The 144,179-nt window shown below is 45.9% G+C and overlaps 2 protein-coding genes across 9 annotated transcripts; one reads left to right on the top strand and one right to left on the bottom strand.

Moving 5' to 3' along the window:
* Positions 1-28,455: 28,455 nt before the first annotated feature.
* On the bottom strand, positions 28,456-66,451 carry TAF1D (TATA-box binding protein associated factor, RNA polymerase I subunit D). Of its 6 annotated transcripts, none has more exons than XM_073574935.1 (6): positions 66,297-66,451; positions 58,009-58,191; positions 56,063-56,426; positions 32,268-32,443; positions 31,134-31,179; positions 28,456-30,519 (listed from the first exon to the last, which is right to left on the bottom strand). In XM_073574935.1, exons 2-6 carry the CDS (start codon positions 58,068-58,070, stop codon positions 30,457-30,459), a joined length of 711 nt encoding a protein of 236 aa, XP_073431036.1. In that variant the 5' UTR covers positions 58,071-58,191; positions 66,297-66,451; the 3' UTR covers positions 28,456-30,456. The 6 variants fall into 6 exon arrangements, with proteins under 6 accessions (XP_073431036.1, XP_073431054.1, XP_073431030.1 ...); XM_073574953.1 differs by lacking the exon at positions 66,297-66,451 and adding an exon at positions 66,113-66,250; XM_073574929.1 differs by lacking the exon at positions 66,297-66,451 and adding an exon at positions 59,711-59,859.
* Positions 66,415-99,495, top strand: CUNH11orf54 (chromosome unknown C11orf54 homolog). 3 transcript variants are annotated; one of them, XM_073574924.1, is made up of 9 exons: positions 66,415-66,516; positions 69,773-69,839; positions 69,988-70,086; positions 71,947-72,020; positions 72,361-72,462; positions 73,231-73,407; positions 85,667-85,816; positions 93,178-93,294; positions 98,980-99,495. In XM_073574924.1, exons 2-9 carry the CDS (start codon positions 69,782-69,784, stop codon positions 99,151-99,153), a joined length of 951 nt encoding a protein of 316 aa, XP_073431025.1. In that variant the 5' UTR covers positions 66,415-66,516; positions 69,773-69,781; the 3' UTR covers positions 99,154-99,495. The 3 variants fall into 3 exon arrangements, with proteins under 3 accessions (XP_073431025.1, XP_073431021.1, XP_073431022.1); XM_073574920.1 differs by lacking the exon at positions 98,980-99,495 and having other exon boundaries at positions 93,178-98,301; XM_073574921.1 differs by lacking the exons at positions 66,415-66,516; positions 98,980-99,495 and adding an exon at positions 66,895-68,040 and having other exon boundaries at positions 93,178-98,301.
* Positions 99,496-144,179: the final 44,684 nt, after the last annotated feature.

Raw genomic sequence — 144,179 nt, 5'->3', positions numbered from 1 at the left:
CCTGAAGACATCAACCCCCCAACTATTACCCAACTTGCCACTGCTATAGGGCAAGTGGGATGAGCAAGACTAAGTGCCAGAACTGGCGCATCTTAGAGATGCACCTTTTCTGGGGTTGCTGAGAGCTAATGTTTTTAGCCAGGGGGGAGGCAATATCCATGGCCCCTTCCTAGACTATAACCATCACCCCCCAGTCGTTGGCTTTCCCTCTGTTGGTTAAGAAAATTGCGCAGTTGCCCACGTCATTTTTTCCCCCAAAATGATGTTTTATTAATTAAATACATGTCCAGCAATTTGCACACACTGTACTAATTGTATTTGTCACACACATGTATATATCTACCTATTCTGTATGTATTTACTGTATGTAAACCATCTCTTCTATCCTGTCGCCTCCTGCTGTGATTTTACAGAACCCGGCTAATGCATTACTGGCTATTCTTCTATACAGTGGGGAAAAAAAGTATTTAGTCAGTCAGCAATAGTGCAAGTTCCACCACTTAAAAAGATGAGGCGTCTGTAATTTACATCATAGGTAGACCTCAACTATGGGAGACAAACTGAGAAAAAAAAATCCAGAAAATCACATTGTCTGTTTTTTTTTCATTTTATTTGCATATTATGGTGGAAAATAAGTATTTGGTCAGAAACAAAATTTCATCTCAATACTTTGTGATATATCCTTTGTTGGCAATGACAGAGGTCAAACGTTTTCTGTAAGTCTTCACAAGGTTGCCACACACTGTTGTTGGTATGTTGGCCCATTCCTCCATGCAGATCTCCTCTAGAACAGTGATGTCTTTGGCTTTTCGCTTGGCAACACGGACTTTCAACTCCCTCCAAAGGTTTTCTATAGGGTTGAGATCTGGAGACTGGCTAGGCCACTCCAGGACCTTGAAATGCTTCTTACGAAGCCACTCCTTCGTTGCCCTGGCGGTATGCTTTGTATCATTGTCATGCTGAAAGACCCAGCCACGTTTCATCTTCAATGCCCTTGCTGATGGAAGGAGGTTTGCACTCAAAATTTCACGATACATGGCCCCATTCATTCTTTCATGTACCCGGATCAGTCGTCCTGGCCCCTTTGCAGAGAAACAGCCCCAAAGCATGATGCTTCCACCACCATGCTTTACAGTAGGTATGGTGTTTGATGGATGCAACTCAGTATTCTTTTTCCTCCAAACACGACAAGTTGTGTTTCTACCAAACAGTTCCAGTTTGGTTTCATCAGACCATAGGACATTCTCCCAAAACTCCTCTGGATCATCCAAATGCTCTCTAGCAAACTTCAGACGGGCCCGGACATGTACAGGCTTAAGCAGTGGGACACGTCTGGCACTGCAGGATCTGAGTCCATGGTGGCGTAGTGTGTTACTTATGGTAGGCCTTGTTACATTGGTCCCAGCTCTCTGCAGTTCATTCACTAGGTCCCCCCGCGTGGTTCTGGGTTTTTTGCTCACCGTTCTTGTGATCATTCTGACCCCACGGGGTGGGATTTTGCGTGGAGCACCAGATCGAGGGAGATTATCAGTGGTCTTGTATGTCTTCCATTTTCTAATTATTGCTCCCACAGTTGATTTCTTCACTCCAAGCTGGTTGGCTATTGCAGATTCAGTCTTCCCAGCCTGGTGCAGGGCTACAATTTTGTTTCTGGTGTCCTTTGACAGCTCTTTGGTCTTCACCATAGTGGAGTTTGGAGTCAGACTGTTTGAGGGTGTGCACAGGTGTCTTTTTATACTGATAACAAGTTTAAACAGGTGCCATTACTACAGATAATGAGTGGAAGAAAGAGGAGACTCTTAAAGAAGAAGTTACAGGTCTGTGAGAGCCAGAAATCTTGATTGCTTGTTTCTGACCAAATACTTATTTTCCACCATAATATGCAAATAAAATGAAAAAAAAACAGACAATGTGATTTTCTGGATTTTTTTTTCTCAGTTTGTCTCCCATAGTTGAGGTCTACCTATGATGTAAATTACAGACGCCTCTCATCTTTTTAAGTGGTGGAACTTGCACTATTGCTGACTGACTAAATACTTTTTTGCCCCACTGTATATCTCTCTCTGCAATATAGATACATATTATATATATCACAAAACTCAAGATAAAAAGCGGACGGCACCGCTGTTACCGTGTGACTTCAAATGATGTGCGGCATACAGAAGCCCAGCAGCTGGTAATCTCGGGTGCCAGACCTGGAAACAGTCAATCCTGGGAATCCATGCAAAGAGAAAAGGTCGCACTCATCGAGATGGAAGTTTCACTGATTTATTGACATATCATGAACATGTCAAGTCAGGGGAGTGACATAAGGAGTGCAAGAAAGGCTGACAACGGCCGTTTCGCGCTGCTCGAGCGCTTCAACGGGTCAAACAGTGGGGGGAAGTGCCGGGTTCATATGCAAATCACATCACTCCGTACCTCCTCCCTCCACAGCTGCATAAATACAACTTACTGCACAAGCAGAAAAAATGGTTACATCGAGAGATAAATTACAATGCATATTCATATATCGAAGAATTAAAAACATATGAAAATAACAGTAGTCTTCGATATATGAATATGCATTGTAATTTATCTCTCGATATAACCATTTTTTCTGCTTGTGCAGTAAGTTGTATTTATGCTTTTGTATGTTGTAATGCATCTCAGCATGTTTTTAATTCACCAATGTCATTTAGACAGCAGCTGTGGAGGGAGGAGGTACGGAGTGATGTGATTTGCATATGAACCCGGCACTTCCCCCCACTGTTTGACCTGTTGAAGCGCTCGAGCAGCGCGAAACGGCCGTTGTCAGCCTTTCTTGCACTCCTTATGTCACTCCCCCGACTTGACATGTTCATGATATGTCAATAAATCAGTGAAACTTCCATCTCGATGAGTGCGACCTTTTCTCTTTGCATGGATATATGTTTATGCTGGGACTTATAGTTCCACAAGTGTTTGTTATGTATTACTTATAAGGGGGGCTTATAGGGTTAGTCAGAGAGCTGGGTAGGAATTGACTAACCACACATGTACCACCCATCCATGGGGGTGGTTACAACCATATAATATGACTGATGTCTGGTCACATGGTCAGAGTATATGGACCTGAGTGGTTCAGACTGCTAGGCCCTGAAAGGTCTGTGTGGGAAGGTCCCGTGTGGGGACGAACTTCCTGAAGAGCACGCAGTGAGACCTTGGACCTGGTGGCCTGGGTGTTGGACAAGTGTCCTGAATAGCACCCGGACAGGCCACATGTGTGGGCAGAGCCTGGGACGGCCCCACACTGAGAAAGATGCTGTTTTGTTGATGACCTTGGACTGACAAGGAGTCAGCCTGTGGAGCAGGAGTTCCTGAGAGGTAACCCGAGGTGTGGGGGAAAGAACTATGTGCATTGACAATGGTGTTACTGAACTGTGCGGTCACCCGGTGACTGGAGAGAGTCCGGCGTTACTAGTGAATGCTTTGTAAAGCCATGCGTGATGAAATAATGGACTATGTGTAAGCCGGTGTTGTGAAACCTGGCTTACGGTGCAGTTTATGACATTTAAATAAACCGTATGGACTGTTTTGTGTGAAAAATCTGTGCCTGACTACGTTAATCCGCTGCCAAGCGAGTGTTCCCCAACACACATAGTAGGCGCTACGCCACATTATATATATTATATATATATACAGGATAGATATATATATATATATCTATCTATCTCAAGCCACGCCCACTCCACATAGCCATACTCACTCCACATGCAAAGCCCTGTATAATAAATAACTAATCTAAAAGAAATATATATATATATATATATATATATATATATATATAAGAAATATCTAATATATATAATTCATAGGCACATCTTCTTGACCACCAATCACTAAGCATCTTTCATTTCACCAGAGCTGTTTAAAAGATGAAAACTGAGCTGTGATTGGTTGCTATGAGCAACAGTTTTCCCGCTCCACAACACCTCAGCAGACACTGACCGGGTGGGAGAAATCTATCATCCCCAGCATAAGCTCCCAGCCATTGTCTGCCCCCCAGAAAGGAGCAGAGAGCACATGACAGAAATGAATCACCCTCTCCTCTATTACTGCCAGGCCCTATTGTTACCGGCGTAGAAAATTGCATCATCAGTGGCCACACACAGAGCTACACTGCCAGGTTACATAACAGCACATCTCCAGGAAATCCATGCTCAGCTCCACATGGCTCGTGACTATGGGATGGAGGATGTGTGATGGGTATATGCGCACTGGACTATGGGATAGAGCATGTGTGATATGTATATGGGCACGGGACTATGGGATAGAGGATATGTATAATGGGTATATGGACATGGGACTATGGGATGGAGGATATGTATGATGGGTCTATGGGCACGGGACTATGGGATGGAGGATAATCATTATAATTTGTTATAAATAACCACAGTTAGTTACTATGCCCGGGCAACACCGGGCTCTTCAGCTAGTGTGTATGTATGTGCCGTATATAATAAATAAATATATATATACAGTATATATACACATATATATATATACACACGCACACATCTATTCTATGTGTATATATCTATTCTAACCTGTCACTCTGATTATACTGTACGCTGCAGATCATTTGCCAGCTTTTAATCTATATAGCTATCTAAAATTTTATATGTATATATATATATATATATATATATATATATATATATGTATATATATATATATATATATGTGTATGTGTGTTTTGAAGAATATTTCATTTTAAAACGATGTGTAAAGGACAGAGAACTCCTGTATGTAAAAGCTCATGATAAAATCGCATTGCACACACATATTCTGTTTAAAAATTGCACAGAAATCGCATGACACTCGCATGGCACTTGTCCGTTTTTTAGGTCTGGAAAAAGGACCGTTTTTTTTCTCGCATATGGGTATGTACCCTTATGCTCATGTTACAACTAACATTTCTTCATGCTTCTCTCAGCTTTTCACTGAACATTGAGAGCATTAGGGAGAGCAGCTCGTCGGTACATGACTACGTTGGCAAATTGCATACTGTATGTGCTTTGAGGATGGGGTGGAGGGCTCAAATCTGAATTCTTGCCCCAGGTGCCAGGAAACCTAGATACACGTTTACAGTAAATACACACATAAGTAATTATATAAAAATATATAAAGTTAGAAACATGTATAAAGTTATGTACTAATTAAAAAAAAAATGAATTAAATGACACAAGTAGGAAGCTATATAGGAATGTGCAGTTGTATATGGTAAGAAATATTATACACATGAATGCTAGAAGGTATCATAACTATAGCATTAGCTTGCCTTCCCCACAGAGCATACAGTCCCACAGACTGTAATCACATGGATTTAACTAAACAAAGTAATTAAGAAGAATATGTTGGCTGCATAGACAGAACTCGTGCCCATTGGACCTACCGGAGATATGACTGGTACAAGTCTGATACAAGAGCTTACCAGGAGAGCACAGCGCCCAGCACACAGCACCTCAGCAGTTTTGCCTCAGGCACAGTCAGTGTTGTATACTGGTTGCCTGGCAGCATGCAGACTGATGCCACCTAGAGGTAGAGTGGGGGATGTACACAATGCAGAGCAGGCTGGCTCCATTACCTGCTGCATTCAGTGATTGGACAGATCATCTATATCTATATCATTTTCCCTTACAGCTGTCTATTTTTTCATACAATAATATTGATAATTTTTTCCATGAACTAAAATATTACTTAAAGTTGTTATAGTTACATAGTGAATACGATGTCCTTCTCTTGACCACCATACGCGGTGATGGCAGTGCCTTAAGCACTGTACAAGGTACCGCTACACAGGTCAGCAAACCGGACTGTGTACTGGGGTACAATAAAAATATGGGGGGTGTTAATCTCTTTGATCAACTTCTCCAAGTACAGTGCTTTGAGAAAGGCCAAGGTGTGGTACAAAAAGCTGGCCGTGCACATCGTACAAACGGCAATGCTCAAAGCTTTCCTGCTGTGACGATGTGCAGGCCACACTGATACGTCGTACCTTCAGTTCCAGGAGGTAGTGGTTAAGGCCCTGATGTTTGGCACTCAGGAAGGAGCGGGCCCCAGTACTTCCGGAACTGAAGGTGCGCGTATCGCACCAGGTAAGCATTTCCCGGTGGTGGTCCCGCAAACTGGAAAAAAAGATAAGCTGCAAAAAAGGTGCCGAGTGTGTTACAAAAGGGGAATAGGCAAGGACACCATTTATCAAAGCGACACCTGCCCCGAAAAACTTGGCCTGTGTATGAAAGATTGCTTCAAACTGTACCACACCTCCATGCACTACTAATTTACTTAGGTTTACAAGAAACAGTAGATTAGTTCCAAAAAAGGGGGCACATCTAGATAAGTTCTTTGGGGGTCTAGTTTCCAAAAAGATCGCACTTGTTGGGCATTGCCACTGTTTAGGCACATCTAGATAAGTTCCTTGGGGGTCTAGTTTCCAAAAAGGGGGCACTTGTGTTTTTTTTTTTTTTTTTTACTGTTTAGGCACATCAGGGACTCTGCAAACCCAACATAATGCCCGCAGACCATTCCATCAAAGTCTGCATTCCAAAACATCACTACTTCCCTTCCAAGCCCCGACGTGTGCCCAAACAGTAGGTTTCTCCCACATATGTACCAGCGTACTCAAGACAAATTGAACTTTTGGGGTCAATTGCAAATGAAAATGCCAGCAATAAATCTCAAATACCCATGCGGTTAGGCGACTCAAATATAACACTACAAGCAAGGAGAAACAAAGAGTATATGTTGCCAATAACTTCAAAAAGAAAACAGTGTATCCATTAAAAATTATTTTAATAAATTACTAATAATTATACAAACGTTACATAATACAATCTATCACAAATTGCATGGGTATATTTATAAATCATGTGACTAAATCCATGGGTCAAAAAAACGACCAGAAGATACAGGACCGGACTAAATAAAAACACATGTGCACATACATGAGGATATTGTATACAGATTTCCAATCCTTCCAAAACATGTGCCAAACGATATAGTGGGATCAGATAAATAAGTATTTGCAGTGTAATAACTACCTAGTACACATCAATCAACCACTATGCCGTTACACATATATTATGTAGTACTATATATAAATACATAAACATATCAGGTACTATGACTGCCTTAAATGACAAAGTGTTATGTTACTACATATATAAATCATATAGTACTAAATATGGGTAAATTAACATATCCAGTGCTGTGACTGCCTCTGACCCACAAAGTAATATACCGCTACATATGCATCACACAATGCATCATAAAAGAAAGAATAGTGAGGAATAATTAACCATAGATGTGCGAGAAGACCCAGGTCAAATACCCCGACGCGTGTTTCAGGTACATAAGATGTCGTTTCCTCAGGGGGCTAATTTCTCCTGTTACCTTTGGGAAAATAAAAAATTGGGGACTAAAAAGATCATGTTTGTGGAAAAAATGATTTTTTATTTTCACGCCCAGGTGTTAAAAACGTTAGTGAAACACTTGGGGGTTCAAAGTGCTCACCAAACATCTAGATAAGTTCCTTGAGGGGTCTAGTTTCCAAAATGGGGTCACTTGTGGGGGGTTTACACTGTTTAGGCACATCAGGGGCTCTCCAAATGTGACATGGCGTCCGATCTCAATTCCAGCCAATTTTGGTTTGAAAAAGTCTAACAGAGCTCCTTCCCTTCCGAGCTCTGCCGTGCGCACAAACAGTGGTTCCTTCCCCCCCATACGGGGTATCAGCGTACTCAGGACGAATTGGACATTAACTTTTGGGGTCCCATTTCTCCTGTTACCCTTGTGAAAAAAAAATTGGGGACTGAAAAGGTCATGTTTGTGTAAAACATATGACTTTATTTTCAAGCCCGGGCGTTATAAACTTTAGTGAAACACTTGGGGGTTCAAAGTACTCACCACACATCTAGATAAGTTCCTTGGGGGGTCTAGTTTCCAAAATGGGGTCACTTGTGTGGGGTTTCCGCTGTTTAGGCACATCAGGGGATCACCAAACGCGAAATGGCATCCGATTTCCATTCCAGCCAATTTTGGTTTGAAAAAGTCAAACGGTGCTCCTTCCCTTCCGAGCTCTGCCGTGCGCCCAAACAGTGGTTTTTCCTCCACATATGGGGTATCGGCATACTCAGGAGAAATTGTACAACAACTTTATCTGTCCATTTTCTCCTTTTAACCTTGCAAAAAATAAAAAAAAATTGTAGCTAAAAGATCATTTTTGTGACTAAAAAGTTAAATGTTCATTTTTTCTTTCCACGTTGCTTCTGCTCCTGTGAAGCACCTGAAGGGTTAATGAACTTCTTTAACCCCTTCATGACCCAGCCTATTTTGACCTTAATGACCTGGCCATTTTTTGCAATTCTGACCAGTGTCCCTTTATGAGGTAATAACTCTGGAACGCTTCAACGCATCCTAGCGATTCTGAGATTGTTTTTTCGTGACATATTGGGCTTCATGTTAGTGGTAAATTTAGGTCGATAATTTTTGCGTTTATTTGTGAAAAAATCAGAAATTTGGAGAAAATTTCGCAATTTTCAAATTTTGAATTTTTATTCTGTTAAACTAGAGAGTTATGTGACACAAAATAGTTACTAAATAACATTTCCCACATGTCTACTTTACATCAGCACAATTTTGGAAGCAAAATATTTTTTTGTTAGGAAGTTATAAGGGTTAAAAGTTGACCAGTGATTTCTCATTTTTACAACAAAATTTACAAAACCATTTTTTTTTTTAGGGACCACCTCACATTTGAAGTCACTTTGAGGGGTCTATATGGCAGAAAATACCCAAAAGTGACACCATTCTAAAAACTGCACCCCTCAAGCTACTCAAAACCACATTCAAGAAGATTATTAACCCTTCAGGTGTTTCACAGCAGCTAAGGCAATGTGGAAGGAAAAAATGGACATTTTAATTTTTCCAACACAAATTTCCTTTCAGCATTAATTTTTTCATTTTCACATGGGCAACAGGATAAAATGGATACTAAAATTTGTTGGGCAATTTCCCCTGAGTACACCGATACCTCATATGTGGTCATAAACCACTGTTTGGGCATACGGCAGGGCTCAGAAGGGAAGGAGCGCCATTTGACTTTTTGAATGGAAAATATGCTGGAATATTTAGCGCTTGCCATGTCGCATTTGGAGAGTCGCTGTGTGCCTAAACACAATTGATCCGTAAAAAAAAAAAAAAAAGTACTTTTTTTTTCACAAAAATTATCTTTTAGCCTCAGTTTTTTCATTTTCACGTGGGCAACAGGATAAAATGGATCCTAAAATTTGTTGGGCAATTTCTCCTGAGCACACCAATACCTCATATGTGGTCATAAACCACTGTTTGGGCGCACGGCAGGGCCCGGAAGGCAAGGAGCACCATTTGACTTTTTGAATGGAAAATTATCTCCAATCGTTATCGGACACCATGTCGCGTTTGGAGAGCCCCTGTGTGCCTAAACATTGGAGCTCCCCCACAAGTGACACCATTTTGGAAACTAGACCCCTTAAGGAACTTATCTAGATGCGTAGTGAGCACTTTGAACCCCCAAATGCCTCACGAAAGTTTATAACATAGAGCAGTGAAAATAAAAAATCATTTTTTTTTCCTCAAAAATGATTTTTTAGCACGCTATTTTTTATTTTCACAAGGGTAACAGGAGAAATTGGACCACAAAAGTTGTTGTCCAGATTGTCCTGAGTACGCTGGTACCCCATATGTGAGGGGGGGGCACTGTTTGGGTGCACGGCAGGGCGCAGAAGGGAATGAGCGCCATTTGACTTTTTGAAATGAAAATTAGCTCCAATCGTTAGCGGACACCATGTCGTGTTTGGAGATCCCCTGTGTGCCTAAACTTTGGAGCTCCCCCACAAATGACCCCATTTTGGAAACTAGACCCCCTAAGGAACTTATCTAGATGCATAGTGAGCACTTTGAACCCCCAGGTGATTCACAGAAGTTTATAATGCAGAGCAGTGAAAATAAAAAATCTTTTTTTTTTTTCCTAAAAAAAAATTTTTAGTCTGCAATTTTTTATTTTTACAAGGGTAACAGGATAAATTGGACCCCAAAAGTTGTTTTCCAGTTTGTCCTGAGTACGCTGGTACCCCATATGTGGGGGGGGACCACTGTTTGGGCACACGTCGGGGCTCGGAAGGGAAGTAGTGACATTTTGAAATGCTGACTTTGATGGAATGGTCTGCGGGCGTCATGTTACATTTGCTGAGCCCCTGTGTGCCTAAACAGTAGAAACCCCCCAACAAGTGACCCCATTTTGGAAACTAGACCCCCCAAGGAACTTATCTAGATGTATGGTGAGCACCTTGAACCCCCAAGTGCTTCACAGAAGTTTATAATGCAGAGCCGTGAAAATAAAAAAATCATTTTTTTCCCTAAAAAAAATGATTTTTAGCCCGCAATTTTTTTTTTCACAAGGGTAACAGGAGAAATTGGACCCCAAAAGTTGTTGTCTAGTTTGTCCCGAGTACGCTGATACCCCATATGTGGGGGATGACCACTGTATGGGCACACGTCAGGGCTCGGAAGGGAAGTAGTGACGTTTTGGTATGCTGACTTTGATGGAATGGTCTGCGGGCATCATGTTACATTTGCAGAGCCCTTGATGTTCCTAAACTGTGGAAACCCCCACAAGTGACCCCATTTTGGAAACTAGACCCCATAAGGAACTTACTTTTGGGCCTGTGTAGCTCATCCAGCAGCGTTCCTCTAAGGTATATACCCTCTATTCTTCCCTCCTTTCCCCCACACTCACCTTTTTATTTTTGGATTTTGCATTTTTTGCACTTTATACCATCACATTGGTTCCTCTCTTTGTTGATTATTTTGCATCACCACATGGTTCTATGCACAGACACTTGTTTGAGCCTATATGGGCTCCGTATATTCTATGTCACTCCTTTAAGGAGCCAATGTATAGAGGGATAAAATATAGTTGTTTATTAATGGGGAACGCTGTGCTTTATTAACCTATATAGGTGTATATAAAATTCTTTTGAGCACACATCTTTTTTATATATATTTGTATTACTATTACTCAATAAAGGTATTTTAATCTTATATCTGTTTTATGACTTTTTTATTATTTATATATTTTATTTAATTTTTACATTTTTTGACCAAAAATTCGGGTCTTTCTTTTGATTCGGTTTACAAATCTTTTCTCGAATGGTCTACCATTCTTCCAGTGGCACACACTTATACACGTTGAAAAAGGTATATTAATGGAATTATAACCATTTTATTATTTATTGTTATATATAAAAAAAATTTTTTTTTTTTTTTTTTCTTCACGTGTTTTTTGTGGTATTGCTTCAAAATCAGGTTAATTTGAGTTACCCATAAGGAACTTGCCTAGATGTGTGGTGAGCACCTTGAACCCCGAAGTGCTTCACAGAAGATTGTAACGCAGAGCCATGAAAATAAAAAATCTTTTTTTTTCCTCAAAAAATGAATTTTTAGCTCGCAATTTTTTATTTTCACAAGGGTAACAGGAGAAATTGGACCCCAAAAGTTGTTGTCCAGTTTGTCCCGAGTACGCTGGTACCCCATATGTGGGGGGAAACCACTGTTTGGGCACACGTTGGGCCTCAGCAGGGAAGTAGTGACATTTTGAAATGCTGACTTTAATGGAATGGTCTGCGGGCGTCATGTTACATTTGCTGAGCTCCTGTGTGCCTAAACAGTAGAAACCCCCCACAAATGACCCCATTTTGGAAACTAGACCCCCCAGGGAACTTATCTAGATGTGTGGTGAGCACCTTGAACTCCCAAGTGCTTCACAGAAGTTTATAACACAGAGCCGTGAAAATAAAAAATCATTTTTTTCCCTCAAAAAAAATGATTTTTAGCCCGCAATTTTTTTTTTCACAAGGGTAACAGGATAAATTGGACCCCAAAAGTTGTTGTCCAGTTTGTCCTGAGTACGCCGATACCCCATATGTGTGGGGGAACCATTGTTTGGGCACACGTCAGGGCTCGGAATGGAAGTAGTGACGTTTTGAAGTGCAGACTTTGATGGAATAGTCTGCAGTCGTCATTACGTTTGCAGAGCCCCTGATGTGCCTAAACAGTGGAAACCCCCCACAAGTTACCCCATTTTGGAAACTAGACCTTCCAAGGAACTTATGTAGATGTATGGTGAGCACTTTCAACCCCCAAGTGCTTCACAGAAGTTTATAATGCAGAGACATGAAAATGAAAAAAACTTTTTTTCCACAAAAATAATTTTTTAGCCCCCATTTTTTTATTTTCCCAAGGGTAACAGGAGAAATTAGACCCCAAAAGTTGTTGTGCAATTTTTCCTGAGTACGCTGATACCCCATATGTGGGGGTAAACCACTGTTTGGGCACACGTCAGGGCTTGGAAGGGAGTGAGCACCGTTTGACTTTTTGAACGCAAAATTGGCTGGAATCAAAGGTTGCACCATGTCGCGTTTGGAGACCCCCTGATGTGCCTAAACAGTGGAAACCCCTCAATTCTAACTCCAACCCTAACCCCAACACACCCCTAACCACAGCACTAACCCCAACACATCCCTAACCCTAATCCCAACCCTAACCATAAACCTAACCCCAACACACCCCTAACCCAAACACTAACCATAACACTAACCACAAGCCTAACCCTAATTCTAACCCTAACTCCAACCCTAACCCTCTTTTCAACCCTAACCCTCTTTCCAACCCTAACCCTAATTCCAACCCTAACCCTCTTTCCAACCCTAACCCTCTTTTCAACCCTAACCCCAACCCTCTTTCCAACCCTAACCCTCTTTCCAACCCTAACCCTCTTTTCAACCCTAACCCTAACCCTCTTTCCAACCCTAACCCTCTTTCCAACCCTAACCCTAACCCTCTTTCCAACCCTAACCCTGATGGAAAAATAAAAATAAAAATATTTTCTTTATTTTATTAGTACTGCCTACCTATGGGGGTGATAATCGGGGGGTTCATTTACTTTTTATTTCATTTTGATCACTGTGAGAGTGATCAAAATGAAATAATGGAATCTGCAGCCGGCAGATTCGGACGGGCGCACTGCACATGCGCCCGCCATTTTCCAAGATGGCGGCGCCCATGAACCGGACCCGCCGGACAGCGGGAGCGACGGGGGGACTTAGAAGGTGCCGGGGGCGGTGAGAGTGGCTGAGGCGGGGGATCGGAAGCTGGCGGGGAGCGAAGGGAATGGGAGGGGGGGCAGATGATGACAGTGGCGGCAGATCGCCGCTGTCATTCAGTGGCAGGGGGGGCGATCGCCGGTGGGGGAGTCAAATCTGTGTCTCCAGCCATGGCCGATGCTACTGCAGCATCGGCCATGGCTGGAATGTAATATTTCATCAATTTTCATTGATGAAATATTACTATCGCTCTGATTGGCTGTTTCACTTTTAACAGCCAATCAGAGCGATCGTAGCCACGTGGGGGCGAAGCCATGCCCCCTGTGGTGAATTACAAAGCCCCCTGTATCTGCGGGTCAGGTGACCTTTCATTGACCCCGGTCACCCGACCTGCAGGGGGGCTTTGAATTCATGACACAGGGTATGCGTCATAGGTCGGATTGGCACCGACTTTCATGACGCATACGCTGTGTCACAGGTCGGGAAGGGGTTAATGTGGTTTTGATCAGCTTGAGGGGTGCAGTTTTTAGAATGGTGTCACTTTTGGGTATTTTCTTTCATATTGACCCCTCTAAGTGACTTCAAATGTGATGTGGTCCCTAAAAAAATGGTTTTGTAAATGGTGTTGTAAAAATGAGAAATTGCTGGTCAACTTTTAACTTATAACTTCCTAACAAAAAAAATTTTGTTTCCAAAATTGTGCTGATGTAAAGTAGACATGTGGGAAATCTTATTTATTAACTATTTTGTGTGACATTTTTCTGTTTCAAGGGCATAAAAATTCAAAGTTTGAAAATTGCAAAGTTTTCCAAATTTCCACCAAATTTCCCTTTTCTACACAAATAAACGAAAGTTATATCGAAGAAATTTTACCATTACCGTAAAGTTCAATGTCACAAAAAAAAAAACAATCTCAGAATTGCCAAGATCCGTTGAAGTGTTCTAGAGTTATTACCTCATAAATGGACAGTGGTCAGAATTGTAAAGATTGCCCAGGTCATTAACGAGTAAACCACCCTCGGGGGTAAAGGGGTTAAAGTAGGCAAGGAATGCGATTTGACAGTTAAAAGGAGAGTACAAATCTATTTCAATGCTCATAATAACCAGATGATCTAGTTTGATTCTGTGTGAGAGCTCAGGGATACTACCACTAGACCAGAATTGGGTACTTAATTTTCCTAAAATGCCACATGAGAAACTGGGACTTTTCGAGAGGGCTAAACAAAAGCGCTTAACTATTCATCATAGTCGCAACATCACTGCTGCAGTTAGAGGCATATAGCTGGAGCAGGGAAACATAAATAGTTATTTTTATGAAGCACAATCCATTAGTCGGAAAAATGTATTTGAGGAAAACCCTTTTAAGGGAAACTATCAGCAGGTTTTGGTAATCTAATCTGACAGTGGCATGAGGTAGGGACAAAGACTCTAATTCTATCAATGTATCATCTTCTTTACTGGGTGCAGCTGTTATGATCGAATCACAGTTTTTTCCTGTTGCAGACCTAGCTGAGCTTGGATGTTTAGCTGTGTAAAACCCCACCCACACCACAGCTGTCACATATGTGGATTGTATACCCACTGTGCCATGATCCAGGCTTACCTAGGAGGGGCGTAACTAAGCAACTACCTGGTGTCCACTGGAGCTCCTAACAGTGGAGTAAAGGCCCCGTCTCACTAAGCGATCTCGGTAGCGAGATCGCTGCTGAGTCACAACTTTTGTGACGTAACAGCAATCTCACCAGCGAGATCGCTGTGTGTGACAGCGATCAGCGAGCAGCCCCCCTGCCGGTATCGCTGATCGCTGCAAGAAATCTCTGGACATTTCTTTTGTCGCTGGTCTCCCGCTGGCCAGCACGCATCGCTGTGTGTGACAGCGGGAGACCAGCGATCAGGTGTAAAAAATAATTAAAAAAAAACAAAAAATATAGTTATTCTCACCTTCCGATGTCCCGTTCAGCCATCCTGCCTCTCTCCACGCTCCGGTCCCAGTGATCCTTTGCATGAATGACCGCGAGATGTCACGGTCTTGAGGGATAACAAAGTCTCGCTGTAATTCATGCAAAGGATCACTGGGACCGGAGCGTGGAGAGAGGCAGGATGGCTGAACGGGACATCGGAAGGTGAGAATAACTATATTTTTTTATTTTGATTCTATTTTCTACAGCGATGGCAAGCGATGCCGGGCGCTCGGCATCGCTGTGCTGATCGCTGGTGAAGCTGTCTGTGTGACAGCTCACCAGCGATCACATAGCGACTTACCAGCGATCCTGACACCTTGATATCGGTGTCGGGATCGCTGGTAAGTCGCTTAGTGTGACGGGGCCTTTAGACTTGAGCTGCAGGTAGCTGCCAGGTAACACTCCTAGGCAGTCCCACTGCTAAGCAATAAGAACAAAAAGGCTCATCTCAATTTTGCCAGAAAACACCTTGATGATCCCTAAGACTTTTGGGACAATATTCTGTGAAGTTGAACATTTAGAAGGTGTTTTTCCCATTTCGTTTGGCATCAAAGTCACAGAGCAGTTCAGAAAAGGAACATCATGCCAACAGTAAAATATGGTGGTAGTAGTATGATGGTCTGGGGCTGTTTTGCTGCTTAAGGAACTGGAAGACTGGCTGTGGCAAATGAAACCATGAATTCTGCTGTCTACCAAAAAATACTGAAGGAGAATGGCTGTTTGTGACCTAAAGCTGAAGTGCACTTGGATCATTGTCCTGTTACATAACCCAAAACAAACCAGGAAGTCCACCTTTGGATGTCAAAATTAAGACTTTTGAGTGGCCTAGTCAAAGTCCTGACCTTAATCCCATTGAGATGTTGTGGCATGACCTTAAAAAGGCAGTTCATGCTTGGAAACACTCCAATGTGGCTGAATTACAAAAATTCTGTAAAGATGAGTGGGCCAAAATTCCTCCAGAGCATTGTAAAAGACTCATTGCCAGTTATCACAAATACTTGATTGCTGTTGTTGCTGCTATGGGTGACCATTTTGGAGGCAATCACTTTTTTACACAGGGCCCTGTAGGTTCAGATTTCTTTTCCCTTAATAATAAAGACCTTCATTTAAAAACTGCATTTTGTGTTCGTTTGTGTTATCTTTGACTAGTACTTGAATTTTTTTGGTGATCACATTTAAGTGTGACAAGCATGCAAAAGAACAGGAAATCAGGAAGGGGACAAACATTTTTTCTCACAACTGTATATTCATTCCCCATGCATGGATCCACATGTCACATGTGAATGAGGCCCAAATATCTTTTCACCAAGCATTAAATGTAATCATAAACCATATTCAGCCTCATTCTGTTCCAAAATTACACTTTGGGCAAAATATATTGGGGCATTCAATATGTTTAAAACGATCATGTACACCTCACAACTGGAATTTTGGATCACTCTTTGCAAACTGCTCCAGGTCTTTCATATTTGAAGGGTGCCTTCTCCCAACAGCAATTTTATATCTCTCCATAGGTGTTTAATGGAATTTAGATCCTGACTCATTGCTGTCCTGTTCATAACTCTCCCGCGCTTTGTTTCTATCCATTACTGGGTGCTTCTTGGAGTATGTTTGGGGGTCATTGTCCTACTGGAAGACCAATCACCTAGGATACAAACCTAGAGTTCTGACACTGAGCACTACACTGCAACCCAAAATCACTTGATAATCTTGAGATTTAATGATGCCTCGCAGTCAAGGCACCCAGTGCCAGAGGCAGCAAAACAATCCCAAAACATCTTTGAACCTCCACGATATGTGACTGTAGGTACCATGTTCTTTTTGTAGGCCAAATTCCATTTTCGATAAACAATAGAATTATGTGATTTGCCAAAAAGCACTATCTTGGGTTCATCTGTTCACAAAACGCTTTCACAAAAGGATTTTGGCTTACTCATGTACATTTTGGCAAACTGCAATCTAGCTTTGCTATGTCTGTGACAGCAGTGTGGCCCTACTGGGCCTCCTTCCATAGCGTTTAATTTCATTCAAATATTGACACATAGGATGTGCTGACACTGATGTACCCTGAGCCTGCAGGACACCTTGAGTTTCTTTGGAACTTGATTGGGGCTGCTTATTCACCATCCTGCGTTGCAGTCTTTCATAAATTTTCCTCTGCCATTCACGTCCAGGGATATTAGCTACAGAGCCATGGGTTGTAAACTTTTTGATTATGTTGCGCACCATGGACAAAGGAACATCAATATCTCTGGAGATGGACTTGTAACCTTGAGATTGTTGATATTGTTTAACAATTTTGGTTCTCAAGACATCAGACAGTTCTCTTCTTTCTGTTCTCAATGCTTAGTATGGCCCACACACAGATACACAATGCAAAGATTGAGTCAACTTCTACCCTTTTAATCTGGATTCAAGTGTAATTTTCATATTGCCCACACCTGTTACTTACCACAGGTGACTTTGAATGAGCATCATATCCTCAAAATTAACTTGTTTACTCACAATTTTGGAAAGGGGACAACAATTTTGTCAGTCCCATTTATGGAGTTGTGTGTGAAATTATGTCCAGTTTGCCCTTTTTCCTTTGCGTTGTTCTAATACACACAATGGAAATAAATGTGTATAATAAAACGTGTAATTGCAATAAATTTCTGGGAGAAATACTTCATTTTCTGGAACAATTTCAAGGGTGCCAACACTTTTGGACATGACTGTACATAAATATACACACGTACTGTGTATTTACATAACTATAGAGACACATGTAGAATGAGATTTCTCTAATATATATATATATATATATAAAATTTTTATTACACACACTATGAAATATATCAGAAAGAGAAAAAGAAATGCTGTATTACTATGGTTGTGCAGTGCTGGTGCTTGTGACACTCACTCATCAGCATTTGGCGCTTGCAGTGTCACAGTATGAAGTAGCAGATTGAACATAGAGGAACAAAGCTAGGAAGAGGTTTGGGTGGATATTCAAGTGGGTGTGATAGGAAGTTGTCGAATAACCCCATCAGACCTGCAACCAGTAATAAGGAAGTGCTGCTACAGCATGATAAAAAGGTACCGTATATACTCGAGTATAAGCCAACCCAAGTATAAGCCGAGGCCCCTAATTTTGGCACAAAAAACTGGGAAAACTTATTGATTCGAGTATAAGCCTAGGGTGGGAAATGCAGCAGCTACTGGTAAATTTCAAAAATACAAATAGATGCCAATAAAAGTAAAATTAATTGAGACATCAGTACGTTGTTTTTGAATATTCATATTGAATCAGGAGCCCCATAAAATGCTCCAAACAGTTCATGATGGGCCCCATAAGATGCTCCATACAAAAATATGCCCCATATAATGCTGCACAAAGGTTAATAATGGTCCCATGCTGCTGCTGCGATAAAAAAAAATGACATACTCACCTCTTGTCGCTGGGGGCCAGGTGCCGGTGTCCTGAGCAGGCGGGGACACCGGCGCGCTATGGGGGCCAGGTCCCGGAGTCGCCGCAGGTTCAGGCCCCCGGAACTTGCGATATTCACATGACCCCGTTCCACCGCTGTGCGCTGCTGTGTCCTCTGGCTGCGACTGTTCAGGCAGAGGGTGCGCACTAAACACATCATTGCGCCCTCTGACCTGAATGTCACAGCCAGAGGACGCAGAAGACACAGCCTGGTGGTGGAACAGGGACTGGTGAATATCGCATGGCTCACCCTCCCCCGTCATACTCATCCTCCTGGTGCGGTCTCTGCATGTCCCTGCTTCTCCGTTGTCCCGGGGCCGACAGCTCTCCTGTGCTGAGCGGTCACATGGTACCACTCATTAAAGTAATGAATATGCGCTCCACGCCAATGGGAGTGAATCACGTGCATATTCATTACTTTAATGAGCGGTACCACATGACCACTGAACGAACACAGGATGAAGCTGTTGGCCCCGAGACGGAGATACAGGAATGGAGACCAGCGATGGCGCGGAGGAGGGTATGATCTCTTCGGCAGCTACAGCTGCTCCCCATCCCCCCGGCTTTCTGCTGTATGACTCGTGTATAAGCCGTGGGGGCGTTTTCAGCACAAAAAAACATGCTGAAAATCTCGGCTTATACACAAGTATATACGGTAATAAATGCTAAAAATAACCATAATGGATGTTTTGAGAGGCACATAATTGAAAGCTTTATGGGTGCATCAAGATAATGAAGTGGTGGTCACATGATTGGGCCACAGGACACGATGTACATATGTCCACCACTTCAGAATAATGGCAAACAGAGCCAGGTAAGAGTATGCATGTCCGTGACGTATTAGTCACATGACTGAACGAGATTACAATCGTCACCTGACTCGGGAACCAAGTGGATGCCGCAACAAGAGCAGCCGATAAAGAACTATTTGAAGAGCGCTTGTGTGCAGAAGGATCAATAAAGATAGAAGAAAATAACCGACGTCACAGTCATTGGACCATGGTGACGCTATACTGAATAAAGGGCGAGTTTGTGAGCAGCAGGGATAACCAGACATGAAAAAAAAGGAAGGAGACAAAAGAGAAAAAGAAAGCAATTGGTGAAAAAGTTTTCAACATCAAGAGGTTGTTGAAAACAAAGCTTTTTTTTTTTATTATTCTTTTGGGAGGGACATGGGTCATATCTACTTATTAATCCTTAATACATCTGCCTTTTTCGAACATTATGGCAGAAAGTAGAGAGATCACATAATTCAGGACCTCCTTGGAGGATACTCCAGTGTTTTTAAGGAACTTACAAATGCTGACTGCATGATCAAACGTTTTGCCGATCCTAATAACTGTGGGTTAGTCCCTCCTTTTGTGGCCTAATAGTATTTACTTTTCCTGGCTTTTAGGAAATATGAAAGCATCTTTGAGTACAGAATATGGCTAACCCCTCTTCTGAAAATCTGTTCCTGAAAAGGGGAAACGCGTTTAGTGTTTATTTACTTGTCTAATTAACATGTCTTATTACATTCTAATTTATTTGAAAGCTTATGGCATCTCTACTCTGCATATTAACCTAGTACTTGCATATTTAAGAATGTCTATATATCAGATCTATCTAATTCACATTTCAACTTGATGCATATTATCAGACTTATATACTGCATTTTTACCCACTCCGTATATGGCAAAATAACTTCGTTCCTGGACACTTAAATATCTTACACAGCACATCGATTTATCTTACATATGAGAATAAACCTGCATTCTTTTGAGTACAAAATACATGGATTCACAGGTTATGTCCATATAGAGTGAAGGAAATAATTATTTAATCCCTTGCTGATTTTGTAAGTTTGCCCACTGACAAAGACATGAACAGTATATAATTTTAAGGGTAGGTTAATTTTAACATTAAGAGATAGAATACCAAAACATTTTGCAGTTTATAAGACACACTCCAAATTTTGAAAAAAAATAGGGAAAAAAAACTTTTTTTTTTTTTTAATAAAATGTTGGTGCTTCTTACATTTCATGCGTCTTATTGCTTACCGGTGGTGGTGGTGGTGGCTGCGGTGAAGCGGGGTCCCAGGGTTGCTACTGGCGGAGGCAGTTGTGGGGCAATGCTGCAGACCCCAGACTGGGATAAAGGAGAGTTCGGATGTGCGACGCTGCGGGTGTTCAGTGGTGCAGGGGCTCTGCCGACATTTTGTGAAAGCCCGGGACACCCGCACTTCCATGCTTTACATTGCGATAGACACCGGGAAAATGGCCGCCGGGGGGCGGCAGGTGCGCTGATGTAGAACTTGGCGCTGAGATCTCTTCTCCCGAGATCTTGGTGCCGGGATCTCCATCCGTGCATGCGCTGCCCCTGGCAGCTACTTTCCACCGCAATGTAAACCATGGAAGTGCAGGGGTCCCGGGCTTTCACAAAATATTCCCTTCAAATATCAGGGAGCTGGAGCAGTTTGCCAAAGAAGAATGGTCTAAAATTCCAGCAGAGCATTGTAAGAAACTCATTGATGGTTACCGGAAGCGGTTGGTCGCAGTAATTTTGGCAGTGCAACCAAGTATTAGGCTGAGGGTGCCAATACTTTTGTCTGGCCCATTTTTGGAGTTTTGTGTGAAATGATCAATGTTTTGCTTTTTGCTTCATTCTCTTTTGTGTTTTTTCATTTAAGACAAATTAAATGAAGATAATAATACCAAAGAATTTGTGTTTGCATTCATTTTCAGGAAGAAACTGAGTATTATCTGACAGAATTGCAGGGGTGTCAATACTTTTGGCCACAACTGTACTTACCGATAAAGGTATTTCTCCGATCCCATGACGGCACCACGGAGAGAGGTGATCCGCCCCACGGGGACAGGAAACCTACCAATAATAAGGCGGTACCTCTCTCCCGCATCAGTTGTTTTACAGAGCATTAATGGAACTTCAGCCTAATACCAACACAACACTTTAAGAAAAAGGAATTTCTATAATTAAACTGCGTAGAGGAGACACCACGTGACTTTTTGACTGTATTTACAGTAAGTGCCGTCATGGGATCGGAGAAATACCGTTATCGGTAAGTAACTACGATTTTCTCCTTCCCCCATGACGGCACCATGGAGAGAATTGCAGAGACTATCAATTAGGGGGGGACCACTGCCTCCAGCACCCTTCTACTAAAGGTTAGATCTGAGGAGGTGGCTAGGTCCAGCCGATAGTGGTTAAAGAAAGTTGAAGGAGAGGACCAAGTAGCGGCTCTACATATCTGCTCAATGGAGACGCCTGCTCTCTCTGCCCAGGAAAATGACACCGCTCTTGTGGAATGGGCTGTTATTCTGCCTGGGATGTCCGTGCCTTCTGAAGAGTATGACAAGGTGATGGCGTCCCTTATCCACCTCGCTAGCGTGCTCTTTGATGCCTTTCGCTCTTTCTTTGGCCCCTGGAAGCAGACAAAAAGAGCCCTATCCTTCCTACACTCCCTGGTTGCCGCTAAGAATTCCACTAGGCATCTCCTAACATCTAATGTGTGCAAGGTCTCCTCTCCCTTGTTTTTGGGATTGGGGCAAAATGAATGGAGAGAGAGATCCTGGGTTCTGTGGAATCGGGACGCTACCTTCGGCAGATAGGCTGGGTCTGTTCTAAGTATCACCCTGTCGTCCAGAATCTGTGTGAATGGAGGAAAGGCTGACAGGGCCTGGATGTTGCTAATTCTACGGGCTGATGTGAGGGCTACCAGGAGGTAGGTCTTGAGAGATATTAATTTTAGCGGTGCTTTCTGCTAAGGCTCAAAGGGAGGCTTGGTCAGGGCTGAGAGTACTAAATTTAGATCCCAGGGAGGGGTGTTTAGGGAAGACACGGGCCTGGATCTACCGACTGCCTTAATGAACCTGGACACCCAACGATTCCCCGCCAAGTCACAGTTGTATAGGGCCCCCAGATGTTTGATATGGGTACCTTCCCCTTTGGACTAGCCTTTGATACTGAAAGGAACTTTCCCCAGACCCTCTCGTACTGTTTAGTGGTTATCGGCTACCTGCTTTGCAGTAGCGTGGATACTAAATTTTGGGAGAAGCCTCTGTTGATTAATAGAGCCCTTTCAAATTCCAGGCCATCATGTGTAGATTCTCTGCCTGAGGGTGCAGTACTGGGCCCTGGGAGAGTAAGTTCGGGATATCCTGGAGGACCCAAGGATCGGAGATGGACATTCTCCTCAGCCACGAGAACCACGTCCTTCTCGGCCAGAAGGGGGCTATTAGATTACCCTCGCTTTGTCCTCCCGAATCTTCCTCAGAACTGACGGAATCAAGGCTATTGGTGGGAATGCATATTCAAGGGGAAAGTGCCAGGGGATCATAAGGGCGTCCAGGGCTAACGGGTCCCTGGATGGGTCTATGGAGCAGAATGTTTTCACTTTCCGATTCGTTTTGTTGGCGAATAGGTCTATGTTGGGTTTTCCCCATACCTGCGTGATTTGAATGGAAACTTTCTGGTTCAGCTCCCATACGCCCTATCTCAGCTGTGTGCGGCTTAAAAAGTCCGCCATCACGTTGTCTGACCCTTTTATGTGTAATGCCATTAGTGAGCCTAGGCTCCCCTCTGCCAAGTGGAAAATTGACTTTGTCACGTCCATAAGGGTACGTTATCTCCTGCCCCCTGATGATTTAAGTAAGCAACTACCATGCTGTTGTCCGAGAACACTCTTACGTGGTGGGCCCTGAGGGAGATTAGAAAATATAGGGCGCGCTTCACCGCTAATAGCTCCTTCATATTCGAGGAGGCTGCCTTTTTGTCCTCTGTCCAGACTCCTTGTGCTACTTGGTTGCCCAGTGAGCCCCCCATCCCCTGGGGCTTGCGTCTGTAGTAAGGATCTGCGAGACCGGTATCACCCAAGGAACCCCCCTGGCTAGGTTGGATGGTTCCGTCCACCACTGTAGAGAGCGAGCTGTTACGGGTGAGATGTTTAACTGCCCTTCTAAATTCCCGTGAAGAGAAATTTCTGCCTCTAGTATCTCCCACTGTAGATCTCTTGTATGAGCTTGGGCCCACTGGACCGCTGGTAGGCAGGCTGCCATTGAGCCCAGCAAGGACATGGCCTTACTGAGTGTCATTAGTGTCTGTGTTATTGCTCCTGTTGCTAGCTGCTCTGTGTGTAGCCGTTTCCCTTTGGGGAGGCGGCACTCCTGCCTGATGGAATCTATGGTTATGCCCAAATATTCTTGCACCTGGCTTGGAATTAGACGAGATTTTGGTAGGTTAAGCAGCCAACCTAGGTTGGACAAAGATTCCATAGTCTGGTTCAACTGGTTTCTGCAATGGCTCGGGAAGTTGCCTACTACTATGAAGTCGTCCAAGTATGGGACTATTAGGGCGTCCTGTTCCCTCAAATGTGCCATAACCTCCGATATGATTTTCGGGAATACTCTTGGGGAGATGGCCAGCCTGAATGGGAGGGGTTTGAATTGGTAATGCTTTATTTCTCCCCCTATTGTGACTGCTATTCTGAGAAACAGGCGGTAGTCCGTGTGTATAGGGACGTGATAGTAAGCGTCTTTTAAGTCGAGTACTGCCATGTAACAAGCTGGAAACAATATCTTTACTGCGGATTTTATTGTCTCCATCTTGAATGGAGAAATCACTAGGCATTTGTTTAACCTTCTCAGGTTTACTATCGTCCTGAACGTCGCATCTGGTTTCTTCCGCAAGAAGATAGGGGAATAGAAGCCTTCTCCTTTTTCTTGGTGGGGAAATTCCTGTAACACTGCTTTCTCCACCAGGGTCTGAATCTCCTGTTGTACTGCAACTTGCTCTTCTATCGACTGCCTCTGTGGGGTCACTACGAAAGAGGGTTTGGGTAAGGTGTGGAATTTTAACTTGAGACCTGTTTTTATAATGCTTAGGATCCAGGAACTGTCTATGTTTTCCCAGGCCGGGAAGAAGAGGCTCAATCTTCCTCCTACCTGGGAGACACCTTCATAGGGGTTGCTTCTTGTCAGCCGGTTTCCCGAACATGAACCCCTTCCCTTTGCCTCTTCTATCTTCCCACTTGTCCTGGGGCTTTTTAAGCAGCTTCCTCTGGATAAATTTCCTGCTCCGAAAGCGTTTGAAGGGGAAATTGGATGGGTTAGGGAACATTTACTTTTTATCCCCCGCTTTCTCAAGTATATCGTCCAGTGTAGGCCCGAAAAGGAATTCCCCATCACAGGGGATGGAGCACAACTTTGTTTTTGTTTGCAGGTCTCCCGTCCAGCACTTGAGCCATAGGGCCCTTCGTGCTGCGTTCGAGAATGAGGCTGCTATGGCTGTCAATCTGATTGAATCCGCGGATGCGTCCGCTAGAAATACTGCTGCTCCTCTCATTAGCGGGACGGAGTCCAGGATTGCTCCTCTTGGCGTTTTGTTCCTTAGTTTGGTCATCCAGCTGGTCCAGCCACACGATCAGGGCTCTGGCTGTGCAAGTGGCAGCTATAGCGGGTTTTAGTCCACCTCCGGCTGCCTTCCAGGCTCCTTTTAGGAACGTATCGGCTTTTTTATCCATAGGGTCTTTCAGCGTCCCCATGTCCTCGAACAGCAGAGAGAATTTTTTCGTGGCCTTCGCTATGGCTACGTCCACTTTTGGTGCCTTGTCCCAAATCAAACACTAGGAGGCCCTTCTTCTCTGGCCTTTTCCATTCCCTCTGTATGAGCGCCTGGATTTTATCATTCATGGGAAATGACCTCCTTTCCTTCTGCTCCAACCCACTAAACATGGCATCCTGGATGGTCCTCTTAGGCCTGGTGTCTGCTAGGCCCATAGTGGTTCTCATAGCTTTTATTAAGCTATCCGTCTCTTCTATAGGGAAGCAGCTGCGACCTTCCTCTTCAGACGAGGAGCCGGACGACGGGCTGTGTCTGATGAAGACCCGCTCTCCTTTTCGCTAGGCTCTGACTCGGGTTCCTTCCTTTTGGGTTTCTTATGCTTTTTGCTTTTCCCCTGAAGGGTTTTGATGGTGTTCTCTGCCTGGTGGGTGATTAGGGCTCTAAGGTCATCAGCGAACCCTGGGGATTCCTTGCATATTGTATGTTCAATGCAGGACTGGCAGAGCCTTTTTCCCATGCCGTGGGGTGTTCCTCCTTACAAAGTGGGCAAACCTTGTGGTTGGACTTGTGTACACTTCTTCCCCTATAAGAGGAAAGGCCCTAATTACAGCATATACGTTCACGTAGTCCACTTACCCGCCAGCCCGAAGGATACCGAATCAGATGTGGGCCCCGGATCTGCACGCGGCTTGTCCTTTGGGACCCCTGCTCTCCCTGGACTCCTTGCTGCGTCGAGACTTCGAACAGCTGCTGCTGCCGTGTCGTTGTTGCGACTGCTCCTTTGTCTCCTTCTTACGGTGCTGCTGTGGTGACTTTCGTGGCTGCAGCTGGTGTCCTGTGTCTGAGGACACGTCCAGCAGCTCTTCTGGCTCGGTGCTCATGGCTCCAGGTGACAGACTGCACTATGCCTGTGTGCTTTTAAACCAAGCGAGGCAAGTTTCAAATTTTTTTCTTCCCCTGTGCGCCCCTGGCCAGCTGGTTTGCGACGTGATGACGTCGCAATCTCCGCCCCGCGCATGCACACCACCGTCTCCTGTGGTGCATTGCGCTGGCGGCGGCGTCTCCCCCTGCCCTCCGGCGCGTGTCGCCGCTCCGCCCCACGCGTGCGCACCACCATCGGCTCCCAGAGGTGCATTGCGTGGGCGGCAGCGTCTCCCCCGACTGCCGGCGCGTGTGGGGGAAACCTGGGCCCGCTGGCGCTCCCCCACCCTGGTACCTGCTCCGGCCCAGGGCCGCTTCCAGCCGCCATGGAGGACGCCATCCTGGGGGAGGACGGATCTTCCTGCCGCTGTCTCTCCCCCCCCCGCACACCCTGGAGGCCCACTGACCCTAGCGGTGGCGCCTCGTGTAACCGCCCCAGCTGGGGCAGGGGGTTCCCACTGCCATCTTTCAGACTGGTCGGCCCCGGCATCCAGTAAGTCTGTAGGTTCCCTTATGGGGACAGGAAACCAACTGATGCGGGAGAGAGGTACCGCCTTTTTATTGGTAGGTTTCCTGTCCCCGTGGGGTGGATCCCCTCTCTCCGTGGTGCCGTCATGGGGGAAGGAGAAAAAAAAAAAAAAGTCTCAAGCCAATAAATATATAGGGCTAATAATGGCATAGATTAATTTCAAATAGAATACCATATAGGTGGGATACACCACAATAAAGAGGGAATTAATAAACAATGACAAATTTTATTGCACATATATTATAGACAAATATAAAGGTATTTACGATGAGGTAGATGGAATATAGCAGCTAAAAAATAATGGCGAAATAGAGAGATGGTAAATATAATGCCAGACAGAAAAAGCGTCTCAAGGCTGAAGACTGCACAGAGCCAGGGAAATCATAGAAACAACTTTAAGCCTAGTTGTAAAATGGACCAAGCATCAGATAAAAGTCCCAAAAAGATATAAGGGCCAAAAAGTTATTGGATGGTCAATCTTAATAAACAGTGGTATCTAAGCATGCCCTAAACAGGACCTGTGATTTAAGAATAAAGTTGTAAGCTATCAGATTGCACCTAACTAATGGCTATATACATCAATGCAAGGCATGGGATAATGGTGTCAGAGAGTCTGATATATGTAAGGGTAAGTACCTTGTGACATGATCCTGGATATATACAGTAGATTTTGTCTATGATAGGGACCTACATTATATACAGTAGGCTATATTTAAGATTTATTGTATCATATTTCATTTGTGTGTATATGACATGTGAAAACCATAGAACCGATAGCGGTTTTTTTTTTTTTTACACATAATTGGGCATTTTATTGTATTTATAGTAAACAAATTTTAAGATACTAAAAGTTATTTAGTTATTACATTCCATGGTGAGCTCCAATAAATGGTTCCACTGGGATTCCTTCATTTCCTCTCCTCTTTGTAGGTCCATCTTAAGATAAAATAATTCACTCCCATCCCAAACAGTCTGCACCTAATCTCTCTTGTTCATATTTTGGTTCTCAGTGCCACCTCCTTTCTTCTTGTTCTTTAATTTGCCTTTGCTCTTTTACTTCTTTATTCCTCATACTCTCCTCTTATTAATCTCTCTTTTGCACTTCTTCTGGAAACAATTTTTTCCTCCAACCTTTTGTGTTATAGTTTGAATGTTCAGCAGTTGATTACTTACTTATCTCTGGACTCCTTTTGGTACTCTCTCTGTTCTGCCAGATTTGGAGGTAATGTTCGTATTGGGCCCTGTGTTTCAGGAGCATTAATACGGGTTGTTTGCTTCCTTTCTTGCCACTTTTCTATATGTTTATGAAACCCAATAAAACTTTAATTTGGAAAAAAATGAAGATATGGTAACAAAAATCTCAGCTTCATTACAGATGAAGACCTAAAATGATTTATAAGTTTTAAGATCTGGAAGGGTGACGCATGTCCATGTAGTGGTTTAGATTGAGGGTATGTGCACACGTTGCAGATTTGGCCCTGTGAATCCGCAGCAGTTTTCCATGCGGTGTACAGTACCATGTAAACCTATGGAAAACAAAATCCGCTGTGCACATGCTGCGGAAGATTCCGCGCAGATATGCTGCGGTTTATTTTCCGCAGCATGTAAATTCTTTGTGCGGAATCCGCAGCGTTTTTACACCCCTTCCATTATAGGAATCCGCAGGTGTAAAACCGCAAGTGAAATCCACCCAAAATCCGCAGTTAAAACGCAGGTCATTTTACCTGCGGATTCAGCCAATTCCGAGCAGAAAAATCTGCAGTCAAATCCGCAACGTGTGCACATACCCTGAAGGTAAAAAGAGAACAGAAAGCACTACCATAACATGCACACTACACCAATTAATAAACAAAGTACTGAAAACAAGCTTTATTGGTACACACAATAGAAAAGTGCATAATAAAACACAATTAAAAACAAGGACCCAGAACCGGGTACCTGCCAATATGCAGACATGTCACATAATATAATACAATACAAAAAATCATGCTGGAGACCCAATGAGCAAATATGCAATGCAAAGAACAATGCTTGCTTACGCTAAGGCTAATGCGAAAAATACATCAGAGTAACATAATATATAATGGTACTAGCTGCTGAACTGCCAGGCTGCTTCAGGAATAGGAACCAGAAGATTGCCAGTCATATGTATAATAATAAAGACCGTGTGGTCAATCCCACAAATGAGCATATAAAGATGAATGCATTCCAAACCATAGCATGTGGGCTAAACAAGGGGGTTAGAACAAGAAGTCAGCGGGGGGAGGAGGAAAAAGGCATGAAGCCCAAGATGCGGTGAGCAGATGTCTCTGCATCACCATATACAGGGCGCATGCGTCCAGTGGGACGCATGTAGCGTGCCCTGGAGCGCAAAAGAGTAGAAAAGGAATCCCTCATGGAAGGTATGTTGACATTGGCACAGTGAAAAAAGCCTGTATCAGGTAGAGGGCTGCACCAGAGACAAAAAGTTATGCAAACACATATAACAAAATAAGGGAAGACACAATTCAAGGATACCTGTCATCCACATATGTAAAAAAAAACACAAACCAAAAACAGTCGGACACGGTATATACATGAAACACAGTATGAAGAAAAAAACAAAACAAAAACCCTGAAGGTTTTGAGACAGGGACTCACCTTGAATTTTCCTCTCTGTCGTTCTCAAAAAGACTTTAGGTTTCTTTTTAGACCTTTAAATCTGTCTGAAGCTCTGTACACACAATGCATTTTTTGCTGCAATTTTAAAAAACTCAGTACAAAATGGTGATTTTACTGCATTTTCATAACGGCAGTAAAAAACAAACAAAAAAAAAGGAAATCAGTAATGTATTGCGTGAATATAATCATATAGCATCTTCATCTAGAGAAGTATTTTCTCACAAAAGTATCTAGCTCTTTTCTTATCGTGTATGTGTAGATTCATTCTGTATTGTGGTTCTTGTTGAGTTTCACCAATGTACCGTATATACTCGAATATAAGCCGAGGCCCCTAATTTTGTCACAGAAAACTGGGTAAGCTTATTGACTTAAGTATAAGCCGGGTATACATTGTCCCCTCATCCCTGTCCTGGTGTATGTGTGGCTCCCATCCCATCCTTCTATGTATGGCTAAGCTCTCTGTCCTCCCCCATCCTCCTCAATGCTCCCCCCCCCCCCGTCATACTCCCCCCTCCTGTGCCATCGCTGAACATCCCTGCATCCTCCGTTGTCCCAGGGCTGGCAGCTTCTTCCCGTGTTGAGCGGTCACATGGTATCGCTCATTAAGGTAATGAATATGAACGCCACGTTCATTTTGCAGGTACGTTCAGCGATGGCACAGGGGGGTGAGTATGATGTCCCAGCCACCTGCTCCTGCTGCCGCTCCCCCTCCCCGGCTGGTTTCTGCACAGTGACTCATTTATAAGCCAAGGGGGGCATTTTCAGCACAAAAAAAAGTGCTGAAAATATCAGCTTATACACGAGTATATACGGTAAGTTACTTCAGGACATTTTGTACACACCACACTGGAGGATGCATATGAGAACGAATTGTATGACATCAAAATAGCAACATAAGTGACAAATGTTGTGCCTAAACCACAGATTGCCAAACTCATAAAAGCCTGTGCAATGCAATTTCTGTGAAAATTGGCTCCGGAGCTCTGCTTCCCCACCATGGGTGATGCCTGCCTCACATTTGAGAAGCACTGATTTAAACCAAGTAGAAACCAATCCTTGTTTATTTTTTTTCCTTTAATTTTAATAGGGAAATAAACTTTTGACTTGCATTTAAGGCAGCCAGGTACGCTGTACATTTTTTTTGTATACTCCTTATAAAGTTTTTTTGCTGCAGATGATCTTTGTTCCACATTCCTATTTTATTTGCCACTTTTTCTTGCTGGGCACTTGGCAGTCCAAAATGAATTCACTGATTTCCTGAAATATAGAAAAACCATCTGTAAGCACAAAGCTGACTCAAAGAAATCAAACATCTGTAGCACTATTGCTTATATGTTAAATACATGGTCAGTAACATTTAACAAACTATCACAAACATTTCAGCAAGGAAATATTACAGCTATTGTAGGTCAGGCTATTAACATACGTCAGGAAACTAAATGAAATTAGAAAGAATTCTTTAGAAGAAAAAAAAAATACCCTATTTTTTTCTACTAGAAGACGCAAGAAAAAAAAATATTGCCTTTACGTCTTATAGCCTTGGGATTAAAAAAAACACTAACAGGACAAACTTACATAACAGAATGCTGAAGTCAGCAGGGTTGTTCTGACCATAAAGATGATCTGGGAACAGATCAGAAGTGTCTAGATTTTGTTCTTATCTTATTCCCGAGTATTCTGTTTTTTGTTTGTTTGTTTGTTTTTTTAAATCTGCCATAAGGTTTCAGAGATATAGGCCTTCTTAATTTACTGGAAAGTATACTACAAGTGCAGTAGCGGGACTAAAATAAGAAAAAAAAACTGGCCACAGGTCCTCTAACTCGGTATAACATTAGTGTATTAATAACGAGAGAAAAAAGAAGGAAACTCACCACAACTTTTATTTCTTCCTCTGCTTCATCACCCTCAAGGTTTTCCCTAGAATTAATGCAAATATGTTAAAATAGACTAAATATAATTCTCATTAGATGCCTTATGTAAAAGGGTCTGCCTGGCATATGCACAAGGATGTGCAATAAACATTTGCTCGATTCAGAGCCCAGAGGCAAGAAATGTATTCATCTTGACCAGGATTCTCCATGCATGGCAATCTTTGGAACTCCAAAAGAAACTAATCGTACATGCAATCCCACCTGTTCCCTGTGGTGCAAGATAGATGCATATTCCACAGATCTGAAGAATGGGGACCTATCCATATCTAGAAAACAAAATAGCTACGTATTTAGGAATAAATTTAAGTCAAATCCTGCTAGTCAGAAAAATGCCATGATCTTTACTAAATACTCAAAAAAATAAAATAAAATTTGCAGGTAAAAATAGTGATGTTGATTGAGCAAGAAAGGCACCTAGCCAGTGTACACAGAGACGTGGGACATATTGTATAGCGCAAAGAGTTCCTTGAGTCTATACATACGACATATTGCACTAACCCTTCAGTCCAACATAAAGGATAAGAAAAGCACAGGACCCTAGTTATGAAAATGCAGTTTAAAATACGCATCAAAATGGAGATGTAAGAAAAAAAACAAAACACAGGTTATTAAAAATATACTTCTAAAGTGAAAGCGTCAGGCACCAGCCCAATGTGCATTTCACGTTAGCTTCGCAATTGGGAAGACGTCTTTATTATTAAAATAGGTAGTTGGCTTGTCATACTATCCCAATTAATGTATAGCTCATTATGCAAACATTAAAAGCTAGAAGAACTACAAGCCAAATGTAGATCAGCAGAGAAATTGCTGAAAAACTGCAGCCAGGGCAAGTATTCCCAAACCAGAAAAGCCCTTTCATAGGAAGTGAGTTCACGGAATGCTTCTGAAAGACAGCGATCCTCTTATTGGATTTGGCACATCTTATCACTGCACACTTGTTCATTAAGACTAGGATACAAAACATCACTCCTAATAAGGCAGAGTCTATATTTCTAGGTTAAAACAAGTAATGAAGCGACAGCTATCAGATCGGATCCTCCATCAGTGTGAAAGGACAAGATGAATGATGCTTACCCCGGCTCAGAAATGGGTGATAAAGACCCATCGTCGTCCAAGTAGGAATATTTCCTCATCTGAAAGTCTTCGGATTCCTCATCCTCATCAACACTCATCTTCTTCAGGTTGCTTTTCAGGGTATTTTCATATTTTAGATCTTTTACATGGTTTAGAAATCCACCTAAAACATGTTGCTGCGTAAAATAAAAAATTACATAAGTATATTGTCCAGGTATTTCGCCTAGCAAAGAATTTGCAACAGAAATCCAAAGTTACCACTGATTTCTGAAGCAGATGTGCTGGTGGATCTGCAGTAGGACTAGTCCCACCGTCATTCGATGCAGCTAATCTGTGATTATTCTATATGGTACGTAGAGCATTTTGCATGTTTGGCATGTTTTGATCCTGATTCATCAGCCTGAAGTATGAAATATCCATTTACTCACATTGGATATATGATGTGTGTGAATGTAAATTTAAGAACAAAATCTGTGTGACTTAACGGGTCCATGAAGGGCTGTGGAGCCGCCGGGAATCCAAACCTCCGACTTCTCAATTTCCCTGACTCCGACCCCACAGCACTGGTCACTACTAATCATGTACATAAAGTGCAGCACAGATTCATCTCCACTAAAAGCTGAGATCCTGAGATCAGGAACAGAACAGACATTTATAGGACACTTCATAATTTCCCCAAATTATTATTATAGTACTACTACTGGAGCTAAATTATATATTTTAGGAGTTGGGCCATTTTATACTGACAGAAGTTATGTCGATTATCCATGTTATGTAAATAAAAGCTTATAACTTGACGTTAAATTCATCCATTGGTTGTATAAATTATTCTTTTGAAAGCTGAAGCCCTCCGAAATGTGGTTTAGGTTAAGAAAATAAATTGGCATCAATGCAGAAATATTGATCATTTAATGGACACAGAATGGTCAGATTTTGGCAAGACAAAAGTTTTGTCGGCCACAGAAAGTAATGATATTCAAACAAATAACTTAAAATACAAGTATATGTTGCATAACATTGGTGAATGAAGTTGTGGTGCTACTAGAGTCACATTTAATATTTTGTGTGACTTCCATGAGCTTGAAAGACTGCATCCATGCGGTTCAACAATGATTCATACAATTAATGAAGTAATCAGGAATGGCAAAGAATGCAGTCTTACATGCCTCCCAGAGGTCATCTAGATTAATTGGTTTGGTCTTCCAAGCTTCCTCTTTCATACTACCCCAAACATGCTCAATGTTGTTCATGTCTGGTGACTGGGCTGGCCAGTCTTTGAGCACCTTGATCTTTTTTCCCTGGAGGAACTTTGTTGTAGAGATGGAGGTATGAGATGGAGCACCATCCTGCTGCAGAATTTGACCCCTTTTATGATTTGGAATATAAAAGGTAGCTAATACTTCCTGATATTTTAGGCTATTGATATTGCCTTCCACCTTGCAAATGTTTTGCACACCCCCATACTGAATGTAACCCCACACCATGATCTTTCCACCACCAAATTTAACTGTTTTCTAGGTGTATTTTAGATCTATACGGGCTCCAGTAGGTCTCCTGCAGTATTTGCGGCGGCTGTGGTGTAATTCTACTGAAGATTCATCAGAAGATTCATGACTCGACCATGGAGGCCATTTCAAGACAGAATCCTACAAACTGTTCTAGTTGACACAGGGACTTGCAGTGACCAGGCCTGTTGGAGCTCTGATGCAGTGGAAGAAGGGCTTGCTTTGGATTTTCTAACCAACAAAGGTTCCTCCTGAGCAGTTGTCTTGCGGGGTCTGCCGGACCTGAGCTTGTCAAACACATCTCCAGTCTCTTTGAATCTTTTTTTAAATCTTTGTACTTGACGCCGAGACACATTAAAGGTGCCAGCCACCTCTGCCGTGGATCTGGTCTTCAGCCTCTTGATAATCCAGGCTTTGGTCGCAGGGTGGATTTTTGGCATGTTGTCAGAGCTCAAGTTGCAGCTCAAGTGAAGGTCTGGGGTGCTGGGTTTCTTTTTATACACACCCACTAATTAACCGATCATTTACTGAGCACAGGTGGGGATGTAAACTAGGATTGGGTGCATTATATGACCAGGCGACAAAACTTTTGTCTTGCCAAACTCTGACTATTCTGTGTCCATTGAATGATCAATATTTCTGCATTGATGCCAAATTTATTTTCTTTACCTAAACCACATTTCGGATTGTTTCAGCTTTCAAAAGAATAATTTATACAACCAATGGATGAATTTAACGTCCGGTTATAAGCTTTTATTTACATAACATGGATAAGCGACATAACTTCTGTCAGGGAGTGTACTGTGGACACTGGTCAACTTCAGTCAAAAAATGTACATGAGCAAAATTGCATATTAAATACATTTTTTTATTAGAAAACTGAACAATTTCACATTCCATAATAAATGTAAAACGTCGGCATTTGTAGGATTAATGCTATTTTAGGGTGCAGAACCAGGTATGAACATGTATTTAAGCACTACATGATCGATGACATATAGACACACACGTCATGAATCGTGTCCCTGCCTTTGACGAAGGCTCCGGAGCAGAGCCTCGATCTTTCCCCACTTGATGGCTGATTAATGAGCTATCAAGTGCCTCTAACAGCTGCGGGTGGATCAGAGATCTACCTGAGGCTGTTAAGTTAAATGCCGCTGTCAATCGCCGACAACGGCATTTAACAAGCGCTGACTGGAAATGCCTCACAAGTAGAGATGAGCAAACTTGTTTGGAAGACAGTCGCGAATCTCAAATTCGGCATGAAAGTAGTTCATTCCGATTCGTGTTTGGATTCCTGAGCATTTTTCCAAACAATTGGCAAAAGTCAGCCAAAGTTCGGTAAATGACAGAGTTCACTAAGGGCTCTTTGAGACGTTCGGGTTTCTGGTAGCAGCACGGGTTACAAAATCGTAGTTACTTACCGATAACGGTATTTCTCGCATCCCATGACGGCACCACGGAAAGGGATCCGCCCTCAGGGACAGGAAACCTACAGATGAAAAAGGCGGTACCTCTCTCCCACATCAGTTGGTTTACAGAGCATTACACAGAACTTTCAGCTGCAACTCAAATGGTTATAAAAACCCAAAATTAATCAAATTAAGCTTAATAGAGGCACCGTGTGGCTAAGTACTAAAGCTAACTAACTCACTCTAATGTGCACACCTGTGTGTGTGATAGAGAGGGGATGTACGGGTGCCATCATTGGATCAGAGAAATACCGTTATCGGTAAGTAACTACGGAGAGAATTACAAAGATTGTACATCTAGGGAGGGACCACCGCTTCCAGAACCCTTTTCCCAAACGTGAGATCTGAAGAGGAGGTCAAGTCTAGACTGTAATGTTTGAAAAATGTAGAGGGGGGAAGACCAAGTGGCAGCTCTACATATGTGGTCTATTGAAGCGCCGGCTTTCTCCGCCCAGGATGATGCCACTGCTCTGGTTGAATGGGCCCTTACGTCCTCTGGGATGGCCGCCCCGCAAGAGGAGTAGGATAGGGTGATGGCCTCTCTTATCCATCTCGCCAGCGTGGCCTTTGATGCTTTTTGACCCTTCCGCGGACCCTGAAAGCAGACAAACAAAGCCCTATCCTTCCTAAACCCCCTCGTGGTTGTCAAATATTGGACCAGGCACCTTTTTACATCTAAAGTGTGTAATACTGCCTCTGTTTTGTTCTTGGGATTGGGACAGGAGGGTAGGGAGATTTCCTGGGTCCTATGAAACTGTCACACTACCTTGGGGAGATATGCTGGGTTGGTTCTAAGAATTACCCCATCATCCAGTACTTGCGTGACAGGTGAGTGGGCATACAAAGCATGCGTATCACTAATGCAGCGGGCAGAAGTTAAGGCTAAGGCTACGAGGAGGGAGGTCTTATGGGACAATATTTTTAAGGGGACCTACGCTAGGGGTTCGAAGGGAGATTTGGTTAGTGCGTTTAACACTAGGTTTAGATCCCGGGGGGGTGCGTAGGGGGATCGGCCTGGATCTACTTGAGGCTCTAATGAATCTCATAACCCATCTATTTTTGGCTAGGTCATGGTTATACAAAGCTCCCAAGGCCGCCACTTGTACTTTTAAGGTGCTGGTGGCTAACCCCTTTTCCAATCCCCTCTGTAGGAATTCCAGAATCTTGTCTATATGGATTTCTCTCGTTGGGTCAGAGCCTGACACTGACATGAATTTTTTCCACACTTTGCCATACGCTTTAGTGGTTACTGGCTTCCTGCTTTGTAGTAGCGTGGTTTGACGAGAAGCCCTTGTTGCTTAGGAGTTCCCTCTCAAAAGCCAAGATGTCATGTGTAAGTTTTTTATGTGGGGGTGGTACACTGGTCCCTGGGATAGCAGGTCTGGAGTTTCTGGTAGAACCCAGGGATCTGTTAAGGACATTTTCCTCAACCAGGGGAACCATATTCTCCGTGGCCAGAAGGGTGATATTACCACTACCGTCGCCTTGTCCCCCCGTATTTTCCTCAGTACTAAGGGGATGAGAGATATTGGAGGGAAAGCGTAGGCCAGATGATAATCCCAGGGTATCGTGAAAGCATCTAGAGCTACTGGGCCCCCCGGGGATTGATTGAGCAGAAGGTTTCCAACTTCCGGTTTTGACTGTTCGCAAATAAGTCTATTTCTGGCCGGCCTCAGAGTTTCACAATCTGGTTGAAGACGAACTGGCTTAGTTCCCACTCCCCCTATTTTAGACGTGTCCTGCTTAAGAAGTCCACCATTTGTTTTTCCAAACCTTTTATGTGAAGGGCTGTCAGGGATTCTAGATTGTGTTCTGCCAGGTGGAAGATGGACTTTGTTACCTCCATCAGTGCTCGAGATCTGGTGCCCCCCCTGGTGGTTTAGATATGCTACCACTACCTGGTTGTCTGAGAAGACCCTTGTGTGATGGGAGCGAAGGGAATCTAGAAAATAAATGAGAGCTTACTGCCAGCAGCTTTTTCATATTTGAGGAAGCGGACTCTCTTCCCTGGGTCCAGGGCCCTTGCGCCACCTGGTTGCCTAGATGTTCACCCCACCCCCAGGGGCTTGCGTCCATAGTTAGGATCTTTGTCGCAGGCAACGCCCAAGGAACCCCCTTGGTTAGGTTGGCTGGATCTGTCCACCACGTTAAGGAATGTATTGTACCTGGTGAGATGTTTAATTGCCTGTCTAAATTCCCGTGTAGGGAAACGTCTGCGCCTAATATTTCCCACTGTAAGTATCGAGTATGGCTCTGTGCCTGCTGGCATGCAGGCTGTCATTGACCCCAATAGTGACATTGCTTTTCTCAGGGTAGTGTCTGGGGAAGCTATCATTTGTGACGCCATCTGTGCCACTTTTTGAACCTTCGTTTGCGGAAGGTAACATTTCTGTTCGATTGAGTCCAGTGTTATCCCCAAGTACTCCTGTACCTGATTTGGTACAAGTCCGGACTTGGGCAAATTCAGCATCCATCCTAGACTCAGTAGAGATCTCATGACCATGTCCAATTGTTGTTTGCAGTGATGAAAGGTGACACCTATTATTAAGAGATCGTCCAGGTATGGGACTATCAGGATGTTTTGCTCTCTTATGTGGGCCATTACCTCTGACATTACCTTTGTAAATACTATTGGAGCAATGGCTAGCCCGAAGGGGAGGGCTCTGAACTGATAATGTTTTATCTCCCCCTGGACTGTCACCGCCACCCTGAGGTATTTCCTGTGGTCTCTGTGAATAGGCACATGGTGATATGTGTCTGTGTCTCTCAAGTCTAATACAGCCATGAAGCAAGACGGGGGAAGCATTATTATACAAGATTTTATTGTCTCCATTTTGAAGTGCTGAATTTAAAGGAACTTGTTCAGCCTTTTTAGATTTATGATCGCCCTGTACGCTCCGTCTGGCTTTTTGCGAAGGAAGAGAGGGGAGTAGAAGCCTTTGCCCCTGTCTTGGTAGGGGACTTCTTGTAACACGTTTTTCTCTCTTAGATTCGTTATTTCTTGTTGCAGAGCCAGCTGCTCGTGTGATGTCCTTTGGGGCGTTATCATGAAAGAGTTGTTTGGGAGGGTAATGAATTTTAGCCTCAGACCTTCCTTTATTATTTTTAGTATCCATGAACTCGCGGATATTTTTTCCCAGGCCAGGAGAAAGTAGGATAATCTTCCCCCGACCCGGGGAGTACCTTCATTGTGGCTTGTTGTTGTCGGGGGGTTTGTAAAACATAAAGCCTTTATTCTTGTTCCTTCTATCCTCCTTTGTTCCCTTTTGGGGGCTTCCGACGCAAAAACCTTCTGTTCCGAAAAGGACGTTTGTATGATTGGCTGGGGAACCCAGGAAAGGATTTCTTCTTGTCCCCTGCCTTGTCTAAGATGTCGTCTAGTGTTGGGCCAAATAAGAATTCCCCCTCGCACAGGATTGCGCACAATTTGGTTTTTGTTTGCAAATCTCCTGGCCAGCATTTCAGCCATAAGACGAGTCTTGCTGCATTCAAGAAGGTCGCTGTTCTTGCTGCCAGCCTGGTTGAGTCTACCGACGCATCCGCCAGGAAAGCTGCTGCTCCCTTCATTACCGAAACTGATCTCTGTATTGTTTCTATTGGGACTTTTCCCTTTATCTGAGAATCTAAATGGTCCAGCCAGACCATTAGGGCGCGTGCCGTACACGTGGCTACTATGGCTGGCTTTAGCCCTCCTCCTGCCGCCTCCCAAGCGTTTTTTTAAAAAAGTTTAATGCTTTTTTATCCATTGGGTCCTTCAGGGTACCCATGTCTTCGAAGGACAGGGCAAATTTTTTAGAAGCTTTTGCGACCGCTACATCTAATTTAGGTACTTTGCTCCATAAAGAGCAGGCTGGGTCATCAAAGGGGTATTTTCTCTTTGGTGTTAGGAGGACTTTTTTGTCCGGCTTTTTTAGGGAGTGGATTTTCTCATTGATCGGGAAAGCCCTCCGTTTTTTTTGCTCTAGCCCTCCGAACATTAGATCTTGGGCCGTTTTCTTAGGGCGTTCGTCTACCAGCCCCATGGTTGTCCTCACATTATTTACCAGGGCGTCCGTCTCCTCAATGGGAAAGCAGCTGCGTCCCCCTTCTGAGGATGATGAAGAGGGCTGGGAGGATGATGAATTACATGAGTCGGATAGTTCACTTCCCGACTCACTGACGCTGGACTCTGGGGATCTATGCCTGGACCTGCGTTTTTTTTCTTTGAGGTTCTGGCGCCCTTAAGGGCGTCTTCAACCTGGGTTTTTAGTAATGTTTTGACGTCTAAAGCAAACCTCGGGGATTCCTCCTGTATTGTCTGCTCTATGCAAGCCGCACAGAGCTTTTTCTCCCACGTGGGGGGTAACTCTTCCGCGCATATTGGATTTGGTCGTGCATTTATGCCCCTGAAAAAGAAAAATTAATAAATCGCACATTAGCGAGCCGGCATTCACGGAGGTCACTCACCCTCCTGTGGAACGAGCGATACCGTCTCGGGCGTAGGGATTATCTCCACTGCTGAAATCACTTCTGGCTGTGCCGCCATGGTGGAGCTATGGCTGTGCAGCGATCCCGTATGACCGCTGCTGCTGCGCTGCTGGGAAGAGTCGCGCTGGCGCTGAAGGTGCTGGCACTGTTCCTGCGTTTGCTGTGGTCCCTGCTTTGGGGACCCCCGGCGTGTCTCCTCCTCCCTCTGCGATTTCCCACTTATGGTGACCGCTTCTTCCTCTTTCAGCGGGGCTTTTTAAACCTTATTTCCCCCTTTTTTTTTTTTTATATAAATTTGCCACCGCCCTCTTCCCAGGGATCCCTGCTCCCCGCCGGAAGTCCCGCGCGTGCGCACCGCGAGAGTACCATGCAGTGCCCCACGCCTCCCTTTAAGGGAGCTATAATCGCACGCGCCCGTCCTACCGGCGTCGGTATCCTGCGCCCTCCCGGCGTGCCCTGTTGCTCGCGGCTCCGGTGGCCGCCGCTGCCCCTGCTCCGCGCTGCAGAGGCCTGCCCGCCTCGCGGCTCCCAGTGGCCGCCGCTCCGAGGTCTGGCAGGCTCTGTCCTGTGGCCCTCGGTGACCGCCACCACCTGCACAGGCTGCCTCGTCCGGCTCGGCAGGGCTCTCCTGTAGTGACCGCCGTCACTACCTGCAGCCCTTTTTGTTTTTTTTTTGTTTTTTTCTTTTGGGATTGGCAGACTCCCTGGCTTCTTCATTGCCTTTCCCCACGGAAGCCTGTCCAAGGCCTCGACCCAGCCGAGGCAGGGAGCCCCACTGCCTATTACCGGACTGGATCGGACCCCGGAATCCCGCGTCGACTTGTCAGGTACATGCTGTAGGCTCCCCGTCAGGGACAGGAAACCAACTGATGTGGGAGAGAGGTACCGCCTTTTTCATCTGTAGGTTTCCTGTCGCTGAGGGCGGATCCCTCTCTCCGTGGTGCCATCATGGGGGAAAGAGAAAATGTCCTGCACATGTCACGATGACGTCATCCCTGTGTCATCAGCGTGACATGTACCGGCGCATGGTAATCAGCGGTACTGTTGGTGTTGTTCCACGGCGCCAGGGGCTGAAGTGAAGACCTCTCAAAGCATGGTACCCTGCTCGCGCTGCGATCAGCACTAGCAGGAGACAATGTTGAGAGTTGTATTCAACTGTTAACAGTGGGAACAGGTGGCAGCTGATGGGAGTATTCATCAGCTGCGCTATAAATAAATTAAAAAAATTACGTGGGGGTTCCCCTGTATTTTTAATCACCAGCCAGGCAAAACTGACAGCTGCGGGCCGCAAACCTCAGTTGTCAACTTCAGCAAGACGTCAGGTTATACACAGCGAGAAACTGAGCAGCGGTAGCATGTGCCGTCACACAGCCACGACACATGCAGCTGCGGTGCCAAACAGCTGATCAGCCGATGCACTCAACTCTAGTCAACATATGCATATGAAGACTTGTTTTTTTAGGAACAAGTTGTACTTTTGAATCACATCATTCACTTTATCATGCAATTTAGTGGAAAATGGGAAAAAAAAACATTTCCAAAGTGCAGCAAAGCTGCAATTCCACAATAATTTGAACACTTTTGCTGTATACAGAAATAACAGAGTATTGCTGCATATAGCAAAAATCACAGCCTCCTTTGAAGCCCACCCTTGGGCTAGGCTTTGACCCCCTAATGACAGAGCCAATTTTAATCTTAATGACCAGGACAATTATTTTTTTTTCAATCTGACCAGTGTCACTATGTGGTAATAACTCTGGAACTCGTCAAGATATCCCAGTGATTCGAAGATCAATTTTTCGTGATACATAGTATTTTAGGTCAATGGTAAGCTTAGGTCGATATGTTTTGCGTTTGCGAAAATATGGGATTTTTGGCCAAAATGTAGAAAAGTTTTCTAACTTTCAGTCTTTAAATCCATAATCCAGTTAGTCATGCTGTGAAACTAATTAATAAATAACATTTCCCACATGTCTACTTTATATCTGCATCATTTTATTTTGCTAGAAGGGTCAAGAATCTAGCAACAATTTAATAAACTTACAAAACATGTTTCTTTAGGGACAGGATATCTATAATCCAGGATATCTATAAACAGAAAGATAGTGAGGAAACACTTAGCTAACCTAAATGAATTCAAGTCTCCAGGTCCAGATGAATTACACCCCTGAGTACTGAAGGAGATAGCAGAAGAAATTTTTGAACCCCTCTCCATAATCTTTGAAAATTCTTGGAGAACAGGAGAAGTCCCAGAAGACTGGAGAAGAGCAAATATTGTTCCTATCTTCAAAAAGGGGAAGAAGGTGGACCCAGGCAACTATAGGCCGGTGAGTCTGACTTCTATACCAGGAAAGATCTTTGAACAAATTATTAAACAACATGTATGTCAGTACCTGGATAAGAATGAAGTGATTAAACAGAGTCAGCATGGGTTTGTAACTAATAAGTCATATCAGACTAACTTAATTTCCTTCTATGATGGAATCACTGATTGTGTGGATCAAGGAAATGCTGTAGATATAGTATATCTTGACTTCAGCAAAGCATTTGACAAAGTATCTCATACAATCCTTATTGAAAAAATGACTAAGTATGTAATGGACAAGGCAACTGTTAGATGGATTCATAACTGGCTTAGTGATTGGACCCAAAGAGTGGTCGTAAATGGCTGCACATCCAGTTGGAAGAATGTCTCAAGTGGGGTACCACAGGGCTCTGTCCTGGGCCCTGTATTGTTCAACATCTTTATCAACGATTTAGATGAAGGAATTGAGGGTAAACTGATTAAATTTGCTGATGACACAAAGCTAGGAGGGATAGCTAATACTAGAGAAGAGAGAGAGAGGATTCAAAAAGATATAAATAAACTGGAGAAGTGGGCAGCAACTAACAGAATGTTTTTCAACAGGGAAAAATGCAAAGTACTACATCTGGGCAATAAAAATGAAAAAAGAATATACAGAATGGGAGGAATAGGGCTAAGCAACAGCACATGTGAAAAAGACTTGGGTATACTAATAGATCACAGACTGAATATGAGTCAACAGTGTGATGCAGCAGCAAAAAAGGCAAATGCAATTCTAGGATGTATTAACAGAAGCATACAGTCTAGATCACGTGAAGACATTATTTCCCTCTACTCCTCTTTGGTCAGACCTCATCTGGAATATTGTGTCCAGTTTTGGGCACCACATTTTAAAAAAAAGACATCAACAAACTGGAACAAGCTCAGAAAAGAGCGACCAGAATGGTGACCGGTCTGCAAACCCTGTCTTATGAGGAAAGGTTGCAGGATTTGGGAATGTTTAGTTTGCAAAAGAGAAGGCTGAGAGGAGACTTAATAGCTGTCTACAAATATCTAATGGGCTGTCACATTGTAGAAGGATCAACTTTATTCTCATTTGCATAAGGAAAAACTAGAAGCAATGGGATGAAACTGAATGGGAGGAGACACATTAGATATTAGAAAAAACTTTTTGACAGTTAGAGTGATCAATGAGTGGAACAAGCTGCCACGAGAAGTGGTGAGTTATCCTTCAATGGAAGTCTTCAAACAGAGGCTGGATAGACATCTGACTGGGATGATTTAGCGAATCCTGCTTTGAGCAGGGGGTTGGACCAGATGGCCCAGGAGGTCCCTTCCAACTATACGATTCTATTTATACTTACATGGACATACATATATACAGGAAGGAGAAGCCTCCGAAACGCGCGTCGGGGTAGGCTGGTGAGACCACAAGTGATCTCGCTGCTGCACTCTGCAAGGTACATATATTTCATGTATTTCCTTATGCATGTTTTATGGCATTTGATTACGGATTATTCACATTGGTGATGCAGTTATCTCTGCCATGTGGAATCTTGTCCTGTTACAATATGGACATTGTGAGATGAACTATGTTTGGTGTACATTATAGATTAAAATTGGTGTGGGTCTCCCAGCCTTTTGTATGGATGCTGGTTTTGCTTCCGCATTTTTAACCCTCTGTGAGCACAGAGGACCCGTGGAATGAGGGCTAGGGGCGGGAAGGCGTACAACAGGCCCCTGCTCCAAGATTGTGATAGGGCATCTATTCCTGCCTAATTTCCCAGGGGGTTCAGGGAGAAGAAGGTCTTGAGTTTTGCGTTTTCTTTGTCTGCGAATAGGTCTACCGTTGGTTGTCCCCAACGATCGCACAGGCTGCTGAACACTTCGTCATTGAGCTCCCAGCCTGTTGCAGTTACCCTTCTCCTGCTGAGGAAGTCCGCAATCTGGTTCCGGGAGCCCTCCAGATGAACGTCCGAGATTGAGAGGACCTCCCTCTCTGCCCATCTGAAAATCTGATTTGCTAAGGCCTGAAGTGTTGGGTGTCTTGGTCTGCCTTGGTGACGGAGAAAGGCCACTGTTGTGGTGTTGTCTGACAGGATTTTAACGTGTTTGTTATTCAAGTGAGACCCGGCGATGAGCAGCACTTTCCAGACCGCATGTAATTCTCTGTCGTTGGAGAATCTTTTGCTGTCCTCCAGACTCCATCGCCCCTGGTAATACCTTCCTGCGACGTGTCCGCCCCAGCCGATTAGACTTGCGTCCGTTATCACTACAACCTCCGGGGACTGAACCCATGAGACTCCCCTTTTTAGGTTTCTCGGAATGGTCCACCATAGTAGCGATCTTTTGGCCCGGAGGGTTAACATTATTTTGCTGTCCAGTGAGGTCTGCCTTCTGTCCCAGGACGCTAGGACTGTGTGTTGCAGGTCGCGGGAGTGGAACTGACTCCATCTGACACAGGAAATACAAAAAGTCATCAGCCCCAGGACTCTCATTGCGTCCCTGACCGATACCAGATTCTTTGAGAACTGACGAATCTTCTTCGGCATCAAGGTCTGTTTTTCGGCTGGTAGATAAGACAACTTCTTTCTGAGTCTAACATGACCCCCAAGAATTTTATTCTGGGCTTGGGTATTAGATCTGATTTTGACCAATTTATGATCCATCCTAAACTCTGCAGCGTGGAGATTGAAGATTGACAGTCGACCCTGAGCTAGGTTGCTGAATCGGCTATAATTAGGAAGTCGTCTAAATACGGGACCACCGTTATATTTCGGGCTCTTAGGTAGGCCACCACCTCTATCATTACTTTTGTGAAGACCCTCGGGGCTGATGCTAGGCCGAAGTGTAGGCAACGAAACTGATAGTGGTATATTGTGCCGTCTCTTTCCACCGCGAACCTGAGATATCTTTGGTGATCCGGGTGGATAATTACATGATAATATGCGTTTTTTAGATCTAACGTGCACATTACCACGCCCTTCCCCAGAAGAGGAATCGTGGATTTTATCGATTTCATTTTGAAGCGCCTGTAAGATACCCATTTGTTTAGGGGTTGGAGGTTTATTATGGTTCGGGTTTCCCCCGATGGTTTTTTTTATTGCGAAGAGGCTCGAGTAGTGTCCTCTGCCTTTTTCCTGGACGGGAATCGGAGTAACTGCTTCCATGTCTAGGAGATCTTGAATGTCCAACCACATGGGGGAAGCTGAACTGAGACGTGAACTGGTCACTAAAAATCTGTTTGGGGGCAGGGAGTTGAATTCTATTTTGTACCCCTTCGAGATGACCTGTAATACCCAGGGGCTGGAGGTGACTTTCTGCCATTCTCCTGTGAATTTGAGCAATCACCCCCCTACTCTGGTGGCGTCATTTCTTCCGGGAGCTGGACCCTGGGCCGGAAAAGATGTTATCTCTGTTCCTATTTCTACCCTCGCCTCCTTTGAGGTAGCTCCATCGACCCGACTTCCCCTTCCCCCTGTAGTCTGTTCTCTGGTTGTAACGGGGTCTACGAAAGGGCTGGTATCTTTAACGTTTCTCCTCAGGGAACCCCTTTTTTTTCATCTGATGCTTTCTCCAAAATGTCGGCGTGCACGGGCCCGAAGACCCTGCCCCCCCGAGAAGGGAATTGAGCAAAGTTTATTTTTTGACTGCATGTCGCCTGTCCAACTCTTAAGCCAGATAGCTCTTCTGGCTGTGTTGGACAAGGACTGGCTTCTGGCCGTGAACCTAACAGATTCTGCCGAGGCGTCAACCAAAAACCCCGTAGCTAACTTAAGTAAGGGGAGGGATTTTAGGATGGTTTCCCTCAGGGTTCTATCTGACAGATGCTCCTCCAGGTCATCTATCCATAGATGCATGGAGCGTGCTACCGATGTCGTGGCTATATTTGTCTTTATGACCGCTGCTGAGCTTTCCCAGGCCCTTTTTAAGAGCCCGTCTGCTTTCCGATCTAGGGGTTCCTTCAAACTTGAGGAATCCTCGAACGGAATTGCCGTCTTCTTTGATACCTTAGCTATGGGAATGTCTATTTTGGGGATCTCCTCCCAGACTTTGACCTCCTCAGGGTCGAACGGCAGACGCGACCTAAAGTGTCTGGGAATAGTTAACCTTTTCTCTGCCTCCTCCCACTCCTCCAGTATCATTGCCCGTAGGTGGGTGTTTACTGGGAAGACCATCGAAGTCTGGGAGCGTAATCCTCCAAATATTTCATCCTGTATTGAGAGGGAAGGAGGGGGTTCCTCAATCTGCATAGTCTGGCGCACCGCCCCCAATAGTTCGTCTGTGTCCCCAGACGAGAACAGGTATTTTCTTCCCCTTTCAGGGTGCTCTCTAATCTCTTCCTCCTCTGCATCTGAGTCGGACAGAATGCCTTCAGATGACGTATCCGACTCCCTCTGTCTTTTCCTGGATGACTGGGGCTTCGCCTGCGGGGTCTGGGAAGTGGCTAGGTCGGATACAGACGCTTGCACTTCTTCCCTAATTATCGCTCTCATGTTAGATATAAAAGCAGCCTGCTCCTCCCCCATTATACGCCTTGCACATGCGTCACAGAGGGTCTTTTGCCACGTGTCCTTTAGCTTCTAAGAGCAAACCGGAAACTTCTTATCCTTCCGCTTAGGCTCCTTTTTCTCAGAGGTAGAGGTTCCCCCCTAGAACATATAAAATATGGGTTCTGTGGGGTCTCTCTTTACGGGGCTCTGCAGTGACCTCTTTTAGAGGTTATTCACGTGACCCTGGCACTCTGCTCCTGCCTCCGTCTTAGCCTGGTCCTCCATCTTCCTGGTGGCGATGGAAACCGCTGCTGTCTGCTGATCACTGTGGAGACACAGACCTGTAAGCGGTGACGGGCCCCTCCTGCCGCCTGGCCCTGTGGAGCAGAGCCTGCATACCGCTCTGTTGCGCTGCCCATCCAGCCTCCGGACGCCTGCCCTTCTCCTGAAGGGCCTATGCCGCAGCGGTGTGCCTGGTACCGGGTGGTTGCCGCCTGAGGCGCTTTAGTGGCGATGCGGCCGGAAGTGACACCATAGCGCCCCCCCAGTCTCAAGACGCACGCCCTGGCCTGCGCGTTCTCCTCCAGTGGGGCATAGCTGCTCCTCCGGGCGGTAATCTCCCGTCGGTGGACCACTTGTGGGCCCTGGAAACCCCAGAGGCGGTCTGGTGGTGGTGGCGTCCAAGGTCGAGAGCCCCCGTTAGGAGGAAGCGACCCGGCGTCCGGGAGCAGCGCTACACCGGAGTAGCTGAGGGACCCTCCATCGGGTGTCAGCTGCAGATCTCAGCAGGTAGGAAGGGTAAGGCTGGGCCCCCCGATCCTGACCATCTGCATGGAACGGCCGGATATATTCTCTCGTCGTTCCTATCTGCAGTGGGATAGGAATAACACTGAAGGTTTTGAATGGGAGGATCCTTTTAAACTCTCGTGGTTTCCTGTCCCACTACGGATGAGAAGGACGTCCTCCAGTGTGCTGTCAGGTGGTGACCTGGAATTTCAGCTGCATGAAAATGGTGCCAGCGCTTGCGCAGTACAATCTATTGGCAATAGATGCTACAACGAATGCACCGCCGGTTTCCCGCAACCAAATTTTTTTTCCTTCAACAACATGGTAATGCAGGCAGCACATACATTGGGGTTTCCATGCAAATGTCATAAAAATGTGATTCAGACAAAAACCCCAACAGAACCTCTCACTATAATGAGGCAGATGGAGACACTTTTGGGTCAGTTTGGCATCTGTTCCGGCTGTCTCCATCTTTTTAGGCGTGCACATATATGTGGCCATCCACACTTGTGCTCTAAAAAGATGCCTAAAATGTTGTGACACTGCTGGAACATAGACCAGTCCAAAGTGACTCCATCTGCCTCATAAAGTCTTAGTTACTCACCGGTTAACGGTATTTTTCGGAGTCCATGACAGCACCACCTGAGAGAGGGGATCCGCCCTTCAGGAACAGGAAACCTACAGATACAAAAGGGCGGCACCTCTCCCACGCATCAGTTGGATTACAGAACACAGAGGACCACAATGGTTAATAGCATAACTTATATACAATACTATACACGACTATTTAAATTACCCGTGTACGTATAAGAGGAAGGAGTGCACACCCAAAATAGACTAAAAGGGAGGGAATATACGGGTGCTGTCATGGACTCCGAAAAATACCGTTAACCGGTGAGTAACTAAGACTTTATCGGTCGTCCATGACAGCACCACCTGAGAGAATTACAGAGAGTAATAACTATTTAGGGAGGGACTACAGCCTGCAGCACCCTTATACCAAAAGAGAGGTCTGTGGAAGCACCCAGGTCTAGCCTATAATGACTATAAAAGGTGCTCGGAGAGGACCAAGTAGCCGCCTTACATATCTGGTCGATGGAGACTTCTGATCTCTCGGCTCACGAGGTCGCCATGGCTCTGGTGGAATGCGACCTCAGCTTCCCAGGTGGAGACCTGCCTTTTGAAGTGTATGCTACAGAAATTGCTTCTCTAATCCACCTGGCTAGTGTATTTTTTGACACTCTACAACCTTTCCTAGGGCCTTGGTGGGAAATAAATAGGGCATTATCTTTCTTCCAAGGATCGGTAGCTGCCAGATATTCTATGAGGCAATTCCTAACATCCAGGGTATGTAGTTTTTCTTCCTTCTCATTAGCTGGATTAGGGAGGAAGGATGGAAGGACTATTTCCTGAGTCCTATGAAAGTTAGAAACCACTTTAGGTAAGTACGCCGGATCAGGTCTGAGTATTACCCGTCCTAACCTGTATATAAGGAGGACGCCTAAATAATGCCTGGATGTCGCTTACTCTGCGAGCTGAGGTTAGAGCTACCAGGAAGGCTACTTTGAGGGACAGATTTTTAATGGAAGCTGATGAAATAGGTTCGAATGGAGCTTCCGTCATGGCCGTAAGGACTAGATTCAAGTCCCATGGCATGAATCTATCCTTCACTACTGGCCTGGACCTACCTGCTGCCTTAATGAACCTACGGATCCAGTAATTACCTGCGATGTTGCAGCTAAAGAGAGCCCCCAAAGCTGATACTTGTACTTTAAGAGTACTAGTGGAAAGTCCCATATCCAGACCTTTCTGAAGAAACTCTAAGATCTGATTTATTGGAGTTGAACCCCCAGCAACTATTTCAGAGCGCTGCAGGAACTTCTTCCAAATTCTAGCATAGATCTTGGTAGTAATGGCCTTCCTATTCTTAAGTAGGGTGTTAATCAAGTCTGGGGAGAAGTCTTTTTCTTTTAAGAGTGCCCGCTCAAACTCCACGCCGTCAGATGTAGGCCAGCCACCTGAGGGTGGAAGACTGGGCCGTGGGATAGGAGATCCGGGATGTCCGGAAGAACCCAAGGATCGGACACCGACATGGTCCTGAGGCATGAGAACCATGCCCTCCTGGGCAAAAATGGAGCAATGACTATGACCCTTGCTCTGTCTCTCTTGATTTTTCTCAACACCAAGGGTAGTAGCGATAGGGGAGGGAAGGCGTATGCTAGCCTGAAGTCCCGCTTTATCAGAAAGGCATCTACCGCCAGGGGGTTCTCTCTGGGATTTTGGGAGCAGAATAGTCTTAATTTCCTTGGTGGCGAAGAGATCTACCTCTGGCTGTCTCCATTTTTGTATAATCAGGTCGAAGATTGAATTGTTTAGGGACCATTCTCCTTGTTTTAGTAGGTTGCGGCATTTATGTCAACAGGACAAGGGATTCCCAGCCAGTCTCCCATGCCGGTACTGGCCCGGCCTCAAGCTGCTTAACGGCTGCGCTCTGACGAGGGCATGCACATTCAGCTTAGAATGGCTGTTCTGCTAGTTGGAACAACCGTTCTGCCACATTCCTCAGGGGTTTGGAACGAGTTCCACCTTGGTGGTTGACATAAGCCACTGTGACCTGATTGTCGGAGAACACTCGCACATGATGGCCCTGCAGATACATAAGTAACTTCTTAGCTGCCTGCTCTACTGCTGTCATTTCTTTTCAAATTAGATGACATTTTTATCTGGTGATGGTCCCATAGGCCCTGGACTAGGACTTCACCCATATGAGCCCCCCAACCGGAAGGGCTAGCATCCGTAGTGACTATGGGGGATATGTCACACTCCCAGGGAACCCCTCTGGACAAATTATCCTTTTCTAGCCACCACTCTAGGGACTCCCTTGTGCTTCGGGACAAGGTTAGCTGGCCCTCCAAGTAACCTCCAAGGATTTTTTGATGCAGTAAGACCTCCCCTGTAGTGTTCTTAAATGAAACTGGGCCCACTGGACCACTGGATACAGGAGGAAAGGGAACCCAGAAGGGACATGGCTTTCCTGAGGGACATGGTGGGGTTATTGGCAGCGTTTAGGATCTGATAGTGTAGGCGAACAAGCTTCTCCGGAGGCAGCCTGTTTCTCAATCTAGAATCAGGCCTAAAAATTGCTGAATTCTCATCGGCTGTAACCGAGATTTTTTGATATTAAGCAGCCAACCTAACCGCTCTAGGGCCGACATTGCCCTCTGTAGCTGTTCCTTACAATGTTTTGCCGTTTTCCCTATAATCAGGAAGTCATCTAAGTAGGGGACTACTAGAATGTTAGATTCACGTAGATGGGCCATAACTTCCTTCCACTACTTTAGTAAACACCCGGGGAGCGACTGCCACCCCAAAGGGGAGGGCCGCATATTGGAAATGTTCAACTGACCCATTTAACTGAACCGCTACTCTGAGGAAGCGCTGATGGGCTGTATGAATGGGTATATGGTAGTATGCATCTTTTAAATCTACCACCACCATAAAGCAGTTTTGAAACAACAACTTTATTGTTGAATTGATTGTTTCCATTTTGAACGGCCGTATAACCAAGAAATCGTTTGAGGGACTTGAGATTAATTATAGTCCTAAAGGAGCCGTCTGGCTTGCGGACCAGGAACAGAGGGGAGTAGAAACCTTTCCCCCTTTCTCCCTCTGGAACCATAGTCAGGACTTTCTTGTGGCAAAGCTCATGAACCTCGGCCTCCAGGGCAGCTTGTTCTGATGTGGAAGACCTGAGAGGGGTGACCTTAAATCGATCTAGGGGAACCCGGGTGAACTCTAGTCGCAAACCCGCAGCTATCACCCCCAGTATCCAGTTGCTGCTAGAGATCAGCGACCAGGCTGGGTAGAAGGCAGCTAGTCTCCCCCCACAGCATCTAGTCATTGGGGCGGTTTTTTAGTGTCACGTGATGGACATTCCTGGCGCCCCCCTCCTCCGAACATAAAACCTGTACCTCTCCTTTTGTCGTCCCATCTGCCCTGATCTCTGGACGGCCTTCTATGGAAATATCCTTTCCTGGTGAAGGGGCGTCTATAAGAAGGATTCGGGAGGCTGGGGAACTTCTTTTTATCGTTCCCGGCTTTCTCTAAAAGTTCGTCCAGGACGGGGCCAAACAGATATTCCCCTCATATGGAATGGAGCAGAGTCGTGACCTGGCCTGGATATCTACTGGCCAGCATTTTAACCAGAGGGCCCTTCGAGCTGCGTTTGATAACCCAGCTGATCTAGCCGCCATCCTTGCCGAGTCTGCTGAGGCATCAGCCAAGAAAGTCGCAGCACTCTGGATGATCGGTAGAGTTTTCCGACTGGATGCTCTTGGGGCTCCGTCCTTCAGATGGGAATCTAGTTGATCTAGCCAGACCATCACGGATCTGGCTATACAAGTGGCAGCTATCGCTGGTCTTAGGGCGCCTGCTGACATCTCCCATGTTCCCTTTAGAAAGGAATCCGCTTTTTTATCCAGCGGGTCTTTTAAGGAGGCCATATCATCAAACGGTATGGAGGACTTTTTGGAGGCTTTGGCTACTGCCGCGTCCAGCTTAGGGGCCTTATCCCATCTGTTTACCACTGGGTCATCAAATGGGTACCTCCGTTTGAAGGCAGGTGGTAAGGAGCCCCTTTTTTCGGGTCTCTTGCATTCCCTTTCTATCAGGCTCTGGACCTTATCATTTAATGGAAAAAGCTTTGTGTTTCCTGGGATCTAGAGCTCCGAACATTACCTGTGCCGAAAGCTCTGGCTTTGAGTCTGCTACTGCCATGGTGGACCTTATTGCTTTAACTAGCTTGTCCATCTGGTCTAATGGGAAGCAGAATCGGCTTGAGTCTTCATCCGAAGAGGATGAAGTGGAGGCCGAGGAATCCGAGGAGTAATTGTTCCTAGGGGCAGCTGAGGACTCCGACCCTGAGAAACTAAATTCTCTCCCCCTAGAAGAGTCCCTTTTAGATAGGGCTTTCATCTCTGTCCCTGTAAGGATGGGGGAGAGTGCAAGGGCCTGTCAGTCTATGCCTGGGCCCCCGTCCCTTTCCAACCCCTACCGTCTGTCGCACACATGACTGACATAGTCTTTTGGGGTGGCCGTCTGGTAAGGGGCAACTACAGAGCGCACATTCCCTGTGCTTCTGTTTTACTGTAGCTTTCCTCCCCTGCGAAACCAGCATAAGGGAACACTGCATCAGGGTACATTCACGGAGATCTCTTACCCATGCAGATGAGGCAGGTACCGGATCACGGAGGGAGGCAGGGGGAATCCTTTAGACTGGAGGAACTTCTGCGGCTCTGCTCACTCGTCCGCTTCCACTCGTATGAGGCTTCACCGAGGCCTCCTTCTGTGGGTGCTCCTGCACGTCCTGCTGCTCTATGGGGGTTCTGTCATCCATCGCTGGGCCTTCAGAAGCACCCCGGCAGCATCACCTCCTGCCCTTTAAGGCCTCCCAGTATCCGGTCAGCAGGGCACTGGCGCGGCACCTCCCCCAGGAACCCTCCCGCGACCTTCCCCCGCATGAACCGTCCCCCCCCACCGCCTCGGGTACCGCGCGTCCCCCCGGATTGCCGCACACGCGGCGCACACTAGGAAGGCGGCCGGCACCCGACTTCCGGTTTTGGCGTTCCCGGCCCCGCCCCTTCCACCGCGTCACTTCCGCCGCGCGTCAGAGGCCGCGGGAGCGCGCGGAAAGGAGCCGGCACGGCGCCCCCGGCTCCGGTATGCCCGCCGCCCCCATGCGCGCCAGCCTGCGCTTGGCGACCGGACGCAACCGCCGACCTGGCCGGAGGGGGTTTGAGACCGGACCCCGGGGGAAAATGCATCAGGAGGGGCCTGCATACATACCTGGTGCCCGCATTCTGGAGACGGCTGTCCACCGGACCCTTTGCTCCGCCTGCTCTAACCACTGCCATGGCGACCTACCCGGCCCCACCGTGGCGCTTCCAGGTACCCCGAGCTTGACCGAGGTAGGAGATCCCCCCGCTACCTGAGTCGGTCAGCCGGCCTGGGAATCCCTCGACGACTCCATGATGGACGATCTGAAGGAAGTCCCGTCCTCTAGGAACAGGAAACCAACTGATGCGTGGGAGAGGTGCCGCCCTTTTGTATCTGTAGGTTTCCTGTTCCTGAAGGGCGGATCCCCTCTCTCAGGTGGTGCTGTCATGGACGACCGATAAAAGAGTGGTTCCGTGAGGGGTATTTAATCTGAATTGTATTCTTTGGTGGACTCACAATGAAACCCTGACGGAAGCGATCAGCAGAGAGCGAAGGATAAATGTGAGCAGAGCCTTATTACAATTTTTGGGAGGCAAAATGAACAAATAGACAGCAGTACCAGAATATATATATATTTTTTATGGGGGGGGGGGGGGGGGAAATGGGTTCACTGTGTGGTACAAGTGATAAAACGGATCTATTCTTTGGGTTGGTGCCATTACAGGGATACCAGATTTATACATCTTGCTGCTACAACACAGTAAAAATGCCTTTTTTTTTTTTTTTTTATTAAAAGTGTTTTCTTCTTCATCATATTCTGAAAGCTGCAACTTTATTTTTTAGAGCTGTATGAGGGTGTATTTTTTCCACGACAGGTTGGAAATTTTTTTGGTACCATTTTGGGGCGCATAATATTCTTTGATCGATTTTTAAGATGCAGAATAAAAAAACAGCAATTCAGCCATTTTTTTTGGCGCAGTTCCTTGTGCGGTAAGTGATAAAACTTGTTCATCAGGTCAGTAAGATTATAGATACCAGATTTACATAGTTATATTTTGCTGCTTTTACAGACTAAAACAGACTTAAAACAACTGATTTGTTTCTGCATTGCCATATTCTGAGAGCTGTAACTTTATTCCCCCCTGATTAAGCCATATTAGGGCTTGTTTTTTGAGGGACAGTTTGGAGTTTTCATTCATAACAATTGTTAGTACTTTTTTTTCCCCCCAGTGTTCGGCAACACTCCAGTTTCATAGATTGGGTTGTTCTAGACACGGCAATAATTATGTGTGGTTTTTTTATATAATTTTGTATTTAATCACAAAGGATGTTTTTTAGTGGCGAAACGGTTTTTCATGATTGGTGTGTTTTTTTTGTGCGTTTTATTTAACTTTTTTCCCACCATTTAGTCCCACTGTGGGACATGAATATCTTTCACTTTGATCGCTGGTGTCATGCACTGCAGTGTATGCGGCCAGTCAGTGACCCACTGACTGTGCCTGTGAGACCCGGCTTACAGCTGGATCTCACACCCTTAGGGTTCATCTGATGGCAATGATCGGTACCGGCGATTACAATCACCGGGCTGGGGCAACCTTGACAGAGGGGGTGTTTTAACCCCTTTTTAACCAGTTAGATAGCGCTGTCGATTGCAGCAGCAGTATTTATAGGATTAATCAGCCCCGATTGGTAACAAAACTGTCTGGGGCCAAAACAGCAGGGTGTCAGCTGTCATGTACAGCTGCCACCTGTTGGGATTTCAGACACAGGGCGGCGCTATACACTTATTCCTCAGTGCAGTTAAACCGCAGTGCTGAGGAATAAGGTCCCTTAATGACCGCCGTTAAAGGCGTATCGGCAGACATTAAATGTGCTTCGTAATAACCGGCTTGGATGTCTTCAACAGACCCCCCGGTTGTCAAAGCAACCAGTCGGTGCCTGCAATTGCACCGATTAGCGAATAGAATGAGACAACACCATGACAACGCACTGTAAGTTCCGCAGTTACAGAGGCATTTAACAGGTTAACAACAGTAGGCAGAATACCACAGCCACCCATCTATGAGCAAAGATGTAACTGTACGTCATAGGTCGGTAAGGAATTAGAAGTGCTGTTGCACCTAAAGTCCCCGTCTCACTAAGCGATCTCGGTAGCGAGATCGCTGCTGAGTCACAACTTTTGTGACGTAACAGCGATCTCACCAGCGAGATCGCTGTGTGTGACAGCGATCAGCGAGCGGCCCCCCTGCCGGTATCGCTGATTGCTGGAAGAAACCTCTGGACATTTCTTTGGTCGCTGGTCTCCCGCTGGCCAGCACGCATCGCTGTGTGTGACAGGTGGGAGACCAGCGATCAGGTGTAAAAAATAATAAAAAAAAATAAAAAATATAGTTATTCTCACCTTCCGACGTCCCGTTCAGCCATCCTGCCTCTCTCCACGCTCCGGTCCCAGTGATCCATTGCACGAATGACCGCGAGACTTTGTTATCCCTCGAGACCGTGACATCTCGCGGTCATTCGTGCAAAGGATCACTGGGACCGGAGCGTGGAGAGAGGCAGGATGGCTGAACGGGACGTCGGAAGGTGAGAATAACTATATTTTTTATTTTGATTCTATTTTTTACAGCGATGGCAAGCGATGCCGGGTGCTCGGCATCGCTGTGCTGATCGCTGGTGAAGCTGTCTGTGTGACAGCTCACCAGTGATCACATAGCGACTTACTAGCGATCCTGACACCTTGATATCGGTGTCGGGATCGCTGGTAAGTCGCTTAGTGTGACAGGGCCTTAAGGAAACAAATCGGTGCCCAACTCTGAGCCAGAGCAACTCCTTGGCTGACTAGGCAAGACCATGAATTGCAGGATGACAAATAAGGTCAGTTGCAACATGTAACTACAGTGCCCTAGAAAGGAGAACAAAAAAGCAACTGCCCCAAAGATTGGCGTTTCTCTAACCCCAGCCAATCTGTTCCATCATCAATTGATGAAATTTCCATTTTTTTGCAAAAAGAGGAGACTAAAAATGAAAAAGGAGTGTCGAGTGAGACCCTTACCTCATATTCAAAATACTGCTTAAATGGTAGATACTTTAATGGTGCACAAGGAAATGGAATTCCCTTATCAATTAGGCGCCTTTTTCGCTCTTCCAGGGGAATGGAATAGAATGGTCTGTTGACGGTAACCCTCGGGGACTTGCTTTGTTTGGCTGGGCGTTTTTTTTTCCTCTTCTTCGATTTTTGTCTTTTCCGCTTTCTACGTTTTCTAAACGGATTTTTCAAATACTCCGCTATTTGCTGGGACAATGTGACGTAATCAGAGATGGATGAATCATCAGAAGTAGTACTCGAAACAGGAGTTATTGTTTGCTTTCTTCTAGTCCTAGTAGGGGCACAGCTAACCGCATCCTGGAACAAACTACTGTATAAAAAAAATAAACGAGAAAAAAAATAATTAGAAGAAAATGGAGGTTGTGACAAAGAAAAACAAAAGAACTTCATAAAAATTGTAAAAGGATTCAAAGGTCCATTTGTGAGAAGGCTAGGAGTGTGCAGGAATGTGTCTAAGGCCGGAGTTACACTTGCGAGAAACTCGCACGAGTATCGCATTGTCAATACCCGGCACTGCCGCCGGCAGTCAGGACCGGAGTGTGCGGCTGCATGTATTTCTATGCAGCTGAGCGCTCCGGTCCCGAGTGCCGATGGCAGTGCCGGGTATTGAGATGTGATACTCGTGCGAGTTTCTCGCAAGTGTGACCCCGGCCTAAAGTCAACATTGGGGACATATTTGGCAAATACACAAGGATGAACCTGGCAGAAGCAGGCTCATGTGCATGGAGTTGGGAGGGGGTTCCAAATCTTCCATGACAGCAACTGTCAGGAAAAAGAAAGATGGGGCCCTATCCTTCTGTTCTCAAGGGGCATAGCCACTTTTAATGGGAATCTGTCACCTATTTTTTCGTATATAAGATGCGGCCACCGCCATCAGGGGCTTATCTACAGCATTCTGTAATGCTGTAGATAAGCCCTCCGATGTAACCTGAAAGAGAAGAAAAACGAATTATATTATACTCACCCAGGGGCGGTCCAGGTCCGGTTTTGGTCCGATTGGCGTAGCGGTCCAGTCCGGCGCCTCCCATCTTCTAGCGATGACGTCCTCTTTGCTTCCCGTCGCAGGCGCACTACTCTGCCCTGTTAAGGGCAGAGCCGAGTACTAAAGTGGGCAGGAGCTCTCTGACCTTTCCCGGCGCCTGCACACTGCAGTACTCTGCCCTCAATAGGGCAGAGAAACTACGTCTGCGCAGGAGCCGCGACAGGAAGCAAAAGAAGAGGACGTCATCATTAGAAGATGGGAGGCGCTGGACCGGACCGCTACACCCATCGGACCAAAAACGGACCTGGACCGCCCCTGGGTGAGTATAATCTAATGTGTTTTTCTCATATTTCAAGTTACATCGGGGGCTTATCTACAGCATTATAGAATGCTGTAGATAAGCCCCTGATGGCAGTGGCCGCATCTTATATACGAAAAAATAGGTGACAGATTCCCTTTAAAGAGGAAGTGTCCTCTAATATGCAGGAACAGGCAAGGAAAAAAAAAAAACAAAACATAACACAGATGGCTGCAATATGATTCCTTTTATTGTACTGTATGATACAAGCCCTGATTTGCAACGCTGCACACCTCTGCAAGGTAACACGAGAACAGGAATGACCAATCTGTTATGGTGTCCGGTCACTGTGCCAGGTTCTACTAGTAAGGCCAGGATCACACACAGTGAGATACGGCCGAGTCCCGCAGGTTAAAACCAAGCTCTGGCACCGGCACTCCAGAGCGGAGCGTGCAGCCGCACAGCAATACATGGAGCTGCACTCTGCGCTCCGGAGTGCCGGTGCCAGAGCTTGGTTTTAACCTGCGAGACTCGGCCGTATCTCGCTGTAGTGTGACTCCGGCCTAACACTTTTACTCATGGAGAAAGGCTAAAGAAATCAGATGGCCTTGCCTTGCGTCATCTTCACTGGAGCTGGCTGTGATTGAGGGGTTTTCACTTTCCCTTTCTTGCATTGAATCGTTGTTAAGCGTTTAGATGCGAAAATAATTCCCAGCGCTTTCAGCGGAGATCTGACTGAGCTCACATCCAGGAGACTGATCCGTGCGCGGGGCCACCGAGGAGTCCATGACAGTCCTGATGAAGAACACAATTCTCATTATACAAATATGTAACCACTGTAGAAACTCTTTGGGTTCGTCCTCTAGCCACAGCAGGAAGCTGACGACGAGAAACGGCCCAGGACGTTCTCACGCGATCAGCGATAGCCAGCGGGGGAGGCGGTCGGGAGTAAGTATCAGACATAGCGATATCGCTAGCAATATCGCTGCTACGTCACAAAACCAGTGACGTGCTAGTGATATCGCTTAGTGTGACAGGCCCTTTACCTCCGACCGGCTCCCCTGCTGGCTATCGCTGATCGCGCGAGAACATCCTGGGCCATTTTTCGTCGTCGGCTTCCTGCTGTGGAGAAGAGCGACGCGTGGACGCGGGCGGGAGGACGTCAGGATCGCTGCATCTGACAGGTAAGTAGCGACCCCCGACCCCTGCTATGTCGCTGGTGAGAGCTGCCTGTGTGGCAACTCACTAGCGACCACTTAGCGATGTACCAGCGATCCTGACTGGGTCATATCGCTGGTGCATCGCTAAGTGTGACAGTACCTTTACAGGTACATCCACATCTATCACAGGACGGATGGTGCCGAATACGCTATGTAAGGGGCTGTTCACATGTGAAGTTGGAATCATGCTTCTATGTTCTGGATCTCTGTCCATAAAAACAGAATTCATTTGGAAAAGGGTTCAGCTTCAAAGCGGCTAAGGCTACTTTCAGACTTCAGTTCTTAAGCATCAGGCGCGATGTGGCGAAAAATGTAAGAGCCGGATCCGGCGCCGGTTGCCACCGGATTCGGCTTTTTTGCCATAGACTAGCATTATTGCCGCATTGTGCCTGATGGCCATGCGGCGTGTCCAGCTTTTGCCGGATACAGCAAAAAAAAGGCCTGTCCGGCGTCTGCAAAAAACGTTCCCTGCAACGTTTTTTGACAGCGCATGCCCGAAGACTCTCTCGCCCTCTCCTGCACCGTCTCCAGCCTCAACAGATGATCCGGCGGGCTGCGGCTTCTACCGGCTCAGGTTTGACAACTTTTCCCGCAGCCCGCCGGATTTAAAAAACTGAAGTCTGAAAGTAGTCTAAAGGGCCTGTCACACTAAGCGATATCGCTAGCAATATCGCTATAACTTGTGAAGTAGCAGCGATATTGCTAGCGATATCGCTGTGTCTGATACTCACCTACAACCCGCTCCCCCGCTGGTAATCGCTGATCGCGCGAGAACGTCCAGGACTGTTTCTTGTCGTCAGCTTCCTGTGGAGAGACAAGCGTGGACGCGGGCGGGAGGACGTCAGGATCGCCTGGTGTGACAGGTAAGTAGCGACCCCCGTCCCCAGCGATGTCGCTGGGGAGATCTTCCTGTGTGGCAGCTCACTAGCGACCACTTAGCGATGCACCAGCGATCCTGACCGCGTCATATCGCTGGTGCATTGTTAAGTGTGACAGTACCTTAACAGAAGCAGCAGGACCCAGGCCACAACTGGAATGAAACTGGAACAAAATTCCAAACCGCAGGTGAGAATGGAGGCAAAGACGTCACGCACCTCGGGGTAATGACTGCCTAGGATGGAGCAGACATGCCGGATTACAGGAAGAAGAGGTGATGTGTCGTTCGTGAACGATCTGATAAAAAGAGCCGGCTCCCTGCTGTGAACGAAATGAGCCGGCTCTGCAGGGTGAATGAGCCGTTTTTCTTTCTTTTCTGGCGCCTGGAAGTAGTGAATGCTGACTGTGACTCATTTAGGGGGAGGAGCAGTCAGGAGAGGAGGAGATGTGGATAAATGCAAGTGAGTTAACCCTTCAGTCCCAAATATATCCTGCCAGTTCCTCCATGGCATATATAGTGTGTGACTATGTGTAAGAGGAGGGACGCAGCACATTGTCATCATCATCATCTGCAATGACCTGTGCGTTACCTTTAGTCCCAAAGATACACTTCACTGGCCCCTCATCCATGGCATATATATACAGTATATAGTATATGTAGGAGGAGAGACTCAGCACATTGTTTGGTATATCATCTTCTCATAGTGTTAGGCCAGGTTCACATTGCGTTTATGGCCCTGCGTTCAATGGGATCGTTACATAGCGGCACTAACGCTGTAAAGGATGTGTTAATGACCCCATTGGCCGCAATGATACTAACGCATCCAAAATCGGCAGGATGCGTTACTTCATTACGCACTCCCAAATGCTGCAGACCGCGCTCCAGGGGGCGGCATGAAGTAACGCATCCTGCCGATTTTGGATAATAATAATAATCTTTATATAGCGCTAACATATTCCGCAGCGCTTTACAGTTTTGCACACACATTATCATCACTGTCCCCGTTGGAGCTCACAATCTAAATTCCCTATTAGTATGTCTTTAGAATGTGGGAGGAAACCGGAGTACCCGGAGGAAACCCACACAAACACGGGGAGAACATACAAACTCCTTGCAGATGTTGTCCTTGGTGGGATTCGAACCCAGGACCCCAGCGCTGCAAGGCTGCAGGGATAACCACTGAGCCACCGTGCCGCCTAACGCCCTGTGTTAGTATCATTGCGGCCAATGAGTGCGTTAACTGATCCAGGAGGATTCAGGACAACACTACAGGGAGGAGGATAGACGACGTCAGTTGTTGCTGCTAAGGGCTTAGGCCTGTTTAACACTTTCGTTTTTTTTGCAAAACGGTGGATTTTGACTGATGGTGACAAACGGATCTGCCATTTTTCTTTGCGGATCCGTTTTTTTTACCCATTGATTGCATTGTCGGCGGATTTTGACTGATGATCGTCTGTTGCGTCCGTATCCGCAAAAATTTTGGCGTCCGCTGAGATCACCGAACGGAGCCTGTAACTTTTTTTTTGCTCTACGGATCCGCATTTTCCCTTTTTAACCCTGAATCTTGTCTGGCTGCTAGAAGAAAATTCTCTCTGTCTCGAAATAGTTTTTTTTTTTTTCCCCAGGCGCGGTTCCTTTAAATTTTTACCATCGGCGGATCCGTACATCCGCCGACCCCCGTTTCTGTCAGTCCGCCTGCGGATCCGTTTTCAGCTATTTTGGCGGATTTTGACTGACAGAAAAAATTGAAGAGTGAAACAGGCCTTACACTCACTTGTGAGAGACGCACGTGATTCTCGTGCAAGTCTCAGGCTAATTTCACACTTGCTTTTTTTTGCAGCGCGTTTTTCCCGCAAAAAAACGCATTGAAAAAACGCATACAAAAGCATACAACTGCTGCGTTTTTTTTCAAGCATTTTTATGAGCATGCATGAAAAAAAACGCAGCGTTTTTATGTGTTTGTATGCGTTTTTACCGCGTTTGCGTTTTTCCAAACATTAGTTGGCCCCTCACACTAACCCAAACCATGACTTTACAAACCCTAACCCTGACCCTAACCCTAACCCTGACCCTTAACCAAACCATACTTAACCCTAACACAAACCCTAAACCCTAACTAACCCTAACCCTGACCCTAAACCTAACCCTAACCCTGACCCTAACCCTTAACCAAACCATACTTAACCCTAACCCAAACCCTAAACCCTAACTAACCCTGACCCTAACCCTGACCCTAACCCTAAACCCCCTTAACTAACCCTAACTCTAACCCAAACCCCTAAATTCCATGGTTAACAAAAAAAAAACGCATGTGCAAAAAAACGCATACATAAGCATGCCAATGCGCACCCATAGACTTATAATGGGTGTCTTGCTGTAAAAAACGCATTGCGCGCGCATGCGTTTTGAGGCAAGTCAGACGCCCAAAACATGCAACAGGATGCATTTTGTGCGCCCGAGCGCATACCGCAAAAAAACGCATGCGCGTAAAAACGCGTACAAACGCATGTGTATGCGCACATAAGCGCATTCCATGCAAGGTATAGGAAAAAAAACCGCATGCGCTATTTAGCGCTAAAATACCGCGAAAAAAAACGCAAGTGTGAAACCAGCCTCACACATGAAAACCTGGCACTGCCGCCAGCACTCGGACCGGAGTGTGCGGTTACATGTACTTCTATGCAGCCTCTCCCTCCGGTCCCAGTGCCGGCGGCAGGGCCAGGTTTTCATGTGTGAGACTCGCACGAGAATCACGCGAGTCTCTCACAAGTGAGTATGAGCCCTAAGGGTAGGGGAAGTAATGTAAAGTGATTTTAGGTAAAACCTGTGGAGAGATCTCAGGTCCAGCTCCAATCATTATATAGGGTTAAGCTGGTTTCACGCTTGCATATTTTGGATGCACACGGATCCGTTTTAGTCTCCATTGACTTTCAGTGATGACGGATGGGACTTGCGTGTGCATCCAATTGTCACCGTTTTCCCACAGATCCGCATGTCTGCATATTTTACCAGATGCACAAAAACGCAACTTGTTGCAGTTTTGTGTCATCTGAAAAACACACAGGCACAGGGAGACGCACGGATCCGCAGCTACACGTCTGGAATTAAAATGGAGTTCTATGGAGCACGGATCCAGGACAACACAGATCCATGTGCTTCCGTGTGCAGGAATCCGTTCTGCGGCACTGAGCATGCTCGGAAGCGAGGGATGTGCTGTATGGGACCAGTATGCAGAGATAATATAGACTGTGCGCATGCTGCTCTGTCATACAGTGATCTTTCCTGCCTCACTAGAAGGGCTTATGCCCTGTGTTACAGTGTGGTAATGATAATAAAATGTATTGGGAGCATGTACCGTATATAACATGGGGGCACCTGGTTAGGGGCTGCATGAGTGGGGCTGCGTTCACACTAGTGCAGGGGCGGACATAGACTGTAGTGGGCCCCTGTGCAAGAAATTTTTCGCCCCCTTCATAGGGCAACAAAGTTATTTGTTATCTAATATTTAGTCTATGCAGGGCTGGATATAATATCTGTATAGAATATAATGTAACCCCCCAGAGAATATAATGCAGTCCCCCCCCCCATATAGTATAATGTAGCCCCTCCATAAAATATATGGCAACCCCCTCATAGGATATAATGCAGCCCCTTATATAGTATAATGTAGCCCCTCCATAGAATATAATATAATACAGCCCCCCTATAGAATATAATGTAGCCCCAAATAGAATATAATACAGCCCACCTCCCCATAGAATATAATGTAGCCCCCCCCATATTATATAACACAGCCTCCCCTTATAGAATATAATGGAAAATGTACCCCCATGGTATATAACACAGCCGCATAGTGCATAGCCCAACAACACATGGTATACATCCCACCATGCTATAATACAGCCCAGCAAGGTATATGGCCCCCCCAGAATGGTATAATACAACCCAGCATAGTATGATACAGCCCAGCATGGTATATAGCCCCCCAGCATGGTATAATACAGCCCAGCATGGTATATTGCCCCCCCAGCATGGTATATAGCCCCCCAGCATGGTATAATACAGCCCAGCATGGTATATAGCCCCCCCAGCATGGTACAATACAGCCCAGCATGGTATAATACAGCCCAGCATGGTATATACCCCCCCATCATGGTATAATACAGCCCAGTATGGTATATAGCCCCCCCAGTATGGTATAATACAGCCCAGCATGGTATATAGCCCCCCCAGTATGGTATAATACAGCCCAGCATGGTATAATATAGCCCCCCAGCATGGTATTATACAGCCCAGCATGGTATATAGCCCCCCAGCATGGTATATAGCCCCTCAGCATGGTACATAGCCCCCCCAGCATGGTATAATACAGCCCAGCATGGTATATAGGCCCCCAGCATGGTATATAGCCCCTCAGCATGGTATAATACAGCCCAGCATGGTATATAGTCCCCCCAGCATGGTATGATACAGCCCAGCATGGTATATTACAGCCCAGCATGGTATATAGCCCCCCCATCATGGTATAATACAGCCCAGCATGGTATATAGCCCCCCAGCATGGTACATAGCCCCCCCAGCATGGTATAATACAGCCCAGCATGGTATATAGCCCCCCCAGCATTGTATATAGCCCCCCAGCATGGTATGATACAGCCCAGCATGGTATATAGCCCCCCAGCATGGTATATAGCCCCCCCAGCATTGTATATAGCCCCCCAGCATGGTATGATACAGCCCAGCATGGTATATAGCACCCCCAGCATGGTATGATACAGCCCAGCATGGAATATAGCCCCCCAGCATGGTATGATACAGCCCAGCATGGTATATAGCACCCCCAGCATGGTATGATACAGCCCAGCATGGTATATAGCCCCCCCATCATGGTATAATACAGCCCAGCATGGTATATAGCCCCCCAGCATGGTATATAGCACCCCCAGCATGGTATAATACTGCCCAGCATGGTATATAGCACCCCCAGCATGGTATAATACTGCCCAGCATGGTATATAGCCCCCCAGCATGGTATATAGCACCCCCAGCATGGTATAATACTGCCCAGCATGGTATATAGCACCCCCATCATGGTATAATACAGCCCAGCATGGTATATAGCCCCCCCAGCATTGTATATAGCCCCCCAGCATGGTATGATACAGCCCAGCATGGTATATAGCCCCCCCAGCATGGTATATAGCCCCCCCAGCATTGTATATAGCCCCCCCAGCATGGTATGATACAGCCCAGCATGGTATATAGCCCCCCCAGCATGGTATATTGCCCCCCCAGCATGGTATGATACAGCCCAGCATGGTATATAGCACCCCCAGCATGGTATGATACAGCCCAGCATGGAATATAGCCCCCCAGCATGGTATGATACAGCCCAGCATGGTATATAGCCCCCCAGCATGGTATGATACAGCCCAGCATGGAATATAGCCCCCCAGCATGGTATGATACAGCCCAGCATGGTATATAGCACCCCCAGCATGGTATGATACAGCCCAGCATGGTATATAGCCCCCCCCATCATGGTATAATACAGCCCAGCATGGTATATAGCCCCCCAGCATGGTATATAGCACCCCCAGCATGGTATAATACTGCCCAGCATGGTATATAGCACCCCCATCATGGTATAATACAGCCCAGCATGGTATATAGCCCCCCCAGCATTGTATATAGCCCCCCAGCATGGTATGATACAGCCCAGCATGGTATATAGCCCCCCCAGCATGGTATATTGCCCCCCCAGCATGGTATATAGCCCCCCCAGCATGGTATAATACAGCCCAGCATGGTATATAGCACCCCCAGCATGGTATGATACAGCCCAGCATGGAATATAGCCCCCCAGCATGGTATGATACAGCCCAGCATGGTATATAGCACCCCCAGCATGGTATGATACAGCCCAGCATGGTATATAGCCCCCCCATCATGGTATAATACAGCCCAGCATGGTATATAGCCCCCCAGCATGGTATATAGCACCCCCAGCATGGTATAATACTGCCCAGCATGGTATATAGACCCCCCCAGCATGGTATGATACAGCCCAGCATGGTATAATACTGCCCAGCATGGTATATAGACCCCCCCAGCATGGTATGATACAGCCCACTAGTGTTGTGGTACGGTGCGTTGTGATGGGTAGCATTCCTGATGCATCCTGATCCAGATTAGATCCCTATACTTAACATCGGGACGCACGGACCTGCGTTTGCATCAGGATGCATCAGGTGCACCGACACATATCACAGCATTTACTAATTCACAAAGGACATTAACAAAAAATGCCACAATACATGGTAAGGCTACAACTGAGGAGCCGGGGCCTGATCACAAGAGCTGACAATCTGAGGAAGCAGCAATGCTGAATAACAGTCTACACTGCATCACACAGAGGGAGAATGAGGCCCTCACTTCACAGGCAAAGACCTAGGACCATAACCGTGGAAAACGGATTTCTATTTTTAAAAAAAAGAGCCGTTTAAAGAGCCGGCTCTTTATGGTGAGCAGAGCCGAATGAGCCGGATCACCAAAAAGAGCCGAACTTCCCATCACTAAGAAGAACCGTCACAGACTAATTCTCCTCAGCGCCAATTACACTATGAAGCAGCGGCCGGTAGGGGGCAGACTGGAGCCTGGTACGTGTAGAGGACTGTCCCGCGCTACTGCCACAGCAGCACGTTTACTTCTAGTCCTCAGCACACGCCTGTACCGACATGGCTGCCCGCTGCCTCACGCATGTATGGACGGCGTACTGAACTACCAGCGCTCTAATGTGTTACCTTATGGGTACCAAGCACCAGACATTTCCTCGTAGCCGCGTGGGTGGGTTTTATCAGAAGGCTTCATAAATATGGCGCCCGGTCACAGACTTGTATTGTAGCTTCCTTCCCAGTACGGGACGTGCTGATGTCTGGCATGTGACCGTGGGTGGGCGGGGCTTAGTAGTCCTCAGGCCCGGGGGGAGCGGGCACACACGTCCTGCTGCGTTACCTACGTAGGGTGAGTGCGCGGTCTGAATGCTGGAGGTTGGCGCCTGTTCTACGTGTGGCGCAGTATAGCTGTAGTGATGGGACTTGTATGCACGTATTGTCCTGCCTCCATGCTGGCACCCAGTGCTCTCGTACACGTGCACAGGGGCGGACATTGACAGCTTGGGGCCCCTCTCCTTCTATGGAGACAAAGCTACATATATACATATACCACACACACATGTAAAGCACCATGGAATAAATGGCACTATAACAATATTACATAGTCTCTATGTATATTGCCGTCCCTTATTATACAGTGCCCTCTTATGTACAGCACCGTCCCTTACATATTGGATTATATAGAGCCCTGGTTTTCCTTACATACCGTCCTGGCTTGTTAGATGTATAATGCAATGGTGGCTGATGGAGCATTGGAAACCTTTTTTAATGGAGGAGCTGATGCACGGGTGGTCTGGTCACCAGCTCCTCCGTCAGCAGTCATTTAATAGCTAATAAGAGAGGGGACTATGTAATAGAGGGTGCAGCGAATAACAAAATTAACAAGAATACACAATGCAAGAGACAGCACTGTGCATTACAGCAGAGGAAGCTCTATAATAAAGGACGGCATCATAAAATGTGATTACACTATATACTGAAGGACGGCGCTATACATAAAAAGCGAGTACACTATATACTAAGGGACTGTGCTATACATAATAAGTGAGTACACTATGTACTAAGGGGCTGTGCTATGAGTAATTACACTATATACTAAGGGACTGTGTTAAACATAATAAGCGAAAATAACGTCTTCCTCCACCTCCCCCGTTCCTAAATCCATTATAAATCTCCCTTCCCAATCCCCCACACCCCTCATTGTACTCCCCCGCATCTCATTATTGTCCTCTCCCCCCCCAATCATTGCCCTCTTCACCACCCCCATCATTTCCTCCTCCCCCACCAAACCCATAATTGCCCTTTCTACTATCATTGTCCTTTCCACAACAACCCCCATCATTTCCCACTCCACCCCCCATTATTACTCTTTCCATCATTGTCCTTTCCACCACCACCATTGCCTTCTCCCCCACCACCCCCATCATTGCCCTCTCCATCACCCCCATCACTGCCCTCCCCTCCACCTACACACACACACAGCACCATTCACCTCTCTGCACATTCCCCCACAGCGACACACACACCACCTCTCCGCACGCTCTCCTGCAGCATCACCCTCACCGGCAGCCTCCTCTCTGTCACAGCAGTGGTGCTGAATGATGATGTTATCCAGCCGCGCTGCTGACTGTGTGAGAGACAGAAAGTGGGGGCAGGAAGCAGGACGGATCACTGCAGCTCCACTCCGCTGCTATTTTCTCTTGAAGTCAGCGGAGCTGCAGGGATCTCTCCCTGCCCGCCGCACATGAGGGCAGTCTGGCCAGGGGCCGCTCAGGGCCAGATAAACAGGCAAGATTGCCTTCATTATTAGCCGTCCTGCAGAGGCCCCCCACCACCTCATGGTCCCTGTGCAGCCGCATCGACTGCACATGCGGTATGTCCGCCCCTGCATGTGCATGCACATACGTAGTGCGCTTCTGAACTGCAGCAGGCTACCAAGGATGTCTCTATTAGTGATGAGATCTTGGTGCTTAGATCTCCATCTGTGCATGCGGCGGCCATTTTTTCGGAGTCCACCGCATAGAAAACCATGGAACTGTGGGGTCTCTGACCTTTCACAAAATGTCGGCAGATCCCCTGCAGCCCCCGGAGACACCGCCTGACACCCCCTCATCCCAGCCTGCATCGACGGTACCAGTAAGGTATATCCGCATTATAAGACGCACCCCCATTTTCCCCCCAAATTTGGGGGGAAAAATGTGCGTCTTATAATCCAAAAAATACGTTCTTTTATGCACCACAAAGACACAGCATTTACTACAACAAAAGTATGATTTTTGAGGTCAAGTCTCCCATACCATACATGACTATGGGCTTAGCTTAAATAATAATATTGCAGTGACTGACTCACTTTTAACCCCTTCGCGACCTTGGGTTTTTGAATTTCCGTTTTTTTCTCCCCTTCTCAGAGCAATAACTTTTTTTATTTTTCCTTCACTATGGCCATGTGAGGGTTTGTTTCTTGCGGGACGAGTTGTGCTTTTGAAGGGCTCCATTGGTTTTGCCTTACAGTGTTCAGTAAAAAGGGGAAACAAATTCCAAGTGTGTTGAAATTGAAAAAAAAAGTGCAATTCCACAATTGTTTCTTTTGCCTTTTTACCATGTTCACTTTATGCTAAAACTGACCTGCCGTTATGATTCTCCGGGTCATTAAGAGTTCGTAGATACCAAACTTTCTCATTTAAGTGGTGAAAAAAAGTCAAAATTTTCTAAAAAAAATAAATAAAATTTTGGTGTAGATGCCATCTTTTGATCGCCCGTTATTGCATTTTAATGCAATATTGCGGCAACCAAAAAAGCATAATTCTGGCGTCTTTTCTCTCGTTATGCTGTTTACTGATCGGATTACCTCTTTTTATATATTGATAGATCTGGTGATGCCAAATATGTGCTTTTTTCTGAATGGTGGTGATTTGAACCTTTAGATTTTTTTTTATATTTTTAAAAACTTTTTTTTTTTACTCGTTTCAATAGTTTCTATGGCACACTAGAAGCTTCAATCATCTGATTGCTTGTGCTACACAAAGCAAGGCTTCAGCCCTGCTCTATGTACCTAAATTGATCACTTTCTATGAGCGTCACCGCTGGGTGGCTCCAATAGCGATCCGGCAATGACAACCACAGGGGCCTATTGCAGACCCCAGGTTGTCATGCCGACCCATGGTTATGTGACATGGGTGGGATTAGTGACGCGTTTCTGATTTACAGCAGCATTTAACATGTTAACAGTTGCGGGTGGATCGCTATTCCACCCGCGGCTGTTAGTGGCACGTGTCAGCTATTCAAATCAGCTGACATGTGCTGGACAAGTTGCAGGCTCATTGCTGGAGCCCACAGCGAACGGGGAGCCCACCTTAGATGTAACTATACGTCTAAGATGGGAGAGGGGTTAAGTTAACACTCTCCCTTAGCCCTTTGTGTGTCAGTTGCTGCACTGATCCGTAAATTTTGCTTGTAGTTCTTCTTGTATTGTTTTTCAGTGAACCAGATAAAACCCAATTTCTGTGTTTCATTTTTGTACTCATTAATTGCATTCTGCCATAGTTGCTTGAACTTTGGTCTTTGAAGAACCGTTTTGTATTAAATATTCTACTTTACTCTACCAGTGTTGAAAGATGGCAGATACTGAAAGCTGTGCTCTCTATTTATCGGCTCTGGAAGATCTTGCTGGTGGTGAGTTATTCCATCTTTTTCATGCTTGTAGTCTTTTGAGCTCTGCTTGTGTGTGTCTAGTTATTACATGAAAAAAAAATGTGTGGCTGAAATTAACACAATGAATGCCACTACCACCAAAAGAAGTTTTGTTGTTTTTTTTCTATAGTTTTAGAATGTGGATTGAAAAGTAATTATGCAGAAGTCCTTGTTAAGGTTGTGGATTGCCCTGATCTTACATTGGAACCATTTGGATTCCCTGTGAAAGGTAATTTCTTGTATCATATAGAAAATATTTACCTTGTTGTTCAAGATTCTCTTTTACTAGTTAATTTACCAAAGTACCAGGATAAAAAAAATCCAAAAAGCATTTGAGCTGCAGAGCCTTGTGTTGCTTAGATTGTGACACTTGGAAATAAACCTGCATGGAGTCAGCAGATTTACTGACCCTAGCAGAATGCATCTACTCTAGTGCCCATAACTGTGTACTCTAAGTAGTACTAGAACATAATTTTTGTGCCATCCACTTAGAATTACCAGAAAAATTGATTGTGCCAGATTATAACAGTACCCAGAGCGTGCTGCAGCCAGAGTACTGATGTCGCTCTCTACACCCTGAAGTGCAGCGGAGCAGCTTCAGTTATAGCAAAGAAGATTGTGTTCGGGGGTGTACACTGAATTGCTGGCTAAGGGAATACCAGCACTGTCAATAAGAAGAGAGGGAAGGGGAAATATGCCCCACAAAAGAAAACTCCAACTGAGCAGTGCTCTGTGGCACTTGGGCACACAATGGGTGTATCAAGCACCCTAATTTACATAATATGAATAAGGCCGGGGTCACACTTGCGAGTGCAATGCGAGAAACTCGCGCATCAATACCCGGCACTGCCAACGGCGGTTCAGACCGGAGCGTTTAGCTGCATAGAAAGACATGTAGCCGGACATTCTGGTCCCGAGTGACGGCGGCAGTGCCGGGTATTGAGGTGAGAGACTCGCGCCACACGCAAGTGTAACCCCGGCCTAAAGCTGTTATTCTGAATAACTGAGAAAGGTGTGATGTTTAGAGGAATAAGGTTCAATGTAAGGAGATGTAGTCAGTTAAGAATGCAATTTGGTGCTGACAGACACACTTTAAAGCGACTTTCTAGTTTTCTGTCAACTTAAGCTGGCAGTAGGATTGAGAAACCAGTTGACATCTCATGCCAAATTCAAAAGGATCTGCTAAAAAGGTTATGCCTATGGAAACAGTACACTACCTTCCATCTACACATTTTTGGTGATGAATAGGATATATGTAGAATGTTAGACACAACGCTGTAAAAGTATCAATGAACCATATGTATACATAATGGGACAGATTTACTAATCCTGTCTAATTTTTAGACAGTATATACACTTAGATTAGACAATATTAAAATGCGGCAGTCGTTAATTAGCCATATTCATTAAATTGTCAGTCCTTCATTCTCTGATAAACTTGGTGTGTTAGACTGTCTAGTCTAAATTTATACCCCCTTTAGTTGGCTTATTTTGTGGCATGAATTTGTGCCAAAATAATTGGTTGCACTGAGTAGCATCTCAGCCATAACTTTTTTTTTACCCGTAAAGCCATGACACCACACCACTTAGAAGGGTTGTGTAGGCATGGGGTTCAAGTCACTCTGTGACTGCAAACTTGTGAATCCTCACAGCACGTGCTCGCTGTCAGGATTCGCTGCTGCCAGGAGCTGGTAGTCATGTTACCTCAAATATGCAATTTGCATGTGTCCAGCCTCGCTCAATTCACTTGTGTTGAACAAGGCCACACACTTCTAGTCGGCACATGACTGCATGTATGTAAATCGCACACTTGCTAGCACTGGAGTATCCTGACTGTGTGCACACTGTGCATTGTGAGGATTCACAAGTTTGCAGTCACATAGTTACTGTAGACTTGAACCTAAACCCTGGACAACTCCTTTAAAAAATAACCACTTGCAAAGGGAGGTGCAAAAAATGTTTAAAACACCTGATGAATGCGGTGCAAGGTAACAGTTTTTGTGCCAATGACATTAGAGTTCTGGTGCATATAGCTTTTGCAATCCTCGCCATAATGTACCAACTCCTAGACTGTTTGTAATATTTACAGGTTTATGTGGAAAGTCAAGAATTGTAGACGTTGGAGGTGTTCCATACTTGGTGCCCACAGCACGCCTTGATAAAGTATGTTGATAAATGGTCAGGGGTTTTATTTTTTATGCCTTACTAAAGCATGTAAATTTTATATACACATAGTGGGAGTCATCTGCTTCTCAGAGGTACCAATAAGTGTGCCTCAGATTAGTTACATAGTAGTAATCACCCTCATGCTCCACAATTTAGTCCATACATTTGTAGCCCACAGATTTTTAGATAAAACTCAAGTGGCCACTTTCTTGAGCCCCATAACAGCTTGCCAAGATATTCTTCAAACCTAAATGTTCTTTACAGTTAAATACTCCAAGTAGTTTAACTTATCATTATGTCCTAATAACCTGTATTACCTTTTATACTTGTATTGAAGATTTATAACATGAATACTGTAGCAAAGAAGATTGATCTACCCGGAGCCTACCTACTAGGTGCTGGAGCGTCTTCTCCTAACAGTGTGGGCATGAACGCTGAGGTTGGTAAATCCTCTACTAGTTTTTATCTGGCTAGAATGTTTTATAGAAGTTCCACACTAGCCAAATCCTTAAAATAGAAGAAAATGGTATCATGCAGTTAGTTGTCCACGTTACTCTATGATGGATTTTTCTTGCTTTATCAAAAATGTGTATTACTCTGCAGTTACGTTTAACCCTGGCAAAAACATTATGTAGGCTGTGCTATGCCAGCATTGAAGTCCACCCAAGGTGGTCTCGTGGTACACAGCGGACTACTGCACAATAAAGGGCTAGTCTGGCCACACACTTTAAACAAGCCATCTTGCAGACAGCAGTCTAACCAACAGCTATTTCTTAGTGTCCACATAAACATGTGCTCTCAACTCAGCCATATATTCACAAAAGGAAAAAAAATGCTGCCAGACCCCTGGTGATGGTTTATGTACCATAAAAAGAAAGAATTCAACATGTTGAAATCTAGCAGCCCTATGCTTCCCCCCCTATATCTGCGGCCTGGGGGTCAGACAATTCTAATAGATTGGCAAGTATTGCTCAGGTAAACTTAATGTGTATGGCCACCTTTTAATCAATCACTTTTCATTGTAAAGGTAACACCTGTAATATGTTTGTCACAAACATAAGTCCTCTGGAGTAAAATGTGGATTTTGGACAAACTAAAGCCTATGTTATCGATGAGCTCACTTCTATTGCAATGGCAATCGTTTATTTGACAAAAATAGATGCTACAGATATATAGTGTGTAACATAGTCAAACACTTACTTTTCAGATGATATTTTCTATAAAAGCAGAAAGCGCAACTTCTCCTGCAGTGAATGGTAATTACATGGCCAGTGTCAATCTTACAGATAATGGCTGTCTTTTGGAGAAATACAAGGAAAAGTACAGTGACCATGACTTTGGGCTTCTATCAAACCTGTATGCCTCTGAGGGCAAGCCAGGAAAGGTAAATTTTAACATGGGACATGCCAGTTTTAGAAATTTATTAACATACCTCACTCTCCATCAGACATCTGGTATAAAAGTCCATTATGTACTGTGATAAAGCACTCCGGGATCACCTTTGCTGGGGTCAAAGGTCACGTGGGTTCAACATGAAACTTAGGTGCACAGCCAGGATTCAGACATAACTGACGCTGGGTCAGGTTTATTTCAGGTGAAAGCAAAATATATAGGAAATAAAACATAAAACAAATCCTTGCCTGTCCGGCACTAACTAAACAGGGTCCGTACTAACAACCAACTGGAGGGCTTCTCCCAGCCAGCCAAACCAGCGTTACCGTAAGCACAGCTTTCACCCACAAGTGTCGCTCACACAGAGATGCTCTCTGTGTTCCCCAGGCTGAGCAACTAACACACCACATGCCATCCTTTTATATCCGCCTCCCATTACTCATTAGTCACCAGGTGAGATACTGACCAGACTAGGCCACATAAGAAAGGTATCAGGGCGAGATATACCTGCCCTCATCCACTATTCCCCCGTGATTCTCACATATCCCCCCCTCTGCTCAGACCACTCCGGTCGAGCAATGACATCCGCCAAACAGTGCACTCGGGACAGGGCATCCGCATTCCCCATCTGTACCCCCGGGCGGTGCTCCACCGTAAAAGTGTAGGCCTGCAGGGCAAGGAACCACCGGGACACTCGGCTATTCCGTTCCTTGTGTAAGTGCATCCACTTGAGAGGGGCATGGTCAGTGATCAGCCTGAACTTTCTGCCCACCAGGTAATATTTGAGTGTCTCTAGAGCCCACTTAATGGCGAGGCACTCTTTTTCTACTACCGCATACTTTTGCTCATGTTTATTCAGCTTCCTGCTGAGATAGAGGACCAGGTGTTCCACTCCGTCCCTCTCTTGTGACAGTACGGCCCCAAAACTGGTCTCCAAGGCATCAGTTTGTACCACAAACTCGCTGCGGAAATCCGGAGTCACTAGTAAAGGCTGAGAGCAAAGTGCTCGTTTTAGGCTATGGAAGGCTTCTTCAGCTGCTAAGTTCCATTTAACCATCACGGAATCTTTCCCTTTTGTAAGATCCGTCAGGGGGTAGCAATGGCTGCAAAATTGGGAATGAACCGGCGATAATAGCCGGCGATCCTCAGAAAGGCTTGCACCTGCTTCTTGTTAACTGGTTGCGGCCAGTCCTGAACCGCTTGAATTTTTATCGACCTGGGGTTTAACCATACCCCTCCCAATTACATAACCCAAATGCCAGGCTTCTTCAGCCCGGTGTGACATTTCTTGGGGTTCACAGTTAGACCTGCCTCCCACAGGTCCTCAATTACAGCTTGCACTTTCCAGAGGTGAGTCTCCCAGAGGTGAGTCTCCCAGTCCAAGCTGTAGATGACAATGCCATCCAGATAGGCATCAGTCTCTGTAAAGTCGCCGGCACTCCGTGCAATCAAAACGGCATATACACGTACTGAAATAACCCTTCCGGTGTAGCAAATGCAGTCTTCTCTCTGGCCGCCCCCGCCAGAGGGATCTTCCAATATCCCTTTGTTAGATCTAGGGTCGTAATATACCGGGCTTTCCCTAACCGATCTATTAACTCGTCAACCTGGGGCATAGGGTACGCATCAAATTTTGAGACCGCATTCAGTTTCCTGAAATCATTGGTGCCGTCCGGTTTTGGAATTAACACAATCGGGCTGGACCAAGCACTGTGTGACTCCTCAATGACCCCTAACTCTAATATTGCCTTGACTTCTCGGGAGACGGCGCGCTTCGGGATTCTGTAAGGTTGCACATGGACAGTGACCCCAGATTCCGTTATGATGTCATGTTTCATTAGCGTAGTCTGCCTGGGTTTTTCCGAGGAAAACTTTTGGTTGTGAAGTAGAAACTGCCTGACCTCAGTCTTTTGCTGCTCCGGTACGGTATGTGAGCAGACGGGTCAGGCCAGATCCGCTGATAAGGGTTTTATCAGATTCACATGATAAATCTGTTCAGGTTTCCTTTTACCTGCCTGATACACTTTAATAAATAATCTTTATTTTTATATAGCGCTAACATATTCCGCAGCGCTTTACAGTTTTGCACACATTATCATCACTGTCCCCGATGGGGCTCACAATCTACATTCCCTATCTTTGGAATGTGGGGGGAAACCGGAGAACCCGGAGGAAACCCACGCAAACACGGGGAGAACATACAAACTCCTTGCAGATGTTGTCCTTGGTGGGATTCGAACCCAGGACTCCAGCACTGCAAGGCTGCAGTGCTATTCACTGAGCCACCGTGCTGCCCACTTTGTAGTGTACTTCACCAACTCTTTCCTTAATCTCAAAGGGGCCCTGCCACTTTGCCAGGAACTTACTGTCGGCCGTGGGGACCAGGATCAACACCCTATCTCCGGGTGCAAACGTACGGATCTTGGCGCCCCTGTCATAGATTCTTTTCTGGGCTCCCTGAGCCTGCATCATGTGCTCTTTTACAATGGGCATAATGGCCGCAATACGGTCCTGCATTTGTGTTACATGATCTATCACCGTTTTAAACGGAGTGACCTGACCCTCCCAGGTTTCTTTTGTGACGTCTAACAGTCCGCGGGGACGTTGGGCGTACAATAACTCGAAAGGCGAGAACCCAGTGGAAGACTGGGGCACTTCCCTAATAGCAAAAAGCAAATACGGAAGTACATAGACAAGGATGGGAAAAACTGGGACTATCGCCTTTCTCAGCATCTGCTTCAAAGTTTTATTGAACCGTTCGACCAGTCCGTCTGTTTGAGGGTGATACACGGACGTGCGTAATGGTTCGATTTGTAGCAACCTGCAGAGCTCCCTCATTACCCTTGACTTAAAGGAAGTCCCCTGGTCGGTAAGTATCTGTTTTGGAATACCGACCCGACTAAACACATGCACCAATTCCTTGGCAATCGTTTTGGTGGCCGTGTTACGCAAAGACATGGCCTCCGGGTAACGAGTGGCATAATCCACGATGACCAGGATATGTTGGTGTCCACGTGCAGACCGTGGAAGGAGCCCCGCTAAATCTATCCCAATCCTCTCAAACAGGACTTCAATAATAGGCTGGGGTACCAAAGGGCTACAGAACCGGGGTTTAGGCGCAGAGGCTTGGCAGTCAGGACAAGACTCACAATATACACGAACATCATGATGCATGCCTGGCCAAACAAAACAGTGTAATATCCTTTTGGTGGTTTTCTGGACTCCCAAGTGACCTCCCATCACATGTCCATGGGCCAGGTCCAGCACTTTCTGCCGGTAGGGTTTTGGCACGACTAATCGTTGCACCGTGTCTTCCCCTTTTTTCTCTATCTGATATAATAAATCATTCTCCAGGACCATGTAAGAATATGCCAGCCTAGTGCCAGGTTCTACTGGTACCCCATCTATCACTTTTACATTTGTCCTAGCCTGAGAAAGGGTAGGATCCTTTATTTGCTCGCTTTGGAAGTCATCTTTCAGGACTTCCAAATCCGGCAAACGGGGAGGTGGACGGCTGCCTGCCCCCTCCTCCTCCTCCCTGGTCTCCTCAGTACCCCCCGCCATGACGTAAAACGGGAACTGAAGGTTATTTCCAGTAGACTCGTTACTAGAGTCTTCCTGGTGAACCTCCTCCAGGGGTTTGGGACCCACCCGCGCCCTGGGAGAGGAATCACGTACACTGTTACCCTGGGGTATCAATTTATTCTCCCACAATTGCCAGAAGTGGGGGAAATCCCGGCCCAAGATCACATCATGCAACAACGCGGGGACGAGTCCCACTTTATGTTGCACCGTCCCATAGGAGGTAGAAATGCATACGACCACGGTGAGGTACTTACAGGTGTCTCCATGCACACGTTACAGAAAATCTGTCTAATGGTCCAGTCGGGGCTGACACCAGACTGGCCTTCACCAGAGTCACCACACTTCCCGAGTCTACCAATGCCACCACCTTCTTCCCATCCACCGATGCATCACACAGGTGTTTTTCCACCTTACTTTGACCGGCATTCACACTCACTATCTGGGCAACCATAGATATGCGTTTTTTAGTCTGTGACGTCGCACTGCATGGGTTCAGTAGTGACCGGACAGTTTGCAGCGATGTGGCCCATCTCTTGGCAGCGAAAACACCTAACGGGCCCCTTGCCTAGACCAAAGTTCGTTACTCTTGGCGTCACCGTGCGAGCAGTCCCGTTTTCCTGCCCCACTGTCTTAGGGATTTTTCCTTCTCCCCTACTCCCGGGAACAGTCTTACCGGTTCCACGTGGAGATGATGAAGACAGAGGTGGGGTAGCATCGTCTCTGAATCCTTCCGCCACGGAGTAACGCTCAACCATATCCACCAGTTGATCTGCCGTCGTTGGATTTCCATGGCTTACCCTCTTCCTCAGGGCCGGCAGTAGAGCTCTCAGGTACTTGTCCAGGACGACTCCCTGGATGATCTCTGGCGCCGACAGCACCTCGGGTTGTAGCCACTTCTTCGTCAGGTGATCAGGTCGAACATCTGTGACCGCGGTGGTTTATCCGGCTGATAAGTCCATCGATTCACTCTTTGTGCACGGACAGCGGTCGTCACTCCCAACCGGACCAAGATCTCGGCTTTCAGTTTGTCAAAGTCCTGCGTGGCTTCAGGTTCTAAGTCATAATAGGCTTTTTGGGCCTCACCGGAAAGAAACGGGGCAATCAGGCCGGCCCAGCGGGCCTTCGGCCATTTTTCACGCACCGCCGTCCGTCGGTATGCCTCGACGTCATCTTCTGTCGTCATCTTCTGCCAGTACCGACTCACGTGAATCACTCTCGAATCAGCCTCCGGGTTAACCTCAGGTAAGGTCGCCAGGCGCTGCGCCACCTGCTGGAGAAGCGAACGATCTGTAGCTGTCATGTTCACCAACTCCTTCAGCTGGGCCATCATCACCCGATTAGCTTCTTGCTGGACGGCGGTCGACTGTACCAGCGCTTTCACCATGTCTTCCATGCTCATGCTTTCAATGTGGTGCTCGCGCTCTCCCCCAATTTGTGATAAAACACTCCGGGATCACCTTTGCTGGGGTCAAAGGTCATGTGGGTTCAGCATGAAACTCAGGTGCACAGCCGGGGTTCGGACATAACTGACGCCGGGTCAGGTTTATTTCAGGTGAAACCAAAACATATAGGAAATAAAACATAAAACAAATCCTTGCCTGTCCGGCACTAGCTAAACAGGGTCCGTACTAACTATCAACTGGAGGGCTTCTCCCAGCCAGACAAACCAGCGTTACCGTAAGCACAGCTTTCACTCACAAGTGTCGCTCACACAGACATACTCTCTGTGTTCCCCAGGCTGTGCAACTAACACACCACATGGCATCCTTTTATATCCGCCTACCATTACTCATTAGTCACCAGGTGAGATACTGACCAGACTAGGCCACATAGGAAAGGTATCTGGGCGAGATATACCTGCCCTTATCCACTATTCCCCCATGATTCTCACAGTACCCATGAAAAGATAAATCTGTTTGATATCTTCATTAAGACATTCCAATTGATGAAATGTTGCTAGGATCTGCTATCATTTAGTACTGGATGGGTTTAAAATTGGAGAAATTCGTGGTTGATACCTGCGCTGCTGTACAAGAATCCGGTCCACACAATTAGGATAATGACATTCTCTCAACGTGTTTCGAAGTCAATATGACTTCATTCTGAGGAGATGCTATATAGCACCGTAACACCATAAATCAAGCTGAGTATACTTCGTTAGGCATCACTGCCCCATTTATTTCTCATGGAGCAATTAAAGGGTTGTCCCTACAAGACTACTCTGTTAAACATGACTTTATTTATTTATGCTTTACTCTTCACTCTATCCTGCTTGCAGCATCCAGGCTTCTGTTTAACCTCCCTGTCTTCACCTTGTGCCAGTCTTTACACTGGTTGTCCATCCACTACAGAATACAACATACAGTTCTCACACTCGCCCAGAAAGCTCTCCACTGTGCAGCACCACCCTACACCAGCTCCCTTATCTTGGTCCATCACCCTACCCTTTGCTCTTCATTCTGCTAATGATCTAAGACCAACATCCTCCATAATCTGAACCTCCCATTCTGAACACAGTATTTTTTTATGCTGCACCCTGAAATCCACTACCCCGACAATTCAATTAATTCTTCATATCCACAGTTTTAAGCACGCCCAAAAACACATCTCTTTAGGCTAAACTATCTTATCACCTCTCTGATCTAATTATTCTTTGTACTCCATACAGTTTCCTATTAATCTGGTCCTTTCTATTTATCTTTGCATATATTGGCTGGTGCCAGTTCATGAATACTTTTATTCATTTTATAGATGGCTGGACCATACACCACAAGGACTTTTTTACCTTGTCGCCTATATTTCCTCATAGATGGTAAGCTCTTTTGAGCAGGGCCCTTGCCATTCTTGGTTGAATTGGAGAACTGTGTGTTATAGGCTGGAGCTACACCAGCGTATCAGATCCAGGGTCGGACTAGCCCACCGAGATACCGGGGAAATGCCCGGTGGGCCCTGCCCCAGAGAGGGGGGAGATGGAAAAAAAAAATGAGGCTGAAGGAAAAAAAAAAAAAAAGGGACGCGGGCCCTTTAAAGCTGAAGGAGGCCCAGGCGCGCGCAGTCCCGTCCCGACCAGAGCTGGTGTGGCAGTACCACCCGCCCTGTGAACCCAGGTAGGCGCTGGGGGCCCTGGGCAAGCGGGGGGTGGGACACGCAGGACGCAGCGATTGTGAGTCGGGCTCTAATACTCACCTCTCCTCATTCCGGGCCGGCAGCTGCAGGGTCTTCAGCGCTCTCTGACTCTGCAGCGGTCAGGGCAGAGAGTGCGTGACGTCATCACTGCATGCCTCTCTGTCCTGAGCGCTGCAGAGCTGGGAGAGACGCTGAGTGCACTGACTTGCGGTGGAACGGGAGAGGTGAGGATTTGATTTTTTTTTTTTATTTATTCAGCATTACATGCGGCCCATAATGCTGTATGAAGGAGCAGGGGGGCCCATAATGCTGTATGGAGGAGCAGGGGGCCCATAATGCTGTATGGAGGAGCAGGGGGCCATAATACTGTGTGGAGGAACAGGGGCCCATAATATACTGTGTGGAGGAGCAGGGGGCCCATATTACTGTATGGAGGAGCAGGGGGCCCATATTACTGTATGGAGGAGCAGGGGCCCATAATACTGTGGAGGCGCAGGGGGCCCATAATACTGTGTGGAGGCGCAGGGGGCCCATATTACTGTATGGAGGAGCAGGGGCTCATAATATACTGTATGGAAGAGCAGGGGGCCCATATTACTGTATGGAGGAGCAGTGGGCCCATAATGCTGTATGGAGGAGCAGGGGGTCATAATATACTGTATGGAGGAGCAGGGGGCCATAATATACTGTATGGAGGAGCAGGGGGCCATAATACTGTATGGAGGAGCAGGGGCCATAATACTGTGTGGAGGAGCAGGGGCCCATAATATACTGTATGGAGGAGCAGGGGCCCATAATATACTCTTTCTGAGCTGGGAAAACCATCCAGTCTGGCCTATGCTTTTACTAGTGGATCAGTCCCTCGATCCTTGTTCACATTCACGTCACTTGGCAAGTGAAAAGGTTTTAAATACTAGAGTAGGACTGTCCCACAAGGGTTGCCGTGACGTGGCGGGATGGCTTGTACATTATTTTGATCAAAATTATGTTTACTAAATACCCTTATTATTATTACCTTTATGCATTATTTGCAGTTTATTTTTTACTTTTTATTAGAGTTTTTTGCTTTTGTTTTCTCTGGTTATTGGTCATGTGTTAATATGCACTTACATTGTGCATTCCCACTAATTTATTTTCTCAGTTCAGACTTCAATTTTTTTTGTTGCCTATAAAATACTGTATGGAGGAGCAGGGGGCCCATAATATATTGTATGGAGGAGCAGGGGGCCCATAATGCTGTATGAAGGAGCAGGGGGGCCCATAATTCTGTATGGAGGAGCAGGGGGGCCCATAATTCTGTGTGGAGGAGCAGGGGGCCCATAATATACTGTATGGAGGAGCAGGGACCTATAATATACTGTATGGAGGAGCAGGGGGCCCATAATACTGTATGGAGGAGCAAGGGGCCCATAATGCTGTATGAAGGAGCAGGGGGGCCCATAATTCTGTATGGAGGAGCAGCGGGGCCCATAATTCTGTATGGAGGAGCAGGGGGCCCATAATATACTGTATGGAGGAGCAGGGGGCCCATAATATACTGTATGGAGGAGCAGGGGGCCCATAATATACTGTATGGAGGAGCAGGGGGCCCATAATATACTGTATGGAGGAGCAGGGGGCCCATAATATACTGTATGGAGGAGCAGGGGCCCATAATATACTGTATGGAGGAGCAGGGGCCCATAATATACTGTATGGAGGAGCAGGGCGGCCCATAATGCTGTATGGAGGAGCAGGGCGGCCCTTAATTCTGTATGGAGGAGCAGGGTGCCCATAATTCTGTATTGAGGAGCAGGGGGCTCATAATTCTGTATAGAAGAGCAGGGGGCCCATAATACTGTATGGAGGAGCAGTATATGCAGCCCGTGATATACTGCATGATTGAGTATTGCATGGGGCCCATGATGTGCTATATGGATGAGCAGTATATGTAGCCTGTGATATACTGTATGAATGAGCATTATATGGGGCCCATAATACTGTATGGAGGACTATGTGGTGCCCATAATACTGTATGGAGGACTATGTGGTGCCCATATTGTACTATACCTGTATTTTTTATCTGTGCATCAGGAATCATGGCATGTATTAAAGGGGACCACTGAGACTCTTTCGCCCGTGGCCCACGAAAACCTGGAGCTGACCCTGGTGATATCGCACATCAAGATGAATGCCGGCTGCAGCTGTGATAGGGCATTCTGCTCTGCGACAGAGCTCACAGAGCCCGGCCAAAAAGCGCACAGACAGCGGTCACCGAACTCTACCCCAAAGACACGGGGTTAGAGTTCCTCTAGTTCCTCTGAGCGCACGGCGCCGCTATAGACGCTGGCTACGGAGTGTGGAGCACGTGCACTGAGGCATGCCGAGTCACTGATGGGGGCTAATGCCTGACTCCGACTCTGCCCTACCTACACCTAAGCCTGGGCGCTTGCAGGCTAGGCTTCACAGCACATGGGTACCAAGGGTAGGGGTTTCATAATGAGTCAGTCACCAGAGACATTCATACGTGCATACATCACTCACTCCTCATAGTCTGAAAATACTGTGTATCCTAGCGCATGGCCGAGCGGCCATGCGAACCTTTTATAGCCGCGAGTGTCCGGGACCTTCCTGGCTTCTCGGATGGGCCAATCCGAACAGGAGCAGGACCTGAGCACGTGACTTTCGATCTCCAATGGGAGATCACTCCACGGGCATGCTCAGTGGCCCGACATGAGGACTTAGTCCCTGGAGAATCTCGCTGCTGAGCAGCCTGCATTGCCATAGCTGTGTCAGAGGTGGCAGCAGCAAGCAAACCAACGGAGGTGGGCTGGGCGCCGGAACTGACGAGTTTGCTGAGCAACCTCCTTTGTGGCTGAGGAGGAATGGGAGACCGCCGGGAGCAGGGCTCGGGATTCCCGCTGTGCAGCAACAGGAACCCGACGCCTAACATCCTGTGTATAATGTCACCGGTGATCACTGTATTGCCTGTACACTGACACTATATACAGAGCTCCTGTGTATAATGTCACTGGTGATCACTGTATTACCTGTGCACTGACACTATATACAGAGCTCCTGTGTATGATGTCACTGTTGATCACTGTATTACTTACCTGTACACTATATACAGAGCTCCTGTGTATAATGTCACTGGTGATCACTGTATTACCTGTACACTATATACAGAGCTCCTGTGTATAATGTCACTGGTGATCACTGTATTACCTGTACACTGACACTATACAGAGAGCTAACTAGATCAGTCTGGGATAACAGAAAGAATTTTAATAGGACTGGCAATCATTAGCGTTAATGAAAATTACTTACAGTATATGTCAAATATCCAAGTTTCAAAAAGCCAGTCACCAAGATATTATCAAAAATATCAACAGGAGTTGAAAAAATGCTCCTGTTGATATTTTTGATAATATCTTGGTGACTGGCTTTTTGAAACTTGGATATTTGACATGTAAGTCATTTTCATTAATGCTAAAGATTGCCAGTCCTATTAACATTCTTTGTTATCTCTGACTGATCTAGTTGGTTTTCGGTTCTTATGTCTTTGGTCTAGAGGTTTTTTCCCCCTGACCATGTGGTATCTTCTTTTTTCGGTTTAACTATACAGAGAGCGCCTGTGTATAATGTCACTGGTGATCACTGTATTACCTGTACACTGACACTATATACAGAGGTCCTATGTTACAGAGCTCCTGTGTATAATGTCACTGGTGATCACTGTATTACCGGTACACTGACACTATATACAGAGTTCCTGTGTATAATGTCACTGGTGATCACTGTATTACCTGTACACTGACACTTTATCCAGAGCACCTGTGTATAATGTCGCTGCTGGTAATAACAGTGTTAGTATTGTGGGTTGTATTCATGATCAGTATTGCAGTATTTGGTCATTGTGTGGTGGTAATTTGTGGTCTGATGTAGCAGTATTTCTCCTTGTATGTGGTATTATTTTGTCCTTATATGCTGGTAATATGTCATATTATTGAGTCACTCTATGGTCTGATCATGGTGTGGCGGTATTTGTCCCTTGTATGTAGTATTATTCGGTCACTAAGTGGTCTGGTCATGGTGCGGCAGTATTTCTTTTCTGTATGTGGTATTATTCGGTCACCATGTGGTGGAATATGTAGTCTAGTTATGGTGTGGTGGTATTTCTCCTTGTATGTGGTATTATTTCGTCGCTCTATGCTGGTAATATTTGGTCACTATGTGGTCTGGTCATGGTGTGGTGGAATTTCTTCCCTGTATGTGGTATTATTGGTCTTGGTATAGTGGATTGTGTTGTGTATGGTGGTCATTTGTTCTCTCTAATAATTAAAAACTTGGCACACAGCGGTAGAGATGCACTTACAGGGGTTTTCCTGTGAAAAAAGTAATCACCTCTCCACAGGATAAGTGATAGCGTATTGATTGGTGGGGGTCTGACTACTTGCACCCACTCAGCAAAATGAGGAACTTTTTATCCCCATTAGACCGGAGTGGCATGTACAACTTGATCACTGATTCATTCATTCCCTCCGTGGCTACACTTGTTTTTTTCTGGAAGCCCCATAGAGAATGAATGGAGCTTCGGTCAGACATCCCACCTGCTGCTCCATTTTAAAATGGGGATAAGTGTCCTATCAACGATAAAACTTCGCCATTCTTCCAGTCGGTGCAGTTTCTAATGGTCGGACGTAAGTGATCACCTATCCTGTGGAGCCCTTGGATCGGTGATATCTTGTTTCAACCAAAGAACCCCATTAATGTAAACTACCGTAATAATACATCCCAGTTATGGGGGCGCACAGTAGATGTGCAGGAGACCCCTGTGTTTTACAGCCGAAGCTCCACTATAATGGGGATAACGACTGACAGATATTTGCATATAGCTGTAGGGTGGGCCCCTAGAGTCCATTCCCCTGGTGGGCCCCAGACACCCCAGTCCGACCCTGATCAGATCCGATGAGAGTATTGGATGTGATATGCTAATGCCCATCGCCTCCTGCTCTGCTATGAGCCGAGTTTCATGATACTGTGCTCCGATCATGTCGCACAGAGAGGATCGGAGAACGGCTGCGGAGGAGGCGAAGAAATTTATTCCTCAATCTCCTCTACTGCTGATGTCGACATATATCACACTGCACTTGGGTGATATCAGAGTGCTGTGTGTTGTCACCCACACCCTAGACTTGTATGGATGTGAGTGAGCCCGAGGCTCGGTGCCAATCGCAGCATTCTGTGATTGTTCTCGCATGCCGATTTGGCATGAAAAATAATGGCAGATGTGAGCTGTCCCATAGAATAACACTGGGTATAGTGCTATGCAATGTTTTCTCTCATAGCACTTGGCCGTGTTGTATGGTAGTGTGAATCCAGCCATACTGTGTAATGGTTGATATTATTTGTACCTGTATTCTCTGATTTATAACGTTCTATGGAATATGTTGGTGCTATATAAATAAAATTATTAATAACATTACTGATGCCCAATAAAAGAAAAATGTTAATATGAAGGTGAATTTTATATTCCTTTAAATTAAATGTATTTAAAGGTAATTGAAGTCAAAGTAAAGAGACGTACTGGTAAAGATAACTTTGTAAGCTGTATGAGAAAATCCTTAAAGGCACAATATGGAGACAAACCTGTTGGAATGGGAGGTTCATTTATTATACAGGAAGGGAAAGCAAAGCTCCATATAATGGTGAGACGTTTCTTTGTTTTATTTTCCTCTTATTAATAGTTTTTCCCCCCTTTTCAGATGTTTTATAAAAAATTTTTCTGGTCATGATAAAAATAAAAGACTGTTACTTGCCCTCCCAGGGATCGGTACTATGTCTCCACCGCTTCTCTAGTGACTGTGTACAGCCTGCAGCAGTGACTTCACGTTGACAGCGCTGCAGCCAATCACTGAGTTCAGCAGCTCATTGAATCTGCATCAGCAGAGCCACTGAGCTCAGTAATGGGCTATATTGTTGTAGACATGATGTCAATGAGGCAGCCTGTATATAATTACAGTAACAGCGATATATCTAGGTAAGGATGAATTTGTACAAAAATTTCAAAGGGGAAAACCCCTTTAATCATTTGGCACACGTCAGCAATGATTTGTTGTTGTGGTTTCATCCATACTTTGAAGGGTTGACTGATCTTAAGCTACAAGCACATGAGATGCAAATATTCACAATTCTGCAGTCACAGAGTAACTGAATACTTGTGAATACTTGCATCTCATGTGCTATGAGGATTTTCTAGGAGCGGTAACTGCAACTATGGGCATAAACTCGCTTCATGCAGGTGTAGTGAGCAATGCTGTTTACAGTCTGGTTGGAATGTGGCCTTAAGTATGCAAATCGCATGGTTGCAGTCACGTGACCACCTACACCCTCCACCGGACAATCCTCGCAGTGCACATGATGTCGGGGATTCACAAGTCTGCAGTTACAGTGTGACTGCAGAATTATAGCTTAAGACCAGACAACCCCTTTACATGTCAGAATGTTTTATTTTATTGTAGACTATTCTATAAGGGTTTTTGTTTGTTTGTTTTTCCTTTTTTTTGTGTTTTGACCAGATCTATTTTGTTCTGAAAAATGCCAAACATTATTTGGAGTGTAATGGAAAAAAAATACAAAATATTAATTCTGGCATTGATTTTTGAGTTTTGCATTCACATACCTCACTTTGCAGTAAACCTAACCTGTGTAATTACAAAGATACCTGATAATTAAAGAGAATATGTGGGACTTTAGAAGAAAGGCATATAGTTGCTAACTGAGGCAACCACCTGTCTGTTGTACTCGGCTATTCCAGTTGATTGGCCAGGACTACTGATTGACAGCCCGCTGTACGATGCCTAATTGAGGGAAGCCGGCTCTCGATCAGCATGACACCAGTAGTCCCACCCTGTCAGCAGGAAAATGAACTGCTGCTCTAACAGGGAGTAGCTGAATCTCTGGCAGAAGCGGTTAGTGACCGGAGCAGGGTATTGTGTGTGTTTGTCTGATAGTATCAGCCAATAGCACACAGATGGATAAGTGGAATGCACGCGCCAAGGATTCCAGGACCCAACAGGATCAACGACTCACAGAAAACATGAAGAAGGAGCAGCATCCATTCCAGGTGAAGAAAAATCTTTAGCTTTTTTTCTGCCATCAATAAATACAACGTTTCGACCATAGCATGGTCTTTATCAAGTACATCAAATAGCAATTGGAGCGGCCTTATATGGTGTGGACAAACCAATCACCATTCAGGAAACGCTCCTTAGTCAAAAATGCATATAGATCACATCATATAAGACATCAGTTATATAAAACAATCAGTGCAAAATATATAATACATTGTGTAGACATGGAGATACAAAAAATATCACAAACAAACCTGCATAAACATTTATAAACAGTGTCTAGAAGACGATCACCCAATCCGCATATAGCATAGCGATCTCCATGGTGATAAAACACCAATCCATATCTTGCATACATAGCCACCTTCCTCAAGCAATGGAAGTGCTTCATAGTGTTGGCGCCAAATAGATAGCCTATAGCAGAAGTCCACACTTATGATGGAAAACAAAATTGCTGCCGTAATTACCTATGTTGATGGCTCATACAGTAGATGGCGTGCAGTGGCGCTGCGCAGCCGCAGAGAGAACAGAGACACGGGCGAAATCCCACGATGTAGCCATATCAGAGACACCGCACATGCGTGGTGTCCCAGACAGGACGCCAACCGCAAGAGTCGACCCCGTTCCGCCCACCCACGACCGCGCAAGCGCACAAGCTCTCAACCTAACAATATTAGCCCGACACCAGACTCGGATACTCCAGCAAGGCCGCAAGCATCCGTCAGATCATAGAGGTCGTCACATGATAGGTCACATGACCAGCCAAGTAAACAAACCTGACATCACCAATCGGATGCCTGCAATCCAAACTAGAGTACACAGTCATAAATCCTTTATTTACCAAATCCATGGCATTATCCAGGCTGCAAAAATGCATAAGAGACACATCACATCAAAGCTATATAACAATCTGTATTGCATAACACTATTACACTGATAGCATATAAGGAAGAAAAGAGGGCACGGGGATCAAACATCAAAAAAAAAACATCGCAAAAAACATTAATACTTTCAGGACTATTCAGTCCCCATGTCCTCCAGTCATTCCCAAGATGCCACCTATAACAAATACGAAAAAGTAAAAATCAATAAAAACAACAATATATACAATTGACACTAATAGAGGATGTCAATACTCTTAAGGGGTGGGAGAGATTCATCCAATACAAATATGTAGGTTATAATCCACATTCAAGCCCTTTGGCTGCAATGTGTCTAATGTGGAAATCCACCTTAATTCTTTCTTCTTCAAAAGTTTAACCCTATCTCCACCTATCTCAAAACAGGGACTCCATCAATGACTCTAAATCGCAATTGGTTGACAGAATGTTTGCAATCAAAAAAGTGCTTTGGTACAGGTAGATCTAGGAGTTTAGTCCTAATGGTGCTCTTGTGTTTGCTAATTCGCGCCCTAATCTCCATGGTCGTCTCACCTACATACATAAGCCCACATGGGCAGGTAATCAAATAGACCACAAAACTTGAAGAACATGTATATCTTTCTTTTATAAGGAACTTTTTGCCCGTCCGTAGATGATTAAAGCTATCGCCCTTAATCGTATTCCCACAACTCGCACATCCCAAGCAGGGGAAATTACCAGACCTTAGTGGCCACAACGTTTGTTGTATTAAAATTTTAGCAGAGCCCACATCAGCTTTCACAAGCTTGTCCTTCAAATTATAGCCCCTTCTATATGAGAGAATTGGTCTGCTAGCAAATTCACTAATCTGTGGTAAACCTCTTTGTAAAATATTCCAGTGTTTATTTAAGATACCCCCAATTTTACTACTCAATTGGCAGAACATCGATACAAATGGGACACGTTTAGATGTACCTCTGTCCCGTTTATGACAAATCTCATTAGATGTCAAACTCAGGGCTTTCTCTTTATAACGTTTAAATTCCTTAATCGGGTATCCCCTTTTGGTAAATTTGTCACACGTCTCATCAAGTCTAGCATCCAATCTAGCCTCATCCTTCACAATTCTCACCCGCAGCATCTGACTCCAAGGTAGTGATTCGACCATCCTCCTTGGATGATTACTATTATAAAGGAGAAGGCTATTTCTGTCTGTATCCTTCACAAAAAGATCAGTGCATAAAACTCCATCCTGTTTATACACCATTGTGTCAAGAAATTGAACTCGATCAGTTGAGTGAGTCAAAGTAAATTTCAATTCAGGGAATATATTGTTTAATTCAACCTGAAATTTCAACAAGTCATCACCGCTACCTTCCCAAATACAGAAAATGTCATCGATATAGCGCCACCAGGCTCCGACATGGCGCCAGTAGCTGGAACAGTATACATGCTGATCCTCGAATACCGCCATATAGATGTGTCATGATCCAGGTTGGATTATGACAGATAAATGCACTAGTAACCTTTTTTTTTCCTTAAGCTGTGTGCTTAAAGATAGTTTTGCCCCCGGTGGCCATTAGGGTCATTGCACTGTGGTGGTTTCAGTTCTAGTTTTGCCCCCGGTGGCCGTTAGGGTCATTGCACTGGTTACTTTAGTTTAGTGCACGTGATTATAAAGCAGGTGTGATTGCTCTGGCTCTGCTATAAAAGAGTGTCAGGTGTTGCAATCACTGTTGGTGATAGTGGTCATTTCCAACCATCCTTGGTGGAGGAAGGAGCTAGAGAGAGTTCCTTACAGCACAGTCAGAGTCCTGGTGTGGAAGGAGTCACTGAGGGGATTTCCCTGCAGCTCTGACAGAGCTTGGTGGCAGCTATTCAGGAGGAAAGCTGCATTCTGGTGGTGGACTCTGTTGCTGGGAGCAAGAGAGCAAAGCTAAGTGATGTTTCCCTGTTTGTGACTTCCCTTATGTGTGTTTCAGTGCAGTGGTGGGATTAGTTTCTGCACTGTCCATTTCATTAGAAAGGGCTAGGTGCAGGGCGAGCTAGGGTTCTTAGGTTCCAGCTCGGCGACAAGTGCGGAGCCTGTATAGGGACTGTTAGGAGTGTAGAGACTGGCTCAGGGGAGTGCAGGAGGTCTCCACGTCCCCGTTCCCTATCGCAGGGCCCTCTATTGTATCGGTTTCCCTGGTGTTTCCCCTTATTATTTAAATTCGCCCTGCTGGAGGCGGTGTATCCAGTTTCACGTGTAATTCTGAAATTCACCTGCTGGAGGCGGTGTATCCGGCTGCACGTTATATAATTTAAATTCGCCCTGCTGGAGGCGGTGTATCCAGGGTCACGTGTGTGATAGAAATTCGCCCTGCTGGAGGAGGTGTGTCCAGTCACACGACCATCACGAGATGTTAGCATATGTGGGGGCCACATTGGACCCCATGGCGGTACCCCTCACCTGCAGGTAATAATCATCCCCAAAGAGGAAATAATTCCTCCTGAGGATGAAACCTAGCAGGGTGAGGACCAGCTGGGCACAACTAGAGGCCATGTCTGAGCCTGACAGCACCACATCAATGGCATGTAGTCCTTTGTTGTGTTCGATAGATGTGTACAGGGAGACCACATCAAAAGAGGCCAACACCAGGGAAAGACCTGGCTAGTCATTGCTTGCGTTGAGAAACATGTGATGGTGTCTCCGCGGCTTGTGTTTTGCATGTTTTTACATATTTCCCATAAGGGATGGGGGCATTGCTCTAGAATCATTGCGTTGAGAAACGTGATGGTGTCTCCGCAGTGTTGGATGTTGATCTCCATGAGTTCATTCATCTTCATTTTTCATAATTTGAAGGACAAGCTTGTGAAAGCTGATGTGGGCTCTGCTAAAATTTCAATACAACAAACGTTGTGCCCACCAAGGTCTGGTAATTTCCCCTGCTTGGGATGTGCGAGTTGTGGGAATATGATTAAGGGGCGATAGCTTTAATCATCCACGGACGGGCAAAAAGTTCCTTATAAAAGAAAGATAGACATGTTCTTCAAGTTTTGTGGTCTATTTGATTACCTGCCCATGTGGGCTTATGTATGTAGGTGAGACGACCAAGGAGATTAGGGCTCGAATTAGCAAACACAAGTGCACCATTAGGACTAAACTCCTAGATCTACCTGTACCAAAGCACTTTTTTGATTGCAAACATTCTGTCAACCAATTGCGATTTAGAGTCATTGATGGAGTCCCTGTTTTGAGACGGGGTGGGGATAGGGTTAAACTTTTGAAAAAAGAATTAAGGTGGATTTCCACATTAGACACATTGCAGCCAAAGGGCTTGAATGTGGATTATAACCTACATATTTGTATTGGTTGAATCTCTCCCACCCCTTAAGAGTATTGACATCCTCTATTAGTGTCAATTGTATATATTGTTGTTTTTATTCATTTTTAATTTTTTGTATTTGTTGTTATAGGTGGCATCTTCGGAATGACTGGAGGACATGGGGACTGAATAGTCCTGAAAGTATTAATGCTTTTTGCGATTTTTTTTTTTTTTTTTTTTTTTGATGTTCGATCCCCATGCCCTCTTTTCTTCCTTATATGCTATCAGTGTAATAGTGTTATGCAATAAAGATTGTTATATAGCTTTGATGTGATGTGTCTCATGCATTTTTGCAGACTGGATAATGCCATGGATTTGGTAAATAAAGGATTTATGACTGTGTATTCTAGTTTGGCTTGCGGGCAGCCGATTGGTGATGTCAGGTTTGTTTACATGGCTGGTCATGTGACCTATCATGTGACGACCTCTATCATCTGACGGATGTTTGCGACCTTGCTGGAGTATCCGAGTCTGGTGTCGGGCTCATATTGTTAGGATGAGAGCTTGCGCGGTCGTGGGTGGGCGGAGCGGGGTCGACTCTTGCCGTTGGCGTCCTGTCTGGGACACCGCGCATGTGCGGTGTCTCTGACATGGCTACATCGCGGGATTTCGCCCGTGTCTCTGTCCCCTCTGCAGCTGCGTGGCGCCACTGCACGCCATCTATGAGCCATCAACATAGGTAACTACGGCAGAAATTTTGTTTTCCATCATATGTGTGGACTTCTGCTATAGGCTATCTATTTGGCGCCAACACTATGAAGCACTTCCATTGCTTGAGGAAGGTGGCTATGTATGCAAGATATGGATTGGTGTTTTATCACCATGGAGATCGCTATGCTATATGCGGATTGGGTGATCGTCTTCTAGACACTGTTTATAAATGTTTATGCAGGTTTGTTTGTGATTTTTTTTTTGTATCTCCATGTCTACACAATGTATTATGTTTTGCATTGATTGTTTTATATATCTGATGTCTTATATGATGTGATCTATATGTATTTTTGACTAAGGGGCGTTTCCTGAATGGTGATTGGTTTGTCCACACCATATAAGGCCGCTCCAATTGCTATTTGATGTACTTGATAAAGACCATGCTATGGTCGAAACGTTGTATTTATTGATGGCAGAATAAAAGCTAAAGATTTTTCTGCACCTGGAATGGATGCTGCTCCTTCTTCATGTTTTCTGTGTGTGTTTGTCTGTCTGTCATATCCCATTTTAAGTCTTTTGTAATTTTCATGCTTTAAAAAAATAAAATACAAAGGGAGTCTGTTAGCCAAACTGACAGTATTAATACAAAATCATAGCTTTGTATTTGTATATAACCATAATAAAAATCTCACATTTGGGGAACAGTCAGACGGCCGTAAAACTCGGTACGCAGGGATTGGCTCTCCCAACCAAAGCGTGAACGGTAAAAAGAAATGTATGCTTTTGCGCTCTGGTCATGAAAGCCCCAAGCCTTGTCTAAGTATTCCATTGCAATCCCGGTCCATGTTATAAGGCAATCTGATTCTTCCCTTAGTCTTTAATTGCTTACTCCGTTCTGCAGAAACTTATATATTAGCCTAGTAAGGTATATGTTCTTAATTTATAGCAAAGAAAAATAATTGTATATTATCACTTTCATGGGTGGGGTGGCCTCACAATGTGCTATATTGTATTTTTTATAGTTCAGACAGCCTCTAAAAATTGCATTTTTCCACAGCCTCGTGAGTTTTCTGCATGTCCCTTAAACACAGATGAAGATGTAGATCGCTGGTTGAACTTTTATGACATGAAGGCTCCTCTGATTTGTCAGTCTGTGTTTGTATCACATGATCCTGTAAGTCTTTTATTTTCTTCTCTCCTGTCTTACAATGGTCATGACCACAGTAATGCACTTTGGGCATTACTTGTCACCAAAGCAGCCTTGGGGACCAGTCTTATCTTCATTGATAGGAACGGTGTGCCAGATCCCATGAGAGACGCATGGTTACCTTGGCATCTATGGTGCTCAGATTGCACTAGTGATAATTTATACCCAATATAACATTGTGACTCTTTACAATATACCTATAGTTAAAATTTTTAAACAATAACGTCGATCACATAAAGTGTGCCAAAAGCTAATAATTGGTATGTAATCTCTCCCCCCAACCCCCCGTGTTATCCCCTTAGTCAGATTATTTTTTAGTTTTATAATTTTTATTTCTGTTATTGTTTGCTAAAAAAAGACGATATGACAACTAGTGTTGAGCGCATATGCCCGCTAATTAAGTTTACATCGGGGTGCTTGCTTATGCACCGATTATCGAGGGTGCTCGAGTGGCATGGATTGAGTCTCCCCCCACATATTTTGCGGCTGTTAGACAGCCAAAATAACCATGTGGGGTTTGAGCATGTCACTCAAGCACCCGTGATACTCTGTGCATATCCGAGCGCTTGCGCTTAACACTAATGATGACATTTTCAATATGATTATGTGTACTACCTTTTTGGTTTGAAAAGCCACACTATACCCCTGGATAAAATACTTGAGGGGTGTAGTTTCCAAAATGCGGTCAGTTGTGAGGGATTTCTGCTGTTTAGGCACCGTAAGGGCCCTGGAAATGCGACATGGTACCCGCCATCTTTCAGCCAAATTTGTATTCCAAAATTCAAATATTGCTCCTTCCACTCCGAGCCCTGCCGTTTGCACAATCAGAACTTTTTGATTACATGTGGGGTATCGCCACACTAGTAAGAAAGCGTGTAACAAACTGTGGGGTCCACTTTTTGGTTTTAAATGTGAGATATTTTGGGCTAAAGCAAGATTTTAGAAGTAAAATGTATTTTTTTTTCATTCCACGTTGCATTCATTCGTGTGTAGCAACTGAAGAGTTAAAAAAAAAAAAAACAACTTCCCAACAGTTTCAAAGTATTTAAGGGATGTGGATTTTAAAATGGTATCCCTTTTGGGGAGTTTCCAATATATTGGCCCCCAAAGTCCACTCTCCCAGCGGGTCATAACACCTGCAAACCGTAACAGTAAGATCTGCACTGTAATATGGCGCTCCTTCCCTTCTGAGTTTTGCGCTGTTCCTCAAAAGTAGCTCCCGATTGCATATAGAGTATTGGCACACTCAGAAAAAATTGCAAAACAAACTGAGAGATCAATTAATTTTTTTTGTTAGCCCTTATAAAATTAAAAATTTGGGGTTAGCGCAACATTTTAGTGGTAAAAATGGAATTATTCTGTCTTCACCACCGAATGGTATAAATTTCTGTGAGGCACATATGGTGTCGACATGCTCACTGGACCCCTAGATTAATTATTTGAGAGGTGTAGTTTGTAAAATGAACAGTGAAAAGCATGGTGGTTTTCTACAGACCCCCCCCCCCACTGTCATGGCAACCTATCAGTGACAGGGGCGCAGATGGGCGGGTCTTATGATGCGCTTCTGAGGCACTCGAGAAAAATGCCGCTGTTAGAGATTGACAGGGGCATTCAACATGTTAACAGCCATGGGTGGCTCTCGATTCCACCAGCAGCTGTTGGAGACACCTGATCTGAATATCTGAATTGCTGGTTTTGCTCATTCTGTGTCTGAATATTTTGAATAAAAAGCTATAAAAAATATTACGTATCCCAAACTGGTACCAAAAAATAAACTTACAGCTCTCAGAATATGACAAAGAAAAAAAAACGTTTTATAAAATAAAAATAAGTATTCTTGTTCTTCTGTCTATTTGTTCATTCTACCTCCCAAAAATCGGAATAAGGCTCGGCTTATGTTTATACTGCACTCTCTGCTCTACGTGAGGGTTTCCATGTTAATTCCCCAAAACTGCAATTCAGAAAAAAACCCGGACGGAACCACTCACTTATAAGGCAGATGGAGCCACCTGTCTCTATTCCGGCGGTGTCTCATCATTTTCGGCGTCTTTTTAGCACACAAGTGTGGGAGACCACAGATCTGTGAACCCCTAAAAAGATGGCTACGACCGTAGCAGATGCCAAACTGAGTACGAAGTCTCTTCATCTGCCTCATTATGATGGGTGTTTCGGCTGGGGGTTTCGCTTGAATCGCATTTTTGTGGAATTTACACTGAAACCCCAACGTTAGTGCTCAATGTAGAACACAAGAATGTGATCCAGTCTTATTTTGGAAGTGATAGAAAAATATTATGTACCCCAAAATGTTACCAATAAAACCCCCAATTCATCCCGCATAAAACAAGATCCCACTCAGGTCCGTCATCTGTCACTGGAGCTAGCGTGGTTTCCCATGTTACTGGTAGAACAAAGACATGGCATCCGCCCCCTCAGGTAAAATCTAGTGAATTCTGTTCTCTCTCTCAAATGCAAAAGCCCCCTTCCATCAGAGCTCTGCTGTGCCTAAACCACAGTAGGTGGTCACATGTTTGGCATTATTGTAATTTAAAGAAGGCACTTAACAATTTACGGGTGCTTATCGCTAGAAGCACAAGCCGGCCATTATGTATGTGGGCGCTACAATATGTGGGGTCTGTACACTGTTTGTGGGGAATAATATATGGACACTAGTCTGGCAGATTTGCAATTCTCCAGAAAGAAAACCTTGGCTTTAAATGTTAAAAAATTCTCACTGCAGCCGTAGATGATTTCATTGAGAGGTGCAAGTTCTACAATGGGGTCACTTTTGGGGGTTTTCCTTTGTTTAGACACCTTTTGCGGGTGACATTTACAGAGCCCTGAACTATTCTAGCAAAATATGTGCTCCAGAAGCCAAATAGCGCTCCTTCCTTCTCAGCACTGATGTGTGGCCTAACAGTAATTTCTGACAACATATTATTATTTATTTTTATATCGCCATTTATTCCATGGCGTTTTACATGTGAAAAGGGGTATACATAATAAAAACGAGTACAGTAATCTTAAACGATACCAGTCATGACTGGTACAGGAGGAGAGCGGACCCTGCCCACGAGGGCTCACAAAATATGGGGCAGCACCATATTTGGGAGAAATTGCGCAATAAATTGTGAGGTCTAGTTTCACCTATTAACCCTTGTGTACCTGACAAATTTGCAGCAAATACAAAAATTTATATTTTTAACACTAAAATGTCATTTTCACATCTCAATGTTATAAAATTCTGTGAGACACCAATGGGTTCAAAATACTCACTACAAACCTAGAGGAATTAATTGAGTGGTCTAGTTTTCAAAATGAGGTTACTTGTGGGGGGGGTTTCTGCTGTTCTCACATATTTGGGGCTCTTGAAATGCGACGTGGCATTCACAATCTAGCCCAGGCAGACAGCGCTCTTTCTTTTCTTAGTCTTGCCTCGTGCCCAAGCAGAAGTTTTTGACCACGTATGGGGTATCGTCACGTTTGTGACAAATTGCACAACTAATTATGCAGTCTGGTTTCTCCTGCTGTCCATTGTGAAAATTACAAATGTGGGGGGTAAAACAATAGTTTCATGAAAAAAAATGAAAATCTGCAATATGACAACCTAATGTTGTCAAATTCTGTGTAGTACCTGTGAGTCCCTGAATAAAACCGTTGAGGGGTATAGTTTCTAAAATGGGCTAACTTGGTTTTTTTTTCACCATTTAGGGGGTTATCCAAACGCGACATGACGCCTGCAGACCATTTCATCTTGTTTTTGACCACATACATATGTTGTCAAAATTGTTGGTACCCCTCGTGTAATGACAGTAAAACCCACAATGGTCACAGAAATAACTTGAATCTAACAAAAGTAATAGTAAATCAAAAATCTATATACCGCTAACACGGTACAAAGATATATATCTTTCGTGTATCAAATGAAAGTCAGACATTGTTTCTCAACCATGCTTTCACAGAATTAAAAAAATAAAAAAAAATAAAACTAATGAAATAGGCCTGGACAGAAATGATGGTACCCTTAACTTAATATTTTGTTGCACAACCTTTTGAGGCAATCACTGCAATCAAACGATTCCTGTGACCTCTCAATGAGACTTCTGCACCTTTGACAGGTATGGGGTATCAGTGTATTCAGGAGAAATTGCACAACAAATTTTGTGGCCTATTTTCTCCTGTTACCATTGTGAAAATACAAAAAATTGGGGTTAAAAGTACATTTTTGTGGGAAAAATGTGATTTTTGTATTTTCACAGCTCTAAGTTAAACTTTTTTGAAGCACCTGGGGGTTCAAGGTGCTTCCCACACATCTAGATAGATACATTCCTTGAGGGGTCTGGTTTCCAAAATGGGGTCACTTGTGGGGGATTTCCACTGTTTAGGCACATCACGGGCTCTCCAAATGTGACATATTTGTTTTCAAAAAGTCAAACGGTGATTCTTCCCTTCCGAGATCCTTGCGCTCAAACAATGGATTTCCCCCCCACATATGGGGTATTGGCGTACTCAGGAGAAATTGCACAATAAATTTTGCGGTCAATTTTCTCCTGTTAACCTTGTGAAAATAAGAAATTTGGGGCTAAAGTAAACTTTTTTTGAAAAAGTTAAATGTTCGCTGTTTTACCTTCCACGTTGCTTTTGTTCGTGTGAAGCACCTAAAGGGTTAATAAGCTTCTCGAATGTACTTTGAGGGGTGTCGTTTTTAGAATGGTGTCACTTTTGGGTATTTTCTGTCATCTAGGCCCCCCAAAGTCACTTAAACTGTGATGTGCTCCCTTAAAAAAATGGTTTTGTAAATTTTGCTGCAAAAATTTGAAATTGCTGATCAATGTTTAACCCTTCTAACTTACTAACAAAATGTTTAAAAAATGATGCAGCTGTAAAGTTGACATTTGGGAAATGTTATATATTAACTATTTTGTGTAACATAACTTTCTGGTTAAAAGGGCATAATAAACATTTGAAAATTGTGAATTTTTTGAAATTTTCACGAAGTTTGATATTTTCACATATAGACGCAAGTCATATTGAATAAATTTAGACTATCATGAAGTACAATATGTCCCGAAAAAATAATCTAAGAATCTATGGGCTCTGTTGAAGCGTTCCAGAGTTATTACCTCGTAAAGTGACCCTGGTCCAGAATTGAAAAAATTGGCCTGGTCATTAGGCTGTGTGCACACGTTGCGGATTCTGCTGCGGATCCGCAGCGTTTTGGGCCCTGCGGATCCGCAGCAGATTTTGCTGCGTTGTACAGTACCATTGTATTCAATGGAAATTAAAAAACGCAGTGCACATGCTGTGGATTTTTCCGCGCAGATTTGCTGCGGTTTCAAATCCGCAGCATGTTAATTCTTTGTGCGGATTCCGCAGCGGTTTTACACCTGCTCCATTGTACTGGTGTCAAACCGCAGGGGACAACTGCAGGCTAATCCGCAAGTAAAAGGCAGGTCTTTTGACCTGCGGATTTTTCCAAATCCGCAGCACCATCCACTACGTGTGCACATGGCCTTAAGGTCAAAATTGGCTTGGCCATGAAGGGGTTAAGTGTTTCCTTTATTTTTTTGAGCAGTGTAGATATTGGTCAATAAAAAGTAGCCAAATAGATCTAAATATTTTTTGTTTTACTAACAATTATATGTTGCATTATAGGGCTTTGACCTGCGTGTTGAACATACCCACTGCTTCAGTCATCATGGTGAAGGTGGACACTACCATAACGACACAACTCCTGATTCTGTGCAATACCTTGGCTATTTCCATCCAGCAGAGCACCTCTACCGTATTGACAGACCAGCTGTTACACACATGGTTGGAAGAGATTAGAGTGATGTCAAGTCTTGCAAACGTGACAGCACTAAGTAGAAGACCTGGAAAGCTATGACCAAGAAATCCCACCTAAGTGCCCAATGATACTGAAGCCACTGGCTTTCTGCATTTAAGGGTTATTTTCATCATTTAAATTATTGGATTGGACACCTCCCAACCCAAGAATGAGGCAGTGAAAGGCCCCTTTAGAATGAAGTGTTAGGTGTGCAAGTTAGCCATCTCTCCTTTAAGTACACATTAGGCTAGTTTCACATTTGCGCTTTATAGCGCAGCGACGGCCTGCGCACGGCCGCCGCTAAGCCCCGCCCCCTCCCGGCTTCCTGCCCGCCCCATCCGGTCATCGCCTCCTACTAGCGCACATGGGCGCTTGCGATCTGCGCACCCTATCTTTAGCATAGGGTGCGCAGATCGTGCGGTAGCAGGATTTTGCCGTGCGCTGCGCACTTTTGAAGGTGCGCCGTGCGCGCCGAAATGCAACATGCTAAAGATAGGGTGCGCAGATCGCAAGCGCCCATGTGCGCTAGTAGGAGGCGATGACCGGATGGGGCGGGGCTTAGCGGCAGCCGTGCGCAGGCCGTCGCTGCGCTGTAAAGCGCAAATGTGAAACTAGCCTTAGAAATATAAAAAAATTTAATCTCATGGACTATATTCTTCCATCCCATTATCATTGCCTCATGACCTCATCATCCATCTTGCTAATTCACAGTTGAGTCTGTTTTCACCAGCACCTCTTATTTCAATAATCTTCAAACCTCATTGCTTTGATCACTATTCGAATCTCACCATCTATTCCCTACCTATCCTACTATGTCGGTTTCCATCCCTTTCCCTTTGTACATCTTTTCATGTGTTCCTCCCTCTCTACTTTTCAATCCTGGTATTTTTCATTAGCAATTAATGTTGCTTAGCTTTTGGTGTGTTCTATCTCAGGCCTTTTCATATGACTCCTTTTAATTGTAGCTGTCTTTAGCGCATATTAGAACTGGATCTCTGTCTGACTCTCCTCTGGAGTGATGTCATTGTTCTGTACGTGTTTCATGTGCCTGAGTTGTGGGATGTGTACTGTGATTTTCTGATCTTTGTACAACACGTTGTTGTATGACAATTTACTTAAGATGGGTGGGGTGTGGAGGCACAAAAGTAATTCCTGCTTAGGGGCCCTCTGCTTTAAAATGAACCAGTCATGTGTAAAACAAAATACTATCACTAACCCCCCCAATCAGGCAAGCAGTTTTCAAATACAAGTCTTTCCTCCCCTCTGCTAAACCGGACTACTTTTCCACTCATATTGTGTCTATTCCATAACGGTAATTGGTTATTTCATACTTTGAATTCTCTACTCTCCCACTTTTCATTTTAGCAGAGGACTGTAGCTACTACTACTAAGTCAAGATTAACTTCATTATAGAATTTTTTTAACCAACAAAACCCCACAGCATAACTGGTCAATGCCCTTTCTTCATAACCTTCAGGCTGTGTTCACACGTAGCATTTTTTTCGCGGATTTGCCAATAAATCCGATATAAAAACGCTTAAAATAAGCTTCCCATTCATTTCTATGCATTTTGCACTTTTTGTGCATATTGATGCGTTTTTTACTGCGAAAAAAAAAGCTTTGCGGTAAAAAACGCAGCATGCTGATTAATTGCGCCAATTTTTCCACATTTCTGGCTATTTCTATGTGTCTGGAACCGCGCGGAAAAAAACGCATAAAAACCTTGCGTTTTTTGTGCAAAAAATGCGCAGAAAAAAACGCGCGGTTTCTGGGAAGGAATCCGGTTTTTATGCAGAAATTTTCTGCATACGTGTGCACATAGCCTTATTGTCAACATCACCAAAGAAAATCTTTCCAACCATATCTCCAAATCGCATATTTCCACTAGTGTGCTTGACCCTATGCAAACCCACTTCATCACCAATTTTACCACTGCTTTCTCCAGCCCTAATCCATATCTTCCTTTCCTCTTTTAAACATTCCGTCATCACACTATTCCTCAATAAAGCATTTCTTGAGCTCTTTCTATATTCAGCTCTCATATAACTTCTCATTTGCCTCAAAACTCCTTGAACAGCATATCCACCTTGAACTCTTCTCCTACCTCTGTCGTAACCAAAATTTCTCATTTCCCTTGTAACAAGTTGGCTGCATGTCACTTTTGACTCTGCTCTGTCCCTAAAACCTAATCCCTAAACATTTCTGCTTCCTCTAGATCAAAAACCTTTCATATATCTGCCATTTCTTTAACCTTGAATTAACAAAAATTATTACATGCTTTTATATCTGCCTCCATTTCGGCAACATCCTTTTTTATATAGCCTCTCATCCAACTCTTTCACACCGCTCCAGTCCATTCTTAACTGTGTTGTCTGATTTAACCCCTTAACGTCCAATGACAGACACAGTCTGTCATGGCCGGGTGTCAGTTCCCGCACCAGGACGGACTGTGTCCATCATGCATTTAAACTATCACTGCGTGGAAACACTCAGTGACAGTTCAGTGCCAACAGCTGTCTGTGAGAGGCACGGCAAGGGGTGCAGGGACCCATGCTGTCGGTCCCCGCATCCAGATCCCTGTGATAGGTCAATCAATCTGACTGATAACAGCATGATCGCACAGGAGATGCTGAAATATCAGCACCTCCCGCAAGATCAGTGCAGGTGCTCAGCACTGCCAGTGGCAATCGCAGCGTTCAGGAGGGAGGCAGAGGGACGGGAGCTCCCTCTGCCTTCAGATCGGCGTCCCTGCGACGTCATCGCTGGGCCCGATCTTTGCTCCCAGGTCATCAAGCTATGGAAAGCCTCTGAGACCATGCTTACAGCATGGTGTCAGAAGCTTTCAGTATAGGTATAATGCAATGCATTATACCTGCAATCAAAGTGAAAAAAGTGAAAGTCCCAAAAGGGACTAGCTAAAATAGAAAACATTTTTTTAAAAATATGATAAAATAAAATTTTAAAAAATCCACCAATAAATACATATTTTTATGTAAAAAAAAATGAAATAAAAAAAGTACACGTTTGGTATCGCCACGTCCGTAAAAATCTGATCTATAAATGTGTCACGCTAGTTAACCCCTTCAATGAACGCTGTAAAAAAATAACACAAAAAAAGTAGCAAATTATGCTTTATCATCATACCATTTGGAAAAAGTGGTATAAAACGCGATCAAACAAACGAATGTAACTAAAAATAGTATCACTGAAAGCACCATCTTATCCCGCAAAAAAACAAGCCGCTATACAGCTCCATCAGCGAAAAAATAAAAAAGTTATAGCTCTCAGAATAAAGCAATGTTAAAATAATTAATTTTTCTATAAAAGTTTTTATTGTATAAAAGCACCAAAACATAAAAAAAAAATTAATGTGGCATTGCACTAACCTGAAGAATAAAACTGCCTTATCAATTTTAAAACATGCAGAATGGAGGAAAAAAAAATTCCTGAATTTCTGGTTTTTGTTCATTTTGCTTCCACAAAAATTGGAATAGAAAACGATCAAAAAATGTCATGTGCCCGAAAATGGTACCAATAAAAACGTCAGCTTTTCCCGCAAAAAACAAGCCCTCACATGACTCTGTTGGCTGAAATGTGGAAAAATTATAGCTCTCAAAATATGGCGATGCAAAAACTTCTTCTTGCAAAAAAAGCGTCTTTTAGTGTGTGATAGAAGCTAAACATAAAACAGGATATAAAACTGGTATCGCCGTAATTGCACCGACTCGAAGAATAAAGTTGCCTAATCACTTATACTGCGTGAGGAACGGCGTAAAAAATAAAACCAGTTCTTCACCTACTGTGGATTTGTTCATTCTGCCTCCCAAAGATCGCAGTAAGGCTCGGCGCACATTTATCCTGTGCTCTACACTGAACGCTTGCATTGGGGTTTCCATGTAAATCTCTGAAATACGTGATTCAGACAGAACCACCTGCAGCAGATTCCCTATAATGAGGCAGATAGGGCACTGTGAACGCCATAGGACCTGTGATCCGGAGGTGTCCGTCTTTTTCGGCGTGCATAAAAACGCAGTCCACCATAGTTTTGTGCACCTCTGAAAGGAAGGACGAAGTCCAGAGTAACTCTGCCTCCTCATTATAGTGAATGGATCCCTTAGGGGTTTCATCTGTCACGTAGCTCTGAGATTTTGATGGAAACCCCAAAGTATGTGCTCAGTGTAGAGCGCCAGATAAATGTGATCACAAACGTTAGGAAAAATGTTCCGAATAACAGCTTCAACTCAATCCACAAAAAAGTCACTACTCAGGTCTGTCATCTGTCAACAGAAATATAGGAAGGCTTCCACGTTATTGGTAGCACAAAGGCCCTGGAAAAGCCAAAAGAAATTCAGCAAATTCAGCGCTCCCAAATCCAAATGCCCCTCCCTTCTGAGCCCCAGTGTGCATGAACCACCTCTAGCATTCACATTTGGCAGGGGTATAATTTCCAAAATGGTGTCATGTGGGGAGTGGGATTCTGTTCTCTAGCACTTGGGGGGTTCTGTATATGGAATCCACAAACTATTTGAGGAAAATCTGCGCTCCAGGAGGCAAATAGCGCTCCATCCCTACCGAGACTCTCCCTATGGCTAGGCAGTACTGTACAGCCACATATGGTCTATTTCTATATTCAGCAGAAACTGTGGGACACATTCTGGTGCCTATTTTACCCACTTCTTGTGTGAAAATGTTAAATCTAGGGCTAAAACTAAATTTTTGTGGTAAAAATGTAGTTATTTTTTCTTCTCTGCCCAATGGTATAAAATTCTGTGACACACCCTTGGTATCAATATGATCATTACACCCCTAAATTAATTCATTGAGAGGTGTAGTTTGTAAAATGGGGTCACTTATGGGGCGTTCTACTGTTCTAGCACCTCGGGGATTTTACCATAATAGTAAAATCTGCACTATGATATCGCACTCCTTCCCTTTTGAGCTTTGCACTGTGCCTCAAAAGTAGTTTTCACCAACACATAGGGTATTGGCCCACTCAAGAGAAATTGCACAACAAAGTCTGGGGTCCATTTTCTCCTGTTACCCTTGAGAAAATAAAAAATATGGGGCTAAAAAAATTTGCGTGGAAAAATGTATTTTTTTAAATTTTCTTAGCTCTGTTATAAACTTCTGTAAAGCACCTGGTGGTTCAAGGTGCTCATGATACATCTAGATAAGTTCCTTGAGGGGTCTAGTTTCCAAAATGGTATCATTTGTTGGGGGTTTCTACTGTTTAGTCACATCAGGGGCCTTCCAAAAGTGACATAGCATCCGCTCTCGATACCAGCCAATTTTGTGTTCAAAAAGTCAAACCTTTCTCCTTCCCTTCCAGGTCCTGCCGTGCACCCAAACAGTGGTCTTCCTTCACATATGGGGTATCGGCGAGCTCAGGAAAAATTGCACAACAAATTTTAGGGTCAATTTTCTCCCGCTATATTTGTTAAAATAAAAAATTTGGTGCTAAAACATGATTTTTGAGGAAAAAAAATTGATTTTTAATTTTCACGGCTCTACGATATAAACTTCTGTGAAGCACCTGAGGGGTCTAGTTTCCAAAATGGGGTCACTTGTGAGGGGTTTCCACTGTTTAGGCACATCAGAGGATCTCCAAATGCTACATTGCGTCCGATCTCAATTCCAGCCAATTTTGCGTTGAAAAAGTCAAACGGGGCTCCTTCCCTTCCGAGTTCTGCGATACGCGCAAATATATATGTACAACTTTTGGGGTCCAATTTCTCTTGTTACCCTTTGGAGAATAAAAAATTAGGGGCAAAAAGATCATTTTTGTGGGAAAAATATGATTTTTTATTTTCACGGCTCTACGTTATTAACTTCTATGAAGTACTTGGGGGTTCAAAATGTTCACCACACATCTACATAAGTTCCTAGTTTCCAACATGGGATCATTTATGGGGGCTTTCCACTGTTTAGGTACATCAGGGACTCTCCAAACGCGACATTGGCGTCCGCTCTCAATTCCAGCAAATTTTATGTTCAAAACCTCAAATGGTGCTCCTTCCCTTCCGAGCCCTGCCGTGTGCCTAAAAGAGTGGTCTTCCTCCACACATGTGGTATCGGTGTACTCAGGAGAAATTGCACAACAAATATGTTGGTTCCTTTTCTCCTGTCACCCTTGACAAAATTAAAAAAAATTGTGTCTGAAGGGTTAATAAACTTTTTGAATGTGTTTTTGAACACCTTGAGGGGTGCAGTTTTTAGAATGGTGTCAATTTTGACTTCAAAGTGGCTTCAAATTTGAGGTGGTCCCTAAAAAATGGCTTTGTAAAGTTTGGTCAAATTTTAACCCTTATAACTTCCTAACAAAAAAAATGATGTTTCAAAAATTGTGCTGATGTAAAGTTAGATATGTGGGAAATGTTATTTATTAACTATTTTGTGTGACATAATGCTCTGATTTAGAGGCATAAAAATAAAAAGTTTGAAAATTGTGAAATTTTCAAAATTTTTGCCAAATTTACATTTTTCCCCAAATAAACACAAGAAATTTTGAAGACATTTTACCAATACCGTAAAGTACAATATGTCACAAAAAAACATTCTCAGAATCAGTGGGATACGTTGAAGCGTTCCAGAGTTACAACCACATAAAGTGACAGTGGTCAGATTTCAAAATTAAGGCCTGGTCATTAACCTACAAAGTGGCTTGGTCCTTAAGGGGTTAAATGATGCACTCTGCACTACCCCTCTACTTTTCCCCTCTGCCAATCCCTTCACTGGCTTCCAGTTACCCAGACAATCCATTTTAAAATACAAATATTGAGTCATAAGGCTGACTTTAACTTGTCTCCTACATATATCTGTAACTTCATCTTCCGATACGCCACACGTAACCTCTGTAACCTCTGGTCCTCTTTTATTCCTCCATACTTGTATGTTCCTCACACAACTATCTCCAAGATATATCCCATATATACCCCTTCCCCTATACCCTGGAATTCACTACCTTGGTAGATCGGTTTTCTTACACAATTAGTCTTCAAAAAACCCATCTCATCAAGAAAACCTACAATCTGAAATTAGCCTGCTGACACCTCCTTACTACCTGTGTAAGAAAAAAAAACACAGCCCGCTGTCCTCTTTCTCAATACCTAATGCATTGTATGCCCATGAGGGCAGGTTCCTCTCCCCTATACCAGGCTTTGTCACTGCCTTTTTTTATTGTTCTTGCATTAAATATGTATGTAGACCCTCTTCCCATGCACCTTGAAATTGGGAATTTTAAATATACCAATAATATGGGACTACTGGAAAAAGTGGGGGCACTGGACTGGCAATTTTTGGTCGCACAATACAGAATGAACAGAGTGGATGAGCACATGTGCAGCCACAACACGGGCCGATGCATTTCAGAGTCCAGTTCATAGACAACCCCTTCACCCGGCTCCTTAGTGATGGCCGTAGCGTCTAACCAGAAAACTAAGGCTGATATGACAAGTGACGGTATTCTTACTATAGAGTGGCTGGGATTTTTGTGGTAGTTAGTAGCGGCGTCACTGAGAAAGTGGCGTTTAATCGAACACCTATAGTAGGTGAACATCTACATACTTACAGATTCTAGCATTGCCAGCAGTTTTTCAGGCTCAAGCCTGTTCAAACTAACCTACAATCAGACAAATCAAATGATCTAATGTGCTAGTTAAAAAAAAAAATGGTCTTCATCAAAAATATGATCAGATCTTTTATTCTATCACTGTTATTAATAATACTATAACGTACTGCTAACTTCACTTACAGAAATCTTGATTTAGACTAAATGTACATGTCTACATAGACCAGAACACCTGGACCTCAAATCAGGAGTTATTGCAGTCTGTACACAAACTGTAAAACAAAAACATGTGAATGCAGCCTTAGGCCACTTTTGCAGGGCAGTATTTTGGTTAGTATTATACATTAGCTAAAACCAGAAGTGTGACCTTAACAGAGTACAAGTATAATGAAAATATTTGCACCTCTTCCTTATTTTGAAGCCCATCCTGGGTTTGGCTTCTATATACTGATGCAAAACTCTGCTGTGTGTGAAAATGACCTGAAGCCTACAGAATCCAAGGGAGCTCATCTCTTGCCAGAAGTTCATGGACTTCTAGTGTGAACATTTTCTGTCATATTTGAATAATGAAGAATTTGAAAGCGTTTGTGATTTGTATTTTCATTTGTATTTTGACAATAGGAAAAAAAGATTGCACTTCTTGCTCCATATAATAACAATAAATAATGATAAATAATTGACTTGGTGTTTTGCTATTAATGACATGTGCAAGAAGACATGTTTGGTGGCATTAGAGGAGAATTTACACTGGTAAATAGTTTGTTAAAGTGAACATTGTTAACCCCTCTCTGCCATCTGATGTACTATATTGTCCATGTGACCTGGGCCTGTCTGACCATGGACTAGTACATCATCGCGAACGGCCGCGCACTCAGAATATCACAGCTGACACCCGGTGTTACGGGCTTGCGGAACACACCAAACAATAAAGATGGAATAAGGTGCGTTCACAGCCCAGGGTTCACCGTGCAGAGATGGTAACTGCTGCTCGGTAATGGCGGACACTATATGGCGGTATAATAAGTGGACACACGCGGGTTAACGTCACCCAGTGTGTACAAGGCGGACTCTGTTGCCTCACAGCCGCACTACCGCTGAATATAAATGCTGAAGCCTGTTAAGCTCACAGAGCTCGGCGAAGTGAGCGCTGGTGTAACATCACAGGACTCTGCCCAAAGACACTGGGTTGGAGTCCTTCTAGACTCACCTGGACTCGGCACCGCAGCTGCGGTACTTATGTGCCTTGTGCTGGATGGCACAATATGGCGCTAAGTGAGGTGCTGACCTGGAGGCACTGTGGCATATAGCCTAGCCACTGACAGGCGCTGACTCTAACAACTAGACCCTAACTACAGGCACAACCAAGGGTAGGGGTTTCCAATGAGTCAGTCACCAGATACATGCATCCATCATCATACACACATAAGCATTTGAATCTATACAACCGCATGGCCGAGCGGCCATGCGGCTCTTTTATAGCGGTGTCCTTCCGGGACCTTCCCAGTGGTGGACCAATCCAAGCAGGAACGGGACCTGCGCATGTGACCTCCGACCTCCAATGAGAGGTCCCACGGGCATGCTCAGTACTAAGGACAGGACTTAGTCCCAGAAGCATCTACTTGCTGCTGACTCAAGCATGGAGTTATAGCAGAGCCAGAAGGAGCAACCAGACGCCTAACATCAGCCTGGGCAAGACACTTGGACTGACGTCTCTGCTGAGCAGAAACCTCTGCGGCTGCAGAGGAATGGGAGACTGCAGAGGACATGGCTCAAGATTCCCCCTGTGCAGTGGGGGAAACTCGATGCCTAACATTACCCCCCCTCCTAGGGGCCTCACCGCGCCACGCTCAAAGGCCGCAATGAGCAGAGGAGCGTGGATGTTTTCCACAGGTTCCCAGGTCTGATCCTCTGGGCCATGACCCTTCCAGTCCACCAGATAATACTTTTTGCCATGTACCACCTGACACCCCATCATGGCCTCTACCTCGTCCGAGGACAAGCTCGATGTCCTGGCAGATGACTCTGAGAACCGGGACATGTGGACGGGCTTAAGGAGGGAAACGTGGAAGGTGTCGGTGATATCCAGGCGTGGAGGAAGGGCCAGCTGGTAGACCACAGGATTAACCTGTTTGAGGACCTTGAAGGGACCTATGTAGCGAGGCGCGAACTTAGTGGACTCGATCCGCAGCCTGATGTTACGGGCGGAGGGCCACACTAAGTCGCCAGGGGCAAAGGTTGGAGCAGGGCGCCGGTGTGCGTCCACGGAGACCCTCATTCTCCTTTGAGGCCCGGATGGCATCCTGAGTGTGGTCCCAAATATCAAATGCCTCCACCACCCAGTCTGCCACCCTAGAGTCTGTGGACGACACGGGCATGGGCACAGGGACGTGCAGATACTGGCCGTAATTAAGGAAGAATGGGGTCTGGCTGGTGGAATCGGCCACAGAGTTGTTCAAGGCCAATTCCGCCCATGGTAGCAAGGATGGCCAGTCATCCTGCCTGGCCGAGACAAAATGTCATAGACATGTGACCAGGGTCTGGTTGGCTCTCTCTACCAACCCGTTCATCTCGGGATGATAAGCTGAGGAGAGATTTAACTTAATGCTGAGCAAGCGACAGAGCTCTCTCCTGAACCGAGACGCAAACTGGGGGCCCCGGTCACTGACAATCTTGTCCGGCATGCCATGTAGGCGAAAGACATGTTTGATGAACAACACTTGGCCAAAAGATGTGAGCCCACTCACCAACGTCAAGGTAATCTCATAATCGAATGGTTCCCTATTCTAACTGCCTAGTGTGAACTAACCTCTGGCTAATAACATGGTAAAGCCTGTCTTTATAGGAAGATAGGAACCAAAATGTGATTGGATGTAATTAAAAATCACAGCTTGATGAAGGGCGGAGTGCTCAGTCAGAAAGCTAGCATACAAATGACAGAAAAAACTGACGGCACATCTATAGTCTGAATAGGTGCATACCAAAAAACCGCTTACATATCAAAGTGAGGAAATGGTTCCACTCAATTGCATTAAGGCATGTCAATATGAAATATATGAAGTGTGAATAGCATAATGGCTTTTGAAATTTAGAAAAAACATATGAGATAATTAGCACAAAATTTGGCCGAAAGATGTGAACCCAATTACCGACGGCAAGCTAATCTCATAATCGAATGGGTCCCTATTCTAACTGCCTAGTGTGAACTAACCTCTGGCTAATAACATGGTAAAGCCTGTATTTATAGGAAGGCCAATTTCATCACTAGCAACTCCCTGTCCCCGATGGAATAATTCCTCTCCGCCGGTGAAAAGGTCTTGGAATAGAAGATGCAAGGGTGCTTCCGACCCTGAGCGTCCTGGAAGAGGACCGGTCCAGCACCGACGGAAGAGGCATCCACCTCCAAGATGAATGGCTTACCTACATCGGGGCGATGTAGAATGGGAGTGCTAGCAAAGTGTGACTTGATGGAGGAAAAGGCCTTGTAGACCTGCTCCGACCATAACTTGGGGTTTGCTCCCTTCTTGGTGAGGGCAACCAAGGGAGCTACCAAGGTGGAGAAGTGGGGAATGAACTGACGTTAGTAGTTCACGAACCCCAGAAAGAGCTGCACCGCTTTGAGGGAGTGGGGTTCCTGCCAGTCCATTACCGCCTGCAGTTTGGCAGAATCCATAGCCAACCCTGGGCAGAAATAATATATCCCAGGAAAGGCAAGGACTCCTGCTCGAACAGGCACTTCTCCAACGTAGAGGGAGTTGGCCCGTAAGCTGTCGAAGACCTTGCAAACCTCTCTCCGGTGGGAGTCAATATCTGGTGAGAAGATGAGAATATCATCCAGATAGACCACCACCGAGGTGGAGAGCATATCTCGAAAGATACCGTTTACAAAGTCTTGGAAGACGTCAGGGGCATTACAGAGCCCAAAGGGCATGACAAGGTATTCGTAATGGCCATCCCTGGTGTTAATGGCCGTCTTCCATTCATCTCCCTCACGGATGCGTACCAGGTTATAGGCTCCCTGCAGATCCAGTTTGGAAAAAACCCTCGCTCCTCGTAACCTATCGAACATATCCGATATCAGGGGCAGAGGATGCTTATTCTTAACGGTTATGTCGTTAAGACCCCTGTAATCGATGCAGGGACGTAGTTCTCCATTCTTCTAAATGAAGAAGAATCCCGCCCCCCGCTGGTGACTCTGACTTCCTAATGAATCATCTTGCCAGATTCTCCCTGATGTATTGAGACATGGCCTCTGTCTCAGGGAGAGATATGGGGTAGACTCGACCCCGGGGAGGCTCAGCACCCGGCAAGAGGTCAATAAGACAGTCATAGGGGCGATGCGGTGGAAGAGTCTCCGCTGCATTTGTGGAGAACACGTCTGCATACTGACGATAGTGTTTGGGGAGTGGGGAAAGATCTGCAGGGACCTCGGTGGAGGCAACCTGAACAACTTTCTCATACATCTACCCTCACATGATTTACTCCAACCAACAATCTTCCCCGAGGACCACTCTATATGGGGAGAGTGGTACCGCAACCAGGGGACCCCTAGAAGGACCTGGTCGATACCCTTGGGCATGACGAGGAGGGATATCGTCTCCTGATGAGATGGAGACGCCGAGAGTAACAATGGGATGGTCTGGGTGAGTAATCTGTGTGTTAAGAGTGGCGGAAGGCACTAAAAAAAATAAAGTGCCTTCGCCACTCGGGGTCCACCATGCGGCAGGTGATATGACCGCTCCTAGAGAGGCAGAGCACTATGGCATTAATGTGCACGGGGTTAACTGCATCCAGAGTGCACTGAAGCAAGCTCTGTTAAGGACACAGAGCCGCAACCTTAAAGCACACAAAAAACGCTGTGTCTGTTTAAGTCACAGAACAACAGCGACACGGTATTAAAGGGTCACAGGAGCAGCCTTAAATGTCAGAACTACTCCGAAAAGACCTACCGGAAAAAGAGGTGCGAGACGTCGCAACTGCCAACGCTTGAGGAACTGCAATCGCAGCGCAGTGTGAACGGAGCCTCAGAGGAGACACTGCAATATCGCTGGCGCGATGCAGGACGCTAGCTGCTGAGACAGGAATAGCTGGAGCGCGCTGGCGCTGCCGGCTGCCCAATCACACAATCGTATTATCAGAGGGAAGGGGTTTCTTAATAAGTCAGTCACCAGTCCAAGCATCCGTCACCATACATACAGCAGCAGTATGAAAATACTAGCACATGGCATAGCGGCCATGCGCACTTTTTATAGCGTACGGGACCTGCCAGAAATCTCCAGAGCCCTGAGCTAAGCCAATGGAATCAGGAGCAGGACCTGAGCACCTGACTCCTGAACTCCAATGGGAGCTTGTCCCGTGGGCATGCTCGGAAGTTGGAAAAAAGGACTTAGCCTCTGGAGGCAAATGTGAGAACCTGGATTCCCGCATAGGCAGCATAGAACCCAGATTCCTAACATCTGTGAGGGCAGAGTTGCGCCGTTCACCACTCTGATGGTGACTGGCCTAGATAACATAACCAGGGGAATTGCGTGCCATTGAGCAAAGGCCAACAACATAAAATTGCCCTCCACTCCGGAATCCACGCAAACCTCCACCGCCAGAGTGGAAGAATCAAACTCAAGCATCCTCTTAAAGGACAGCTTGGAGGAAAATGCCGCTGATTCTAGTGAGCCTCCTCCTACGGCCACTAGGCGCGAGCGTTTTCCCAGCCGCTGTGGGCACCGGTTGGCAAAGTGACCGGACTGCCGGCAAACATGACAGATCACAGGGGCTCGAGCGGACCGGGGCCTGGATCCCTCACGGAAAGCCCCCTGACGCTCGGACGCCCGATCGGGAGATTCCAGAGGTTTAGCAAAACTGGGTGCCAACCTAAACCTCTGCCTATACTGGGACCGCTCCAACCTTCTCTCAGAAAAGCGAAGGTCTATACGGGTGGAGACGGTGATAAGCTCCTCCAGTGTAGCGGGAATCTCCCTGGTGGCCAGAGCGTCCTTCACATGGTCAACCAAACCTCTCCAGAATGCCGGAATGAGGACCTTATTTGGCCACTCCATCTCCGAGGCGAGCGTCCGGAACTGGATGGCAAAGTGGCTGACCATGGACGAGCCCTGTGACAATGCCAGCAGCCGGAGTGCGGTGTCATGGGTGACTCGCGGTCCCAGGAAGACCTGCTTCAGAGTGCCCAACAACTGCGAGGCACTCTGCACCACATGATCACGACGCTCCCACAGCGGTGTAGCCCACTCCAAAGCCCTGCCCGACAAGAGGGAAATAATAAATCCCACCTTAGCCCGCTCGGAGGGGAATCGTGCTGCCAGTAACTCCAGGTGTATAGTGCACTGGCTCACGAAACCCCTACAAGAAGCACTATCGCCCGAGAACTTCTCGGGCAGCGGGAGGCGGGACAAAGTCGGGGCAGGGATGGCAATGGTCACACGGGAGACAGACTCTGGCTGCCTGAACAGCGACCGCAGTAACATCTGCAGCTGAGGCTGAACGCTCGAGAGCCGCCCACCTGCCTTGCAGCTGCCAGATGTACTGCAGCAGTCGCTTTACTGGCCAAACCCTGGCGCTAGTATAATGTTACGGGCTTGCAGAACACACCAAATAATAAAGATGGAATAAGGTGCGTTCGCAGCCCGGGGTCCACCGTGCAGAGATGGTAACTGTTGCTCGGTAATGGCGGACACTATATGGCGGTATAATAAATGGACACACGCGGGTTAACGTCACCCGGTGTGTACGAGGTGGACTCTGTTGCCTCACAGAGCCGCACTACCGTTGAATATAAATGCCGAAGCCTGTTAAGCTCACAGAGCTCTGCGAAGTGAGCGCTGGTGTAACATCACAGGACTCTGCCCAAAGACACTGGGTCGGAGTCCTTTTAGACTCACCTGCACTCAGCACCGCAGCTGCGGTGTCAGAGACACCGCACTGCACTTGCTCATAGAGCCAGTGCACGTGTCCTGAGTACAGAAGCAGTGCTAAGAGTTACCTGGGGAGCAGGGCAGCAGAGGTGACCATGCATGCTTCAGGCTAATAGTGTTAGGGTCCAGTCAGCGCTGAAAGGTAAAGAAGCATAGGACCTGCAGACACTGAAACTGAATAGTCTGCACGGGACCTATGGTCATGTGACTGCAAGGGGGCGGGGCTTAGCGTCCTGTATTCAGATAGGACAGGACACCATACAACAACTCAGAGTCAGGCAAAACAGTGGTCACAGCAGTACGGGCAAACGAGGTACAGGAGGGACAAACAGACGGGTAGTCAGACAGAGCCAAAGGTCATACACAAGAGGGCGACGTGGTACCAAGGGGACGAGCAGAGAGGAGTCGGGTCACAAGCAGAGAGTCATACACGAGAGGTAGCGCAGTACAAGAGGGTCAGGCAGAACTCGTAACAGGGACAGAACCAGATCACAACCGAACAAGCAAGCAAGATATCAGGCACAAGGCACACGTATACAAGAGGTCACTTAACTCAGCCGAGGGCAGGAGTATAACTGACACCGGACCCAGGTCCAGTGAGCACTAAATAGCCTCCTGCTGCCAGAGAGAGGCAGCACAATTAACCCATAGTCTAACCAGGACGGGTCAAAGCGAAATCCCGTCCTGGATCATGACAGTACCACCACCCGGACCCCCAGGTCTCTCAGGGTACTTGGCGTGAAAGGCTCGGATCAACCGATCCGCATGAACTGATCGAGCAGGAACCCACGAGCGTTCCTCAGGACCATAGCCCTTCCAATGTATCAGATACTGAAGGGCGCGACGGACCAACCTGGAGTCGACAATTCGTTCCATCTCATACTCAGCCTGCCCATCTACCAGAACCGGTGTCGGGGAAGATGATAATCCCTCCCCACTGGACCTCACAGGTTTCAAAAGGGCCTTATGGAAAACATTAGGGATCCTTAGAGATGGCGGAAGACTCAACCGAAAAGCCACCGGGTTAACTGCTTCGGTAATTACATAGGGACCTATAAACTTGGGTCCAAGCTTCGCAGAGGGGATCTTGAGCCTTATATTTTTGGTGGATAACCATACCTTATCTCCGACCTGAAACACTGGACCCACGGATCGTTTTTTGTCCGCAAAAAATTTAAATTTGTCCTGGGCCTTCGTAATGTTATTCTGGACCTCCCACCATACCTCCCCCAACCGCTGGATCGTCTCGTCCGCCCCAGGACACCCAGAATTCAAGCGGGAGAATTCTCCAAAATGAGGATGAAACCCATAATTGCAAAAAAAAGGAGATGTACCCGTAGACTGGTTAGTGCGGTTGTTAAATGCAAACTCAGCCAATGGTAACACAGAACACCAATCATCCTGTCGGGCTGAGGTCAAACAACGCAGAATTTGCTCCAGAGACTGATTGGTCCGCTCAGTCTGCCCATTAGTCTCTGGATGGTAGGCAGATGAAAAGGACAGACCAATACCCAACCTCCTACAAAAAGCTCTCCAAAATCTGGACACAAATTGCACTCCCCTATCAGACACCACATTCAGGGGTACCCCATGCAACCGCACCACATGCTCCACAAACAATCTGGACAATGTTTCCGCATTAGGTAGAGCTGCCAAAGGTACAAAATGTGCCTGCTTACTAAACCTGTCCACTACGACCCAGACCACAGTATTACCCTTGGAAGGGGGAAGGTTGGTGATGAAATCCATGGACAGATGAGTCCATGGTCTCTCAGGAATTGGCAGTGGTACCAATTCCCCGGCCGGCCGGTTATGGGGAGCTTTCGCACGGGCACAAACCTCACACACAGACACATACTCCCCAACATCAGAGGCTAAAGAAGACCACCAGAATATTCTAGCAATGGCCTTCCGGGTCGCTGAGATCCCTGGATGTCCACCCAGAACTGAGTCATGGAACTCCTGGAGGACCTTGAGACGAAACTGAGCTGGCACAAAAAGTTTATCCAACGGCTTAGCTGGAGGTGCAAGAGCCTGGGGTTCTCGAATCTCCCGTTCCAACACATTAGAAACCTCTGCCACCACCACCCCAGGCTGAAGAATGGAGGATGGAGGTTCCGTGGGGGACACCGGATCAAGACTGCGTGACAATGCATCCGCTCTGATATTCTTGGATCCTGGTCGAAAAGTGATCGAGAAGTTGAATCGGGAAAAAAAAAGTGACCATCTAGCCTGTCTGGGAGTCAACCTTTTAGCTGACTCAATGTAAGCTAGGTTTTTGTGGTCCGTGATTACCGTTATAGGATGAACAGCCCCCTCCAAAAAATGCCTCCATTCTGCAAAAGCCAATTTTACGGCCAGAAGTTCCCGATTCCCCACATCATAGTTTCTCTCCGCAGGGGAGAACTTCTTTGAGAAAAAGGCGCAAGGTCTTAAATTGGTCAAAGTGGCGGGTCCCTGGGACAATACCGCCCCCACCCCCACCTCTGAGGCGTCTACCTCAACAATAAATGGTTCAGAGGGGTCCGGTTGGATAAGAACCGGGGCCGACATGAAACATTTTATCAAAAACTGAAATGCCGCTACCGCTGCGGTTGACCAATTCTTGATATCGGCCCCCTTTTGAGTCATGTCTGTGAGGGGTTTAACCACCTGTGAGAACCCCCTTATAAATTTCCGATAATAATTAGCGAACCCTAGGAAACGTTGCAGACCCTTCAAATCACACGGTTGAACCCACTCGAGAATGGCCTGCACCTTATTAGGATCCATGCGATACCCTTCAGCAGACACGATGAACCCCAGAAAGGACAGTTCCTGAACAAAAAATAAACATTTTTCAAGTTTAGCAAACAGACAGTTCTCCCTGAGCCTTTGGAGAACTGCCCGAACATGACCAATGTGAGTCTGTTTGTCAGGCGAGTAGATTAAAATGTCATCCAAATACACCACCATAAAACGTCCAATCAAATCGGAGAACACATGATTTATGAAATTTTGGAAGACCGCTGGAGCGTTGGTCAGGCCGAAGGGCATGACCAAATTTTCAAACAACCCTTCAGTAGTGAGAAAAGCGGTCTTCCATTCATCTCCGTCCCGGACTCAGATAAGGTTATACGCTCCCCGTAGATCTAATTTCGAAAACCACTTAGCTCCGGACAACTGATTGTATAAATCAGGAATAAGTGGAAGGGGATAAGTATTCCTCACAGTTATTTTATTTAACTCACGAAAATCGAGGCATGGGCGCAAACCACCATCTTTTTTTTTTACAAAAAAGAACCCTGCCGCCACAGGAGAAACAGAAGGACGAATATGTCCCTTACGGAGGCTCTCGGAAATATATTCCTTCATCGCAGCCCGTTCCGGATCCGAGAGGTTATACAGGCGGGCTTTGGGCAATTTAGCACCTGGAACCAGGTCAATGGCACAATCAAATGGGCGGTGTGGTGGTAAAACCTCAGCCTCTTTTTCGGAGAAAACGTCAGTATAATCTATCAGGCACTCCGGAATGCCTTCTAGACCCACGGACGACACAGACACAGAAACAAGACATTTCTCAGAGCAATAGGGACCCCATTTAACAATATCCCGAGATTCCCAAGTAATCACAGGATTATGCAGCTGTAACAAGGGGAACCCCAACACTAGTCCCGCAGGCAGGTTGTTCATTACAAAACATGAAATACGTTCCTGGTGTAAGGAACTCACTTTAAGGAGAAACTCTTCAGTACAAAACACAATGTCATTCTTAACCAGTGGTGTTTTGTCAATAGCAACAAGGTGAATCGGAGTTTCCAACCTAACTGTCCCTAACTTACACCTGGCTACCAAGTCAGAGTCAATAAAGTTCAATGATGAACCGCAATCCACGAAGGCAGAAGTGGATGTGGAGACACCGCCACAACAAAGTTCCACTTGAAATGACATTTTAGAAAATGCAGAAAAGGGTACCTGAGAGCCTGGGTGACCTCCACGATAATCACCCGGGCTCAGTCGCTTCCTGGTTAGTGGCCGGGAGGGGCAATCCTTTTTCCAATGTCCAGACTCGCCACTGTGAACACAGCATTTTCTCACGTGCCGTTGTCTCCTTTCTTCCTCCTTAAGGTTGATGGTTCCCATCGCCGTGATTTTCAATGAAGAACTGGCTCCCCTTCCTTGGGAGAATAATGATGTCTCGGTTTGTATCACTCCCCTTGCCCGTAACCTGCGATCCATTCGGACGGCCTGTGTCATAGCTTCCTCCAGGGCATCAGGTGGGGGGTGGAGAGCCAAGGCGTCTTTCAGATGCTCAGACAGGCCTCTACGGAACAACCCCCGGAGAGCTGCGTCGTTCCAGCAGACCTCAGCAGCCCAGCGTCTGAACTCTGAGCAAAACCACTCGGCTGAGTGTTTCCCCTGACAAACATTCATCAGCCTGTCCTCAGCCATACGCACCTGATCAGGCTCATCATAAATATGCCCCAGGGCCTCAAAAAATGCATCCACAGTCATACGCTCAGGGGCCGTGGTAGGAAGGGAGAAAGCCCAAAGCTTGGGGGGGCTCCCCTTAACAGAGACATAATGACCCCCACTCTCTGACTTTCATCCCCAGAAGAGTGTGGTCTTAAGGAAAAAAAAAAAGTTTACAGCCCTCCTTGAAAACTCTGAAGTCATTTTTATCTCCAGAAAAGGTATCTGGTAACTTCACTGGAGACTCAGGGGAAATTAATGTAACATCCCGAGCCCCCAATGAAACAACCCCCTGCACAGTGTCAGCGATCAGCTGCTGAGACTGAGCCAGGACTCTTTGTTCTCCAATGAGTTTCTGAGACATCTGCGTCAGATGCTTAACCTGCTCAGAAAGAGTGCGCACAGGATCCATCACACACACAGGTGAATGGGAGCAGAGAAAAAAAAATGGTATGGGTCAGTTATAATGTCAGAGACACCGCACTGCACTTGCTCATAGAGCCAGTGCACGTGTCCTGAGTACAGAAGCAGTGCTAACAGATACCTGTGGAGCAGGGCAGCAGAGGTGACCATGCGTGCTTCAGGCTAATAGTGTCAGGGTCCAGTCAGCGCTGGAAGGTAAAGAAGCATAGGACCTGCGGACACTGAAACTGAATAGTCTGCACGGGACCTATGGTCATGTGACAGCAAGGGGACGGGGCTTAGCGTCCTGTATTCAGATAGGACAGGACACCATACAACAACTCAGAGTCAGGCAAAACAGAGGTCACAGCAGTACGGGCAAATGAGGTACAGGAGGGACAAACAGACGGGTAGTCAGACAGAGCCAAAGGTCATACACAAGAGGGCGACGTGGTACCAAGGGGACGAGCAGAGAGGAGTCGGGTCACAAGCAGAGAGTCATACACGAGAGGTAGCGCAGTACAAGAGGGTCAGGCAGAACTCGTAACAGGGACAGAACCAGATCACAACCGAACAAGCAAGCAAGATATCAGGCACAAGGCACACGTATACAAGAGGTCACTTAACTCAGCCGAGGGCAGGAGTATAACTGACACCGGACCCAGGTCCAGTGAGCACTAAATAGCCTCCTGCTGTCAGAAAGAGGCAGCACAATTAACCCATAGTCTAACCAGGACGGGTCAAAGCGAAATCCCGTCCTGGATCATGACATGCGGTACTTATGTGCCTTGTGATGGATTTCAGAATATGGCGCTAAGTGAGGTGCTGACCTGGAGGCACTGTGGCTTATAGCCTAGCGACTGACAGGCGCTGACTTTAACCACTAGACCAGCAGTTCTCAACCTGGGGGTCGAACGACCAAAGCACAGGGGTCGCCTAAAGCACTCGCAGTTTACTCACTCCCAGTTTCTGCATCCCTGTCGGCGCGGCGGCTTCATCCAGTGCTGAGCGGTCACGTGGTACCGCTCATTTAAGGTCATGAATATGGTCGCCATTCCTCTCCCATAGGCGTGGCATCCATATTCATGACCTTAAATGAGCGGTACGTGTCCGCTCCACACAGGAAGAAGCAGACGCGCCAGAATAGAGACGCAGGGAAGTTCAGCAGCGACGGTGTGAGCGTAAGTATGATGGGGGAGAGGATGGAGGAGGAAGGGGGAGCCCAGCCATGCATACAAGAATGGGAGCGGAGCCATGTATACAGGATGGGAGCGGAGCCATGTATACTGGATGGGAGACAGGGAGCGGAGCCATGTATACTGGATGGGAGAGTGGGAGCGGAGCCATGTGTACAGAATGGGAGCAGAGCCATGTATACAGGATGGGAGAGTGGGAGCGGAGCCATGTATACAGGATGGGAGAGTGGGAGCAGAGCCATGTATACAGGATGGGAGACTGGGAGCAGAGCCATGTATACAGGATGGGAGAGTGGAAGCAGAGCCATGTATACAGGATGGGAGACTGGGAGTGGAGCCATGTATACAGGATGGGAGCGTGGGAGCGGAGCCATGTATACAGGATGGGAGAGTGGGAGCAGAGCCATGTATACAGGATGGGAGAGTGGGAGCAGAGCCATGTATACAGGATGGGAGCAGAGCCATATATACAGGATGGGAGACTGGGAGCCGAGCCATGTATACAGGATGGGAGAGTGGGAGCAGAGCCATGTATACAGGATGGGAGCAGAGCCATGTATACAGGATGGGAGACTGGGAGCGGAGCCATGTATACAGGATGGGAGAGTGGGAGCAGAGCCATGTATACAGGATGGGAGCAGAGCCATGTATACAGGATGGGAGACTGGGAGCGGAGCCATGTATACAGGATGGGAGAGTGGGAGCAGAGCCATGTATACAGGATGGGAGACTGGGAGCGAAGCCATGTATACAGGATGGGAGAGTGGGAGCAGAGCCATGTATACAGGATGGGAGCAGGGCCATGTATACAGGATGGGAGAGTGGGAGCAGATCCATGCATACAAGATGGGAGCAGAGCCATGTATACAGGATGGGAGACTGGGAGCGGAGCCATGTATACAGGATGGGAGCAGAGCCATGTATACAGGATGGGAGAGTGGGAGCGGAGCCATGTATACAGGATGGGAGAGTGGGATCAGAGCCATGTATACAGGATGGGAGAGTGGGAGCAAAGCCATGTATACAGGATGGGAGCAGAGCCATGTATACAGGATGGGAGACTGGGAGCGGAGCCATGTATACAGGATGGGAGACTGGGAGTAGAGCCATGTATACAGGATGGGAGAGTGGAAGCAGAGCCATGTATACAGGATGGGAGACATGGGAGTGGAGCCATGTATACAGGATGGGAGCGGAGCCATGTATACAGGATGGGAGAGTGGGAGCAGAGCCATGTATACAGGATGGGAGCAGAGCCATGTATACAGGATGGGAGAGTGGGAGCGGAGCTATGTATACAGGATGGGAGAGTGGGAGCAGAGCCATGTATACAGGATGGGAGCAGAGCCATGTATACAGGATGGGAGACTAGGAGCGGAGCCATGTATACAGGATGGGAGAGTGGGAGCAGAGCCATGTATACAGGATGGGAGCAGAGCCATGTATACAGGATGGGAGACTGGGAGCGGAGCCATGTATACAGGATGGGAGAGTGGGAGCAGAGCCATGTATACAGGATGGGAGACTGGGAGCGGAGCCATGTATACAGGATGGGAGAGTGGGAGCAGAGCCATGTATACAGGATGGGAGACTGGGAGCGAAGCCATGTATACAGGATGGGAGAGTGGGAGCAGAGCCATGTATACAGGATGGGAGCAGGGCTATGTATACAGGATGGGAGAGTGGGAGCAGATCCATGCATACAAGATGGGAGCAGAGCCATGTATACAGGATGGGAGACTGGGAGCGGAGCCATGTATACAGGATGGGAGCAGAGCCATGTATACAGGATGGGAGAGTGGGAGCGGAGCCATGTATACAGGATGGGAGAGTGGGATCAGAGCCATGTATACAGGATGGGAGAGTGGGAGCAGAGCCATGTATACAGGATGGGAGCAGAGCCATGTATACAGGATGGGAGATTAATCACTATGTTTAAATTATGTTTGATTTGTAGCAATGAGAATACATAATTCATATCAGGTATTTACATTCCGAATCATAACTGTAGCAAAATTACAGTTTTAAAGTAGCCACCAAAATTATTTTTTGGTTTGGGGTCACCGCAACATGAGGAACTGTATTGCGGGGTCACGGCATTAGAAAGGTTGAGAAACACTGCACTAGACCCTAACTACAGGCACAACCAAGGGTAGGGGTTTCCAATGAGTCAGTCACCAGAAACATGCATCCATCATCATACACACATAAGCATTTGAGTCTATACTAGCACATGGCCGAGCAGCCATGCGGCTCTTTTATAGCGGTGTCCTTCCGGGACCTTCCCAGTAGTGGACCTGCGCATGTGACCTCCGACCTCCAATGAGAGGTCGTCCCACGGGCATGCTCAGTACCCAAAGGACATGACTTAGTCCCAGAAGCATCTACTTGCTGCTGACTCAAGCATGGAGTTATAGCAGGGCCAGAAGGAGCAACCAGACGCCTAACATCAGCCTGGGCAAGACACCTGGACTGACGTCTCTGCTGAGCAGGAACCTCTGTGGCTGCAGAGGACATGGCTCGAGATTCCCCCTTTAAGCCCTGAAATACTGTGATCTAACAAAATCGCAGAATTCGGGAGCCAGCACAGGGGTTGACATCTCCTCTGCCTTTGTATTGGAGACCCCGTGATGTGGGGTCCCAATGTTGCCATGGTGAGCGGGATGTTGTCTGACCGCTGATGTCACTGAGGCTGCACGGAGTCCCCAGCTGTCTGGAGGTGAACTGACAGCGTGGGAAAAAGTTCAGAAACTTTCCCATGCTTATTACTTCATCGCCGGGGTGCCTGCGCAGACATGATTTCATTCATTCTGCAGTGGTTTACAGCGGGGCCAGTAGCATTAGCACTGGTCCCTGTTGTAAACTAATTAACCCCTTGTGATGGATTGCAGCGGGGGACATGACTGAACGGTGGAGAGGTATGCATATTGTTCTTTTTTATTTTTTTATTTTTTTTTTACAGGACAACAAGGGATTCTTTTGGATTAGCTGAATAATAAATTTGGTCAAAAACTTTGTGTGATTATTTCATTAACAGAATTTTTAATTAATGTGTGTCTTTTTTAACCCTTTAATACTATAGGATTAATAATGGATAGGTGTCTTATTGACACCTCTCCATTATTAACCCGACTTAATGTCACCTTTCAATAGCAAGGTGACATTAACCCATTATTATTAACCATGAGCCACTGCTAAAGACAATGGGAATAGAGAGGCTAAGTGCCAGAAAAGGTGCATCTTATAGATGCGCCTTTTCTGGCGTGTCTAGGGGCAGATTTTTTTTAGCCGGGGGGCAAAAACAATGGTCCATCTCTAGGCTATTAATATCTGCCCTCCCTCTCTGGCGGAGAAATTACCGCGGGAGCCCACGCAATTTTTTTCAAACGAATTTACCCGTTAATTTAACACCTACATGTCCAAAATTTTACACACATACCCTAATCTAATTATTAGTCAAAGACATATTAAAAACCAAATGAAATGAAATGGTTTACTGTATGTAAACCATGTGTCATTTCATCTCGGGTTTCACAGAAGCCGGCAATTGATTTAGTGACTATTATGCTATGTAGAACTCTATGAAATATATATATATATATATATATATATATATATATATATATATATGTGTGTATATATCTTTTCTTTCGTTTGTATTTTAACCTGTAATTGGGCTCCATTATATGTCCATTTTGTAAGCCGGCGAGAAAATCTCGGCATACGGATGCCATACGGATGTCACACGGATGCTTAGATGCGAGAAAATTGCATCCTTGCGTGACAATCGGATGACATACGGATCATTGTTCATGAAACAGTTGTGCGATTCTGGTCCGTGAAAAACGGACCGTATTTTTATACGTTGTGTGTGACTCCAGCCTTAGTCATATTTTAGGAACCTCAGTACCTGGACAATGGTAATTATTAAACAGTGCGAACACTATAGAATGAGCAGTCTGAAACGGTGGAGGAGTAGCATATTGCATCAGAAAGGTTGTCGCCATTTTCAAAAAAGACTCTAAAAGGCAAGAATTGGGAATGTACTGGTTGCTGCTGTAACAAAACAGATGAACCATTCCTTTATTAGGCACTTTGCAGGGCTACAACCAATATGTTGGCTTTAGAGTTTGTTTTTTTTAAGTAAGGCTACTTTCACATTAGCGGTTTTTAGGGCAGTGCTTCATGCGCACTAGAAACGCATGCAAAAAACGCATCATGCATTTTGCATGCGCTTGCATTTTTAGGCGCATGCGTTTTAACCAGTTTCTAGCCATGATAACTCTTAAAACACAAGCGTGCGCATGTCCATGCACACGCCTGCGTTCCCATAGACTGTAATGCGTTATTTTGTCGCATTCCGTGCGCACGTGTGTGCATGCATTTTTTTAACGCCGTTGGACGGACCCAAAAATGCAACAGGTTGCCTCTGGCGCGCCTAGGCGCACAACTTAAAAAATGCATGTGCACGAAAACGCATACGAACGCATGCAAACGCAAGACCATGCGCACGCCATGTTAAACATAGGTGTGCATGACACATGCGCATGGATGCGCACGATGCGCTGTGCTAAAAAACGCTAATGTGAAACCAGCCTTAGGCTATGTAAAATGAGGATGAATGAACTCATGGAGATCAACATCCAACACTGTGGAGACACCATCACGTGTTTCTCAACGCAGTGATTCTAGAGCACTGCCCCCATCCCTTATGGGAAATATGCAAAACATGCAAAACAGAAGCCGCGGAGACACCATCACATGTTTCTCAACGCAAGCAATGACCAGCCAGGTCTTTCCCCGGGAAGGAACAACCACGGGAAGGACAGTCTCCAATTAAGGAAACCACCTATGCCAAAACATGGTATCCATCCACAGACAGCTGTTTCGGGGTATTGCCCCTCATCAGTGTGGAGTAGGAAACTGGCTGGTAGGAGCAATGCCTAGTAAAAGACTATGTAAAATGAGGATGAATGAACTCATGGAGATCAACATCCAACACTGCGGAGACACCATCACGTGTTTCTCAACGCAGTGATTCTAGAGCACTGCCCCCATCCCTTATGGGAAATATGCAAAACATGCAAAACAGAAGCCGCGGAGACACCATCACATGTTTCTCAACGCAAGCAATGACCAGCCAGGTCTTTCCCCGGGAAGGAACAACCACGGGAAGGACAGTCTCCAATGAAGGAAACCACCTATGCCAAAACATGGTATCCATCCACAGACAGCTGTTTCGGGGTATTGCCCCTCATCAGTGTGGAGTAGGAAACTGGCTGGTAGGAGCAATGCCTAGTAAAAGACTATGTAAAATGAGGATGAATTAACTCATGGAGATCAACATGCAACACTGCGGAGACACCATCACGTGTTTCTCAATGCAGTGATTCTAGAGCAATGCCCCCATCCCTTATGGGAAATATGCAAAACATGCAAAACAGAAGCCGCGGAGACACCATCACATGTTTCTCAACGCAAGCTTGCGTTGAGAAACGTGATGGTGTCTCCGCGGCTTCTGTTTTGCAGCCTTAGGCTATGTGCACACGTTGCGGATTCTGCTGCGTTTCCGCAGCGGTTTTGGCCCTGCGGAAACGTAGCAGTTCCACTGACATGGTACAGTACAATGAAAGCCTATGGGTTTTCAAAAACGTTGTGCTCACACTGCGTTTTTTTCCACACGGTTTTGCTGCGGTTTACCAACCGCAGCTTGTCAATTGTTTGGGCGGTTTCCGCAGTGGTTTCACACCTTTAACATAGTAGAGGTGTGAAACCGCAGGGCAAAGTAAAGTAAAGTGACCTGCGGTTTTACCTGCGTTTCCGCGCGGAAAAACCCGCAGCGGAATCCGCAATGTGTGCATATAGCCTAAAACTGTGTGACCACCATCCACCATGTGTGAGCAGAATTTCGTCTGAGTGGCCAGCTGCACATTGTGAGCTTACCCCAAGGCTTATGTTCACATTCAGCTTTTTGAGGCATATGAAAACCATGATTTTTTTCAGGCGGAGACCATTGCAGCAGTCCTTTTTTTTTTTTTTTTTTAATAGTTTTCATTTCACGAAGAGGTTTTGGGATTGCTTTTCCCCCCTGGAGTGTTCATTACAGCTTTTTGATAGGACATTGCCTAGTTTGTAGAGGTTTCCTCCAGGATCAGTTTCAAAGAAGAAATGTGCACTTTTTCACCCGGTGTTTTTCAAAATCTTTTCAAGGTGAGAAAGAAGCTAAAAAAATCTGCAAATCTCTCCTGGTTAGTGCATATTTATTGCATATTTGTGATGCGTTTTTCCCATTATTTGATGCATTTTTGTTGTAGATTTGAAGCAGCGTCTTTGATGCATTTTTGCATAGTACAAAAAAAACTTTGATTCTGCACCTAAAAATGCAAGTATAGAGAAAAAAACGCAACAAAAACGGCAGCTCAGCAGCGTCTTCAGACACAAAGTGGGACTGGAATGACTTTTCATGAAATCACATACACTTTGCTTGGAAAGTTAATTGCAGGAAAGGAAAAAGTATTTGGTCAGTATTTTACCTCAGTATCTGTAAGCCAAAACCAGGAGTGGGTGATAAATCCAGAAGTGGTGAGGTGTTTCTATTATACTTTACCTCTGTTGCACTCCTGGTTTTGGCTTAGGCCTCTTTCACACATCAGGTTTTCGCCGTCAGGCGCGATCCGGCGCTTTTGACAGAAACCGGATCCGGCGAAATGCAATGCCGGATCCGGTTTCCCCCCCATTGACTTGCATTTGCGCCGGATCGCGCCGGATGGCCATGCGTTTCATCCGGTTTGCGCCGGATCCGGCAATGTGTCGCGATCCGGCGTCTGGAAAAAACAGCGACTGTAACGTTTTTTGTCTGCGGCGAAAAAGCCGGACACGCCGGATCCGGCGCGTCCGGCTTTTTCACACAATGAAAGCCTATGAGCGCCGCAATGCGCCGTATCCGGCGAAAGCCGGATCCGGCGGCCGGATCCGGTTTTTTGGTCTGAGCATGCTCAGTAGCTCTGCCCACAAGACATATATAAAAGCAAGACAGTGGGACCCACAGCCACACCCAACATGCCACCCAAGACAGCAACCAGGCGCAGGAGAAGGCAGGAGACCACTGCAGCACCATCCGCACCACCACCACCCCAAATGGAGCAGCAAATAGAACATGCTGAGGAGGGGAGGCCAGCAGCACATGAGAGACGGTAATTATCAAATAACCCATTCCTCCAAACTAGGGCTATTGAATATCAAGATATTCATTGGCCCTTTGTTTCTCTTTATTCAACAGCCGCCCAATAGATGCAGCAGCAGCAGCAGCAATGGCAGCAGCTGGAACACCACCCACAGGCATGGAGTGTGGCCACCAGGAAGACAGCACATCATCTTCTGGGAGCCCTCCCTCGCATCGTCAGCGTTTGACGGTAAGTTTTTATTTCCAAAATCCATCTTCTCTGTAATATATGTCTATTCATTGCCTTTTATTTCAAAACAGGAATCACAAGATGAAGAGGAGCTCCCAGAAGAAGAAGGAAGGGGTGGACAGACACCTGGAGTGGGCTCACAATTGGTAAGTTTTTTGCATCAAACGCAGAAACACAACATCACACTACACACAACACATAGAAAACAATGTTCTGCAGACCACACACAGCAAACAAATGCCTACATCCAAAGACATAACATTTTTTGTTTTCTTCTCTAGTCTTCCCAATCTGGTGCTTGGCCAAGAGGTCCTCGCAGTGCCTCCCCGGGTCGTCGGCGACAGCAACGCGGCGGTCACCAGCGTGTAAGTATAAATATTTTTGCTTTGTTTTTTTGCACTTTTTATTTCATTTCTTTTGTGGAGGCTAATTATGTTATTTTTGTCTTTTTCTTTAACAGCCTTCACAGCGTGCTCCCGACTCTGACGGTGAGGATGGAGGGATTGATGTGGACCGCCTCATCGATCTCGTCAGAGAAAGGGAGCCGCTCTGGAATATGGCTGACCGCCGCCACGCTGACCTGATCGTTACCCGACGACTCTGGGAGGAAATCTGTTCGCTCCTTGTGGGCCGCTGGGAGGACCTCGAAGCTCGGGCCCAGATTAAAGAGCGTAAGTATATACAGTACCGGTTGCTTGATGTAAACCAGTGTTTCCCGAACTCCAGTCCTCGTGGTCCCCACGGATCATGTGTTCAGGATTTCTATTTACTATGGAAATCCTGAAAACATGACCCCTGGGGACCATGAGGACTGGAGTTTGGGAAACACTGATGTTGTATACTAACCACTCCTTTCTCGTTTCAGGGAACAGAATTGTGAATCGGTGGCGGTCTGTGAGAGATCGTTTCAAGAAGGAGTTTAATAAAGAGATGCGGGCCCCGAGTGGATCTGGAGGACGCAGGAGCAAGTACAAGTACGCAGAAGCCCTGTCGTTCCTCCGGGAAACAATGGTCACCAGAAGGTAAATATTACACACCACATGTGAAAAAAAATGTTATATGTAAAAAAAATTTTCAGCCAGGGCCATACCATGTCAGTATTTTAATTGTTTTTTTTTCTCTTTATTCCACAGCACGGTGAGCAGCACTCGGGAGCCGGCACGATTGGACCCTTCTGAGGCGATCCCTGAGGAGACCGGCACCGAGGGACACTTCGACCGCCCCGGTACATCTGCACCTTCCCAGCCTTCCCACACATTCGACCCATCTGTCCCATCCACCAGCACAGGAGCATCGTGGCCGCCTACATTACATGAAGCTGCTGGTGAGGAGATCGCTTTCCCTTTACCCCACCCTTCTGCCCCTGCCACCTCTAGTACACCTGCGGGTACTGGGCGGCAGCGGCAGAGGGGTCAGGAAAAGACTTATGCGCCAGAGTTCTTGCATCTGAATGCATCTTTCCAGAACTGTCTAAAAGTCTTGTCAGAGCAAATCTCCGCAGGCTATCAGCAGATCAACTCCAGCATTCTGGAGGTGAAGACACTTCTGCAAACCATGCATTCAGAAGCAAGATCTTCGCCAAACCACACCTTTTTCAGGTCTGTTGTGGAGCGCATGGAAACGCTCTCTCCTGCCCAGCAGATGCATGTAATGCATTCATGCCACGCTGCTCTCCAGCAAGTTACCTCCCAACCTCCTCCTCCTCCCACCACAGTAGTTCCTCCACCTGCACCCCCTCCAGCCACTTTCCATCCTCCCCCTCCTATTACATCTACACCCCCTCCAGCCACTTTCCATCCTCCCCCTCCTATTACATCTACACCCCCTCCAGCCACTTTCCATCCTCCCCCTCCTATTACATACCATCCACCTCCAGCCACTTTCCATCCTCCCCCTCCTATTACATACCATCCACCTCCCCAGCACCATCCACCTCCCCAGCACCATCCACCTCCCCAGCACCATCCACCTCTCCAGCACCAGCAACCTCCCCAGCACCAGCAACCTCCACAGTACCTGCAAACTCCCCAGTACCAGCAACCTCCCCAGTACCAGACATCTCCCCACTTCCAGCAACCTGCCCCGTACCAGACATCTCCCCACTTCCAGCAACCTGCCCCGTACCAGACATCTCCCCACTTCCAGCAACCTGCCCCGTACCAAACTCCTTCCCCATACAACTTGCCATCAACATCATCTGCTCCTACAGTCCCTGCCCAACCCTCCACTCCACCACCCACCACCTCTTCTGCTTCCCACATGTCCACCCATTCTGTAGTTTTTTCCACACCTTCACCTCTAACTGTTCCTTCCCCACCACGATCCCAGTCCTCTCTCCACACTCCCAGTGTCGAAGTGTCCCGCAGCCCCTACAGCAGTATTTCCACCACACACTACACAGAATTATAATGTGTGTATTTAAATAAAAATGACCAGTTTTATGGTTTCAGTTTTATAGTTTCAAAGTTTTATTAAACAAGTTTATTAAAATTTTAAAAAAGTTTACTAAAAAAAAACATTTTTCAATAAAAGTTAAATTATTTTACACTGGTTGTCTGTCATTTCTTTCTGCGGCGAAAAAGGTTAAATACAGGGTATTTAAAAGGTGAAATGGTATTCAAAACTAGGTATATAACTGTGGGTAAATTTTAGCTTTTTGCCACAGTTGTGTTCCTGGTTGTGTTTGAAGCAAAGTATTTCACCTAAAAAGTTGTGTTTATTGTTGGTGATTTCCTAACAATGTACACAACTTTTGTTAAAAGGTGAAATACTTTGCATAAAACACAACCAGGTACACACCTGTGGCCTAAAGCTAAAAATAGAGACCATGACAAGATAGCCAACTTTGGTTGGCAAAGGTATATACTGTTGGTACAGAAGGTACACAAGTTTGGTTAGGGCACAAATCTTTCACACTCTGTCATCCTGCCAGTGTACTCTGCCTTGAGGTGACATAAAGTATAGTGCAAAATTGTCCCTCATTACTGAAACCGTCACAGAACTTCTAGTGGTAATGTCATGGTAATCTTGCAAGGTGGTTTCTTCAGAGGTGTCCTCAATGGAAATGGGTTCCTTGCAGATAACAAAATTGTGGAGTACCACGCACGCTTTGATCACCTCGTCCACAGTTTCTGTCTTGAGGTTGATCGCAGTCAATAGGACCCGCCATTTGGCTGTCAGAATACCAAAGGTACATTCAACCATTCTTCTTGCTCTTGTGAGGCGGTAATTAAAAATGCGTTTTGGTCTTGTCAATCCTCTGCTAGAGTACGGTTTCAAAAGGTGTTCTGACAGCTGGAAGGCTTCATCCCCTACACAGACAAATGGCATAGGTGGACCAGATGTTTGCGGCAGCGGTCTAGGTGGTGGGAACTGGAAGGTGTTTCCATACAGTTTACGCCCCATGGCCGACAGTTTGAAAACTTGAGAGTCATTGGAGCGGCCATAGGCCCCAATATCAACCGCAATAAATTTGTATTCCGCGTCAGCGATGGCCATGAGGACAATTGAAAAATATTTCTTGTAATTGAAATATTCCGATCCCGATCCAGCTGGCTTTACAATGCGGATATGTTTCCCGTCCACAGCGCCCAAGCAGTTTGGAAACTGACATATCTGTTGAAACTTGTCAGCAATTTCAATCCACCTCTCTGTTGTGGGCTCTGGTAAAAACTCTTCAGCTAAGGAGTCCCACAGTGCACGGCATGTGTACTTCACAATTCCAGATATGGTGGAAATCCCGAGTCTGTACTGGAAATGCAGTGACGAAAGGGATTCTCCAGTTGCAAGAAATCTGTGGGGAATTAAAAAACAATAAATTAGTTTTAAATCACAGCATTACATACCAAAACTGACCTATAACACTTGGAGATACAAATTACCACCAACAAGATTGCAGTGAAAGTGTGCTCTGATGCGATCATATCCAATAAATGTGGCTTACCTTAAAGTCACCATCAGACGCTCTGCGGGTGAAACAGAGAAGCGGCAATAGGTGTCCGCTTTTCTTATGAGGTGTGCAATGCGCTCCACCAAGTAATCAAAATTCTCCATTTTCATCCTAACATATCCAAAAAATTTATCCGGGTTTCGTCGAAGGTCCATGCATAGTGTAGAATAGACCCCACGCGTCATTCTCTTGGCTGTGATGGGGTGGATCCACAAACGTCGTCTACGATGCCTGATGCGCTGCTGTCTCGCTCTCTCCTTCTCCAGAACAATCACCCTCAAACGATTTGCCTCCGCTGTAAAATCCGCCAAATTCTTCAAAATATTTCCAATGACAACATCCATCTTCGCCAGTAACTTGCTCTTCTCTCCAACCTGCACTTTCTCCTCTACAACCTGTCAAAGAAGGGCTGTAGGAACATGCTATATATAGTTTTCCAGTAGCCAATCCCGTTCGGAAGGCCACAAGGGTCAATTTTAAAAACCGGATCCGGCGTAATCCGTCGAAAAACGGATAGAAAAACGTATGAACCGGATGAGACGGATCCGGTTTTGTCTGTCAAGAAAAAGACGGATCCGGCAGAAAACCGGATCCGTCACATCCGGTTTTACGAAACATTTGCCGGATCCGGCGTTCCGGCACGACGCCGGATCGCGCCTGACGCCGAAAACCTGATGTGTGAAAGTAGCCTTACAGATATTCAGGTAAAATACTGACCAAATACTGAACGTGTGACCGTGGCCTAAGACTGCAGCCTGTCTGAATCCAGCCTTAAATCTAAACATTGTGTATCCACGTAAAAAATAGCAGTAAAACCCCCAGCAGTTTATTTTACAGCTTCTAAAAAAAAAAAACAGTGGTCCGCTTCATTATTGCATTTGCGCCTTGTGTTTTTTTGCGGCTGTAATTCCTTTTCATCTAGCACCTTTTATAGTCTAGTTTATGTGCTTGCCATTGTGGCAGAGTTTAGGGTTTACTAGCTTTTGTCAGACAATTCAAAGTTTGCAGCTTTCCAAAATTTCACAGTGTATGTCACAAATATATTCCAATCAGCGCTGTTTTTTATGTGAGCCCCATATGTTTTGATGCAACTTTTTGCACAAAATGGTTAAAACCAAAAATATTTTTTTTTCTTTGCACAAAATTCATGAAGTGCGCGTGCCATTGTGAAGAATTTGATGCAAAAACAGGCAAGGAATACCTCAGAACTAGAGATGAACGACTTTGCCTTTTTTCAGGTCGAGTCGGGTTTCATGAAACCCGATTTTCGCAAAAGTCGGGTCGAACGCATTCGGCCGATTATCGTGAAAAGTCGAAGGCCGACTGAAACACGAAACCCAATGCAAGTCAATGGGGAACAAAAGTCGGCAGGGAGTGGAGGACAGTAAACACACCTACACTGCCCATTTTAATGCCAAAAACATCAATTCTTATTCCTTAAGCTTGTCAACATTACTTTATAATAATAATTAGGCATTGAAAACTGGGGGTTATTTGGCTAAAGTTGTGGGGGGGATAGGGCTGGCTCCAGATTTTCGTGGGCCCAGGGCCAAAGAGTGTCACTGGGCTCCTTTAACATGCTACAATTCATGATCCTCTGATACGGCAGAGAAATAGCGGTATAGTACAATGAAAAATACTTCACTTCTTACATCACATGACTGATATCCATTTTAAATTCTCCTATAGCTCCAAAAATGGACAGTATATTACGCCATACAGTATTATGGCCACCGCATAGTGCACCATACAGAGTAATGAGGCCCATATATTTCTTCATACAGAATCATTGGTCCCATATAATGTTCCATACAGTATATGATGAGCTCCACATAATGCTACAGTATATGATGGGCCACATGGATGAAGCTACACTGGCCCAAATAATGCCCCATTTCTAATGCTCCAGTGTATAATGGGCCCTGTAAATGCTGCTCCAGTGTCTGATGTCCACCTTTGGAATGCTCCAGTGTATGGTGGGCCCCATATATCATTCTCCAGAGTATAGTGCTCCCCAAAAACTGCTCCCAACCTTTAAAACAATTAAATAAGTCTCCTCACTAGGGAATCCCTGTACTCTGGACTCCTCGTCATCCCCATCTTCCATCTCTCTGCACTTGGACTGTTTAGGCAGAGGGCGTACAGACGTGATGTCATCGCGCTCTCTGACCAGAATGTCACTGTCAGGAAACGCGGAAGACATCACGGCGGTGGAGCAGGGAGAGGTATTTCAACTTTGCAAGTGCTGTGATCCTGAGCAAACAGGGGGGGCCCACTCGTTGGCGATGACACTGGCACAGGGCCCCTCATAGTACGGCGGTGTGTCTGACGGCGGGTGGGCCAAACCTGCACCTTCCTCTTTGTCACTGTGTAAGGTGGTACAGTGTATGGGAAGGGTAACCTGAGTTTCATCAGGGTCAGATTCTGGCTGTGTAGAGTGAGAGGGGAATGTAGTGGTCTGGGTCAATGTACCAGCAGAATCATCTAGCAGTGGCTGGGCATCAGTGCACTTGTGGCGCCCCAGAAGTACGGTCGCCACAGTGGCATCACCTTCCTCCTACGGAGTGTGATGTCATGCTTGGGAGCATCGAAGGATCTCTCTAGCAGTTAAACCAACACACAACACAGTTCCCACTCCAGGCCAGCAGGGAGAGTTCTGAACCTGACTGCTGAGGAGCTGCTCTCTGTGGTCGGGAGGAGGGAAGTTAGGGCAGTCTGTAAAGGGAAGGGGAAGTGTGTGGATGTGAGAAGGGGAGCTGGAGGATGAGCAGAGTTAAGGCTCACTCCTAGCTGGAGCGCATGGTCCGGATTCCGGTCTCTGAGTTTGTAGGGACACTGACGGTCCTGCAGCAGAAACCGGAGGAAGTAGCAGCTGTAAATGCTCTGTTCCCAACTAAGGCTCGGAGGCCCCAGCAGCGACATGTGAGAGCCAGAAGGAAAAGGCTATGGCTGCCTGCCATACGAGAAAGTTCCAAAAGAAAGTCAACAGGGGGAACTTCAGTGAACTCAGTACTGCGAGTACCTCAGATAAGCGCTAGAACGGAGGCCACACTACCTATCTGCAGAGGGAGAATTCCTAATTTGCATCAAAGGCTGAAGAACTCCATCTGTACTCTGGGTCCTGGACGGCACTTACCAAGTACAGGTAAAGGAACTGCACGACTGTGTCTGTCATCTTTCTCCTGCGCCTGGTGCACGGCTCTGCTACATCCTGCACTGCCCACCATCTACCAACTCTTTCATCTGCCCTGCGACTACGGTCTTACCGGAGCAGGGCTTCTACAGCTTAGCTGCACCACATCTGTCCCAGAGAAGCGACACTGCAGCGCTGGTCAATCTGATCAGAAACCACAGGTGGCGTCACGTATCATTCACTATAAACGTTATTCACCCCTTTGCATGGACGCCTAGGGCCACGGACTGGGTCACCACCACCGTGACACATCCCTCTGAGACACCGGCCCGGTACCGATTAACCCCACTGCCCTGGCTGGCGACCCACACTCCATGTCAGATTCATCTTGGACTGGGGAATTCACAGTTTGACTTGATAACCCAGGCATGGTATGTGAGAAAGAGCTACATGGACTAATGTGAAGTGTGGCCTGCTGCATCATTCACTTTTGGTGGGGGTGAAGGACACAAGGAAAGGGGTTCTTCCTGACCAGGAGCCAGCACTTGATGACTCAGTGCTTGCATTTTTTGAAACTTCAGAAGAGGAGGGCATATTAGCTGGAGTCTGTTTTGGCAATGTAAGCCAAAACCATTTCCTGATGCTCCGGCTTTAAAAGCGGTTAACCTATTCCCAGAAAAGGTGGCCTTCCGGAGCCAGACCATGACGCAGGCTCAACAACTCCTGCCTTAGGTGCTATTGTGCTTTTGCCACTACCAGCAGATGCACCACCACCATCATCAGTACCAGCTGGCAACCACCGCCCACGTTCACGGCCTCTTCCACCATACTTCCTCATTTTTGGGAAAATGTACTCAAAATACCACCAGCTATATGGTACTGTAAAACAAGGTACAAGGTGTATATAGTATTGGGGAGAATCTCCCTAGAGATTTTAGGAGGCTGAACAATTATCTCAGGCCCACTATAGATTACACCTCAATTTAACAGGCTGAAATTGGCTGGTGTATGACAAAGTACAAGGTGTATATAGTATTGGGGAGAATTTGAATCTCCCTAGAGATTTTAGGAGGCTGACAATGATGCTCTCAGTCCAAGTATCGCAGCAGGCAGCCTAATAAGCAGGACTGCTGCACACAAAAGTGTGGAAAAATGAATGCTTGGTAACTGTGCAGAAAAGAGGAAGAAAAGTATTTTTGCTTTTAAAAAAGCAGTTTGCACCGCAGTGTGCAAACAGCAATGCAGCTATCATGGAGCCTTATAAGGCAGCCTAATAACCAACAGAGCTGATGCACAAAAATATAGCCTCCCCTGTCACTGCACACAAACTGTTGTGTTGTACAGTGAAGATCGCTAACAGCAGAAGCAGTTTTTTGGTTCTTCTTCCCTGCCTAACGCTCTCCCTTATTCAGAATCAGCAGCAGCAACCTCTCCCTATGCTAAGATCGGCAGAAGTAAGATGGCGGTCGGCGTTAACGCCCTTTTATAGACCCTGTGACGCCACACAAAGCAAGCCAATCACTTGCATGCCCTTCTCAAAGATGGTGGTGACCGCTGCCCATGTCATCGCGTTGCCCACAGTGTGCGTCCTCCATCATTGGCTGAAAAAGGGCGCTGGAAGCATCATTTGAAACGCGACTTTGGCGCTCTGGTCGCCGACCTCATGGCCGACCTCACGCTATGGTCGGGTTTCGTTTCATGAAACCCGACTTCAGCAAAAGTCGGCGACTTATGAATTTGACCGACCCGTTTCGCTCAACTCTACTCAGAACGAAAGTGAATGCAAGACTTTTTCTTTTCCTTTGGATATATCTTGAGACTACTGGGGGGCTCAGCCATGAGCGCTAGTGATGTGTCGTTCATGAACGATCTGATTCAAAGAGCCAGCTCCCTGCTGTGAACGAAATGAGCCGGCTCTGCAGGGTGAACGAGCCGTTTTTTTTTTTTTCCTGGCGCCTCAGCAGCTTATCAGACCCAGTTTACTGAAGCCTGACTGTGACTCATCTGGGGGAGGAGCAGTCAGGAGAGGACTGTGAATAAATGCAGGGGAGTTAACCCTTCAGTCCCAAATATACACTGCCAGTTCCTCCATGGCATATATGGCAGGGACGGACTCAGCACATTGTCATCATCATCATCTGCAATGACCTGTGCGTTACCTTTAGTCCCGAATAAAGATCTACTTTACTGGCCCCTCATCCATGGCGTATACATATAGTATGTGTAGGAGGAGAAACTCAGCACATTGTTTGGTATATCATCTTCTCATAGTGTTAGGCCAGGTTCACATTGCGTTAATGGCCCTGCGTTCAACGGGATCGTAACATAGCAAGCGGCACTAACGCTATGTAACGGACGCGTTAACACACCCATTGGCCGCAATGCTACTACCGCATCCAAATGGATGCCAAAATTGGCATGATGCGTTACTTCATGACGCCCCCCGACTGCTGCAGACCGAGTTCAAGGGTACGTCATGAAGTAACGCATCATGCAGATTTTGGATGCGTTAGTATCATTGCGGCTGAAGAGTGCGTTAATGCATCTGCTACATAGCGTTAGTGCTGCTATGTAACGGATCCCGTTGAACGCAGGGCCAGGAGGATTCTGGACACTACAGGGAGGAGGATAGACAACGTCAGTTGTTGCTGCTAAGGGCTCATACTCACTAGCGAGAGAGTCCGCACAATTCTTGTGTGAGTCTCTCGCATGGAAACCTGGCACTGCCGCCAGCACTCGGACCGGAGCATGCGGTTACATGTACTTCTATGCAGCCTCTCCCTCCGGTCCCAGTGCCGGCGGCAGTGCCAGGTTTCCATGCAAGAGACTCACATGAGAATCACGCGAGTCTCTCGCAAGTGAGTATGAGCCCTAAGGGTAGGGGAAGTAATATAAAGTGATTTTAGGTAAAACCTGTGGAGAGATCTCGGTCCAGCCCCAATCATTATATAGGGTTACGCTGGTTTCACGCTTGCATATTTTGGATGCACACGGATCCGTTTTCGTCTCCATTGACTTTCAGTGATGACGGATGGGACTTGCGTGTGCATCCAATTGTCACCGTTTTCCCACAGATCCGCATGTCTGCATATTTTATCAGATACACAAAAACGCAACTTGTTGCAGTTTTGTGTCATCTGAAAAACACACAGGCACAAGGAGACGCACGGATCCGCAGCTACACGTCTGGAATTAAAATGGAGTTCTATGGAGCACGGATCCAGGACAACACGGATCCATGTGCTTCCGTGTGCAGGAATCCGTTCTGCGGCACTGAGCATGCTCGGAAGCGAGGGATGTGCTGTATGGGACCAGTATGCAGAGATAATATAGACTGTGCGCATGCTGCTCTGTCATACAGTGATCTTTCCTGCCTCACTAGAAGGGCTTATGCCCTCTGTTACAGTGTGGTAATGATAATAAAATGTATTGGGAGCATGTGTATAACATGGGGGCACCTGGTTAGGGGCTGCACGAGTGGGGCTGCGTTCACACTAGCGTTGTGGTACGGTGCGTTGTGATGGGTAGCAATCCTGATGCATCCTGATCCAGATTACATCACTATACTTAACATCGGGACGCACGGACCTGTGTTTGCATCAGGATCAGGATGCATCATGTGCACCGACACATATCACAGCATTTACTAATTCACAAAGGACATGAACAAAAAATGCCAAAAAAAATGGTAAGGCTACAACTGAGGAGCCGGGGCCTGATCACAAGAGCTGACAATCTGAGGAAACAGCAATGCCGAATAACAGTCTACACTGCGTCACTAGATCCTTATACAGGGGTATAACGAGGCCTCACTGTACAGGAGAGCACGGAGCGAGGAGTCGGGGCCTGATCACAAGAGCTGACAATCTGAGGAAACAGCAATGCTGAATAACAGTCTACACTGCATCACTAGATCCTTATACAGGGGTATAACGAGGCCTCACTGTACAGGAGAGCACGGAGCGAGGAGTCGGGGCCTGATCACAAGAGCTGACAATCTGAGGAAACAGCAATGCTGAATAACAGTCTACACTGCGTCACTAGATCCTTATACAGGGGTATAACGAGGCCTCACTGTACAGGAGAGACCGGAGCGAGGAGTCGGGGCCTGATCACAAGAGCTGACAATCTGAGGAAACAGCAATGCTGAATAACAGTCTACACTGCATCACTAGATCCTTATACAGGGGTATAACGAGGCCTCACTGTACAGGAGAGCACGGAGCGAGGAGTCGGGGCCTGATCACAAGAGCTGACAATCTGAGGAAACAGCAATGCTGAATAACAGTCTACACTGCATCACTAGATCCTTATACAGGGGTATAATGAGGCCTCACTGTACAGGAGAGCACGGAGCGAGGAGAAGGGGCCTGATCACAAGAGGCGACAATCTGAGGAAGCAGCAATGCTGAATAACAGTCTACACTGCGTCACTAGATCCTTATACAGGGGTATAATGAGGCCTCACTGTACAGGAGAGACCGGAGCGAGGAGCCGGGGCCTGATCACAAGAGCTGACAGTCTGGGGAAGCAGCAATGCTGAATAACAGTCTACACTGCGTCACTAGATCCTTATACAGGGGTATAATGAGGCCTCACATTACAGGAGAGCACGGAGCGAGGAGTCGGGGCCTGATCACAAGAGCTGACAATCTGAGGAGACAGCAATGCTGAATAACAGTCTACACTGCGTCACTAGATCCTTATACAGGGGTATAACGAGGCCTCACTATACACGAGAGCATGGAGCGAGGAGCAGGGGCCTGATCACAAGAGCTGACAATCTGAGGAGACAGCAATGCTGAATAACAGTCTACACTGCGTCACTAGATCCTTATACAGGGGTATAATTAGGCCTCACTGTACAGGAGAGCACGGAGCGAGGAGCAGGGGCCTGATCACAAGAGCTGACAATCTGAGGACACAGCAATGCTGAATAACAGTCTACACTGCGTCACTAGATCCTTATACAGGGGTATAACGAGGCCTCACTGTACAGGAGAGACCGGAGCGAGGATCAGGGGCCTGATCACAAGAGCTGACAATCTGAGGAGACAGCAATGCTGAATAACAGTCTACACTGCGTCACTAGATCCTTATACAGGGGTATAACGAGGCCTCACTGTACAGGAGAGACCCGAGCGAGGATCAGGGGCCTGATCACAAGAGCTGACAATCTGAGGAAGCAGCAATGCTGAATAACAGTCTGTACTGCGTCACTAGATCCTTATACAGGGGTATAATGAGGCCTCACTGTACAGGAGAGCACGGAGCGAGGAGCAGGGGCCTGATCACAAGAGGCGACAATCTGAGGAAGCAGCAATGCTGAATAACAGTCTACACTGCGTCACTAGATCCTTATACAGGGGTATAACGAGGCCTCACTGTACAGGAGAGACCGGAGCGAGGATCAGGGGCCTGATCACAAGAGCTGACAATCTGAGGAAGCAGCAATGCTGAATAACAGTCTGTACTGCGTCACTAGATCCTTATACAGGGGTATAATGAGGCCTCACTGTACAGGAGGATCTTCTGGTATTTTTCCCTCCTCATTTAAGCATGCCATCATACATCCACTACTTAAAAAACCATCCCTCGACCAAAACTGTGCCGCTAACTATAGACCTGTCTCTAATCTTCCCTTCATCTCTAAACTCCTGGAACGCCTGGTCCACTCCCGTCTTATCCGCTATCTCTCAGAAAACTCTGTTCTTGACCCTCTCCAATCCGGTTTCCGCTCTTTACACTCCACTGAAACTGCCCTCACTAAAGTCTCTAATGATCTGCTAACAGCTAAATCAAATGGTCATTACTCCATGCTAATTCTCTTGGATCTCTCTGCAGCATTCGACACTGTGGATCATCAGCTCCTCCTCACTATGCTCCATTCCATTGGCCTCAAGGACACCGTTCTCTCCTGGTTCTCCTCCTATCTCTCCGACCGCTCCTTTACTGTTTCTTTTGCCGGTTCCTCCTCCTCTCACCTTCCCCTTACTGTTGGGGTTCCTCAAGGATCGGTTCTAGGCCCCCTCCTCTTCTCCTTGTACACTGCCCCTATTGGTCAAACAATCAGTAGATTTGGTTTCCAGTACCATCTCTATGCTGATGGCACCCAATTATACGCTTCTTCTCCTGACATCACGCCAGCCTTTCTAGAAAACACTGGCGATTGTCTAAACGCTGTGTCTAATATCATGTCCTCACTATATCTGAAACTGAACCTGTCAAAGACTGAACTCCTGGTGTTTCCTCCCGCTACTAATGTACCTATACCCGACATTGCTATTTCTGTGTGTGGTTCCACTATTACTCCCCAGCAACATGCCCGCTGTCTTGGGGTCATACTTGATTCCGAGCTTTCCTTTGCCCCCCACATTCGATCACTGGCTCGCTCTTGTCATCTGCACCTCAAAAACATTTCTAGAATTCGACCTTTTCTTACTTTTGACTCTGCAAAAACTCTTACTGTTTCTCTTATTCATTCTCGTCTCGACTATTGTAACTCTCTTCTAATCGGTCTCCCTCTTACCAAACTCTCCCCTCTCCAATCTGTCTTGAATGCTGCAGCCAGGATCATATTCCTCACCAATCGTTACACCGATGCCTCTACCTTGTGCCAGTCATTACACTGGCTACCCATCCACTCCAGAATTCAGTATAAACTTATTAGGCCGGAGTCACACTGGCGAGGAATACGGGTGCGTGAGAGGCGCAAAAAGCACGCATTAGACACGGACCAATGATTCTCTATGGGGTCACTCGCACCAGGCGTATATTTCTCCTCCGTATCCTCCGCTCCGTGCCACTCGCAGCATGCTGCGATTGTCAGCGTACTACGCCCGTAGCACGCCAATGCAAGTCTATGGGTGCGCAAAAAATACGGATTACACACTGAACACACGTGTGACCTGCGAGCAATACGCAGGTCTTTTGGCTGGTGAACAGGAAATGGGCCAATCCATCATCAGGAAGCGTAGACATGCAAATGAGCTCAAAAAGCGCTCCAGACATCCAGGAAGTACGCCTCCACGGAGTACAGCAGCAGCATGGCGTCCAGGACGGTCTGCAGCTGCAACCTCACCCATCCTGGAAGAGATGGGCAACTTGAGCAGCAGCCCAACTGCCCAGATCAGGCCCTCCCCACAGGCTGCTCTTGCATCACGGCGAATAAGAAGAAGGCGCCAGGTCGCCATTCAAGAGAGCCGGACCCATGTGGACACTGGGGTGCTGAATTACTTGTCCAGAGTCACTACAGATGATGGTGAGGAGGCCTATGCACGTAGCCTCACCCTTTATCTCCGTGCCCTTACCCGTGAGGTCAGGCTCCGTATTAGGGGGTGTATTCAGATCCTACTTGATGCAAGCACCCCCCCCAATACCCCATATGAGGTGTTTGAATTTCTGGAGAGGTGGCAGCTCTCACCAAGAAATTTAATGCGCATGAGACCATCCACACAGATGCTTGCTCAAGCAGGGTCTGAACAGCCCCTAATACGTGGGCCAACACCTCAACCCCTTCCTCCCCCTACCCATCCTTCTATTCCGCAGCCCCAAATGTCTTCATCAAGCCAACCCCACCAATATGGCCACTTGTACCCACCCAGTGTTGGAGGCTGGTCCCAACCTGGTTGGGGACGATCTGGCTATCTTGGTGGGTATGAGCCACGGGCCTACCAGAGCCAACAAGAAGCCCCTCACCATCATCATTATTACTCTGGGCAGTATCACCAACAGGCCCAGGAGGCTGGACAACAACAGCATCATGGGCAACAGTATGGCCCCACACAGGGCGATGTTGGCCACAATGTCCAGCAGCACCCACAGGCTGTTCCTCCCCGTTCCCCTTCCCCTACATATGAGGATTTATGAATCAAAAATTTGGAGATGTCCAGTGACATGTAACTGGTGCTTCTAATCTAGACAAAAAAACAGGTGTTCGCCTTCACCAACATTTAGAACATAATTTAACACTCACATTTTTAAACAATGTTTTCCAAACATATGAAACAATCCATCATAACAGGCAACGCTACCTCACGCCTTTCACACAGATATTACATGTGTGTATAAAAGAGAATATTTAAATGCGCTATGCTGTTTTACCTGAAAAGATGAAAATACACTAATCACTTGCTAATGCATTGGAAAGGCGTGCTTGCCTTTAGTTAAGTAGTCAACTTTGTTATTAGCATTCTCTAGTAAACCAATTTGAGGCGACCAGCATTCACAATATCACGCTCTCTCAATGTCTTAACAAGTGATTTTTGTATTTTCATCCTTTCCAGTATAGCATGCTTAAATATTGTCTGTTCTACAGACAGGTAATATCTGTGTGAAAGATGTGAGGTAGCCTTGCCTGTCATGGTGGAATCTTTCTATGATTGGAAAACATTATGAGGAAATGTGAGTGTTATCTTATTCACTTTATTTTGGTGATGGAGCTCACCCTTTGTTGCCTAATCAAGGTTAATGTAGGCATGCAGCAATGTTGTAATTGCATAATGTTTGGTGCATTTTTTTTCCGTAATGTTAATGTTACACCAAGTTAAAGAAGGCCCAAAAGGTCTTTTTGGCCATTGCCAAATTTTTGTTCTGGCAAAATTATGTTTGCCTTTAAGCAAAACAAACAAAAAAAAGGCAAAACTAAAAATTTGTCTACTCTACTTAACGTCTCTGTGTGATTTCTCACTATCCATCACAACATACTTACAGACACCAACCAATGCAAAGAAACACTCATAGAATCATAAAAAGGCTTGAGTAATATATATTTAGACACACTTTGACAAAAAGAAATTATAACATAGACACAGCATTCTCTTGCCAAGACGTTGCCCCCTCAGGTGAGATAAAGTAATTTGTGAATATATCACACACTTTGAGGCCAGAGAGCGGTCTACGTTGAGGGATGATAGGTGGTCTCACCCTGCGCACATTGTCCGGCCTACGCACAACACCATCAGAGGAGGAACAATCATGGATCCTGGTGAAGTTATGCAGAACAACACAGGCTTTGACAACTTCATTCACATTTTGCTCACTCAACTGAATGGCAGACTGGAGTACCCGCCATTTGGCACAAAGAATCCCAAAGGAACACTCCACCAGTCGCCTAGCACGTGATAGGCGCAAGTTAAAAATTCTGCGCCTGTGGTCAAGGTTGCGCCGGGGATATGGCCTCATGACATTACGTGATAACTGAAAGGCCTCATCTGCCACAAGGACATAAGGGACTGATTGTTCGGGGGAGCCTGGTAGCTGGCGTGGTGGTGGGAGATCCAACTGGTTGGTGCGTAGCCGCCGACCCATTATGGAAGTATTGAAGACTCTAGAGTCTCCCGTCCTTCCATAGGCCCCAATGTCAACAATTATAAACTTGTATTGAGGGTCTACCAGAGCCAACAATACAACAGAAAAGTATTGCTTATAATTGAAGAATTGGGACCCTGAGTTTGGCGGCTTACGCACCCTGATATGTTTGCCATCCAGGGCCCCAATACAATTTGGAAACTGGCAGTCCTCCTCAAAGTCCCTTGAAATCCTTAACCAGTCTTCCATCCTGGGCTCGGGTAGGACCACCTGATGGAGTCTTGTCCAGATTTCTGCACATGTAGACCTCACTAAGCCTGAAATGGTGGACTTTCCAATGAGAAACTCATGGTGGAGGGCGGCATAAGACAGGCCAGTGGACAGGAAGCTGTAGAACAACAGAAATAGTACAGGTTAGAATGGCTAAAGTAAAAAAAAATCAGTTACACGCCGACCAAACTTGGTAGGAAATGAGAGATAACAACACACACATATGTGGTGGCACAATGACTAAGTGATATGCAGGACATATTAGATGTAACATTCTGCTGTGTCAGGTGAAGCATATTTTGAGTAAGATGAGGGTATTAAACATTGTCCAAGAAGGCCAAAAAACATAAATTAACACACACATTATGAACATAGAGAATGTGGTTGTGGAGTACATACCGTATTGTGAGTAGAA

The sequence above is a fragment of the Dendrobates tinctorius genome, unplaced genomic scaffold, assembly GCF_039654945.1.
Source record: "Dendrobates tinctorius isolate UK_male_01 unplaced genomic scaffold, ASM3965494v1 ptg000007l, whole genome shotgun sequence".
Lineage (NCBI taxonomy): Eukaryota > Metazoa > Chordata > Amphibia > Anura > Dendrobatidae > Dendrobates > Dendrobates tinctorius.
Note: the sequence above shows the minus strand (reverse complement) of the source record. Positions and strands in the feature narration are given on the sequence as shown.

Excerpts from the sequence above, each read along its gene's own strand:
- TAF1D (XM_073574935.1), bottom strand. The coding sequence starts at position 58,070 with ATGCAAGAAAGGGAAAGTGAAAACCCCTCAATCACAGCCAGCTCCAGT. Across the intron at positions 56,427-58,008 it reads TCCAGTGAAGATGACGCAAG|TAGTTTGTTCCAGGATGCGG; the intron begins GCAAGGCCATCT and ends TTTTTTATACAG. Across the intron at positions 32,444-56,062 it reads AGCAGTATTTTGAATATGAG|CAACATGTTTTAGGTGGATT; the intron begins GTAAGGGTCTCA and ends TATTTTACGCAG.
- CUNH11orf54 (XM_073574920.1), top strand. The coding sequence starts at position 69,782 with ATGGCAGATACTGAAAGCTGTGCTCTCTATTTATCGGCTCTGGAAGAT. Across the intron at positions 70,087-71,946 it reads ATTTGGATTCCCTGTGAAAG|GTTTATGTGGAAAGTCAAGA; the intron begins GTAATTTCTTGT and ends TAATATTTACAG. Across the intron at positions 72,463-73,230 it reads GTGTGGGCATGAACGCTGAG|ATGATATTTTCTATAAAAGC; the intron begins GTTGGTAAATCC and ends CTTACTTTTCAG.